Below are 144179 nucleotides of genomic sequence, written 5' to 3' on the forward strand. Positions count from 1 at the left end.
GGTTTAGCTGTTTCAGCAGTCTCTCTCCTCTTGGGATTGGGGCAAAGAGTCCATCTGTGGTTTTGTAAGTTTCAGTGCAGTGTAAGTTTCCGTTTAACTCTGATCTCTGCTGCATGAGGTTTTTTTTCTAAGTTGCTCAGACTGTTTGTAGGCAAAAAGCATAAAACAAATTCACATAAAAATCTCCGGTCCTTTTTATCTTCAAAGACACCTCTTATCTCACTTCGGACACCATATGTAGACGGACGTTCACAGAGGTACACAATTGGAGACTTTTATAAGGTGAAATTATAATAAGGCTTTATTGTGCCTATTCCTTTTCATCAGGAAATCATCCAAACACAGGGGGGGGGAACAAAGCTTCTATTCACTTGGGAGTATTTCTAGTGAAATCCTATGCAATTAATTCACATCTCCCTTAGTTAAGCATTTCTCCCAGCCCCAAACACATAGCATGAGATAAGCAGATATAAGAAGTCTCTTAAGAATGAAAGTCTTATCTGTTAGCTGCTGTAGAGTAAGCTTCTCTGCTCTCCTGGAACCGCACCCGTGCGTGCACAGAAAATATCAGCATCCAGGTTTAGAAGTCTTATTTGTCAGCTCCAGAGATCTGTGTTCTCTTGGTCAGTCTCTCCTGGGAGACTCAAGAACCACTGCTCTGTCTCCAAAGTTCAGCCCACAAGTGAGCTAAGGATTCACTTCCTGTCTCAACAGACAGGCTTTTGTAAGCAATCTAAATCAGGCAGGTGGTGTTTATTAATTGACTACCAGCAGGTAACCACCACACTGCTAGATTAAAGGCACATTACTTGAACAGGGATTACTCCCCTGTTACAGGGGGCTTCTGAAAGGGACTGGGGGAGATGAAGGTGGGGACTGCTAAAAGGGACTGAGTGAGATGATGAAAGGGGGACTGCTGAAAGGAACTGGAGGAGATGATGAAAGGGGGACTGGTGAAAGGGACTGAGGGAGATGATGAAGGGGGGGTGGTTGATGATGAAGGGGAGTGCTGAAAGGGACAGGGGGAGATAATGAAGAGGGTGGTTGATGATGAGGGGTGCTGGGGGAGATGATTATGAGGGTGCTGGGGGTAATGATGATGAGGGGTGCTGGGGGAAATGATGACGAGCGGTGCTGGGGAGATGATGAGATGGGTGCTGGGGGATATATGTTGCTTTTTGCATTTTTTGTATGTCTGCGGTCTCACCAAATAAACCCCATTTTACTCAACATTGTAGTCCTGCCTTGTATTTTAAATGTAATTTTGTTTCAAGTAAACATAGTATATACATGTATAATTTTGAATAATAAATGCTGTTTTACCCATGCGGCCCGAATCTGTTTTCCTTGGAGCATTTCGGCACTTCTCACATGTAGAGATGGGTGATTTTTTGCAGATTAGAATTTGTCTCAGATCTGTCGATTCCTTTGGTCTGCGGATATCTGAGGATCAGTCTAAAAAATGGCGATTCATCTTTGCAGATTTATTTCATTTTTTTGACACGACAATCCATCCACGGATTCCGCATTCCGCTGCCGGATTTTAAGAATTGAGTCCCCGGATTGGATTCTTGAAATCTGTCAATGGATTATGGAATCCGTGAATGGATTCTTAAAATCCACTATCGGATTGTATCCAATGGATGTTTTAGATTAATCCGCACAGATTGAAACTGTAATTATCCGTCGACGGATTTTACACCTCAGAACGGATTTTGAACGGAAAACTCGGGAAAATCCGGGAAACGGATTTGGACTGGTTCGCCCATCTCTAGTGACATCCAGCACCATCATTCAAAATCAATGATGGTGCACCACAACACAACCCCAAACTTTAAAATTAGGCCAGATGCATCCTGTGTCATGATGACTGTCAAATAATTCCGTGTTCTGCACAGTGACCATCCTGACAAAAATGGATGAGGTCAAAGAATGACAATAAAAAAAATTAGGCCAGAGGAATTGAATTGGGGCTGAGCTAATTGCTTTCAAGGTGAGAATGGAGAGGACAAAGGATCTCCATCACCAGGTACTTGAGGAGGTGCTACTACAGGGACAGGATCATCGGCATGCAATGATTACTCTTGCTGGGGGTGTTGCAGTCTCATATGAACACCGATCATCCATGTTCTGCCACTCATCAAGTACCTCACTCCTACTAACAATGTGCCCACATTACACACATTGCACCTTCGCACACTGCCAAGTGAAGAGATACAATACACATTCTGTGGGACTAATGCATCCCTTGGCCAAGGCGGGCTTGCAGCAGTCATGACTTCCTCACTGCTAGAAGTGCTCCATGCTACCATACCCACTCCTCTAGCCTGTGGTTCCTTGCCCCGGAACACCCACATCATCACCTAATGCTTTCTCTGCCACTGCTAGAACAGTAAGAGAAAAAGTAGAGGTGTTGGGCATAGAAGACTCCGGTTTTGCAGCTAAAACCAAATCTAGGGACACTAATTCATAATCTGTTATCATGATAATGTCATGAGATATTATGTATTTTAATCCATTATGTGCTTCAGGGGTTAATATGATTGGAGTTTATGTTAAAATACCATATGTTGGGTTTATAACAGGTCAGGACGTTTTCTGAATTAGTGCTTGTCTTCAAAGAGAGCTTAATTGGGGGGGGGGGGAGGGGTTCTATCCTCTATGGCCCACTTAAAAGGGCCGGAGGGGTTGTATATTACTGATAGAGTCTCAAGATAAGGGCAGTTATCTGCTAGAGGTGGGAATGAGATATGGCCCCTATGACAACTTTCTATAAACATGGTCTTTTTAGAGCTAGCTTCAAAGACATTCTCTGGAGAGTGATGCACGGTTCAGGGAGTGTGGCTAAAAAAGTATTAAACCTAAGATTGTGTTTATTAAAATTGAGAATATCATGTCCGCCATGAGAGCCTGAATCTATTGGTGTGACTCACGTGTGTACAGTATAAGTATTAGTTAAGGAAACTTATGAGCGCGTACCTACTGAATGTTTAGTTTAAACATTATATTGTAGGAGGTTGTTTACTCTGTCATAAAACTGTCAATCTCACAGCTGACAGGGGCTGGGTTTATGTTGTTTCAATTGGAAAAAATACTAGAGAGCAAGGTTTTATAATAAATTAGAATTCAACAGAGGTGCATTTGGACCAAACACATGAATCTCATGTTCCTGAACCAGCAAACTCTCTGTTCTGTGTATTTTCCTCCATATTATTTTGAGAAACTGTTCTGCATTTAATGTAATTGTATGTTCTTGTAATATTTTGTTTTCTGTAATCTAAGCACTGTATCTTACTATATATTTCTGAAACCGTCATATGTGTCTGTGTCTGTATGTGTCTCCCTGTGTCCCTCCCTGTGTCCCTAGCGGCAATCCCATTGGACCTTGGGCCAGGCCAATGAGATTGCTCCCTTGGCCCGCCCGCCCCCGCACACCTCTCATCGGCCTGAGGTGGAGTGACGGGCCAAAGGAGACACGGAGACACACACACACACACCCTGTACCCCCCCAATCCCCCCCATCACGTGTGCCGCCCTCACCAGCTCCTGGACGGAGGGGAAGCGCAGCCCTCCTGCCGCCAACTTCAGGCTCCTCCCTCCTCGCTCTCAACCGGCTCCCGGAAAGACAGAGGGGAAGCGAGGCACTACCTCACCGCCGCACCCTTACCTCTCCGCAACATCCCCACCACGTGCGCCGCCACCCTGCACTGGCTCCCGGATGGAGGGTAAGCGCGGCCCTCCTACCCAAGTCGCCAACGCTCCCTTACCTCCCCGGCACTCCCTTACCCCCCCGCCGCTAACTCCCCGGCCGCTAACTCACCGGTGCTACCTCACCATCGCTAACTCCCCGGTGCTACCTCCCCGGCTGCTGGGGGGCCAAGCAGCCTCCTCGGATCTGTTCCACTCTCCACCACCTCTCACTCCCGGTGTGTGTGTGTGTGTGTGTGTGTGTGTGTGTGTGTGTGTGTGTGTGTGTGTGTGTGTGTGTGTGTGTGTGTGTGTGTGTGTGTGTGTGTGTGTGTGTGTGTGTGTGTGTGTGTGGAGAGGGACATTTTACTCCTGCCAACAATTTGTGCCTCACTTTCACCCCTACCCCTGCCCTTCACCCCCCCTACCCCTGCCCTTCCCCCCCCCCTCTGCCCCTGCCCTTCACCCCCCCTACCCCTGCCCTTCATCCCCCCTACCACTGCCCTTCACCACCCCTACCCTGCCCTTCACCCCCCTACCCCTGCCCTTCACCCCCCTCTATCCCTGCCCTTCACCCCCCCTACCCCTGCCCTTCACCCCCCCTACCCCTGCCCTTCACCCCCCCCACCCCTGCCCTTCACTCCCCCTACCCCTGCCCTTCACCCCCCCTACCCCTGCCCTTCACCCCCCCCAACCCCTGCCCTTCACCCCCCCCAACCCCTGCCCTTCACCCCCCACCACCCCTGCCCTTCACCCCCCCTACCCCTGCCCTTCACCCCCCATACCCCTGCCCTTCACCCCCCTACCCCTGCCCTTCACCCCCCATACCCCTGCCCTTCACCCCCCTACCCCTGACCTTCACCCCACCACGCCTGCCCTTTTACTGACGCACGCACACAAACCCTAACTGACGCACGCACACACCCTGACTGACTCACGCACACACCCTGACTGACGCACGCACACAACCTGACTGATGCACGCACACACCCTGACTGACGAATGCACACACCCTGACTGACGCATGCACACACCCTGACTGACGCATGCACACACCCTGACTGACGCACGCACACACCCTGACTGACGCACGCACACACCCTGACTGACGCACGCACACACCCTGACTGACGCACGCACACACCCTGACTGGCGCACGCACACAAACCCTGACAGCCGCACGCACACACACCCTTACTGACGCACGCACACACACTGACTGACGCATGCACACACTGACTGACGCACGCACACACACACACTGACTCACGCACACACACACTGACTGACGCACGCACGCACACACACACGTACTGACGCATGCACACAACCCCTCACAGCCGCACGCACACAACCCCTCACAGCCGCACGCACACAACCCCTCACAGCCGCACGCACACAACCCCTCACAGCCGCACTCACACAACCCCTGACAGCCACACGCACACACCCTGACGCACGCGCACACACACACTGACACGCACACACACACACTGACTGACACACACACACACATCTCATCCTACCTCTCCCATCGTACTTTCAGTGTCTCTTCTGGTAACACCTCCTCCTCCTCTATTGATCTCTCTGTGGGGGTACCCCAGGGCTCTGTCCTGGGACATCTTCTCTTTTCTCTGTACACACTCTCTCTAGGTGACCTAATAACATATTTTGGGTTTAAATATCACCTCTATGCTGACGACACACAAATATACTTTTCAACACCTGACCTTACACCTGCTATACAGACCAAAGTTTCTGAATGTCTCTCTGCTATATCATCCTGGATGGCCCTCCGACGCCTTAAACTCAATATGGCTAAAACAGAGCTCCTCATACTACCTCCCAAACCTGGGCCTACTACCTCCTTCCACATTACTGTTGGAACTACGATCATCCACCCAGTAGCCCAAGCATGCTGCCTAGGGGTCACACTCGACTCCTCTCTCACATTCGCCCCTCACATTCAAAACATTTCTAAAACTTGTCGCTTTTTCCTCCGCAATATAACAAAGATACACCCTTTCCTCTGTTGCTCGACTGCTAAAACTCTGACTCAGGCCCTTATTCTCTCCCGTCTTGATTACTGTAACCTCCTGCTGTCCGGCCTTCCTGCCTCTCACCTATCTCCCCTACAATCTATCCTAAATGCTGCTGCCAGAATCACTCTACTCTTTCCTAGATCTGTCTCAGCATCTCCCCTCATGAAATCCCTCTCCTGGCTTCCAATCAAATCCCGTATCTCACACTCCATTCTTCTCCTCACATTTAAAGCTTTACACTCTTCTGCCCCTCCTTACATCTCAGCCCTAATTTCTCGCTATGCACCATCCCGACTCTTGCGTTCTGCTCAAGGATGTCTTCTTTCTACCCCCTTTTTATCTAAAGCCCTCTCCCGCCTTAAACCTTTTTCACTGACTGCCCCACACCTCTGGAATGCCCTTCCCCTCAGTACCCGACTAGCACCCTCTCTATCCACCTTTAAGACCCACCTTAAGACACACTTGCTTAAAGAAGCATACGAATAGCACTATGAACATTCTAAACACATGATACATAAAGCTTGGCCCCCTGCAGACGCACTTACCAGAACTCCCTCCTCCTGTCTCTGTACGTTCTCCCTACCTACCAATTAGATTGTAAGCTCCTCGGGGCAGGGACTCCTCTTCCTTAATGTTATGTTTGTCTAAAGCACTTATTCCCATGATCTGTTATTTATATTATCTGTTATTTATTCGATTACCACATGTATTACTACTGTGAAGCGCTATGTACATTAATGGCGCTATATAAAAAAAGACATACAATACAATACAATACACACACACACAGACTGACGCGCACACACACACACACAGAATGACGCGCACACACACACACACACACTGACTGGCGCACACACACACTGACACACACACACACACTGACACACACACACACACACACACACACACACACACACACACACACACACACACACACACACACACACACACACACACACACACACACACACACACACACACTGACACACACACACACTGACACACACATACACTGACACACACACTGACACACACTGACTGACGCGCACACACATACACACACACACACACACACAAACACTGACTGACACACACACTGACTGACACACACACTGATTGACACACACACTGACTGACACACACACTGACTGACACACACACTGACTGACACACACACTGACTGACACACCCCCACACCCACGCACGCACACACACACACACAGTGACTGACTGACTGACGCATGCACACACACACACACTGACTGACTGCCGCACGCACACTGACTGACGCGCACGCACACACTGACTGACTGAGGCACACACACACGCACACACTGACTGTGTGTTTGTGTGTGTGTGCGTCAGTCAGTCTGTGTGTGTGTGTGTTTGTGTTTCTGCGTCAGACTCACTGACGCGCGCGCACACACACACACAGTGACTGACTGACGCACACACAATGACTGACGCACACACACTGCATGAAGCTGTAAAGGGGGACAAACAGAGCTGTAAAGGAGGGAGGGGGGAACTGGATTGATGTGAATGGGGGACAAACAGAGAGAGGTGGAAGGGGAGAGGAGAGAGAGAGGAGCGGGAACATTACATCCCGGGCAACGCCGGGTCTCTCAGCTAGTTTTTTTTATATTTTAAAACATTTAATAAGTAATGTTTTGGGCTCTGAATGAACTGTTGCAAGCTCTGGAGAGAGTTTTTATGTTTTCGGATACATTTTGCTACAACTGATTTGTGAGATAAAGTGCATAGTTTTTTCTATACAGGCATACCCCACATTAACATACGCAATGGGACCGGAGCATGTATGTAAAGCGAAAATGTACTTAAAGTGAAGCACTACCTTTTTTTCCACTTATTGATGCATGTACTGTACTGCAATCGTCATATACGTGCATAACTGATGTAAATAATGCATTTCTATAATCTCCCCGCTTGCGCACAGCTTCGGTACAGGTAGGGAGCTGGTATTGCAGTGCAGGACGTGCTGACAGGCGTATGCACGAGCTGCCATTTGCCTATTGGGTGATATGTCCTTACTCACGAGTGTACTTAAAGTGAGTGTCCTTAAAGCGGGGTATGCCTGTAATCAACAAGGACCGTAGCCCTGGAAAATAGTAATTTTACATCTTATTTGCATATCCCAGGTAGTCGCAGTGTATAGATATGATTGCAATTGAGTAATGGGTTAATATGAACTAATTTGAGGTACCTTTGCGGAGGAGAAAGGTGAGTTGGCTAGAGTAGCAGTGTGTATTAACCCTGATTGCATTTTGAAGTCACGTGCTCACTTGTGTGCTGTTAGTGACAGTTGGTATATTGGGATGGATTTAGGGGAGATGTTAACTCATTTGAGAGACCTTTGCGAAGGTGAAGGTTGGGACCGCTTGCGAGTGGAGTATTAACCCTTGTCCCGTATGCAGGTCACGTGCTCCCAGGTGAGCCATACGGGACAAATGTACTGGTGCTGCATCTCCTACTCACACACCTGATCAAACAACAGCTGGGCCTGGGCACAGGAAGCGTCATTTATCTCTGTCTCCAAACAGACAGAATCACCTGTGGTCAATGACACTGAGGAAACAGCTAGTGACAAAGGTGGCCCTGATAGAAACTCACTCTGCAACCAATTGGCAATAGCCTCCAAATCCTCAGTCCTACTCTAATACAGAACAGCTATAAACATGCCCTATGTCTGAGTATCCATTAAAGAAACCCATGTTTATGAACACTCAGTATAAAAACCAGTATGCTGTAGAGCACTGTTTCTTACTCTAAGACCGAACAGCTATCAACACAAACTGTCCTTCTAACACAGTAGGAGAAACAATTGGTACATCTACTGCCCTAGCTGTTCTACCTGCGGAAAAGCCAACTGATTCTGATGAAAAATGCCTCCCTAGCCTCGCAGGTGGGGCACCATCACTACTCTTCATAATAAAAACAAAATTAAAAAAAAAAAGTATCTCTCTGTCCCTGCCTGACTGTCAGTTCCAATGCCTACTTCTACACACACCCTAAAGGTCCCTATCTGCCTAACCACACTAATCCTGTCCCTTAACCAGCCACCAGTACCACCACACCCTCCCGTCTCAATCAAAACTCAAAAGCACAATGTTATGTGAAAAAATTGAATAAAGAATAGCAGGAAGTGGGAAGAGTTTAATAAAATTCTCACACAAATGTTGCAACATTCAAACATGGGTTGAATACAGAAATCATCCACGGATTGTAATAAAAACCCCTGTCGAATGTTGGTGTGTGGTTTGAATGTAGTTGGAAATTTTTTGGGGTGACCCTGCGGATCGAATTTTCACACGGATTTTACATTTCTAGCTGTAAGTACACATGCTTTAACTGGATTATTAAAAAAAAACCTTGTTTTATGAGCGCAATGCTATATATAAAGGTGTCTGTTATAAGCATAATGCTGTATATTAGTCAATCTATTATCCATGGCCACCGACAGGGGGGAGGGGAGGGACGAGAGCCGGGACAAGTTTTCCAGGCCCGGTGGCTGCGGGAGCCCGGCCGGTGCTGGAGGTTGGGCTCTCTCTAGCTGCAAGCCTCCCTCACTGTGTCGCACAGGGCCTCTCTGATGCCTGTGCATGCTGGGCCTCTCGCCGATGTCGGTGAGCGCTGGAAGCTGGGTCCAGCTTCCTGCACGCACCGGTATGAGACAGAGACTTGGAGGGGGACAGTGAGGGAGACCTGCAGCTGGGGAGAGCCAGAGCCTGGTGGCATTGAGAGGTCCAGCCGTCATACAAAGAAGACAGGCCCGGCCAAAGGTCCCACGCAAGGCCTGTTTCTGAAGTAAGCATGCACACCGGAATGAGAGAGATACTCGGTGAGGCAGAGAGAAAAGCCTGGCAGGAGGCCTGCAGCAGCTGGGGGAGAGCCGTGGCACCGAGCACTGAGGCTCTGCCCAGGGTGTGTGTGTTTTATATGTATTGGGTGGTGGTGTGTGTGTGTGGGGGGGGGGGGGTAGGGGGGTGGGGTTGTATGTATTTGGTGGGAGGGGGAGGTTTGTGCACATTCTGTTTAGAAAAAATGGGTCCCACTTGGTTTGCTAACTGTAATGTAAATTACACATATCTCTACCTAGAAGTGTTCAATGTACAAAGGACCATGTATATCCGCGCATTCATTTACTACAGAATGCTTTACAGTCCGATGCACAGAGAATGCCCTATGTCTGAGTATCCATGAAAGAAAACCATATTTATGAACACTCAGTATAAAAACCAGAATGCTGTAGAACACTGTTTCCAGCAGTACAGATGCCTATTACAGTATTTACACGCTGGGTATACACGGGGTCTGGTCTAGATTCCCCGCGCTGGTAGCACAAGAATGCGCTGAGTTGTGCACATTCATTTAGACCTGATGAGCCAGTCTTACTGTGCTAATCCCTTGATATTGTGTGTTCATACCCATAAATGTCAAACCATTGCAGGTTGCAGGGGTGAGGGGGATGATGGGCGGTGAAGGGGCAAGAGGAGTCTGGCTGGATTAAATCCTGACTCGCACTGCTGTGCAAACAGAATGACTGTACAATTAAGAGCTGTGTGGGAGACTGTAGGTCACGCTGACATGGGAATCCTGCATACAGTATGTTTTTCAGGAATTGTTTGCTGGTTTTATGGGATAATTTTGAGATAAATTAGCCATTGTTGTAGGTATCCTGGTTCTCCTATTATTAATTCTTTCATTCCTGGGAGTTATTTGACACTTTCTCTTAAGGAGTTTGTCTATTCTAAGAACCAAAGTGGTACCAGATATTAAGTCAGCTCCAGCACTATTACATGGCTGTTACAAGTACAGCCCTATCTATGACTAAAATGAACCGGTGGGAGTGATATGTTTAAGACATATTTATCATTCTTTATATATATATAATATATATATATATATATATATATATATATATATATATATATATGTGTGTGTGTGTGTGTGTGTGTGTGTGTGTGTGTGTGTGTGTGTGTGTGTGTGTGTGTGTGTGTGTGTGTGTGTGTGTGTGTGTGTGTGTGTGTGTGTGTGTATGTATATATATATATATATATATATATATATATATATATATATATAAAAAGGAAAGAAGAGGAGAGAAAAATGTATCACGCAGCTTGAACCACAAACATAAAGACTGATTATTTATTTATATTTATATATATATATATATATATATATATATATGAGAAAAAAAGCTGCGCCTTAAAGGAACATATAACTATGTATGTCTATGTAGATATATCTGATGTATAACCTAAATAGTCTAAGCAATATTGTAAAGGTATACAGACCTATAACCATAAGATGGGCCAAAAACAAACATACAACGACAATACATGAAAAAGCAAATAAAAGGATAAACCAGTCCTCAAATAGTTCCGATGATAAAAATGGATACTGGTATGTAGGGTCTCCGGCAGCTCTCAATGTGGACCTACCACGTCCACAGGATATCTAAAAAGGAAAGAAGAGGAGAGAGCGCACGCCCATAGCGTATAAAAGTATATTTAATGAAGGGGAGGGGGGAGGGAGGGGTAAAAAACGCACTTACAAGAAGTACAATAAAATCAAGCATATGTGATAATAATCACCACCATCCGGTCTAACTGCAAGCTCTTGGGGCAGTCCCAGGCTCCGTTGGTGAAGGAGCAGCGTCTCAGCAAATTTCCAGGACTGATGTGAGTCATCCGGTCAAATTGCAGACTTTGGGGGCATTCCCAGGCTCCGTTGGCGAACGAGCAGTGTACCAGCAGATTCCCAGGGCTGGTGTGCTATGAATAGTCCCAGACAAAAAGTTCCGTGTAGGTAGTGCCCGCAGCACTAGCGCTAGGATCAGTCCGCTCCTGCGCTGGATGTAGACTTCAATGTCAGTGCGTCTGACGTCACGACGCTCCCTGACGCGTTTCGTCAGTCTCGGCTAACTTTTTCAAAGGGATAACGTGAGGGGGGAGGTCCGGTATTATATACACACTCCAATGATGGTAATTGATGAAAAAAACACCCCTACTCAGCTGCAATCATTATCCGTGCTACCAACACTATAGAAAACATGATTATATAAAATACACATATTTACCCTGAAAGAATTGGAGGAGATGATAGAATAAAACTAAGATATATATTCAATAGCCAATCATATTACTAAACATACATATAAGTTAACACACAGTTAAACATGTATTAAATATAAAATAGTTGGCAATAACATAAAACAACTTAGTACAACAACATAATTTTCTAGGGCTCAAACCCAGATTGAAAATACTAATCCTGTATGTGAATCAAACCCCATCTGGTGTAACCACAGGATACATTGCTATACATCAACATGGTGCAATGATAATACATATCTAAATCCCACCTATAGATAGAGGGATGATCACACACAGGCCAGTGTGGAGTATATTACTTAAATATTGGTGATGGAACAGGAGATCATATGACATTATATATACATATATGCAACCACAATCAATTAATTATTAAATATTGCACCCAGATGCGTGCATAGATCAAATACCAATTCATATGTTCCCATATGATTGGACTAAGGACAGAATGAAATTAGATATAAATTTATATATGAAATATAAATAATGATGAAAATTATAATGTAAATATAAATGTTCATACAAATAAAAACCTAAACTCAGAAGGAAAATTATATAACTGGAGTCTGTATGCCATAAACAAGGCAAGGGCCCGGAAAGTATATCCACATATATGTGTTATATTGTGATCAAGTGTTGTGTGAAATTATTATGTGTGTGCTATAAACTATATACTATATACCTATTTATGTCTTATTCTATAATAATAACTATCAGGCCCTCGTTGGCCATATTAGTGAATATCTAATTAAATGAATTTAATATGTCTATATAAAGGTGCTATTTCAATGTGTAAAGTGTTTAAAAGATAAATTCCTCATACCATCTATTTAACCCAGTGTTCCTAGTGAAAGTGTCTATTTCATATATCAACATTAATGTGCAATGAATGGATTATCCATCTGTCAGACGGAAGGGAGGGGGGTGGGGGGTGGGGACTGGAAGGGGAAGGAATGGAAAGTGGGGAGGTGGGGAAGGGAGGGGAAGGAGAAAGGGGGGGGGGGAAGAGGGGGAGGATGGGGGATGGGGGATAGGATTGGGGGGACCTCTGGAGGAGATCCAAACAGGGGATGACCTGAGAAGCAGAGGAGGAGAACAGGAAGAGGCATCCGAGGAAAAACTAAACTAAAGTACTAACGTCTAAACATTCGTTTAGTCCCCCAGGACTGAGAGTGCCCAATTGGTGAATCCAATAGGATTCCCGCCTGCAGAGCGTCTTGAACCGGTCGCCTCCCAGAACACAGGGAGAAATGGTCTCTATGCCCATAATTTGCATGGTCTTGGGATTCTGTTGATGAAATAATTTAAAGTGTCGGGGGACACTGTGATTATTCAGACCTTTAATAACATTTCTCCTATGTTCTAGGAAGCGAGTTCCCAGAGTCCTGGTGGTTCGTCCAATATATTTCAGACTGCAACCGCACTGTATAAGATACACAACATAAGTGCTAAGACAGGTGATGGAGCTACTGATGGCATACGTGGTACCCCTCATTGGAGAATAAACATGAGTTTGATTCAAAAGATGCCTGCACGTAATGCATCGACTGCGGCCACAGGGATGATTACCCAATGGTCCCTTCTGTTTTACAGTGTCACACTTGGAAGATGATTTAAGCCTAGTGGGAGCTAGTATGCTTTTTATACTCCTTGCTTTCCTATATGTGACAGTAGCTCTATCTGGCAGGATAGGTCCTAGATGTGGATCACACTTTAGAATGGACCAATGTTCATTTAAAATCCTATTGATAAGTTTGGATGACTGGTTATAGGTGGTAATGAATCTTACAGTCGACCTCTCCATCTCTGAATGTATTATTGGGGTGTCATAACCTGAACGTTTTCCTCTCTGTTGTTTATTTTGTTTGCTTTTCGATTTCTCAAGTAAAGTCGATCTAGCAATGGAACTCACCTTGCTGAGAGAGTCGGACACCACGATGGGATCATATCCCTTGGAACGAAACTTCTTTCCAAGTGTGACCGACTGGTTTTCAAAGTCAACATCCCTTGTGCAGTTCCTACGAATTCTGTGGAACTGCCCCAAGGGAATATTGTTGAGCCAGTGTTTGTGATGGTTACTGGATGCATGGACGTAGCTATTCACAGACACAGACTTGAAATGTGTGGTGGTGATGATATTCAGGTCTGTGTCTATGCTCAGGGCCAGATCCAGAAATACAGTGGACAAGTTGTTAATATCAAAAGTAAATTTGAGTCCAAACGAGTTGTCGCTGAAGGAGCTCAGGATATCGTGTAGGACCGACTCCTCTCCATCCCAAATAATAATGATGTCATCTATGAAACGGCCATAGTATACGAGACCCGCTCCAAGTAAGGTGTTTTGCCAAACATGGGATTCTTCCCAGTGCCCCATGAAGAGGTTGGCATAACTGGGAGCGAATCTCGTACCCATGGCCGTTCCACAGATTTGCAAGTGAAAATCATTTTCAAATAAAAAATAATTGTGCGTGAGAATGAAGTGAATACTTTGTAAAATAAATCGCTTATGTTTATCTGGGAATCGTGAATCCTTATCCAACCAATATTTAATTGCCTCTAACCCCTTGGTGTGTTCGATGCAGGTGTATAATGATGATACATCACATGTTGCCCATAGATAGGTGGATTTCCACCTGATATTGGAAATGGAGTCGATGACATGGAGTGTATCCTTAACATGGGACCTCAGTGCAGTTACATAGGGGTGAAGAAAGTAATCTACATATTGGGATAGGGTCGATGTCATTGACTCCACGCCCGATACTATGGGTCTACCAGGGGGATTGGACAAGGATTTGTGCACTTTGGGGAGGTGATAAAAAATAGGAGTGCGTGGATGTGAACAAAACAAAAATTTAAATTCCACTTTTGAAATAATACCATCACCCTGTGCAGATGTGAGGAGCTCCCTCAGCAACAACTGGTAAGCATCAACTGGATCGGATTCCAACAAGGTATAGGAGGCCGAGTCACCCAGGAGTCTGCGTGCCTCAGCGAGATAAGCAGATAAATCCTGGATGACTATGCCCCCCCCCTTGTCGGCCTGTCTAATAACTATATCATGATTGATCTTAAGCCCGCCCAATGCGTCCAGTTCACCTTTTGTTAAATTTTGGTTGAATTTGGTGGATTTTGCACACATGGACTCAAAGTCACGTAGAACCAGGCTGTAGAACGTATCCACAAATCCACCCTTAGACTGGTATGGGAAGAAGACTGATTTCGGTCTAAAAGGTGAGTGCAAAATTTTGCAATCCTCATCTAGTTCTCCCTCTACATACCTGGTTGGATTGGTGGACCGCTCAAAGTGGTCAAGAGATACCTGTGATCCTGAAGGTGAATCCGACTCTCTCAGCAATGAAGTGAGCGCATCAATGCATAGTTCTTCCTGTGTATTAAAGACAATTCTTGGGTCAGTACATTTATTATTATTCTCCTGAATCTTATAGTGTCTATTTAATGTAATTTTCCTCACAAAACTGTTGAGATCAATAAACAATTGAAATAAGTTGGGGCCTGTATTAGGGGCAAAGGATAAACCCCGCTCCAATAAAGACTTTTCACATTCAGTCAATACAGTGGATGAAAGATTGAAAATATTGCTACATTCTAATGGTGTAACTATTCCTCCTCTGTTTTTCTTCTTCCTCTGGACAGCTCTGCCTGCCCTAACTCCTCTGCTCCTCTTTTCCCTTGGCCCGAAGGCCTGTTTGGGGCCTCGCGGTCCCAAAGGGGATAGTGCCTGTCCGGATCTCTCCCTTTCAGTCCCCCCTCCCGCCTCGGGGTCCCGTCTAAAAAATGGGCAGATCTATGGTGTGTGGTGGATTCTTTAGGCCTGGCCCCTCTAGCAGTATCAGCTGATGTACCATTTGTATCCCGCACATGAGGGTCATCAGAGCTCACCCCAGTGTCTCCTGTGGGAGACTCTACCTCCAGGACCGAGAATCTCCCACTAGTGTGTATATGCGAGGAGCCATTGGGTGGGCCCCGAACCCTTTCAGGCTCTTCATGACTGGGGGGGGGGCATGATTGGATGTGTCCCTATATGTATGGGAACCACCTCTACCTGACCTGGAGCCAGACCTATATCTCCCTCCTTTTTTATGGTTGGGGTTATGTGGTCGCTTCCAGACCCTTACCTTGTTCGTGGCATAATCCTCCTTATCCCGATTGAGTTTCGTATCTTTCCTGTCAATGATCTCCTTTTCAAAGGTAATGACTCTCCTACTAGTCTTATCATCATATTCCTTGAACTCCTCAGTATCACAATAAGGTTTGAGTACCCCTTGAATTTTCACAATCTCCAATTCTAATTCTTTCACTTTTTTGTCTCTAAAATCTATTAAAAGTTTCATTAATGTGAATGAGCACCTATCAAGTGTCTCATTCCATTCCCTGCTAAATTCTGGATTGGTTTCAAATGTGGGGGATTTAGTTACCCTAAGACCTCTGGGGATGATTTTACGGTCTAGATAGTCTTGTAAGGAACAAGCGTCCCACCAATGTCTCATTTCATCCTTCATTAAAGTTTCTAATGTAAAAAAATTACTTTTAATATCTATTTTATTTTCTGTATCCATATTATTCTCGGTAATTGATGAAGGAATTAATCCACTCCGTCTGGAGTGCCTCTCCTTTGCTGATTGCATCATGTTTATATATAAAAATGGGTTCCTATATACAGGCTGCTGCTTGAGGGTAATTATGGAACAAACAAGAGAAAAAAAGCTGCGCCTTAAAGGAACATATAACTATGTATGTCTATGTAGATATATCTGATGTATAACCTAAATAGTCTAAGCAATATTGTAAAGGTATACAGACCTATAACCATAAGATGGGCCAAAAACAAACATACAACGACAATACATGAAAAAGCAAATAAAAGGATAAACCAGTCCTCAAATAGTTCCGATGATAAAAATGGATACTGGTATGTAGGGTCTCCGGCAGCTCTCAATGTGGACCTACCACGTCCACAGGATATCTAAAAAGGAAAGAAGAGGAGAGAGCGCACGCCCATAGCGTATAAAAGTATATTTAATGAAGGGGAGGGGGGAGGGAGGGGTAAAAAACGCACTTACAAGAAGTACAATAAAATCAAGCATATGTGATAATAATCACCACCATCCGGTCTAACTGCAAGCTCTTGGGGCAGTCCCAGGCTCCGTTGGTGAAGGAGCAGCGTCTCAGCAAATTTCCAGGACTGATGTGAGTCATCCGGTCAAATTGCAGACTTTGGGGGCATTCCCAGGCTCCGTTGGCGAACGAGCAGTGTACCAGCAGATTCCCAGGGCTGGTGTGCTATGAATAGTCCCAGACAAAAAGTTCCGTGTAGGTAGTGCCCGCAGCACTAGCGCTAGGATCAGTCCGCTCCTGCGCTGGATGTAGACTTCAATGTCAGTGCGTCTGACGTCACGACGCTCCCTGACGCGTTTCGTCAGTCTCGGCTAACTTTTTCAAAGGGATAACGTGAGGGGGGAGGTCCGGTATTATATACACACTCCAATGATGGTAATTGATGAAAAAAACACCCCTACTCAGCTGCAATCATTATCCGTGCTACCAACACTATAGAAAACATGATTATATAAAATACACATATTTACCCTGAAAGAATTGGAGGAGATGATAGAATAAAACTAAGATATATATTCAATAGCCAATCATATTACTAAACATACATATAAGTTAACACACAGTTAAACATGTATTAAATATAAAATAGTTGGCAATAACATAAAACAACTTAGTACAACAACATAATTTTCTAGGGCTCAAACCCAGATTGAAAATACTAATCCTGTATGTGAATCAAACCCCATCTGGTGTAACCACGGGATACATTGCTATACATCAACATGGTGCAATGATAATACATATCTAAATCCCACCTATAGATAGAGGGATGATCACACACAGGCCAGTGTGGAGTATATTACTTAAATATTGGTGATGGAACAGGAGATCATATGACATTATATATACATATATGCAACCACAATCAATTAATTATTAAATATTGCACCCAGATGCGTGCATAGATCAAATACCAATTCATATGTTCCCATATGATTGGACTAAGGACAGAATGAAATTAGATATAAATTTATATATGAAATATAAATAATGATGAAAATTATAATGTAAATATAAATGTTCATACAAATAAAAACCTAAACTCAGAAGGAAAATTATATAACTGGAGTCTGTATGCCATAAACAAGGCAAGGGCCCGGAAAGTATATCCACATATATGTGTTATATTGTGATCAAGTGTTGTGTGAAATTATTATGTGTGTGCTATAAACTATATACTATATACCTATTTATGTCTTATTCTATAATAATAACTACCAGGCCCTCGTTGGCCATATTAGTGAATATCTAATTAAATGAATTTAATATGTCTATATAAAGGTGCTATTTCAATGTGTAAAGTGTTTAAAAGATAAATTCCTCATACCATCTATTTAACCCAGTGTTCCTAGTGAAAGTGTCTATTTCATATATCAACATTAATGTGCAATGAATGGATTATCCATCTGTCAGACGGAAGGGAGGGGGGTGGGGGGTGGGGACTGGAAAGGGAAGGAATGGAAAGTGGGGATGGGGGGGGGGGGGGAAGGTGGGGAAGGGAGGGGAAGGAGAAAGGGGGGGGGGGGGAAAGAGGGGGAGGATGGGGGATGGGGGATAGGATTGGGGGGACCTCTGGAGGAGATCCAAACAGGGGATGACCTGAGAAGCAGAGGAGGAGAACAGGAAGAGGCATCCGAGGAAAAACTAAACTAAAGTACTAACGTCTAAACATTCGTTTAGTCCCCCAGGACTGAGAGTGCCCAATTGGTGAATCCAATAGGATTCCCGCCTGCAGAGCGTCTTGAACCGGTCGCCTCCCAGAACACAGGGAGAAATGGCCTCTATTCCCATAATTTGCATGGTCTTGGGATTCTGTTGATGAAATAATTTAAAGTGTCGGGGGACACTGTGATTATTCAGACCTTTAATAACATTTCTCCTATGTTCTAGGAAGCGAGTTCCCAGAGTCCTGGTGGTTCGTCCAATATATTTCAGACTGCAACCGCACTGTATAAGATACACAACATAAGTGCTAAGACAGGTGATGCTCCCACTAGGCTTAAATCATCTTCCAAGTGTGACACTGTAAAACAGAAGGGACCATTGGGTAATCATCCCTGTGGCCGCAGTCGATGCATTACGTGCAGGCATCTTTTGAATCAAACTCATGTTTATTCTCCAATGAGGGGTACCACGTATGCCATCAGTAGCTCCATCACCTGTCTTAGCACTTATGTTGTGTATCTTATACAGTGCGGTTGCAGTCTGAAACACAGTCCCTGTGTTCTGGGAGGCGACCGGTTCAAGACGCTCTGCAGGCGGGAATCCTATTGGATTCACCAATTGGGCACTCTCAGTCCTGGGGGACTAAACGAATGTTTAGACGTTAGTACTTTAGTTTAGTTTTTCCTCGGATGCCTCTTCCTGTTCTCCTCCTCTGCTTCTCAGGTCATCCCCTGTTTGGATCTCCTCCAGAGGTCCCCCCAATCCTATCCCCCATCCCCCATCCTCCCCCTCTTTCCCCCCCCCCCCCCTTTCTCCTTCCCCTTCCTTCCCCACCTTCCCCCCCCCCCCCCCATCCCCACTTTCCATTCCTTCCCTTTCCAGTCCCCACCCCCCACCCCCCTCCCTTCCGTCTGACAGATGGATAATCCATTCATTGCACATTAATGTTGATATATGAAATAGACACTTTCACTAGGAACACTGGGTTAAATAGATGGTATGAGGAATTTATCTTTTAAACACTTTACACATTGAAATAGCACCTTTATATAGACATATTAAATTCATTTAATTAGATATTCACTAATATGGCCAACGAGGGCCTGGTAGTTATTATTATAGAATAAGACATAAATAGGTATATAGTATATAGTTTATAGCACACACATAATAATTTCACACAACACTTGATCACAATATAACACATATATGTGGATATACTTTCCGGGCCCTTGCCTTGTTTATGGCATACAGACTCCAGTTATATAATTTTCCTTCTGAGTTTAGGTTTTTATTTGTATGAACATTTATATTTACATTATAATTTTCATCATTATTTATATTTCATATATAAATTTATATCTAATTTCATTCTGTCCTTAGTCCAATCATATGGGAACATATGAATTGGTATTTGATCTATGCACGCATCTGGGTGCAATATTTAATAATTAATTGATTGTGGTTGCATATATGTATATATAATGTCATATGATCTCCTGTTCCATCACCAATATTTAAGTAATATACTCCACACTGGCCTGTGTGTGATCATCCCTCTATCTATAGGTGGGATTTAGATATGTATTATCATTGCACCATGTTGATGTATAGCAATGTATCCCGTGGTTACACCAGATGGGGTTTGATTCACATACAGGATTAGTATTTTCAATCTGGGTTTGAGCCCTAGAAAATTATGTTGTTGTACTAAGTTGTTTTATGTTATTGCCAACTATTTTATATTTAATACATGTTTAACTGTGTGTTAACTTATATGTATGTTTAGTAATATGATTGGCTATTGAATATATATCTTAGTTTTATTCTATCATCTCCTCCAATTCTTTCAGGGTAAATATGTGTATTTTATATAATCATGTTTTCTATAGTGTTGGTAGCACGGATAATGATTGCAGCTGAGTAGGGGTGTTTTTTTCATCAATTACCATCATTGGAGTGTGTATATAATACCGGACCTCCCCCCTCACGTTATCCCTTTGAAAAAGTTAGCCGAGACTGACGAAACGCGTCAGGGAGCGTCGTGACGTCAGACGCACTGACATTGAAGTCTACATCCAGCGCAGGAGCGGACTGATCCTAGCGCTAGTGCTGCGGGCACTACCTACACGGAACTTTTTGTCTGGGACTATTCATAGCACACCAGCCCTGGGAATCTGCTGGTACACTGCTCGTTCGCCAACGGAGCCTGGGAATGCCCCCAAAGTCTGCAATTTGACCGGATGACTCACATCAGTCCTGGAAATTTGCTGAGACGCTGCTCCTTCACCAACGGAGCCTGGGACTGCCCCAAGAGCTTGCAGTTAGACCGGATGGTGGTGATTATTATCACATATGCTTGATTTTATTGTACTTCTTGTAAGTGCGTTTTTTACCCCTCCCTCCCCCCCTCCCCTTCATTAAATATACTTTTATACGCTATGGGCGTGCGCTCTCTCCTCTTCTTTCCTTTTTAGATATCCTGTGGACGTGGTAGGTCCACATTGAGAGCTGCCGGAGACCCTACATACCAGTATCCATTTTTATCATCGGAACTATTTGAGGACTGGTTTATCCTTTTATTTGCTTTTTCATGTATTGTCGTTGTATGTTTGTTTTTGGCCCATCTTATGGTTATAGGTCTGTATACCTTTACAATATTGCTTAGACTATTTAGGTTATACATCAGATATATCTACATAGACATACATAGTTATATGTTCCTTTAAGGCGCAGCTTTTTTTCTCATATATATATATATATATATATATATATATATATATATAAATATAAATAAATAATCAGTCTTTATGTTTGTGGTTCAAGCTGCGTGATACATTTTTCTTTACACAATTTAGGCAATTTCAGTATTTTTTAAATATTTACAAACAAGTTAGTTTGTAAGTAATGTGAGGAACAGGTCTAATTTTCTCTAGTTACTCCTTATACTGTAATAATGTTGTTGTCTTGTATAGTGCTGACAGCCCCGTAAAGCTTACAATCTATTTTTTGGTGCCTTAAACACAGGGAGATAAAATGACGTGTCTAATGTCACAATTGTAAGCTCATCTCAGTGTACTTGGATGGTGCTATATATATATATATATAGCACCATCCAAGTACACTGAGATGAGCTTACAATTGTGACATTAGACACGTCATTTTATCTCATATCATTTAGACATATCATATTTATATATATATATCTATCTATACCTACCTACCTTCATACATACATACATACATACATACATACATACATACATACTGTACATACAGTATAAGGAGCTGACACCAGGATCCCCTGTCATTGTTTTCAGTCAGTGCCTTGACTCAATGAGCCACTTCTTAAATCGTAGTTTCATTGATACTATGTTCAGCAGGACCTTGCACAGATAGAGTGCCTGCGTCTTCCCCCCTCCTTCTCCAGGTTTGTATCCTTATAGGGATTGGGATAATGTTAGAGTAAATATTTGATTTACATCCCTCCTCCTATTAATAGTGCCTATTGAAAATAATACATGTATTTTTACAAAGAAACTGAAGAAGTCTAATGCCACTGAACATCCGGGATTGCATGGGGTAGCAATCATGTGGTTGGGGCCAGACTCCCAGTGATGTGAAGGAAAATATAGCGTGCTCCACCTGCATTCTCATCACTGGTGGTGAATGCGATCAGCACAACAAAACAAGCAAAAGCGTGTGTGCTGGCCCTAATGACGCTCAAGAAACATCATCAGGAGACTGAAGTGATTTCGATTGTAGGAGAAAAAGAAGTTTACAGAGTAAATAATTTGTGAGTGCAGAGGAGGAACTTTAATGGCTCTTTCATTTCAGCATCATACTCCTTATTAACCCTTTGAGTGCTCCATAATGTTGAGGCAACATCATATTAAATGCATCTTGAGGGCCTTACAGGTGCAGAAGAAGAGAATGGTTGGCCCTAGTGTAGAAAACAAAAAAATGATGGGCCCCCACCTCTTCATGCCTTATCCACCATAGCATGTCAATTTTTTCTTGGTGGGTGACTGCTGCCAAGCTGTAAAAAATCCTTAAAACAGTGGACACTGGTGCTTGGCATCAGCTGCACTAGCTATAGTATCTAGGCCTTATGAGGTTGCCTCAATGTTGTTTATCTTCTGCTTGTTTCTTGGGAATATCGCCATCTCAGTTTACATTGATAACATCAGGTGGCAGATTGTAACCATGTAGTCACTACACAAGCAATCAACAGCTTTCCATGGGCCCATGGCCAGAGCCTCCCTGCCTGTGCCCCCCCCATCTCTTTCTCGTACACTCAACCATCTCTAACTCTCCCCCTCACTCTCTCACTTCCCTTATCTCTAACTCACACCCTGTAGTAACAAAGGAGGGAGAGGAATTGGGTGGTCTGATACCTTTTATTGGACCAACATGTAATAGAATGTTACAAGCTTTCAAATCTCTCAGGGTCCTTCATCGGGTAACTTGCTCTCCCTCCTTTCTTACTACAAGGAAGAATGGACCAACATGACTACACATCCTTTTTTTCCTATGTGACGTTAGGGGGTAACCAGGCTACATAATAAAGGTTAAGTCATCTGGTTACCCCTGAAACTGTGGGGTCCCTGGTAGCTCCATAAGCCAGGGACCAGGGATAATACATGTGGAAAATGAAGTGACCCCTGATTTTTTCTGTTTCATGTTCCCTTAGCCCTAGAACTGTGAGATTTCTTGTGTGTCAGTTTTAGGTGGGATATTTGGATGGAAATGCAATTATTTTGTTTGCAGGAGTTTGGGGGCCAAAGTTTAAATAAGTAGTCGTTTAATTCTCCCCGTTGAGCAGGCATGATTTGCCGATACGCGGGGTGAATTACACTGGGGCTGCCCAGTGTCCCCCAGACTCCTGGATTTCAAGCCCAAATATCCCCAATCCATTTCCTGTATAAGTATAAGGTTCCCCAAAGAATATTCTTTATTAAAGTGTACTTTATAAGATGTTTTACAATTACTATAAGGGTCTGTACAATCAGCCAGGGTATTAGTATAGATGCCGGCATGTCTGTATACAGAGTCTGTAGTTCAAAGAGGAGAGGATATCCAGAGGTGAGAAGACTGTTTAGTGGGTGAGGAAGGGCGGATTGCCAAGTCCGGGAATAAAGGGCACCATGTGGGGACACCTTTTGTGTCTGCCAGACTTGGTGGAGCCTGCCCAGTGGGTGGCATTGGGTTAGCTGGGGAAAGTTGGCGAGCGTAGGCACTTTCCCCACTGGCTAATCCATATTTCCTACCCACCCAGCTTTTCTAGCCGGCTTGGCCCATCTCCTCCCCTGACACAGCCCAGAGACGAGCCCCTGTTTCTATTGGCTGGCGGGGAGGAATTCCCATGCTCTGATTGGTCGCTCCTCCTTCATGATGATGAACATAGCACAGTGGAGGATATTTAAGAAGAAGCCTCAGTCAATTTTGTGGCTTGAGTTGATGAAGATAGGGCGGGATTTTCAAAGTTGCTCAGTCCCAAATAATAGAGCAACCAGCTTCGTTTTGAAGCTGCAGAGACTAAGTCAGATTCGAGGACCAAGTTTTCAACTGAGAATGTAGGGGTCGCGGTCAGGGGTTCATGCCGAAAATAGTTCCAGGAGTATTGGGACGAGGGGCTCAATGCAGTAAGCAACGAAAAAGCACTCTCGGCAGGGGTTCAATATCGGCATGATTTTGGCGTGTTGCCCTCGCAGTATGCAGGAAGGGCCGAATCCCTGGCGAATCACTGCGAAAGCAACACGCCGAGAAGCCGTGGCGAGACAGTCTGTCTGCCGATAACCTGGCGATACGCCGTCCCCTGCCGAGATGTGTCTGCAGCAGAGAGAAATCCGCCACTCTCTCTGAGCAAACATCGGCAAAATAAAAAATATTTGCAATCAATTTTTATTCATAGTATACATGTGCAGGGGGTCTCTGGAGCTGAACCACATTGGTTTCAGGTCCGGGGACCCCCTGCTTCCCGAGATACAGGCCCCTTTATGAGGTGCCGGTATCCCTCTGCATTTAAAGGTCCCGATCACCTGACCGCGGAATGTAAACAAAGCAGAGAGATACCGGCACCCCCTAAAGGGGCCTGTATCTCGGGAAGCAGGGGGACCCGGACCTAAAACCAATGCGGTTCAGCTCCGGAGACGCTCTGGACATCTACACTATGAGTAAAACACACATATCAATAAAGAATAATTCCTTACCTTTGTGGCTATCTGCTATGGTAATGAAGAAGCATTAAAGTATTTTTAATAATAGAGTACGGGAGCAGGGGGTCCCCTGAGCTGAACCGCATTTATTGGTGGATCAGGGAAACCTTGCTTCCCGAGTTACAGGCCCCGGAATGGGTCATCGGGTGCCAGTGTCGCCGCCATCTTTATAGCATCCATACGCGACGTGCCCACTATAAAGATGGCGGCGACACTGGCACCGATGCCCCAAACCGGGGCCTGTAACTCGGGAAGCAGGGGGTCCCTGAGCCAGAAATAAATGCGGTTCAGCTCAGGTAACCCCCTGCTCCCGCACAATATTATTAAAATACATTAATGCTGCTTAATTAGCATAGCGGCTATTCACTAAGGCAATGAAGGGGTTAAGGCATAATAGCATGTTTATTGAGGACAATTGCCCCCCATAAACATTGCAATAAACAACATACACCCCCTGTGCCCCGAACAACCCCTATACCCCCAGTACATGTATACATTTTTGGGATGCACAGCAATGATACTAAAGGCCGGAGGTGACCATCGGGTGTTCCCCGCAGGCCTGCAGTACCAATTCTGTGCCCCCCACAAAAAATTAAAAAACACATAAATACTTTAAAATAAATACATACAGGGTTAATACCCCAGGCCCAAGGGAGTCCCCAGTGGCCCTGACGGATATCCGTAAGCCTCACAGTAGCCCAGCACAAGGTTTCAAACAGGATCTGGAGGCCTACAGGTGGTCCCCGCCAGGCACTGTGGTCTGCCAGGTTTTCTCCGTGGGTCACCGTGGGCCACAATGGGGTCTCCACGGGTAGGCACGCGGGTGTCTGGGGGGCCCTGGGTCAGACCCACAGAGTTCTGAGGGGCCTCAGGTGGTTCCCACAGGGGCCTGGGGGCCCTTGGGTGGGGCACATGGTGCACATGTGGGGCCACCGGTTCTTCCCCGCAGTTGTCCCCCGTGGACCCGGAATCCTGTCAGGAGTTTCTGGAGAATCTTGGTCTAGGACATCCAGAACAAGGTTCTGATCAGAGTAAGCCCTTGCAGGTAGGCGTTCTGCACCTAGGAAAGGCTCGATCATACCCCAGACCCCAGTAAGTGTGTATATTTCTGTATTTTGTTTTTTGTTGTATTTTCGAGGTTTTATCCAAATAAACCCCATTTTATTTAACTGCTTTGTTTTGCCTATTGACTGATCCCAAGAAATATAAATGTGTTAAGAGACCTGGTCTACCGTGACAGGCTTTTTTTCTGTTGGCAGCAGTGGGATAATAGGGCTTTGGGCTATAATTTCCCGTGGGGAATTATAGGACAAAGGGAACTTGTAGATCGCAAGCTCTTAAAACAAGTGGTTTCGGAAAACACATTATACAAAATCAGGAATCACATTTTTTTCATGTCACTGAGTTTAGTGCCACAAGGCCAAGATGGCTTCGTGTTCAGGGCGGTATCAGTCCTGGGATCGTGCAGCGATAGCTGCCAAGTGTGCTACAAACGGACGGCCACGGCAAAGCTGAGCTGGAAGCAATACTGGAGGAACATGAAGATGCCTTTGGCAGTGCTAACCCAGCGGGAGCTGTTGTCTTTGTGGAGCGCAGAGTAATGGAGCCCGGGTCTAGGTCGCCCCAGTGACTCAGGGGGTACCCGTGGTCTCAGAAACTCCGGTTAGTTCCCCTGAGGACATTGCAGCTATGGGTTCAGGGGCTACTCCAGCAGAGAGGATACAGTGGATGTACGCTGTCCAACACCCCCTGGCATCACCCATGTCTAGCACACCTCGGGACCGTCCCCCCAAGATAACTCACCAGAGTTTTGGGAAATTTATAGACGTGTCACGGACATCGATGGGTATCTGTGGAGTTTTGAGAAGCAATGCAGGTGGTACTCTCTCCTGAGGAAAAGGGATTCCCAATGCGCACAGTCTCATCAAGGTGTATATCGAAAAGGAAAGAAAGGTATACAATAGTGTGATATTGTATAATATGCTTTGAGCAAGAAGAGGTATTACACTCACATTTTATGAAGTCAATCAGGCATTTCGGTTACAAAGTTTAACCACACTGATGTTCGCAGGGTCTCCGTGAGCAGGACACCTCCAACAATGTACACCGTCTCCAACAATAGGACTCGCAATGTTGTACAGGGTCACCGGTACCAGGATACTCTCGATGGAACAGATAAAACCACAAATAGTGTAATACTGTACAGATAGATAATTGATGGATGAATAAAGCAAAATGTGCACTCACATTTTATGTGAAAATATAAAGGCTTATGGTTGTCAACGTAACCAATTTATAGGAGTAGTAGGGTAATCCCAAAAAAAGGAAGGAAAAGGACGCAGGAAAAAAATGAAAAAATCTTTATAACATAAAAACAAAAAACAGTATGGCAATCAGATATCAAAGGGAGCTAGCACCAAAGACACTGAGCTAGCTAGGAGGAGGTAGCAGTGCCCCAAATGGACTCCCAAAGATCTATTGCAATCTGTATAGTAGGTAAAGACTGTCCCAATGCGTTTCGTCTCAACCAATCCCCTGGAAGAAGTCTGTTGAGACGAAACGCGTATCCTGGTACCGGTGACCCTGTACAACATTGCGAGTCGTATTGTTGGAGACGGTGTACATTGTCGGAGGTGTCCTGCTCACGGAGACCCTGTGAACATCAGTGTGGTTAAACTTAGTAACCGAAATGCCCAATTGACTTCATAAAATGTGAGTGTAATACCTCTTCTTGCTCAAAGCATATTATACAATATCACACTATTGTGTACTGTACCTTTCTTTCCTTTTCGGTCACCTTGATGAGACTATGCGCATTGGGAATCCCTTTTCCTCAACTACTCAAGTGGCCTAGAACGAACCCATTTGCTATCCGGTGCTATCCGGTGCGGCACCCATCAAAGAAACCATTATTTATGGACTATATCGTATCCTTTATATTCACAGTTTTTTTGCGCTTGTTTCTTTTTTCCTTTTGTAAAGGTACTCTCTCCTGCCAGTTGATTGGGTCAAGTTCTTGTCCCTACAGCTAACCGGATGGGCACAGGAGGCACAGGAGGCATATGAGGCAATCAACTCAGATGCCAGTGAGGACTACGAATATGTGAAGACGGTCTTACTAAGACCGTACCGCATTACTGCCGAGACCTATCGGGAGCGGTTCCGGTCAGAGAACAAGACTGCTCCGGACTCTCACACAGACTATATGGTCCGGATCTTCCACCGGGGTCTTTCGCGAGCAGTTCTACCAAAGGTGTCTGCCAGAAGTCCGGGAGTGGGTCCTTGAGCACAAGCCAGCCAACTGCGAGGAAGCAGCCACCCTGGCAGATGCTTTTGTGACCTCCCGACCTCAGCATAGGACGCAGGTGGCACCACCTACTGCGGCTCCTGCCAGTCAGGCAGGTAAGCCTGCAGCAACTTCCAATGCTGTCCCGAATTGGAGGAGATAGCCTCCCTCAAAGGACAAGGTAGCAGAGCCTGCAGGATTTGAGCATGCTGCGGGGATACCACTGCAACCGGACTGGGCACCTGAGACCCGATTTCCCCGACATGCAGCATGCCAGTCACCCTACTCCAGGGCAACACACTCCAGAAGCAAAACCAGTCACCTCTGTGGAACTGGCATCAACTGAGGAGCAGCAAGCAGCCGTCCAACAGGTCCAACAGGTCCAGCAGCGGACCCAGGCGGCAGTCCCTACACCCTCTACAGGCGGCATAGCAGTAGAGACAGATGCGCACCCAGTTGCAGCCATCAGGCTGCAAGCGAATGATATCTGGAAAAGCATTTGTGACCAGTGACCATCAGAGATCGCCAGGCAGCTGGCCTGATCAACTCCGGTGCTACAGTCACCCTGGTGCGACCTTATATGGTTAGCTCAGGGGATACTGCACCGACACACTTTATTCGAGCAAATACCCGGTATGTACCTGGCAGATACCTGGAATGCGCCGCTCCTCACCTCTGACAAGCCCCGTTGCATTTGCCTTCCCAGCCTGGGTTCATGCCTGGCTGACGGGCGGCTGATCTGTTAAATGATAATGATTAGGATTTAATAGGCTGCAATGCTTCGCGTGTCTACCAGATGGCATAAATTCATGAATTGTAATGCAGTATATATATATGTACTGTGCAGTATTGCAGCAATCGGGAATAAAATGCTTCAATCCCTGCCGGAAAATAACTCAATGCACTCGGGCAGAAAACAGTCACAAACCTCAATACACCCGGGTATACCCGAATTCGTGGGACTAGCCGAGCTCGAATAAAGTGTGTCGCCAGTGTATGCTCCCTGGACCAGGGATGCAGGTTACCATGCCAGATGGGGACCTCAGTCAATTCAGGCCACCTGTGTATTTCTCGACTGGGGTGCTGGTCGAGGAATAAGAGATGTGGGTGTTTTGCCAGGGTTGAATACTGAGGTGCTACTTGGTGACAACCTAGGACACCTCATCTGCACTTTTGCACCCAAAGATGCTCAAGTGGCTGCAGTCCAAGGAGCTAAAGTCAGACACTTGTCCAGGCAGAGAAGCCTTTGGTACCCCCGAGGAGATCACTTTCCCCCTGCATTTGGGATCAACTATTCCTGCGGACCAACCTAGTAAGCCAAACAGAGTCTGTACTGTGTCCTGACCTCCCTGCCAATGTCCCTGTTTCCCCATCCCCTGACATAGTGAAGGAGGATGAGTGGCTGGAGCTGGGTACCCAGTTCAGAGATGCAGGGTGTTCTGATCTCAGATTAGAGGGCAGGAGTCTTCGGGTGTCCGAGTCTACCCCTGAGGGTGGATCTGATCGGTATTTCTGGTACCGTGGGCTCTTGTACCTGGTGCTCCAGATAGGGTATGGACTGTAAAGAGACAGTTAATGGTACCCAGGGACTATAGGCAGCAGTTATTGCAGGTAGCCCACTACATCCCACTAGCGGGCTATCAGGGTGTCACCCACACTAGATCCCAGCTACTTCAGTGTTTCTACTGGCCGGGGGCATCGCGAGCAGTGGAAGATTTTTGTCGCTCCTGTGATGCCTGCCAGCGGGTAGGCAAGTCGGGTGACCGTGTGAGGGTCCCCCTGAGACCACTACCTGTGATAGGTGAACCTTTTCAGATGGTAGCAGTAGATATTGTGGGATCCCTTCTGGTCACTAGCTGGACGGGGAAGCTTTACATCCTCACAGTGGTCGACTTTGCAACCCGATACCATGAGGCTGTGGCACTGTCTTCTATCGAAGCTAAGAAGGTGGCAGTAGCTTTGATAGGGATTTTCCCTAGGGTAGGTTTCCCTAGTGAGATTCTAAGGGATCAGGGGACACAATTCATGTCTGAATTGCTCCACTATCTCTGGGAGGCATGTGGGGTGACAAACCTCTGCATGACCCCTTACCACCCCCAGACAAATGGACTGTGTGTAACAGGTGCTCATCACAACCAGGACAGAACTGAAAGGCTGTGGTGGGGAGTTTAGTATACACCAACCTGCAGCCACAAGACTGCGTCCGGTGTGCAGATTCGTAGTTGTGTGGCTGGGTCAGGGTAGGAGAAGTAGAATAGTATTGATACTCGCCATGGTCAAGGGTTGGAGAGGTAGAATGGTCAATGTGCGTAGCCGAGGTCCAGGAGTAGAGATGGTGGGAGTCCAGGTACAAGCCGAGGTCATGGCTAGGAGAAGGCAGGGGTCCAGGTACAAGCCGAGGTTGAGGGTACTAAGACAAGACAGGCAAAGCAGTACAAGGCAGGCTGGGTGCTTGTGGGTAGCACTTCGTCGCAGGTAAGAACTACTATGCTCAGCCGATTTGGAGCAGGGATCAGTGAGCATATAAAAGGCTGTAAACCAATCAGATGAAAAGCACAAGGCGGCATGTGAAGATCGTGATCCGCCAACTCAATGGTCAGGAGGAGGAGTAAGCACCGCAGGTCTAGAAGATGGGATGGTATCCTTGCCTGACAACAGTAGCACGGCACCTACGCATAATCCTGTCAGTGTGAGGCACTTCACCAGTGGCGTCCCAGGGCACATCATGGGGTGGGGACTAAGACCGATCCTCAAAGTACCCCCCATTCAGAAATGGTCACCCTGGAATCCAGGATGGTCTGAATCTCGAATTCCTGTTGTCCTTCTACAAGGACAGGTTCAGGAGGGGACACTGAAGCAGGAGACAAAGAATCCTGTACAAACGGCTTGAGAAGGAAAGCGTGAAACACTGAGGGAATTCTCATGTATACAGGCAGGTGGAGCCAGTAGGCCACCGTATTGACCTTGTCAATGATGGTAAATGGACCAATGTATATAGGTGCCAATTTTGCTGTGGATGCCTTTAGTCGGATATTATTTGTGGACAGCTATACCTTTTCACCAGGATTGTATGCTGGTGTTTCACGTCGATGCCGGTCTGACTGTTTTTTCTGCATAGTCACTGCTTTTCGGAGGTTCTCACAAATTATTTCCCATGACTCTTGCAGTTGTTGAATCCTGCTATCCACTGCTGGATCTGGGTCCTGTAGCATGAAGAGCTTAAGGGTGAAACCCATAATTAGTAAAGAATGGTCATTCCTGTGCTGACTCATTTCGCAGATTGTTGTGTGAGAATTTGGCCCAAGGCAAGAGCTGTGTCCAGTTGTCCTAAGTGTCTGAAATGAAACATCGGATGAATTGTTCCAGTGACTGGTTCATCTGCTCCGTGTGACCATTCGTCTGTGGATGATAAGCAGAAGAGAAGTGAAAGGATACTCTTAATTGCTGACAAAAGGCTCACCAGAATTTGGAGATAAATTGAGACCCCCAATCTGATACGATAACTTGGGGAACTCCATGAAGTCAAAATACTTCTTTAATGAATATCTCTGATAGTTTGAGGGCTTTAGGTAGTCCCTTAAGGGCAATGAAATGTGCTTGTTTAGAAAACCGGCCTACAACCACCAGGATGGTACTCATACATTTGGATACCGGTAACTGGTAAATCTACAATGAAATCCATAAATAAGTGAGTTCATGGCTGTCACGGTAGCTTATGACAAGATATAATGAACACCAAATATCTGGGTTGAACTGAACGAGGCTTAGATATAATAAAATATAATGTGTTCCTTAAATAAGGTGAACACAGCAATATAGTACAATTAACAGACAAGAGGGTAACACTTACTTAGGGTTGGGGGATGGAGAAGTATCCGCTACCAATTCTCCAGCAGTCCAGTGACATTCAAAATGGTATCAGAAGCACAACTCCAGCAATCCAGCACAACTAAAAACTGTAGGGTTGACACAGTTTATATACCTGTGCAACCCTATTCTTAACATTGAACACAGCCTATTGGTGAACAATTATCTGTATCCACTCTCTAATGTGGAGACACAGACTAACAGACTAACCCATGCCCTCAGGTAACAATTAGACTGGCAGAGTTTGTTGATTGACTAATACTTAATCCCTAGACATTGGGTAACAATCAAGGCAGTTACTTTTTGATCACCGTGCTTAGGCTACTCAGCCGTCTGCCCTTCATGACCTATGAGCCTAGCAAATGGCGTCTGCATTTTCAGAACAGATCCAAAATAAAATACATATACACTTTAATATCTACACATATTAATAAGTTCCATTCTGGTGGGCTCAGTGGGTCGATCTTTGCCAGTTTTTAATGCCTACAGTGACTCCACATATTGGCCAAATATGAACGCTCTGCGACCTCCAGAACTGTAGATACAGAAATGCACTTTAAAACATTAAAATACATGCTTATAATGAAACATGGGAACAGGGGAACATACATTTTCAAGGTACAACAAGGTGCAAACCTCATCCCTGGACCGCAGTCCAGTTAACCCCTTGTCTCTCTGGTGAGGTCAAGGGATGGCCATATGGGGTGCAACCCCTTTAATACCGGGCCATCCCCTTTCTCCCTCTACACGTCCCCTTCTTAATGGGTGACCTGTGGCCCACTGGCCCTAACGGGGAGTGGGGCACTGCTGGCACCCTTAACAAACTCAGTCTCATAGGGATAGTCCTGACGTGAAAGTCCATCAGCATTGCTGTTTTCACTACCCTTTTTGTGCTGAATAGTAAACTCAAACTCTTGCAAGGCTAAGCTCCACCGTACTGTAGCAACTTGGCATTCTCCCCTGATGCCCTCTGCAGCCAACTCAGGGGGTTGTGGTCTGTGAGGACCGTGAAAGCCCTTCCATACACATAGGGTTGGAGTTTTTTGAGTGCCCACACAATGGCCAAGCACTCTTTATCAATGGTGGCATAGGCCACCTCTCTGGGAAGTAGTTTTCGGCTGAGGTACACCACAGGGTGCTCTCTACCATCGTCCCCCACTTGGCTCAACACAGCCCCAATGCCATAGTCCGAGGCATGAGTCTGTATGAGGAAATGTTTGGTATAGTCTGGGGCAGCCAGTATGGGGGCCCCAGCAAGCGCAGTTTTCAGTGCCTGGAAAGCAGTTTCACAGGCAGGAGTCCAGGTGATAAGCACAGGCGGTTGCTTCTTAGTCAAATCAGTCAGGGGTTTGGCCACGGCGCTGTACTGTGGGACAAATTTCCTATAGTACCCTGTGGTGCCCAAAAATGCCATGACCTGTTTCTTAGTCTTTGGAACAGGCCACTGAACTATGGCTTCTACCTTGGCTGGCTCTGGTTTGAGGTGTCCTCCACCCACTCTGTGCCCTAAGTACAGGACCTCTGCCATCCCTACCATACACTTAGTGGGTTTCAAGGTAAGCCCAGCCTCCCTGATCCTATCCAACACCGCAGCTACATGTCCTAAGTGGGAGTCCCAGGAATTACTAAAGACAGCAATGTCATCTAAGTAAGCCCTGGCATAGCTCTGCATCCCTTCCAGTAACCTATTGACCAGGCATTGGAAGGTAGCCGGAGCATTCTTCATCCCAAATGGCATCACCAAAACTCATAGAGGCCACTTGAAGTGATGAATGCTGACTTCTCCCTAGGCTCCAGGGTCAGTGGGATTTGCCAATAGCCTTTGCTCAAATCCATAGTGGTCAGATACTTTGCCCCCACGAGTTCATCTAGTTACTCATCCATGCGGGGCATGGGATAGGCATCTGACACCGTCCCAGCGTTGAGCAAGCGGTAGTCCACACAAAACCGGGTGATCTTGTCCTTCTTAGGAACTAGGACTACCGGGCATGCCCAAGGACTCTGGGACGGAGTAATAACCCCTAGGTTCAGCATCTCCTCTATCTCCCTCTCCATACTGGTCTTGACCTCTGCTGACACTCTATAAGCGTGCTTATGCAGAGGCCGTAGGTCCCCTGTGAGCACTGGGTGTTTTGTGAGATGTGTGGTCCCTGGCATGTCAGTGAAGAGGGCCCCATACTTAGCTAGCATGTCCCTGGCTTCTCCCTTCTGCCAGGCACTCAACTGTGCCCCTATCTCCACCTGTTCCACAGTGTGTCCCTGCCTAGCCTCCCCATGGAGATCAGGCCGGGCATTGCTCGCCGGATCCTCCAGCAGTGGGCTACAAATGGCCATTACTGCTCCCATACTCGGTGCTCTGTACTCTTTCAACATGTTAATGTGATATGTCTTGTGCCTCTCAGGCTCTAACTGTACAACATAGTTGCACTCATTCACCTTTCGGATGACCGGGTACGGTCCCGACCAGGCAGCCATTAACTTGTTCTCCCGAGTGGATTTGAGAACAAGCACCTGCTATCCTGGGATGAATTCTCTACTACGGGCATGCCGGTCATACCATTGCTTATGCTTGGTCTGAGCGGCCCTGAGGTGGTCCTGGGCCACCCCCATGAGCATCTCTAACCGGTCTCAGATATCTACTACATACTGGATCACTGAAGCATCAGTAGCAGTAGCCTCCCCTTCCCATCCCTCATGGAATAGGTCCAGAGGTCCACGTACCCTGCAGCCATATAGTAGCTCGAAGGGGGAGAAGCCTGTAGATTCCTGCGGTACCTCTCGGTAGGCTAACAGCAAGTGCTGTAAATGAATCTCCCAGTCTTTCCCCTCCACCTCTAATAAGGGCCAAAGCATCTGTTTCAGGGTACCGTTAAACCTCTCACATAATCCGTTTGTCTGGGGATGGTAAGGGGTAGTGCGCCGGTGCCGTACACCGCATGCATCCCAGAGACAATGTAACAGTTCACCCATGAACTGAGACCCCTGATGGGTTAGGATCTCACTAGGGAAATATAACCCTAGAAAAAATGTTCAGCAAAGCTGCTGCCACTGTCTTGGCATCTATGGTGCCAAGCGCTACCGCCTCAGGGTATCGGGTGGCACAATCCACCACCGTGAGGATGTAACGCTTCCCTGACCTGCTAGGAATCATAAGGGGTCCTACAAGGTCCATCGCTACTTTCTGGAAGGGTTCCCCTATTATCGGTAGGGGTTTCAGGGGTGCCTTCACACGGTCGCCGCCTTACCCACTCGCTGGCAGGCATCACAAGAGCGGCAAAAATTGCCCACATCTCGAGATGCCCCCGGCCAGTAGTAACGCTGTAATAACCGGGCTCGCGTTCTGTTGACCCCCTGATGTCCCGCTAATGGAATAGAGTGAGCTACCCGTAACAGTTGCTGTCGGTACCCCTGGGGCACTACTAGCTGTCGCTTACCGGTCAATCCCTCCTCTATCCCTGGGTTCCCTTCTTCTCTATACAGGAGTCCCTTATACCATAGGCAGCGCTCAGTGCCCTCCCCTGCCTGAGATTCGGACGCCCGAAGTCTCACGCCGGCCAGGGTAGGGTCTGCCTTCACTGCCTCCGTAAACTGGGCTCCTAATTCTGGCTACCCCACAGTCATGTCATTGTCCGGAGCATGGGGAAGGGTGAGGGGGAACAGTAAATCAGTCTGTGGTTGCAACTGATCCTTTCTTACTTCCCCGGGCTCCTCTGCGCCCTCCGCTAATGTTGGTCCCAAAGGCTGGGGGACTGGCGCCGCCGCCATTGCCGCTGTCTGGCTCCGGGTAACCGCCGCATTGCAGCTGGCTTGGGCACTCGGTCATAGGTGCAGGTCATCGGTCCCAGATCGTTGCCAAGAAGAACATCGGCATCCAAACCGGGTAAAACCCCCACCTCCCGCACACCCTGGCCCTCCTCCCAATCCAAAAAGATTCTGGCCACTTGCAAGAAACGTGGCTCTCCGTCGGCCACAGTGATCTGTATCCAAGGGCCTGGGATCAATTCCTCTGGCCGGACCATATCAGGTCGGACCAGGGTCACTGCAGCTCCTGAATCCAGCAAGCCAACTGCTTGCCGGTCACCGACTGTGACCGGGGTGAGATGTCTGCTCCAGCCGTCCATCTGCTACAGGTCCGCGCTGAGAAGTCCTCCACTTCTGGCTGTAGGAACCGATGAAACCGGGACAGGTGCTGCATGGGACGTCTTGCTGGGCGTTGGTTCCATGACCGGTCCGGTGTCTTTGGTGGAAGCTACCCGCACGTGGGCTATCAGCTTCGCAGCTGGGGTGCGTTGCCCCTGATGGGGTCCGCCGGAATGCAGGGGTTCCGGGCAATCTGGTCTGATGTGACCAGGGCGGTTGCAGTTGTAGCACAGGCGCTCGTGCAGGAGCTCCCCCGCCTTCGGTGGACTGCTGTCCGCAGGCGGCCTCTGAGTCCATTGGGAGTATTGGCAGACTTTCTGGCCGGTGCCGCCGCCACCGCCACCTTGGCTACTGGTTTGGCAGTCATCAGGGCTCGGCTGGCCATATAGTCGTCTGCAAGCCTCGCCGCCTCCTGGTAAATCTTGGGCTTCTTGACGTACACCCAAGCCCTCACCGCCGGCGGGCACTGCTCCATGAGCTGCTCCTGAAAGATGAGGTCCAGCAGGTGTTGGTAAGTCCGTGCCTCATAGCCCTCCACCCACCTTATCCCGTATAAAGCCATGCGGGTCACGTAGGTAACATAGGACTCCTGGGGCTGCCTCTCCTCCTGCCGGAATTTACCTCGGTAGGCTTCAGGTGTAAAACCGTACTGAAACAATAACAGTTCTTTCAGGTGTTCGTAGTCATCAGCATACTCATCTGGAAGCGCCATCATTGTCTGCTTAGCCAATCCGGAGAGTAGGGGGTCCAAACATGCAACCCTATGCTGGGGAAGCTCTTTGTACCGCCGGCACTGCGTTTCAAAGTTCTTTAAGAAACTGTCAATCTGGTCAGTGCCTTCCACGAACTTGGTGAGACTGTGCTGGTCCAGTTTGAGTTCATCTGTGTTGGGTTGGACAGGGGGGCAATAAGCGGGTCTGTTCACTGCCATAGTGATAAACTGCAGCCGCTCCTCCGGTGTCCCTCTGTCTCACCACGCAGTAATCAGTGCCAACATTTCAGGGCTGAACGGACTGGTAGCCGCAGCAACCAGTACCCCTCCTATTGCACTGCTCCCGGGAGGTGCACTCATTCCCTCCCCGAGATTCCGGCGCCTCGGCACTGGGTTCCTTCCCTGATCTCCGGGTGGCTGTAAAAGGGCAAGCTGAGCCTTATCCTGAGGCTCTGCAAGCCGGGCTTCATAGTCACCGATTGCGTCAACCATGTCTGCGACCTCCAGGTTCTCATAGGGCAGTCCATATTCACGGCACTTGTCCTTCAGCTGAGCTCGGGTCCACATGTTGGATGAGCCATCAGCCTCGCTCATGGTTCAGTCGCAGCAGTGAGGTGGTGTTACAACTTGTGTTAACTGTTGAACTACTGTGTGTTCAATATCTTTAGTCCCAGGAACTTGCAATTACCATCAAGTTCCTACTATGTTACAGTATCCCGCAGTATACTGTAGCACAGGTCCAGTTCAATCCCACCGCTTGCCACCAGTTAATTATAGAGCTTGTCACGGTAGCTTATGACAAGATATAATGAACACCAAATATCTGGGTTGCACTGAACGAGGCTTAGATATAATAAAATATAATTTGTTCCTTAAATAAGGTGAACACAGCAATATAGTACAATTAACAGACAAGAGGGTAACACTTACTTAGGGTTGGGGGATGGAGAAGTACAGAGGCGGCACACTTTATTCTTAGTTGGCTAGAGCCGCAAGCTGGGAGATTTCCTGGCTTGCTCGTTTTTTTCCCTCGGCGTGCCGTGCATCATCGATTCGCGGTCACGCTTCATCGGGAGCGTGCGCACATGGCGCGCGTGCCCAGGGCTCCCCGAGGGAGCCCTGGGTTTCTGCAATGTGGGGGATGGCGGTGGGGGGCTCCGGGGGACCCGGCGGACCTGAAGAGGGGAGGGGGAAGCCATGATCGGAGGACCTATCCTCCGAGGCTCCGGAGCGCACACGGGACACCTCGGCGCATGCCCGGTATCTGTCGCGGCCGAGACCGGGTAAAGGTTAGAATAAACTCGGCCGCGACAGTATCCACTAGCAATTCTCCAGCAGTCCAGTGACATTCAAGATGGAATCAGAAGCACAACTCCAGCAATCCAGTGACATTCAAGATGGTATCAGAAGCACAACTCCAGCAATCCAGCACAACTAAAAACTGTAGGGTTGACACTGTTTATATACCTGTGCAACCCTATTCTTAACATTGAACACAGCCTATTGGTGAACAATTATCTGTATCCACTCTCTAATGTGGAGACACAGACTAACAGACTAACCCATGCACTCAGGTATCAATTAGACTGGCAGAGTTTGTTGATTAACTAATACTTAATCCCTAGACATTGGGTAACAATCAAGGCAGTTACATTTTGATCACCGTGCTTAGGCTACTCAGCCGTCTTCCCATCATGACTTATTAGCCTAGCAAATGGCGTCTGCATTTTCAGAACAGATCCAAAATAAAATACATATACACTTTAATATCTACACATATTAATAAGTTCCATTCTGGTGGGCTCAGTGGGTCGACCTTTGCCAGTTTTAATGCCTACAGTGACTCCACATATTGGCCAAATATGAACTCTCTGCGACCTCCAGAACTGTAGATACAGAAATGCACTTTAAAACATTAAAATACATGCTTATAATGAAACATGGGAACAGGGGAACATAAATTTTCAAGGTACAAAAAGGTGCAAACCTCATCCCTGGACCGCAGTCCAGTTAACCCCTTGTCTCTCTGGTGAGGTCAGGGGATGGCCATATGGGGTGCAACCCCTTTAATACTGGGCCACCCCTTTTCTCCCTCTACAATGGCCGATCTGGAATCAGAAGTGGTTGCAGCAACCCTGTGGCCCTATTGGCCACCAAATATTCTGTTCCAGGAGATCGATAGTTCTTCTTGTACCTGGATGCCTGGAGCTTTTGGAGCAGTGACCCCAATCCAGTACCTTCCTTCGATTTGCTGGTGCAGTGGATACGCAACCTTCCGGGACCTCAAGACCCTCTGGAATACTAGACTGACCATGCACGATATCTTCAAAGGAATCGAACGTTTCCTCTTGGTCCTCAGCTTTTTGCTTTATCAGAAATTGTCAAGAAAGGGCACCCGCCTTCACATTTTTAGAACCTAGTATATAAGATATAACAAAATTAAACCGAGAAAAAAATAATGACCACCGAGCTTGTCGTGACCCTAAACAACGAGCACCTTCGATATATAGGAGGTTCTTGTGGTCTGTTAGGATGGTATCTGGATTCTCAGAGCCCTCAAGCAAATGTCTCCATTCCTCTAAGGCGATTTTGATGGCCAAAAGTTCACGGTTGCCTTCTTCGTAATTTTGTTCGGCGGACGAGAATTTTTAAGAGAAAAAAGTACACCATGTAGCTTGGCCTTAGGATCCTTCCTTTGGGACAATACTGATCCTGGCCCGACGTCCGAGTCGTCCACCTCAAGGGTGAATGGTAATCCAGGATCTGGATGCACCAGAACGGGGGCAGAAACAAAACTGTTTTAAGCCTTTCAAATGCCTGAATAATCTTAGTAGACCATAGTGAATGATTAGCTCTTTTCTGCATCAATGTCGTAATTGGAGCTACAACAGATGAGAAATTTTGTATGAACCTATGGTAGTAATTTGCGAACCCTAATAACTATTGTACATCTTTCAGACCCATCTGGCGAGGCCAATCCAAAACCGGTTTTACTTTGGTTGGGTCCATGGCAAGTCCAGTATCGGAGATGATGTATCCTAGAAATGAAGTCCTGGTCTGATGAAATTGACATTTCTCTAATTTTGCGAATAACTGATTCTTCTGTAATCTTTGAAGTACCTATTTTACATGGCCAATATGTTCCTGTACGGTTTTGGAGAAGATTAGTATGTCATCTAGGTATACAATGACATATTTGTCAAGAAGATTGCTAAAGACTTAATTCACAAAGTCCTGAAACACCGCGGGAGCATTACAAAGTCTGAATGACATAATGAGATATTCATAATGTCCATCCCGGATGTTAAAATTTGTTTTCCACTCATCCCCCTGTCGAATTCTGACTAAATTGTAAGCTCCTCGTAAGTCAAAGAGTTCGGAAATTAAAGGTAAGGGATACCGGTTCTTTATCGTGTATCGTTTATCGTGTACCGGTTCTTTAACTACCGTTATGTCCTCGGTAGTCTATACATGGTCTAAGAGATCCATTCTTTTTTTTTCGAAGAAAAAACCTGCACATGCAGGAGATGAGAACTTCCGGATAAATCCCTTTTGCAAGTTATCTTGAATGTATTCTTTCATGGCCCTGGTCTCTGGAGGTGAAATCGGGTAGGAACATCCTCGCAGAGGCACCGAACCGAACCGATGGGGCAGTAGAATGACCGATGGGGTGGTAGCTCATCAGACTGGGCCTTGTCGAATACATCTTGAAATTTGGAGTACATTTTAGGCAAATTAGTGTTTATTTGTTCCGGTACTAAAATCCTGTATAATTTTTTGGAAGGAATAGAGCAGTTCTTTAAACAGTAAGGACTCCATTGGAACGGTTGAGATTCTGTCCAATCTACAAGAGGCTTATGTAACTGGAGCCATGGCAGTCCAAAAATGATATCAACTGTAGGATAGTGAATGACGTCCAGTTGGATCCTTTCAGTGTGATCTTTCCCAGTCTGCAACTGAAAGAAAACTGTTTGGAGAGATATAAATGCAGGGTGTAAGAGTCAACCGTCAATAGTTTCTAACCCTACTGGGTAGTTCCTACGTACCTGGTAAATTTTCTTTCTTTCAGCGAATCCTTGATCAATGAAATTCCCACCTGACCCGGAGTCCAGAAAGGCCCGTGTAGTGGTGCTGAAATTTTCACTCGTTAATGTCATAGGTATTAAGAACCTGGTTGGCATTTTAAGGGGAGAAGAAGATAATGTTCACAGTGTGATTCTCCCGGTTCTCACTGGGATTTTGCGTTTCCCGGTTTATTGGGGCAAACAAGTACCTGGTGTCCAACATTACCGTAATAAAGGCAGAGTCCAAAATTGCGTCCGCGTTGTTTTTTGCTGGCCGATAGTTTGTTGCCTCCGAGCTGCATGGCTTCTTCAGGGTCCGGATTAGGAAAGGTAACGGCCCCTGCGTAGGATTATGAAGAGACTGCATACCTTGCTTGTGCTGTGTTTTTTTGGCTTTTCTCTTCTGTAATCTCTGATCCATCCGAATGCATAAGGCGATGAGCTCCTCTAATTAAGTGGGACGTTTCTGCGCAGCAAGTTCGTCTTTAAGATTTTCGGTCAGGCCTTGCCAGAATACAGCTACCAATGCCTCATAATTCCATCTGGTTTCAGCGGCTATCGTCCGAAATTCGACCGCGTACCGGGCCACTGACCGACTACCTTGGGATATATGTAGAAGCGAGGGAGCAGCAGTTACCTTGCGTCCGGGTGTGTCGAATACTCTGCAGAACTCCTTGGTGAAGCGTGCTATGTTTCTAGCGAGGTCCGGTCTTTGTTCCCAGATGGGTGAAGCCCAAGTCAAAGCGGCATAAAACAAAAAGATACAATATATGCTACCTTAGATCGCTGGGATACAAAATGGGACAGAGTCAATTCAAATTGTATAAAGCATTGGTTAAGGAACCCGCAACAGCCAAGAGGATCACCACCATAGCGATTGGGTGCCGGAAGTTGCAGTTCAAAAGCTGCGGTTATAGGAATAGGTTCTGGAACAGCTCCTGCTGAGGGAACAGAATTAATTGAGGCATGCTGTGCCTGATCTGTGATGCATTGGGCTGTCACATGGAGAAGCTCCATACATTTTTTTATTTTGATCCAGATATTTTTCTAATTTCTCGAACATGTTAGCGTGCATGTTCAAAACTCGACCCACCTCTTCGGGGTCCATTCTTGTGCAGCTGAGCATATTGTAATGGGTTCCCACCACAAACAGGACAGAACTGCGAGTCTGAGGTGGGGATTTTAGTATACACCAACCTGCAGCCGCGAGACTGCGTCTGGTGTGCAGATTTGCAGTTGTGTGGCTGGGTCAGGATACGAGAAGTAGAATAGTATTGATACTTGACGTGGTCTAAGGTTGGAGAGGTAGAATGGTAAGGTAATTGGACAACGGTAGCACGGCACTTACGCATAATCCTGTCAGCGTGAGGTGCGTCACCAGTGGAGTCATGGAGCACGTCACGTGGCGGGGCCTAATACCGATCCTCACACTGTGTGAGCAGTTCAATGGTACCCTGAAGCAGATGCTGTGAACCTATGTAGAAGCTGAACAGGGAAACTGGAAGATTAATTTACAGCATTTGCTGTTTGCCTACTGAGAGGTACCGCAGGAGTTTACCGGGTTTTCCCCCTCTGAGCTTCTATATGGTCGCAGAGTCCATGGACCGCTTGACCTGCTTCGTTAGGGATGGGAAGGGGAGACTACTACTATTGATGCTTCTGTACTACAATACAGTACAGTATCACTCCTGTACTGATGCTTCTGTGCTACAGACCTACAGTAAATCTTAGAGACCGGCTCATGGGGTTAACACAGGTTAACCTCAGGGATGCTCAAACCAAGCAGAAGTCTTGGTATGATCAAGTGCTTGTTTTGAAGCCCACTCAGCAGAACAAACTCATGCCTGCCTGGGCTGGCCCATATACGGTTCTCCGGGGGATGAACGAGTGCAACTCGTTCATCTGCCGGAGAACCGTATATATATATGTATATCTACTATATATTTCTGAAACCGTCATATGTGGCTATGTCTGTATGTGTCTCCCTGTGTCCCTCCCTGTGTCCCTAGCGGCAATCAGATTGGACCTTGGGTCAGGCCAATGAGATTGGTTCCTTGGCCCGCCCGCCCCCGCACACCTCTCATTGGCCTGAGGCGGAGTGACGGACCAAAGGAGACACACACACACATCCACACACCCACACACCCACACACCCAAATACCCACACACCCACACACCCACACACAGTCCCCCCCATCACATGCGCCGCCCTGCACCGGCTCCCGGACGGAGGGGAAGCGCGGCCCTCCTGCCCCTGCCGCCAACTTCAGGCTCCTCCCCCCTCGCTCTCCCGGAAAGACAGAGGGGAAGCGAGCCGTTACCTCCCCGCCGCACCATTACCTCTCCAAAACATCCCCACCACGTGCGCTGCCACCCTGCAACGGCTCCCGGACGGCACCCTTACCTCTCCGCAACATCCCCACCATGTGCGCCGCTGCCCTGCACTGGCTCCCGGACGGAGGGTAAGCGCGGCCCTCCTACCCCAGCCGCCAACGCTCCCTTACCACCCCGGCACTCCCTTACCCCCCCCCCCACCGCTCCCTTACCTCCCCGGCGCTCCCTTACCTCCCCGGCGCTCCCTTACGCCCCGGCCGCCAACTCCCCGGCCACTAACTCCCCGGCCGCTGGGGGGCCAAGCAGCCTCCTCGGATCTGCGGCAGTCCCACTCTACACCACCTCTCACTCCCGTCGTGTGTGTGTGTGTGTGTGTGTGTCTGTTTGTCTGTTTGTCTGTTTGTCTGTGTGTCTGTGTGTCTGTGTGGACCCCTGCCCTTCACCCTCCACCTACCCCTGCCCTTCACCCCCCCTACCCCTGCCCTTCACCCCCCCTACCCCTTCCCCCCTACCCCTGAGAGAGAGTGTGGGGGAGAGAGAGAGTGTGGGAGAGAGAGAGAGTGGGGAGAGAGAAAGTGTGTGAGAGAGAGAGTGTGAGAGAGAGAGAGTGTGTGAGAGAGAGAGTGTGGGAGAGAGAGTGTGGGAGAGAGAGAGAGTGTGGGAGAGAGAGAGAGTGTGGGAGAGAGAGTGTGGGAGAGAGAGAGTTTGTGAGAGAGAGAGAGTGTGGGAGAGAGAGAGTGTGGGAGAGAGAGAGAGAGTGTGTGTGAGAGAGAGAGAGTGAGTGTGTGGGGGAGAGAGAGAGTTAGTGTGTGGGGGGGGGAGAGAGAGTGAGTGTGTGGGGGGGCGGGAGAGAGAGTGTGGGGGAGAGAGAGAGTGTGGGAGAGAGAGAGAGTGGGGGGAGAGAGAGTGTGTGAGAGAGAGTGTGTGAGAGAGAGAGAGAGTGTGTGAGAGAGAGAGAGAGTGTGAGAGAGAGTGTGAGAGAGAGAGAGAGTGTGAGAGAGAGAGAGAGAGAGAGAGAGAGAGAGAGAGTGAGAGAGAGAGAGTGTGAGAGAGAGTGTGGGAGAGAGAGTGTGGGAGAGAGAGTGTGGGAGAGAGAGAGAGTGTGGGGGAGAGAGAGTGTGGGAGAGAGAGTGTGGGAGAGAGAGTGTGGGAAAGAGAGAGTGTGGGAAAGAGAGAGTGTGGGAGAGAGAGTGTGGGAGAGAGAGTGTGGGAGAGAGAGTGTGGGAGAGAGAGTGTGGGAGAGAGAGTGTGTGAGAGAGAGAGTGTGAGAGAGAGTGTGGGAGAGAAAGAGAGAGAAAGTGGGGGGAGAGAGAGTGTGTGAGAGAGAGAGTGTGGGGGAGAGAGAGAGTGTGGGAGAGAGAGAGAGTGGGGAGAGAGAGAGTGTGTGAGAGAGAGAGTGTGAGAGAGAGAGTGTGTGAGAGAGAGAGTGTGAGAGAGAGAGAGAGAGAGAGAGAGAGAGTGAGAGAGAGAGAGTGTGAGAGAGAGTGTGGGAGAGAGAGTGTGGGAGAGAGAGTGTGGGAGAGAGAGAGAGTGTGGGGGAGAGAGAGTGTGGGAGAGAGAGTGTGGGAGAGAGAGTGTGGGAAAGAGAGAGTGTGGGAAAGAGAGAGTGGTGGGAGAGAGAGTGTGGGAGAGAGAGTGTGGGAGAGAGAGTGTGGGAGAGAGAGTGTGGGAGAGAGAGTGTGTGAGAGAGAGAGTGTGAGAGAGAGTGTGGGAGAGAAAGAGAGAGAAAGTGGGGGGAGAGAGAGTGTGTGAGAGAGAGAGTGTGGGGGAGAGAGAGAGTGTGGGAGAGAGAGAGAGTGGGGAGAGAGAGAGTGTGTGAGAGAGAGAGTGTGAGAGAGAGAGTGTGTGAGAGAGAGAGTGTTGGAGAGAGAGAGTGTGGGAGAGAGAGTGTGGGAGAGAGAGTGTGGGAGAGAGAGAGAGTGTGGGAGAGAGAGTGTGGGAGAGAGAGAGTTTGTGAGAGAGAGAGAGTGTGGGAGAGAGAGAGTGTGGGAGAGAGAGAGAGAGTGTGTGTGTGAGAGAGAGAGAGAGAGAGATTGTGGGAGAGAGAGAGAGAGTGTGGGAGAGAGAGAGAGAGAGAGAGAGAGTGGGAGAGAGAGAGTGTGTGGGGGAGAGAGAGCGTGTGGGGGGAGAGAGAGAGTGTGGGGGGAGAGAGAGAGTGTGGGGAGAGAGAGAGAGTGTGGGGGGAGAGAGAGTGTGGGGGGGAGAGAGAGTGTGAGGGGAGAGAGAGTATGGGGGGAGAGAGAATGTGTGTGGGGAGAGAGAGTGTGTGGGGAGAGAGAGTGTGGGGGGAGAGAGTGTGTGGGAGGAGAGAGAGAGAGTGTGGGGGGGGAGAGAGAGAGAGTGTGGGGGAGAGAGAAAGAGTGTGGGGGAGAGAGAGAGAGTGTGGGGGGAGAGAGAGAGTGTGGGGGGAGAGAGAGTGTTGGGGGAGAGAGAGAGTGTGGGGGGGAGAGAGAGTGTGGGGGAGAGAGAGAGTGTGGGGGGGAGACAGAGTGGGGAAACGGTGGGTGACACACACAGAGGGTGGGTGATACACAGAGAGAGAGAACGGCTGGGTGACTGGCTGGGTGGGTGAGTGACTGTCTGGGTGAGTGACTGGCTGGGTGAGTGACTAAGTGACTGGCTGGGTGAGTGACTGGCTGAGTGAGTGACTGGCTGGGTGGGTGAGTGACTGGCTGGGTGGTTGAGTGACTGGCTGGGTGAGTGACTGGCTGGGTGAGTGACTGAGTGACTGGCTGGGTGGGTGAGTGACTGGCTGGGTGGGTGAGGGACTGAGTGACTGGCTGGGTGGGTGAGTGACTGAGTGACTGGCTGGGTGGGTGAGTGACTGGCTGGGTGAGTAACTGGGTGAGTGACTGAGTGACTGGGTGGGTGACTGAGTGACTGGCTGGGTGACTGAGTGACTGGCTGGGTGACTGAGTGACTGGCTGGGTGGGTATGTGACTGGCTGGGTGACTGAGTGACTGGCTGGGTGTCTGAGTGACTGGCTGAGTGACTGACTGGGTGACTGAGTGACTGGCTGGGTGACTGAGTGACTGTCTGGGTGACTGAGTGACTGGCTGGGTGACTGAGTGACTGGCTGGGTGACTGAGTGACTGGCTGGGTGAGTGACTGGCTGGGTGACTGAGTGACTGGCTGGGTGAGTGACTGGCTGTGTGAGTGATTGGCTGGGTGAGTGACTGGCTGGGTGAGTGACTGGCTGGGTGAGTGACTGGCTGGGAGAGTGACTGGCTGGATGAGTGACTGGCTGGGTGAGTGACTGGCTGGGTGGGGCAGGGGTGACTGGGTGGGTGGGTGGGTGGGTGAGTGAGTGACTGACTGGCTGGCTGGCTGGGGCAGGGGTGACTGGGTGGATGGGGCAGGGGTGACTGACACTGACTGGGGCAAGGGTGACTGACACTGACTGGGGCAGGGGTGACTGACACTGATGGGGGGTGACTGACACTGACTGGGGGTGGGGGGTGACTGACACTGACTGGGGGTGGTGCACACACACACCCATGCATACACACACACCCATGCATACACACAGACACACACACACACACACACGACAGGGGGAAGAAGAGGAAAGGCCGCGTGACCCCGGTCGCCCCCCCCCCCGTGACCATCTCCTGCCCCACGCGGGTATCGGTGGGAAGCCGGGGTAAGCGGGTACAGGGACAGAAGGGGGGACACCCCACTACCATCTCCTGCCCCACGCGGGGATCGGTGGGAAGCCGGGGTAAGCGTGGACAGGAACAGTAGGGGGGACACCCCACTACCATCTCCTGCCCCGCGCGGGAAGCGGGGAGTAAGGTGGCTTGCAGGAGGCAGGGAAGGAGCAGAGGGGCCGCAGCATGCAGAGATTGGAGATTACTTACTCTCCAATAGATCTCCGGCCAGAAAGAATGGCCGCTCGTTGGGGGCGGGCTCATATAGAGCCTGGCCGCGCGCCCGCAAAGCCTGGGAGCACGCGCCAATCAACAATCAGGTAGGTGGAGTTTTTATTTTTTCAGCGCGAGCAGGGAAAATTTCAGCGCGAGCAGGGAAATTTAAAAAAACAAGCACGTGTTCTGCTTGGGCCAATATTTACTCGCCCGGGGGTTAAATCCACAGGATTGTCGAACACTGTATATATATATATATATATATATATATATATATATATATATATAAAGGTATCAGTACCGTGTTAGCCGAGCTTCAATAATCAAAAAATAAATAGATGATACCGTTCTGTGGCATTTCGTTAGCCACAGAACGGTATCATCTATTTATTTTTTGATTATATATATATATATATATATGCAAATATAACTGTATGCTCATCTGCATGTCTTAGGCAGGTCTGCAACCCCGCCTTTCCCCATTATCACCCAGCATACAGCACTTCCACTGCAGCAAGGGATTCTGGGAAATGACATGCAAATGAGCACACAGTTTCACTTTTTGCCTCAATAACCATTTTTAACATGGTTCCCTATAGGCTTAAGCTTGCTGCATGGTCACAGCTTTGAGCACAGCCATGGTTAAGGTGCATACCCAGAAAACCACCCACAGACAGCTGTTTCAACCTTGATGGGTCTCATCAGTGTGGGGTTGATTTTACTGGGAATGCAAGAGAGGCTATGGGATAGGCTAAACCATAATACTGAGTTAAGTTATGGTGAGTAAAAAAAGTGACAAAAACCCTCCACAAGGAAAGCAAATATGCAAATATAACTGTATGCTCATCTGCATGTCTTAGGCAGGTCTGCAACCCCGCCTTTCCCCACCATCACCCAGCATACAGCACTTCCACTGCAGCAAGGGATTCTGGGAAATGACATGAAGTGCTGTATGCTGGGTGATGGTGGGGAAAGGCGGGTTGCAGACCTGCCTAAGACATGCAGATGAGCATACAGTTATTGTCACTTTTTTTACTCACCATAACTTAACTCAGTATTATGGTTTAGCCTATCCAATAGCCTCTCTTGCATTCCCAGTAAAATCAACCCCACACTGATGAGACCCATCAAGGTCGAAACAGCTGTCTGTGGGTGGTTTTCTGGGTATGCACCTTAACCCTGGCATGTTAAAAATGGTTATTGAGGCAAAAAGTGACACTGTGCTCATTTGCATGTCATTTCCCAGAATCCCTTGCTGCAGTGGAAGTGCTGTATGCTGGGTGATGGTGGGGAAAGGCGGGGTTGCAGACCTGCCTAAGACATGCAGATGAGCATACAGTTATATTTGTATATATATATATATATATATATATATATATATATATATATATATATATATATATATATATATACATATATATATATATATATACATATACCATACGATACCGGTTGCAACACAACATTAAGGGACAGCACGCAGGTAAGTAAATCAAAAATGTTCTATATTTGATAGAAGACACAAAAACCGACGTTTCGGTCCCCCAGTGGGACCTTTCTCAAGGTGGTGCGGGCTTTTCAAAGTTGCTCTGTCCCAAATAATAGAGCAACCGGCTTCATTTTGAAGTCAATCAGGTAGCCACAGGATGCGGAAGTGCAGAGCACAGTACAGCACCCTTCTCTAAGAAGGAGGTTTTTTCTTGCACCCATCCCTGTCTGCACCATGATGTGTGAATAAAGCATTTATTATTATAACGCTGCTGTCCCGTGGAGTCCTGTTGCTGTACTGTGCTCTGCACTTCCGCATCCTGTGGCTACCTGATCGTCTACTCAACCCCGCAGAAGCACGCATACTGGAAGGCTAAACGGGCATGGTTCACGTGAGTCATTGTACTTATCATTGTACTAGGAGGTATACTATAGGTGTTTATAGGCATTTTATTCAGAGAGGTCCTTAATGGGAGTGATGTGGTGGGGCTTATATATCTCCATTCACTACACTCACCAGAACATTATACACATGTCTTAGCTATACACCCACCTATATACCTCATATACTCACTTTTATTCCATTAACCCAGCCTATCACCCTTCTTCAATCAAGAAACTATTTATTGACCACATGTTCAATACCCAAGGTCATTAGAGCACTATCATGAACTATGTTCTTTTACCCTCATTTTGAAGTCAGATGCGAGGACCAAGTTCTCATCTGAGAATGTAGCGGTCCCGGTCAGGGGTTCAGTGAGATCTGGTCTGCTACTAGTGTCTTTGATGTACGATAGTGCATACCTTTGATGTAACAGGAGGGCTGAGCACTTCCGCGATGGTGTGGAGATTATAAGGAAACAAGGAAAATACATTTTAATGAGCCAAAATTACGACGTTTCAATCTAAAATAGTCTTTTCAAGTGATGAAATTGCCATTTCATCACTTGAAAAAGATCATTTTAGGTCAAAACATAATTTTGTGCTACCCCTCAGCACAAGAGCACCGGTAACTATGAGAGTATATTGATAAATATGGTGTGCAGCAGATAACCTCCTATACTGCATGGAGATTATCAGGAAAGGTTTACAGGGTACCTTTGTTAATGGTTGCAGCGCTTCTAGTCAGCGACGATCCTCTGGGATAGTAGGATGGTCAAGACTGACACCTTTCTTTAGCCCAAGACAGTGAATCACCCTTGCATATGGTTCCATGGTATTTATTGCATTGGTTAAAATCTTACAGCAGTTACTGCACCGACACACTTTATTCGAGCAAATACCCAGTATGTACCTGGCAGATACCTGGAATGCGCCACTCCTCACCTCTGACAAGCCCCGTTGCATTTGCCTTCCCAGCCTGGGTTCATGCCTGGCTGATGGGCGGCTGATCTGTTAAATGATAATGATTAGGATTTAATAGGCTGCAATGCTTCGTGTGTCTACCAGATGGCATAAATTCATGAATTGTAATGCAGTATATATATATATACTGTGCAGTATTGCAGCCAGCGGGAATAAAATGCTTCAATCCCTGCCTGGAAAATAACTCAATGCACTCGGGCAGAAAACAGTCACAAACCTCAATACACCCGGGTATACCCGAATTCGTGGGACTAGCCAAGCTCGAATAAAGTGTGTCGCCAGTGTACATCCGCTTTCTTGCTTCCCTTTAGAAGGTCACTTCAAGGCTTGAGGCCAATGCAAGTTTCCTCCTGCATGGTGCTCCTCCTGCATCCCCATATGGGAGCAGGGAAGTTGTTGCTCACTCCACATGGGGAGGAAAGAGACACACCCACTTTTTGGAGAGAACAGTATATATACCCTGTGGTTGGGCTTGTAACCCTGCCCCATAACAGGGCAGGTCTGATACTGACAGGTCATCGCAATCGATTATATGACCAAGCCAGTACCTCCCCTCAGGCTGATACTTTCTGGCTGTTGCTAGGCCCGCCCTTGGAAACAATTACTGCATCTAAGGCTGCACACTAGGCCTTGTGGAGGAATTAACCCATCCACTGCCTATACCTAACAGGACTTACACTGGTAGGGCCCAAGGAAATAAGTAGCGGCCGGAGGCTAGGCTACAATTCTATTGAATTTATTGATTGTGCTTGTTCTTATTTGTTGTATTGGGAAAAAAATGTTCATTAAACAGTGCATATCACAGCCTTTTAAGAGTACTGTATCAATCTTTTACATTATGTATTCACTAATGGACAAATATTTTCACATTCTAGTGAGCACTAAAGCACTTATTTTATTTTACTGTATCCTCATATAAAAAAAGACTAAATACAAGCATACCCCGGTTTAAGGACACTCACTTTAAGTACACTCACGAGTAAGAACATATCGCCCAATAGGCAAACGGCATCTCACGCATGCGCCTGTCAGCACGTCCTGAACAGCAATACCAGCTCCCTACCTGTAACGAAGCTGTGCGCAAGCGGGGAGAACATAGATCCTGTTACAAATTCCTTATTTGCTGTGTAATAGTGAAGGAAAGGCGCTAACACTAATAATGATCACTAAAAATATACAGTGAATAAACTTAATAATCCAGTGATTACAAAATATTAACTCATACAAAAACGTGACAATCAATTGTGAATTCGCTATGTGATGTGTCTTGGCTCATATGCACAGCCTACTCACAAGATGTAGATAAAAACGGGCAATTGGAAACAATTTCTGGACGAGAAGAGGAACTCCTATTTCGGATGGGGTGAAGACCTCCGATCTCAGCAGAACAGTGGTATATGTAAAGAAGGAAAAGTATCCATAGTGCAGACCAATCTTAAAAACGTAACTTTTATAGGGCTTAAAAATGCACACTTACAATAAAAACATTAAAATAATGATACATGCATTATTTGAATGTTTTTATTGTACGTGTGCATTTTTAAGCCCTATAAAAGTTACGTTTTTAAGATTGGTCTGCACTATGGATACTTTTCCTTCTTTACATATACCACTGTTCTGCTGAGATCGGAGGTCTTCACCCCATCCGAAATAGGAGTTCCTCTTCTCGTCCAGAAATTGTTTCCAATTGCCCGTTTTTATCTACATCTTGTGAGTAGGCTGTGCATATGAGCCAAGACACATCACATAGCAAATTCACAATTGTTTTATTTTCTACACTTAGATTGTTCTTTTGTTTTATTTCCCTTTATGCTCCCCCTGGATTGCGAACGGAATTCTACAAAGGCCTTATTTACATCAGTTATGTACGTATATGACGATTACAGTACAGTACATGCATCGATTAGTGGGAAAAAGGTAGTGCTTCACTTTAAGTACAATTTCGCTTTACATACATGCTCCGGTCCCATTGCGTACGTTAATGCGGGATATGCCTGTAAATGTTTCTGTCATATTTATTTATTTATAAAATATTGTACTAGGAAGTATTACATTGAGAGTTACCTCTCATTTTCAAGTATGTCCTGGGCACAGAGTTAAGACAAATAATACATGGTTACAAATACAGGTACATAAATGAACAGGGTATACATTATATACAAGATATTGCATGCACAGTTAAAGAATATATATATTATGGGCATATGAAACAGTTACAGACCAGATTAAAATGTGAGACAGCCTTAGATTTGAAAGAACTTAAACTGGTGGTGGATGTGAGAGTCTCCGGTAGGTTGTTCCAGTTTTGGGGTGCACGGTAAGAGAAGGATAGTCAATAATTGGCATTAGCATCTGCTGTGCGATACGCTTTCTGACCAGGAGACTTAGGGAGGATTTGTTCCTGTAAAGTACCCCTAGTTTGGCATAGGTCTTGGTTTTAATCAGGAGCTCAGTCGCTGGAAGCTTTACAAATTTAGTCTTGGTCCCAAATACCATTGTTACAGTCTTGTCAGTGTTTAAAAACAGTTTGTTTTGGGAAATCCAGTTTTCGAGTCTCAAAAAGTCAGACTGAAGTATGTGTTGAAGGTCAGAGAGGCTATGGCTGTGTGCATATAAGATTGTGTCATCTGCATACATGTGTTTTGAGGCTTCCTTACAAGCTGTGGGAAGATCATTGATGAATACTGAGAAGAGTAGGGGCCCCAGAACAGAGCTTTGCAGGACACCACAGGTGATATCCAGGGGGTTGGATTTAGAGCCTGAGATGGACACATGTTGGGATCTACCTGATATGTAGGACTGAAACAAGTTTAAAGCATGCTTCCCTATTCCAGCGCTCTGGAGTTTGTTAAGCAGGATAGCATGATCAACAGTATCAAAAGCCTTTGCAAAATCTAGGAATACTGCACCAGTGAGTTGTCCCCGTTCCATTCTACACTGGATTTCATTGCAAACTTTTAGCAGGGTAGTTACGGTGGAGTGTTTGGGGTGAAAGCCAGATTGGAATTGGCTTGCGAAATTTGTCTTGGTATAGTAATCGCTTAATTAGGAGTGGACACATTATCCCATGACTTTGGATAGAATTTGGAGAAGTGAGATTGGCCTGTAGTTAGAGACAGTGTTTTTGTCCCCACTTTTGAAGATTGGGACAACTCTGGCAGTTTTCCAGCTGTTAGGGATATTGCTGCAGACAGGATAGAGTTGTCTATGGAAGCAATTGGTTTGGCAATGGCTAAGGAACCACATTGTAGGAACCTAGATTATAGTAAGTCAGGTCCACATTGGCTGCTTAGTTTTAATTTGAGGAGAGCTTGTGTAATCTCCTCTTTGGATACTGGGCCAAATTGAAAGTTGTGGGCAGTGTTGGGAGGGGGTGGGGCTATGTGGGTACTCCCAGGATGAGATTCAGGTTTGTGGTTTGGGCTGCGTTTCACTAATAAGTTAGTGGCACACTCCACAAAGTAATCATTGAATGCATTTGCAATGTCAGTGGGGTTTGTCAGAGTAATATCCCCCTTAGTGATATTACTTGGTTGTTGATGGTTAGAAGGCTGCAATATATTGTTGATAACCTTCCAGAAGTTAGCTGGGTTGATGTATTCTGGTGGAGATTGTCAGAGTAATATTGTGCTTTTGCGTGCCTTGTTTGCTTTGTGCACATGTTCCGCAGGCATCTGTAGTGATTGAGATCCTTGGTAGTGCCAGTTACTTTGTATCTTTCCCACAAGGTATCCCTGAACTGGTAGAGTGCTATAAGGTCAGTTGTAACCCATGAAAGGTGGGCCCCCCGTACCCTTATTTAATTTAGTGGAGCATGGTTATCTCAGAGTTTTAAGAACTCGGATTGAAAATAGTCGAGCGCAGAATCAGGGTCGGGAATTAAATCGATTCTGTGCCAAGGGCAGTTGGTAAGGTCATCCAGAAACTGTTGTGGGTTAAAGTTTCTAAATGTTCTAGTGAGGAGAACTTTCGGGCTTGAATGGGGCGGTTTAATTTTCCTTACACAGAATGCTATTACACTGGCGACACACTTTATTGCAGTGTGGCCAGTACCGCAAGCCGGGAGATTTCCCGGCTTGCAAGTGGCAGCCCCTCGGCGTGCCGCGCGTCTCCGATGCGCGGTCACGCGTCATCGGGTGCCTGCGCCCCCTGAACGCACGTCCAGGGCTCCCCGAGGGAGCCCTGGTGTCCCGCGATGTGGGGGACGGCGGCAGGGGGTTCCGGGGGACCCGGCGGACCCGGAGAGGAGAGGGGGAAGCCGCGATCGGCAGGCCTCTCCTCCGCTGCTTCGGCGCGCGCCCGGCACCCTCCGGCGCGCGCCAGGTAACTGCTGCGGCCGAGAACGGGCAAATGCTCGAATAAACTCGGCCGCAGCAGTACATGGTCACTGAAAATATCAGGAAGGATGCCAGTGGATTGGATTCTGCTGGGGTTTGAGGAGAGAATCCAGTCTAGCAAGGAATGGTTATGCGATTTCAGGTTTATCCGTATCCGTATATGATGAGAACAGTTACGGGGTGCTCACATATAATTCAATACTATTTTAAGGGAGCTAGGACTAGTTGTAGGTACTGGAACATCATTGTATTAAAACAATCTTACTTTGTATAACACTGCAATGCAGCTGCTAAGTGTTATAGTCTTCAGAGCCCTGGAATAAGCAATTTAGCAATGGCATGCTTTCTTGCTACAGGGACATTTTCTTCCCATTTCATTGAAATCTTTAGATATCAGTATTTTTTAGACAGAATAAGTTTCCCAGTCGGTGGCAGGCGTTGGACGTGTCAACTAGGTCCAGGAAGTGATGATGAGAGTTTAATGGGAGTTTATGGGGGAAGCGTCATTAAATGTGGGCCAGGATAGACAGGCATACGTTTGTCGTCCCATGCAGTTTCTGTTTTGAACTCTGAACATCCCACAGCTTTAGTGCTACAGAATCCCATTCGATATAAGTGATTGCTCAATCATTAAATTAAAACAATATTTAAATATGTGAGTAATAGGAGTTTGAACACCATAGAGATATTTTCTTTTTAGGTGTACACTTAGCCTGGTCTCTTTAAAACAAATAAAGCAGCACACTTAGCTTTTTTTGAGAACCTGCGCTCTGCATCTGTGTTCCACTTCAGACTCTCGCAACTGCTGTATCTTTTTGCATGGACTCCAAACTAGGCATGCTCAAGGGAAGATTTACAACAGGAAACGAACACAGGAGATCTCGACACAGCATCGCTTCAATGCTCCAAGGTAAAAAGCTTTAAAACTTCCCAAAGGTCAGTCAGTATAAAATATTTTATTTAAAGACTCAAAAAAGAGGTACAAAGAAAATCTCAATGTTACTGTTTTGGGATTGATTGAGTTCACTGGGTCAGATGCGGCAGTGCTGGGTACATGCTGGTACATGCTGCAAACATTTCAGTGACATTTCTGCAGAGACTAACGGCCCATCGGATTAACGGATTCTATTTGAATGGGACTGCCAGTGAATCCCGCTGTTAATCCGATGGGCCATTAGTCTGTCTGCAGAAATGTCACTCAAATGTTGCAGCATGTACCCAGGATGTACCTGGGTCTTGTTGGTGATTGCCCCATATTTGTTTTAGAATACTTGTCAGCACTACAGTGTGTATATATATATATACATATATACATATACACACACACACTCCCCTTAAAACTTTGAATTTCTAATTGGCATGACTGCCTCCTTTAGTCCCTTCTCTTCTCTCTTTATACTCTCCCTTCTCTCACTGACACAAAAGGGTGTCAAGAAGCGAAGGTCACGCTGCCCAGAGAAAGGAAATAGTGACGCAATCTTGCTGCATTTCCTTCTGAACAGGAAGTGAAATTAGATCTTGCTTTGATTTCGCTTCTTGCTCTGGCGGAAAAGGAAGAACCGTAGAAGTGAGTGAGGTACACCTATGCTAGAATGAAGAGAGATAGTTCAGCAGATAGTGAGATACTAAATAGATATGTGTTACAGGTAGAATGACACAGGGTGAGAGACATCTATGCATCTTAAATTAGGTATACAGGAACTATGAGTGGCACAGTGAAAAAGTACTGTAGAGTAAGCCATACTGTAGCTATGCTCCACAGCCAGCTGAGGAACTGTCAACATTCCTTCTTTATCAGGCTTCCTGTGGGTCACCGAGAGCCCTATCTAACAAAGAACAGTGGTAACCTCATTAGTTGACATTTTATCTCCCCGACACCTGCTTCCCCCTCGCAGGAATGAAGAGGGAGGCGAGGGGGAAAAGGGACGGCGTTAATAGGGGCGTGCAGAGAGTTATCGTGAGCTAGATTGTGTGTGTGTGCCAGAAGATGTGCCAGAGATGCATGAAGCCCAATGGAGACAATGTTGCACAAGAAAAAGCTTCCCATGAAACATCATGTTCTAGGAATACAAGTCCAGTTCCTTAGCCAAAGATTTGGCTGGAACTTTAACCCCTTTCCTGCCAGAGACACATATGCAAAGCAGAACTGCGTTAATTTCCGCTCCGGGTGACCTCCTGCTGCCCAAGATACTTACCAGGAAAGGTGGTGCAGGTACTTCCTGGAGCTTTAAATCCCCCAAATCATGCGGGCCAATAGGAAGCTGCAAGGGATGATGTTGCAACTATCTAATCTCCCATGTGACGCAAGAGATTTAGACCTCCATTTTGTTTCCCCACCAGCGGCACCTTGCCTGTTAAGTATCTCGGGAAGCATGGGGTTTAAAATTAACAACTTTCTATATATGTTTAAAAAAAGGGATAAAGTAAAAAAAAATTGTAGGGGGTACCTCTAACCTCCTTCAGTCCCTGAGAGCTTGTCTCTAGTACTAAAGGGGATAACAGTATTTGTTACTAGAATATACACCTGTTTGGCATCAGCAACATATGATAGTTACAGAACATACAATGCATACTGATTATGTGATGGTGGCATATGTAAGAAAGGAATGACAGCTTTAGCAAACCCAAAGCTGAAGTGTTTAGAGCAGTCTTCTAAAGCAATTTCCAGTACATCCTGTGACCTCCATCTTAACCCACAAAAATCATAGTTACTACAGAATAGCTTTATATTGAATATTATTAGGATAGAAAAGGTAGCTTGTACATCAAAACATTTAAACTGGATAATAAATCATTTTTTTTAGTTATAACACAATTGACATGTTTTTCCTCACTTGGAATTTAAAACGGCCCTTGCCCTTTGATAGTATTAAACAAGCAGATGTTTCTGTGGTAACCTCTGATTATAGCTGCAGTATGACTGTATGTTACTAATTCAATGTCATACTGTAGATTGCTGCTTTAAAAATGATAGATAAAGTGTTTTTCTCCATTAAACGCAGGGTTCATAAGGTCAAATTATCTATAGTCGGAATGGACGTTATTGTCCCTGAGGTTAACTCATATCCTCATAGGGAATTATATGCAAAAGCAACAGATGTTCTACATCTCATTAGCATAGGCTTAATGTCACGTTATTGTAGCATAAGGTTGTGTTACCTTCTATTACAGGCTAAAGCTGTTAAAATCCAGGCATTATTGAAATCCCTGTGCTCTGGTTAAAATTCCAGGCATTATTAACTCAGAATTTTTGGCACCTTGCCAAGGTTTTCAGCCAATCAGCTTTCAGTTCTCATACACATTGAGTGACAACAGCTCTCAGACAGGGGAGGTGATTGGACAGCAGGCAGCAGCAAGGCACGGACTCCTCCCCACCCTGCCTGCAGAAATCTTCGCACAGGAGAGTGAGGAGAAAAGTGTGTTTGTCTGTCTGCCTGCTGTGTGTTTTGTGCTTCTAGAGAGGGCAGCAGAGTGTTTTGTTGGTGTGTGTGTCTGCAGTGTGGGTTTTGTTGGTTGAGAGGGTGGAGGAAGGCTGAAGAGTGTTACATATATAGCGGGGTCCTCTTACCCTGCCTATGGGTCGGGGAGTCGCTCCAGTGCTCCGGGGCAGGCGGCTGCCATTTGCGGGGCTATCACGCATGCGCGAGACATTGCGCAAGCACAGGACGCGATGAATGGGTGGCCATCTTGGAAGTGGCACCGTGAGTACAATACACATGCGCAAGACCTAGGAACAAGAAGAGAGGAAGCAGGATATCCTCCGCAAGACTAGAGCCCGCAATAGAGACGCGTGGGAGCCAGAAAGGGAGCAGGTAGTGCCCAGGGAGCAAATGGCTCCTGTGCTAGACCTGGAGACTTACTCGTAGGCCCCAGCTGGGCCCTGAGCCACCACAGATAAGTGTTAAATGGATGGCTCCAGATAGGGATCTTTCCCCTTACTGATAGTTCTGCACCAATGACCAGACGGCCACACGGTGCTCTGTGGCCTAGGACCAGGCCACTGGACCCTGATACATTCAGGTGAGACCCTCCTGCTGGAGCTCACCTCGTGAGGAGGATCAGGACCCTAAGGAGTGAGGGGATTGGTGTCGGAGGCCCTGCTGCATGGGACCTGACTGTTCCTTGCTCCACCAGCTGCACCTGGGTTCAAGAGTGCCCAGGAAGGTATACAAGTACACCAACGGTTCACACAGGGATAGCGCTACCACACATTTGGGTGGGACTTGCTGGGACAGGACACCAGGGTTATTGGTGCCCAGGGGACCTTCAGTACTTTGGGGGACCATGTATAGCTATGCTGTACAGTATGTTATCTTTGTTATACTGTAATACAGTAAAGCAGTTATATTATACCAGGTTGTATAGTAATTATTGTGTCCTATGAGGAGTCATCCTGCTTGCTCTGGGATCATCATAGGGGGACGCACTGCACCGCGAGATATAGTACCCCAGGCCCTCAGAAGCAGTGGAATTGGTCTCCTGTAAGCCTCACAGGTAACAGCAGCACATGCAATCGTCCGCAGTTTCCCATAAGCATAGGGGGTTACATTTGGTGGCGCTGCTGAGATTCAGACCTTGGTTGTCCAATCTAAATGAAAGAAAGTCAGATTAAAGAAGAGAACATGTCCCTACTGTCCCGTCAGAGCATCCACGAGTGGACCTTGAAATGCTAAGTACCTCCCCGCCAAGTGGTCACCATCAGCAATGTTCCAATGTCACTGTCCTTACCGGATATGTGCACATCATTGAACCAAATCCCAGTGTTTACTAAAGCCTAGATCTAAACTGGGATACTTTACTCTTTGATAAAGCTTGGGGGACCACGCGAAACGCGTAAGAGTTTCTCTTACTGTTTTTAATGTGCCGTCAATAAACCTTTTTTGTACCGAGGAGTATTGCAATTTGGTCTATACGTCTCCTTCTAAGGCAGCTGCACCGCCTCCCACATCTTCTCTTGATGCTAAACTGGGATACGACTCTCCTGTGGAGTACGATTCTGGTTAACTGCCGCCGTGATATACCGGAGGAAAATTCTCCACAATTTCTGCCGCTCCTGGGAACCCCACCCAGCAGATGTCCTCTCATTTACCCCGAACTAACCATAAAAATGGAGGCACCTACAGTAGTGTCGTCCCTAGTGTGGAGGACGGTCAGGTGGTTACAACTTTACCTTCCCCAGGGAGTCCTAGCCGAAGTGAGGCTGGCAGCCGATGGTCTGGTCAAAGTCACTGCAGTTTCCGTTTGGAATTGAGCTCAGGTACTCACTGGAGCCCTACAGCAGCTGACAGAGAAGCTAATCCATCCGTCCCCGACGCAGCAGTATCGGAAGTTGAAAGTCTTTTCTGGGGTATTACCAACGCCCACGGGGGAAGAATCGATTGAGGGATGGAAGGATTATACCTTACAAGTACTGAAAGAGTGGTCCTGTCCCAAGGCTGTCAAGATACAGCAGATAATGGAATGCCTAAAGCCTCCAGCTTCAACAATGGTAAGAATGCACCGGGAACAGAACGCAGACGTAACAGCCCGGATGCTAGTTGACTTCTAATTCAGGCCTATGGTCTGGAGGAGGATGAAAGTTAACTTTTGTCCAAGTATTACGCCCTCCGACAGAAAGAAGGGAAGGAGCTATCTGCATTCCTTCACTGTATACAATTAGTATTGTGGCCACTACTTACCTGCAAACTCATCCCTGTCTCTGAAGTGAATGAATTTCGGCGTTAACAGTTCCTGAGAGGATTGAGCCTCACCCATCATATAGCCAACCTGCTCTAGTGTGTTCTCCTGCAAGGGAGGTCTCCTACGTTTACGGGGCTATGGAATCAGGTGTAAGTGCACGAGGCACATGCACGGCTACACTCTCCCAAGAAGACAAAGCATAATGAGATGGAAAGTGCAGAGGATAACCCTCCTTCCTCCTTCAGTGGCACCTGTCTCCGTCTCCAGGGTGCCCCGGAAATCGGTTACTACGCCTAGTGCCGGTGCGACCCGAGGTACTGCACCGACACACTTTATTCGAGCAAATACCGAGTATGTACCTGGCAGATACCTGGAATGCGCCGCTCCTCACCTCTGACAAGCCCCGTTGCGTTTGCCTTCCCAGCCTGGGTTCATGCCTGGCTGACGGGCGGCTGATCTGTTAAATGATAATGATTAGGATTTAATAGGCTGCAATGCTTCGCGTGTCTACCAGATGGCATAAATTCATGAATTGTAATGCAGTATATATATATATATATATATATACTGTGCAGTATTGCAGCCAGCGGGAATAAAATGCTTCAATCCCTGCCTGGAAAATAACCCAATGCACTCGGGCAGAAAACAGTCACAAACCTCAATACACCCGGGTATACCCAAATTCGTGGGACTAGCCGAGCTCGAATAAAAAGTGTCGCCAGTGTACCCGCTCCTACAACTGTGACCGAGAAGGTTACTTTGCCAAAGACTGTCCAAAGTCAACTACCCCCACCCCTGGGGCCATGTCCTTCACCATTCAAACAGCAGAACAGCCACCCGCATCCTCAAATTGCACCACTGCGCCTATTCCTGAACAGGAGCCCCAACCAGATGCCTACAGTTGAGTAGGGCCTGTGGCCATAGTACGAGTGCTAGTTGAGGGTATATACTCCTCTGCGTTGCTGGACACTTGGGGCCTCATTCAGAGAGGGTTGATAAAAATTATCGCCAGGGCATTTAAAATGCCGTTTTTTTCGGTGTTGCTATCACGGTATTCGGCCTCTGAAAAAGCCTAAACCGGCCATTCATTTCTGCTGCAGAGAGAGCGGCTCTGAGAGAGCCGCCTCTCCCTGCTGAAAAGTCACCCGAAAATTATTTATTTAAATATAAATTTCTTTCATTGTGTAGATGTATACAAAAAAGACACAGCGCACAACGCTCATAGTGCATTAAAAAGTATTAATCACATAAACAATAAAAGGGTGAGTATTGTGCGTACATCAATTGCAGTATTAACAAGCAGTTTCGGGATATGTTACCCAACGCCTCCGGAGACCGGATTAGGTGTCCTCGCAGGGGTGAAAATGCTGTCCTCGATGGTGCAGGGTCCTATTGGGGTAGATGCACAACCTCTGCTGGTCCTTGCTCCCCTGAGCACGAGTGGACCGGGAGCTGCTGATCCCTGCAGTGCTTCAGCAAGGCAGATCTGGGCATCAGCTGGGCGCTAGCACTCTCCTCCGTGTGGAGCGCTTACTGGTTGGTGACGTCACCATGGGGATTCGGCGCCGTTCGAACATGATCAAATCACGCAGTAGGGTGCTAATAGAGAGCTAGAGCACTTGTACAAACATGTCCTATGCGTTTCGAAACAGAAAGTTTCTTCATCAGGGACTGGCAGTCAGTCCCTGATGAAGAAACTTTCTGTTTCGAAACGCGTAGGACATGTTTGTACAAATGCTCTAGCTCTCTATTAGCACCCTACTGCGCGATTTGATCGTGTTCGAACGGCGCCGAATCCCCGTGGTGACGTCACCAACCAGGAAGCGCTCCACACGGAGGAGAGTGCTAGCGCCCAGCTGATGCCCAGATCTGCCTTGCTGAAGCACTGCAGGGATCAGCAGCTCCCGGTACACTCGTGCTCAGGGGAGCAAGGACCAGCAGAGGTTGTGCATCTACCCCAATAGGACCCTGCACCATCGAGGACAGCATTTTCACCCCTGCGAGGACACCTAATCCGGTCTCCGGAGGCGTTGGGTTACATATCCCGAAACTGCTTGTTAATACTGCAATTGATGTACGCACAATACTCACCCTTTTATTGTTTATGTGATTAATACTTTTTAATGCACTATGAGCGTTGTGCGCTGTGTCTTTTTTGTATTTATCTGTCAGCTCTAGGGGGATCCTGAGCCCCCCCTTCATCGCAGCTGCAGACGCTCAATTCTAGGTTAAGTTATTTAATTCACTTTATTTTCACCTTATCACGTCACGTTCCAATTAGTTGCGCACTGTTATCTCTTTTTTTTTTTCACTTATTGTGTAGATGTGCAGGTTGGTTTCAGGTCCGCGTTGGTTTCAGGTCCGGGGACCCACTGCTTCCCGAGATACAGGCACTTTTCTGGGGCGCCGGTATCTCCTATGCAAGGAAATGTCCCGGTCACGTGACGCAGGACATTTCAATGCAGTGGGATACCCCATAAAGGGGCCTGTATCTCTGGAAGCAGGGGGTCCCCGGATATAAAACCAATGTGGTTCAGCTCCGGAGACCCCCTGCACATCTACACTATGAAAGAAATGTATATTAATAAATATTGTAATAAACAGTGTTCGACAAACCTATACATTTGCTCGCCCCGGGCGAGTGGATTTAACCCCTGGGCGAGTAAATATTGGCCCAAGCAGCACACGTTTGGTACTAGGTGGCGAGTAGATTTTTTTGTGTGGCGAGTAGATTTTTTGGTGATTTGTCAACCACTGGTAATAAACATCAATACACGCCCCCCCCCCCCTCCGCCCAAACCCATACAGTACAGTAATGGGCAAAATAACTATTATCCAGATATGGATAATAGATTATTTGCCCATTATTAAACACTGCATTAGCATACAAAAATAAAGTAAATAAATACAGTTATACTTACCACAACAGCAGGTCCCTCTGTCCTCCGTAGCAAGAAACCATATACAGTATACAGTACATAATAAAGACATTCTAATGGCCCCTAACCCCTTAATCACCTTAGCGGTTACAAACCGCTATAGTCATTAAGGGGTTAACCCACCCTGACCTGATACAAACCCGGGAGGCCTAAGCACCCACCCCTGACTGACTATACTCACCCTGTACCCATTGAGTAGTATAGTGGTACATCATACCCATATAATAATAATATGGGCATGATAAGCCACTATAGCACTCAATGGGCACCCTAATTACAAAAAGTCTGATTTGATCTCATACAATACAGGAGGAGCATATGTGGGGAATAAAAAGAAGAAAACAGTGTCACTCCTGACGAAGCCGGAAGCAGTCACAAGTTGTGGGCTGGGCAAAACGCGTAGAGTGAGGATTCTTGAACCAGTGGAGGACCCGTAGTTCTTGCCGCACCTCAGAGCCGTGACGTCAGACGCCTATCAGGACGGAAAGCTGACAGTGATGCTGCGATCTTATACTGCAGACGGAGGACACTTGGATGATCCAGGGGAAGGCGGTGAGAGCGGCGATAAATCCACAACACACAATGAATTGCCTGTTTTTATCTAGCACATTGTAAGTGCACATTTTATATTCATTTTTTATATAAAGTACAATACCACATGATCGCGCTATTTAGTATTTTTCCCATTCCTTTGCATACTGTTCCGCCCTATTGAGGGGACGAGCCTGGAGGGAGACCCACACACCAATACTACCACGTGGGCTGCAGTCCAATCTGCAAAAGGCTTTTTTATCTGTATCATCTTGTAAGTAGGAACACCATTAGAGCCTACAATTAAATTTGCACTGTTCTCTTCTTTTTATTCCCCACATATGCTCCTCCTGGATTGTATGAGATCAAATCAGACTTTTTGGAACCCGTGAAACAGGTCCCACCAGAGGGTTTGAGCAGGGTTATAATTTATTTGAATTTTATTTGGCACATATGGTTAATTGCACTAATTAGTTGCACATATTATTGTTCACAATATTTGAGTTGTTCGCGCCTTAATTCACTTTAATCACAATACACCCTAATTACAATACATTAATACACAAGACACACAATAATAAAACATAACTAAACTCCAAAAAACCACATTTCACTAAATAAAAACAGTAGCCAGCTAATCCAATCAATACAAGCAATAACAACATCAACAATGAATTAATTAAACCATTAACCAATCAAACCAATTAATTCCTAAACCAACTCAAAATGAATAGTAACACTAACCAATCAAAACAATTAATTACTACAACATTAAAGAATTTAAACAGTAAAAAAGAAACAAACAAATTCTAACAATATCTGAACTAACCATAAAACAACATTAACTACAAATGAACACCAATCGAAAACCTTTTATTAGCATTAAGCATGAAAAAACAAACATTCACATCCACATAATACAGGGAAAAAGGAGACCAAAAGCGCACCAGCACAAACGGAGCAGGAAGGACCCAAAACGAAAAACAATTAAAAGGGCACTTTAATGTGACAAAAGACCCATCCAACGCGTTTCGAACGTCACAGCTATTTTCCACATCCACATAATAAACTGAAATGAAAAAAAGCAACAGCAATACCAAGCCAGAAATGCCCCCCAAATATTGTCATAATAATGTATTAATCTGTACCCTAAAGAGGTACAGATTAATATATTATCAGTCAATGTGCCTCCCCCAAAAATTCAAAAAACACATCCAAAGAATAAACCTGTAAAAAGAGACATTTACAAACATTCAATTTACAGTGGTGGCCGCCTTTAGCCTCCTGCGGCATTTTCGGCGCGAGATTCGAACTTGCGGGCAGATGCAGCATGTTCTGGGCCGTGTTCTGACCGGTTTTAAGCACCGCTGGCGTTTTTCATTGTTTAGCCAATTGTTTAGCGGTATTAGCGCGTCTAGCCGTTCAGCGGCTGAACGCGTCTGAACGCGTGGCATACGGGGAAATATCGGAGAGCAACTCGGGTATGTTGGAGTTTAAAAGGGACCGCAGCAGTATTACTTACCATTAGAAGCGGTGGCCCTCCGACTCCCGGGGTAACAGGAAGCTCACGTACAGCATCCGATGCCATCCGCCATGAAGATCTGGATCAGGTACCCCAATCTTCTTTTTTCTTTCTTTAATCACCTTCTTCTATCTTCATCTGTAACCATTCCTTGATCTTCTTTATCTTCTATCTTCTTGTTGTAATCCAAAAAGCCCCATGGTAGATACCAACCGATGTTGTCTCGTCGTCTTCTTGGGCTCAAATGAGGCGTCATGGCCTTATATAGGGCTTGTGACGTCACATTTAGCCTCAAAATGTTTAACAGCCAACTGATTGGCTGTTAAAACCATGTTCCGACTTTATTTTTTTTTTGACGTGACGTCACGAAGCCGGCGTCACATGGTATTTCAGCCAATCGGATCATGGGAACCAATTCCACACTCTGATTGGCTGAAATACCTTGTGACACAGCGGCCATCTTGGATTTAGTCACATCATGTTAAAGGGAATGATGCCAGCCAATCAGAATGGCTGTGCAAATTACAGACATATTGCAGCTCATCGAGGCATCTCCCCACCAATTTACCTAAAGTTTGAGGTGAATTGGATTTGGGGAGAAGATCACCTTTTAGGGCAGCGATAGGCCGCGACAGCCGACTCGCGGGTATCTGAATCGCGCGAGTTTATGATCCTTCTGACAATGGTGGATAGGCGGCTTATCGCCGCTCAATTGGTGATTTTCTTTTGGTGATAACATTTTGCGTCGATACAGGCCGTTATCGAGCACTTATCGAGGCTTTCTGAATACGAGTAGCCATTTTGGTCGATAAGTGCTCGATAAGGGCCTTATCGAGACTTTCTGAATGAGGCCCTTGGTCTCAAGTGACCATCATCTTCCGGCCATTTTACGACCTGCATCTAAAACACCTGCCGATGCAGTCGGCGGCGAAGATGAAAATGTGGGGCCTAGTATTGAAGACTACCTCATTGATGGCATGATTCAAGTGCGGTTGGATATACCGCAGCTCAATACCAACAACACCCACCCCATGGAAGTGGAAGCCTTGATATGTCCCAACCCCGGGAACACCCAAGTTCCCCCATCATCTTGGGGACCAACGCGGATGTGGTGAGAGTCCTGATCAGGGCCTATCTACAAGAAGCCGGTGAGTTATCTCTATCATCTTTATGGATTCACACCCTAATTCAAAGAAGAATGCAATAGGATCTCTGCCCAAGAAGGATTTGGACAATTTTTCAAGGGTTGACAGAGATTCCACCGGGGAGAGTGAGGCACATGGCTGCTGTAGCTAACTACCCGGGGCGCGACAAGGCCGACTGGTACTTTTCATTAGAAACCACGCCTAAAGAGGACGCGAAGAGAGGGTTCAAGGTGGTGCCAGAGATGAAGGAGTGGAAGACTTCACTTCCTCGTCGGTTCAAGGTGACCATCCAGAATAACTCGCCTCATCCTATACACTTTGACATCGGTCAAGCGCTGCGGCGAATATACTCCGTGGTGCCAGTAGAATCCATAGCTCACGTAAATGCGGCTACCGTCCTGGAAACCCCTCACAGATTGCAATTTGACTTCAGTTAAACATCCTTGCCACCGGAATGGAAGAAGCACTTGAACGACACATTAGCTGAACGCAAGGTGGTGCTCTCCACCAGTGTGATGGATATGGGCTGCAGCCAGAATGCTCAACACACGATCCGACTGGATGACGCCACTCCCTTCCCGGGAGAGCTCCAGACGCATAGCACACAGAGATGTGGAGGACGTGAGGGATGCCCTGAAGGAGATGGAGATGGCGGGCATCGTGACTGAATCCAATAGCCCGTATGCCTCCCCTATTGTGGTAGTGTGGAAGAAGAACAGATCCGTGCACTTGTGTAGACTACTGCACCCTGAATCGCTGCACAGTCCCAGATCAATATACTCTGCCACGGTGTCCTGGAACAGGATTGTTTATTTCTCTGTATTTTTCGTACTCTCATTCTGCCAGCCCTCCCCAGCTAAAGTTACATGCTTTTCCCTGCTCTGAAGTAGCCAGAGCTGTGTATATTGCAACATAGTTGTTACAAGTAATCCCTTTTACACAGCCTCTAGTCTGTTGCCGTGGTAACCTCACAATGCTCATATCTGAGATTGGTTTAGTCCTCTCCCCCTGAATTATCTGCATATTGCTACGCCCCTTAGCCTTTTCCTGTCTGACAGGAAAGTAGGCTTTCTTTCCCAACAAGCTGCCAAAGTTAGTAGACACTTCATCCACTGCTCCATCAGAAAGGGAAATCATTTTTACCTTCCTGTAACAGGGGAGTTATCCCTGTTCAGGTAATGTGCCTCTAATCCAGCAGTGTGGTGGTTAACTGCTGGTACTCAATTAACAAACACCACCAGCCTGATTAGATTGCTTACAAAAGCCTGTCTTTTGAGACAGGAAGGGAGACTCCTTAGCTCCCACCTGAGCTGAACTTGGAGACAAAGCAGAGATTGTCCCTTACTCTCACAACTTGTGAGACTGACATGGGGACAGACGTCTTGAGTCTACTGTACTAGAAGAGGCTGCTTGCAAGACACAGAGGAAACTTCTAAACCTGAATGCTGACAAATCCTGAAGAAAAGGTAGAAACCAGGAACAGAGAAGATTTTCCCTCCAAACCACAAGGAACAGATAAGACTTTCATTTATAAGACGTTTTTATATCTGTTCATTTCATGCTACATGTTTGGGGCTGGGAGACATGCTTATCTAAAGGGAGTGGTGGATTGCATAGTATTTCACTAGAAATACTCCCAAGGGTACAGTGAGAGCTGGGAATACCGCTCGTCTGAAAGACAAGGTTGCAAAATGTGAACCACCTAAACAAGCACTAGCAAAACCTTCAGCCACCCAACAGGCAATAAAATAAGGTACATGTGCTGAATCAAAACCAGAGGAATCCTTAGCTGCTGAAGCTGAAAAGATGGGACATTCTCTGGAAGTGGGGGTGGGATTACAACTTAATCCCAAAGAGGCTGAACTAACAACCCCATTGAGTGGAAAAAGGGCAGAGAGACAGCTTCAAGAGCAGAAAACTTAAAGGGCTGTTTTTAAACGCTCTGCAAATACTGACAAACAGTCTGACTACAGTAAGACGAGCACCTGACGTGAGGGAAATCTCATGACCGCGCACATAGCAAAAAGACTATACTTAGAAAAAGTCCTCCTCGAGCGACTGATGAGTGCTGATCTCAAGTACCTTCGGGAGGAGACGCGAATAAACTGGAGAAAGGGCTCCAATCCCAGCGGGACTGAGGGTTCTCTTCCTCCATCCACTCTCATTCAAGTCACAGAGATATCTAGAATGAGAGTGGAAGGATGGGCTTTGGCCGTGGCAAGCCCGAGCTTCCCACAAACAGGGGAGGTATGTAACAGGGGAGTTATCCCTGTTCAGGTAATGTGCCTCTAATCCAGCAGTGTGGTGGTTAACTGCTGGTAGTCAATTAACAAACACCACCTGCCTGATTAGATTGCTTAGAAAAGCCTGTCTTTTGAGACAGGAAGGGAGACTCCTTAGCTCCCAGCTGAGCTGAACTTGGAGACAAAGCAGAGATTGTCCCTTACTCTCACAACTTGTGAGACTGACATAGGGACAGACGTCTTGAGTGTACTGTACCAGAAGAGGCTGCTTGCAAGACACAGAGGAAACTTCTAAACCTGAATGCTGACAAATCCTGAAGAAAAGGTAGAAACCAGGAACAGAGAAGATTTTCCCTCCAAACCACAAGGAACAGATAAGACTTTCATTTATAAGACTTTTTTATATCTGTTCATTTCATGCTATATGTTTGGGGCTGGGAGACATGCTTATCTAAAGGGAATGATGGATTGCATAGTATTTCACTATAAATACTCCCAAGTGAATAGAAGCTTTGTTTACCCCTTGTTTGGATGGTTTCCTGATGCTAAGGAAACAGGCGCAATAAAAGCCTTATTTAATTTCACTATAACCAGACTCCCTTGCATACCTCTGTGAGCGTCCGCCTACATATGGTGTCCGAAGTGGGACGAGAGGTGGTTCTTGAAGTTAAGGAACCCGGAGTTTGGCTGTGAATTTTTTTTATGCTTTTTACCTACAAACAGTCTGAGCAATGTAAAAAAAAAATCTCATGCAGCAGAGACCAGAATTAAAGTGATACACACCCATGCAGGAAACTTACACTGCACTGAAACGTACAAAACCACAGATGGACTCCTTTCCCCAATCCCAAGAGGAGAGAGAGGCTGCTGAAGCAGGTAAACCTTATTTGCCTATCACAATAATAAAGTGTAATATGGTAATTGAAATAGGGGGTTTTGCCTTCCAGCCATAGTCAGGGTTCAAGAAGTGAGTTAGCCCTTGAAAGGGATAGGCGTTTGTTGTTTTCAAATGTTTAGCTGAAGCAGTGAATACAGATGGTGACCCATGAACGGTACTGATTTTGCAAGTAAAAGCTGCCACACCGCATAGGACTACCAGTTGTGAATGGAGTATATGCAGAAAAATGTGAAAATTGATGCAAAACTGTGCTGAAGCAGGGGAATTTTCAGTAAACAACTGCTGAGGGTAAAATTGCCTACTAGAAAAAAAAGAAATTGCTGAACTGTGTAAAAGATATCCCAAAGTGTGAAGAGTGAATGTCATAATATCCAAAGTTGAGACTGAACTCAAGCAGAAAATCACATTATTTGGCTGAAGCAGAGAGATTGGACCTAGCAAGTAAATGGTGTAAAGCAAACATAAGTTTTTACCTAGCAACTACACAACCAGCATACCTAATGAGATTATACCTAGTAAGTAAATAGTGAAAAGCAAATAGACGTTTTACCTAGTACGTGCACATCCAGTGTACCTGATGAGAGAAAATGCATGCACAGTACTGCTGATATTATAAAACTTATCCAAGAAAGAAAAAGTCTACAGAGTTGCCTGTGAGAGCTACGACCTCTACAGGCAAAATATGCCCACCTGTAGGACTACCACAGTTGGGGGTTCTAGCAAATACAGTGGCAACAGCTGCAATAGCGCCTCCTGAGGTCAGGAAGAAAACTACACCTGAGGGCCCCAAAATGGAGGACAAGATGCAGCTTTCCTGTAATGAATCCTACCCCACGGAAGAGTGGCCCTTCCAGTCCAATAAGGAGGAAGACATCTCTTACGGGGAACCTGAACCAAGTCACACCCACAAAACACCCCAAGAATGGTGGGGGTGCCTGAACTCGGCACAAACAGAAAAGACTGCTCTATGATGATGAATATGGTCGACAAGAGAAAGAGCGGGAGCAGCAGATCACCCAATATTTCTGTCAGCTAAAGCAACTGCAAGAAAAGCCTGGCGTACATAATGAAGCTGTTGAAGTATTAAATAAAGAAGGAGACCCCAGTATTCCTGATGGGACGGAGTCATCCAAAACAAAAAGGCGGAAAAAGAAAAAGAAAAGCGGTCCTTCACTTACCGTGGATGGAACAGACACGTCCGCAGACCCTGTGGAGAAAAAGGGGGACCGAGATGCCCTGCATCCTAGAGAAAATGGAGAACTCGTCCCGCGGATAACCGAATATCCAGAGTGCCCAAGGCAGAAGTCGTGTACCCCAAAGAAGTGTCTGTCCGGTGCCAACAGTGAGGAGCCCTCAACCAACCATCCCAGGGAAGCGGAGCCGGACCCAGTGAGTGCCGATCCCTTGACCAGCCCTGAGGATGCCCAGAAAAATGCCAGGCGTGACTGTGATATACTCCGTGAACAATTGAAACAAAAGAAAGTTGATTACGCGGAGCTACTGAAAGATAATGCTGAGTAACAGAAGACGGTGCTCGCAATGTACTCTGCAGCCCGGACAGAATTGGACGATCTCAAGACTGAGCTAGATACTGCAAATGCTACTATTTCCGCCATGGATGAAAAGCAGAGCCAATCTGATAAAATGATGGCTACACTAAAGCGGAAGTATGAGGAGGCACTGAAGCAGATGACAGTCTTCCAGCAAGAGGTTCACACTCTTCGCATAGAGCTGAATGCCTCACAACAGGAGGTCAACAGTGTCCAGACAGAGGTGGATGTATCTCAGAAAGAGATTCAGACACTCCGCAGAGCACTGGATGCCTCACATCATGAGACCAACAGCTGCCGCACAAACCTGGAAGTTTCCAGAAAGGAACTACACAGTCTCACTGAGGAGCTGGACATTTTTAAAGAAACGATTGTCAATCTTAATACAGATCTCCAAGTCTCCCAGAAGGAGCTTCAGACCCTCAACCTAGAGAAGGAAGTCTCACGACAGGAGACTGTCATTCTCAAAGCAGATTTGCGTAAATGGAAGGAGGACTGCAAAGAGGCCCTGAATAGTACAGAGACTGAAAAAGGAGAAAATTTAAGATTACAAAGAAAAAACTTTAAACTCAAAGAAGAAAATTTTAATTTGACAAACGACGTCAAGGAAAAAAATGAAAAGCTGCACGAGCTTAAAGAATTAAATAGACTTTTGGAAGGTGAGAAGTTTGAAGCAGAGCACCGACTGCAGAACCAACTGCAAGGTCTGCGAACGCACCTCGAGAAGGCCGAGGAGAAGCAGCGAACTCTGCAGGATGACAATCTGCAGGCTGTTAAAGAAATTCAAGTGCTGCAGGAACGACTGATTACCCAGTATGTCCCCGCAAAGCAGCATGAGAAACTGAAGGCTACCCTGAGCGTCACCAAAGCAACGCTAAAGGCCAAGCTTAGAACCCAGGTGACGTGGCACAAAAGGGAGCACAAGAAGGTCCAGAAACTGAAACAAGTAACTGTGGCCCAAGCAAAGAAGTTCATAGTGCTTCACAATGCAATAAAAATGTGGAAGCAAGCTCAGAGAAAGCAAAGCATGCAGATAAATTCCCTGAGAAGAGACTTGCAAGACGCACTCAAAAAACAGGGATCTCTCGCGGATGAGATGAAAGTTCTACAAGGACAAGTATTGACCCTGCCTAAGCGTCAGTATCTCATAGCCACAAAAACCCATGAAGACAAGGGTGCAGTGAGAGCTGGGAATACCGCTCGTCTGAAAGACAAGGTTGCAAAATGTGAACCACCTAAACAAGCACTAGCAAAACCTTCAGCCACCGAACAGGCAATAAAAGAAGGTACACGTGCTGAATCAAAACCAGAGGAATCCTTAGCTGATGAAGCTGAAAAGATGAGACATTCTCTGGAAGTGGGGGTGGAATTACAACTTAATCCAAAAAGGCTGAACTAACAACCCCATTGAGTGGAAAAAGGGCAGAGAGACAGCTTCAAGAGCAGAAAACTCAAAGGGCTGTTTTTAAACGCTCTGCAAATACTGACATACAGTCTGCCTACAATAAGACGAGCACCCGACACAAGGGAAATCTCATGACCGCGCACATAGCAAAAAGACTATACTTAGAAAAAGTCCTCCTCGAGCGACTGATGAGTGCTGATCTCAAGTACCTTCGGGAGGAGACGCGAATAAACTGGAGAAAGGGCTCCAATCCCAGTGGGACTGAGGGTTCTCTTCCTCCATCCACTCTCATTCAAGTCACAGAGATACAGCAGCGGCAGCTCTTATTCGAGCAAAAGCCGCTGGCTGTATGCGGCTGGGAAGCGGGTAGCCGCGGCGCGTGGCGGCGCACTGTGACGTCACAGTCACACGCGCGCCCGGCTTCCCCGTCTTCCCCGGCTTCCGCAGGCTTCCCCGACACCCCTGGAGATGAAATTAAGGTAAGCGGGGTTGCGGGGAAGCAGAGGGGCAGAGCAGAAGCCGGGCTCGGGGTCCGGAAGGAGAGTAAATTGCGCGCGAGGTGGAGGGGGTGTGCATGTGGGAAACGCGGCGGCGCGCGGTTATTACTGGCGGCAGCTGGGGTAGATCCCGGCATGCCGCCGGCATTTAGTGCGATAAAGTATGTCGCTACTGTATCTAGAATGAGAGTGGAAGGATGGGCTTTGGCCGTGGCAAGCCCGAGCTTCCCACAAACAGGGGAGGTATGTAACAGGGGAGTTATCCCTGTTCAGGTAATGTGCCTCTAATCCAGCAGTGTGGTGGTTAACTGCTGGTAGTCAATTAACAAACACCACCTGCCTGATTAGATTGCTTAGAAAAGCCTGTCTTTTGAGACAGGAAGGGAGACTCCTTAGCTCCCAGCTGAGCTGAACTTGGAGACAAAGCAGAGATTGTCCCTTACTCTCACAACTTGTGAGACTGACATGGGGACAGACGTCTTGAGTGTACTGTACCAGAAGAGGCTGCTTGCAAGACACAGAGGAAACTTCTAAACCTGAATGCTGACAAATCCTGAAGAAAAGGTAGAAACCAGGAACAGAGAAGATTTTCTCTCCAAGCCACAAGGAATAGATAAGACTTTCATTTATAAGACTTTTTTACTGTATATCTGTACATTTCATGCTATATGTTTGGGGCTGGGAGACATGCTTATCTAAAGGGAGTGGTGGATTGCATAGTATTTCACTATAAATACACCGAAGTGAATAGAAGCTTTGTTTACCCCTTGTTTGGATGGTTTCCTGATGCTAAGGAAACAGGCGCAATAAAAGCCTTATTTAATTTCACTATAACCAGACTCCCTTGCATACCTCTGTGAGCATCCGCCTACACTTCCCCTCAGAGAAGCACTTCCCCATAGCAGAACACATTCCTCTCATAAGGTATTCTCCTCACAAGAAAAAACTCTTAGCACAATCCAAATATAGAACTTTTATATTTCTGTTAACTCCCCTTAATAAAGTTGAAGAAAATAGAAGGACTTTGTGAGCTTTAAAAAGAGGACGAGTTAAGCTACATGGACTAACTCACATGCTACATATTTGAGCCTTGGTCTAGAATAAACGGATTGAAGAGATCCTTAGTGCCATTTCCGGCAGTCAGTGGTTTAGCGTGCTGGACCTGAGGTCTGAGTACTACCAGGTACTCATGAACCCTGAAGACCAGGAGAAAACCGCGTTTGTCTGCCCCTCAGGTTTTACCAGTTCACCCGGATGGCCCAAGGCATTTGTGGTGCACCTGCAATGTTCCAGAGGTTAATGGAAAAGAACATTGGTGAAAGGAATCCCCAGGAATGTCTGGTCTATCTAGATGATATCATCGTGTATCTGAAGAACGTTAGAAGAGCATGAAGAATGCCTTCTGAAGGTTCTGGATAGACTGGGAAAAGAAGACCTGAAGTTGTCCCTGGACAAATGTCACTTCTGCCACACTTCGGTCACCTACTGTACGTAGACCTCAGTGTCCGCAGAAGTAGTGGCTTCTGACCCTGCTAAGGTTGAAGCCGTGGTGAACTGGCCCAGGCCAGATAATGTAATGGAGCTACAACCCTTTCTGGGGTTTTGCCGCTACTACCGAAGATTCGTAGAAGGGTATTCAAGCAAGGCCAAAGTCCTCAACAATCTGTTGAAGATCTACCCAGCAGAGCCTCAGCAAAAAGCCGCAACTGTGTGAACACTGTTCGGTGACATGTGGACTTCAGCTTGCGAGAAGGCCTTCATGGGACTGAAGAAGAGTCTCACTGAACCCCTGTCTTGCCTATGCAGACTAGGGGCAACGGTACATCCTACACGTGGGTGCCAGCTTCAACGGTCTGGGAGTGGTATTACACCAAAAATACCATGCAGGCCTCCGTCCAGTAGCATATGTGAGTCGCAGCCTAACAGTGAACGAGCAGAACTATCAGTCTATAAACTGGAATTCCTAGCGCTCAAGTGGGCTTTTGTAGATAAGTTTCACAACTTTCTATAAAGGGTCTCCTTCGAGGTGCGAACTGACAACAACCTGTTGACATACATCTTGACCTCTGCCAAGTTAGACGCCACCGGCCATAGGTGGTTGGCTGCCCTGTAAATATAAGTTTACTCTGAAGTACAAGCCTGGGCCCTTGAATGTTGGAGCAGATGCCCTGTGCAGAAGGCCTGATTGATCTCAACGTCAGACAATGGCGAATGGGAAGGGGTTCTACAGCGGCGATAGTGGAAGACAAAGTCGCCTTCTCTGAACTCAGAGGGGTGGACTCCTTGAGGTATCAGTCGAAGGCACTTCCTGCAGCATACTGCCACCCTGAGGGTACGTCCATAACCTAAGTTACCATAATGAGCTGGAAGGAGCTAGTGATGTACCAGATGTGGGACCCAGTGGCCAAAGCTATACGACGGGCCATACAAAAGAATAGCCCATCCTTAGTGAAGTGTGCTCCCGCCGACACGGTCACTATCATCATGATGGAATGGGGTAAGTTCCAAATGGACCATGGCATTCTCTACCGTGTTGTCCCTTATCACAACCACCCCGATAGGAGACAACTAGTCCTGCCCAGAAGGTTGCATTACCCGGTCCTATGGGTTCTACATGATGATCACGGACACCTGGGACAAAAAACAGATTCTTCTGGCCCAGGATGCGGTAATTGTTAGAGCACCATTGCCGAAGGTGTAGGCGGTACATGCAGTGAAAAATCCTGCCTACATGTGCAGCCAAGGGCCACTTGAGGAGAGCCGGTCCCATGGACCTTGTCTGCATGGATTTCCTCTGCATCGAGGCAGACTCTAAGGGTATTAAGAATGTTCTCGTAGTATCAGATCTCTTCACCAGAAACACCCAAGCTTTCCCTGCCAAGGAACAGAAAGATCTCACAGTAGCCAAAGTACTGTGGGAGAAGTATTTTGTACATTAGGTAAGCCGTAATCGGATGCACTCCGATCAAGGGAGGGACTTCGAGAGTAAGCTAATCAAAGAACTTCTAAAACTGCTGAATATCAAGAAGTCGCGTACGACTCCCTACCACCCTGAAGGAGATGCTCTCCTGGAAAGGTTCAACCGAACGCTACTGGATATGCTGGACACTCTGAAGGACTCTGAGAAGGCTTGATGGAGTAAGCATATGGAGCATATGGTGCGTGCCTATTATTGCACCAGGCACGAGTCTATGGGTTACTCTCCCTATTTCCTGATGTTTGGTCTGGAGGCCAGACTACCAGTGGATATCAGACAGAGGGGTCTATGCAGTAAGCTGCGAAAAGGCACTTTTCGCCAGTTTCCTACCAAAAATGCCTGCGGTGATTCAGTAAGACCCGAGAAGCTGGCGAGAAGAGAAAAAGTTGCTGGGTTTCTTTTGTCAAATGTTTTTTTCAGCAGACGCGCGGCGAAATTACACTTTTTGGCACTGTTCACCAGTTTTTCAATCACGCTCAATTCTGCAGTTCTTCGCAGCTTCTCGCCGCTCTAGAATTGAGAATTTCTCTGCAAACCGTCCCGTCACAAAAAGATGGCAAGAGGGTAGGGAGAAGCGGCGGGTCAGCGGCGACACGTCACAGAAAAAATCAGGCCGTTTTCCTGCATCGGATTGATGCCGGGGTCTCCGGATCTGATACCCATTAATACCAGCACCGGAGACCACCGGCATGTATCCCCACCCCCGCTACCCACTATAAAAACTTTACACACTAAATGCAAGGATTCGCCTGCGAACTAGGCCTGACGTTGCCACCTGCACGGAACAACACGCGGAGGGAACCACGAGAAGCAAGCCAGGAGCGGAGACCGATCAGAGCGTCGGAAAGATTGGCCGGCCAGCAGGAGCAACAGACCTGATCGCCCGGAGGAGAAGCCCTGCGACCCAGAGCCCTTACCTCCCGAAGGGAGACCATGGAGAAAAACAGCGTGTCTACGCAGTCCCGTTAGTTGTTGTTCTACCAACCAGTTGACAAAAGAGTCCCCAGCACCCCATGGCTCGGTTTGTTGGAGCCAAGATGTGCACCCCCACAAGCAGCATAGGCGAGTTGAGAAGCGCGGAGGCAGGAGAGGGGAAACCTGATCCACCTGGTGGCCTTGCCGGCCAAGCCCCGCTGGGAACTCCTCGACCTACCCGTGGACATCACCCAGACCAGGTTTGATTGCCCCCACTCCAGATAAACGTTATATCTGGTCCCGGTGAGAAATAGCTGCCCCCCCCCCCCCAATCAGACTGATACAGAACCCGTTACCCCTGTTGAGACTGTTAAGCGCTTTTTCCTGTGCTGCGGAACTTACCCTCCCCCACCCACCTTGTTTATGGGCAGCTTACATCCCTGTTGAAACCCAAGTTGTAGCTATGTTATAAAGCCCCTTAATGTCAACTACAATAGCCTATACGATGGAACAACCCCCCCCCCCTTCACCATCAACCCCTCCCCCCCTCACCATCACCCCCCCCCCTCTCACCATCACCCCCCCCAGTGCCCCCTCCCTCATCCTCATCCCACCCCTCCCCCCTTATTTGTCCTCCCTTTCGCCCCCCTAACCCTCCCCCCCAACTCGCGACGGCGAACGCACAGCAGAACACCTACCTATTACAACCTACACAACACCCCCAGTATCAAGCAGCCAATCCCACACTGCTCCGGGTGTCCACTAGAGAGTCCCCTACCCCCCTCCCCCCCCCGCTTGCCCCCCCCCCCGCCCGCGATCTCTACAACAGTGGTTTCGCAATAATCCCCAACGGACCTATCCACAATCACCCCTTCCCCCCCCCATTACCCCAGACCCCCCCCCCCTCCACACCCCCACCCCCGGATAGAACGAGGGGCTTGAACGTCACCACCAAAGCTCCCCAACTCACTACACGCAAATAGAGCTGAGACCGTCACTTCATAAGTGTCAATACGATTTACCAGCGTAAATAACGGTACACTTACCATACAAATGACGCACAGCACTACACCAAAATACCTCCAGTTGCCTCTTCCCCCCCCATCCCCTTTCCCACAATCCCCATCACCCCTCCCCCCCCCCGGATACCACGCCAAATACCCCCCCCCCCGATACCCTGCCCCATCCCTCCGCCCCCCCCCCCCCGGATATGATGAACCCCAGCCCCACCATAAAGGTTCCCAACCTCTCCGCAAGCAACTAAAGCTGAGACCACCCTGATGTAACGGTCTATTTGTAATGCCAATGTGTTCTACCAATGTGAATATCTGTGTATCTAATGTAGATGTATATATGTATAGGTATATGTGATTCAAAGCTAGCTGCCAAAACACTCACCGCAACCTCACCCTGATGTCACCTATTCCCCCTCCCCCACGTACCCCTTCCCCTCCCCCTAACCCCCCCCCCCTACAGAACCACCCAGCACCAAGATCACCTTACCTGTTACTCCGGAATACCAAGATGCCGCTCCCCTTACGACGTCACAATGAAAACAGCGAGCGGAACAGCACCCCGAGTTGGCCGCATAACCCCGAGAAACCGCTACGCAGCTCGCACTGAGCAAACCAATCCGCAGACCCTAAGGTGTGCACTTGCAGCCCTATAGAAACCCCACCACGACCCTACCCATAACTACTCCCACCCATCCCCTCATACCACCTCTCCCCCTCCCCATCCCCCGGCTCCTCCCCTCCCCCCCCCCTAGACACCATAGTGAACACGCACCCCACCACTAAACCCCCCCCCCCCATATACAACCAAGACGCAGTTTATTATGGTTTAACTGTCCACATGGCCTATTTACATAATTCACTGACCACCTATTGTACAAATGATTACTGCATGTATAACCTACTGAAGTGAAGAATTGTATAACTACTGTGCAGGTGAACCAAACATAAGCAAGGCGCCGCAATGCCTACCACTCCCCTTTCCATCGTCATCCCCCCCCCTCCACCCTCTCTCCCCACCCCCATCCTTTCCTCTCTCCCTCCCCCCCCACCCATATCATCCCTCACCCCCCTCTTTTTCTCTCTCCCCCAAACCTCATAGCCCCTACAATATACAGAGGTACCAATTTACACACAGAAGAACCACCCCAAGTCCTATACGTTGCACAAAGAATACCAGCTCCCGATAATAAAGAACATTGATTCATAAAAGACGGCATGATAATCTAATGTCAATAGCTACCTACATGCAGGGAATATACCCCCACATGTGACGCGGAAATGCGCTCTAGAATCTCTCTTCTGTCTGGCCCCCCTCCCCCCCCCCTAAATCACCTCCTCCCCCTCCCCCCCTTCCCCCCCCCACTTACAGCCTCCCCCCCCTCTCCCCCCACCCCTTCCCGTATGAGATCAAAGGGTGTGAATGAGAATTCTGGAGGGGAAAAAAACACAAAGAACCAGAGGGTTCAGCCCCCCACCCCACACTGCCCACCGGATGCTGACACCGAAGTCCACCTTGATGGGCATTATCGCCCAAAAGCCGGTCGCCCAAGGACCAGGCAAATACCTGTTAGGTTCATGCACGAACCTCATCTTCCTGCTCTCTCTACCGCTGATTCTTTCCCAGCGGTCCTACCCCCCATCCCCCCACCCTCCCCTTACCCCCCCCCCTCCTCGGACCATTCAGTAAACCTTTCAAAACTACAAGCTACCTTACAATGTTTGCCAGGGCTAAGAACACTCTTGAGCCATAGAATCAGGGCCCCCCCAGATGGGAAGGGAGGGTTCTTAACTACCACAACCACAAAAGTCACATATGGCTTCTAACGCCCCAGTGAAGATAGTGTCGCTTAACGTCAAAGGACTCCAAAATAATAGAAAAAGGAGGCTTGCCCTCCAAGACATGAAGCAGGCAGGGGGAGACATCGTATTCTTACAGGAAACCCACTTCACATCTCAAGACCCCTCAAATTTGTACAAAAAAGTGTTTCCAACATGCTTTTTCGCATCATTTAGTAGTAAAAAGCGGGGAGTGGCTATACTAATCAGACAAGGAACTCCATTCAATCATGTCAAAACGACCATGGATCCAGAGGGTAGATTTCTTGTGGTATATGGCTCCTTAGCGGGCTCAGCAATCGCTCTAGTCAATGTATATGCCCCAAACGAAAATCAAACAGAATTTCTGAAAACAGTGCTTGAGGGCATAGACCCGGGATATCTGTCATCGATGATAGTGGGAGGAGACCTAAACATGGTCTTTAACCCCATCGAGGACAGATCAACCACAGGGGGTCACCCCCGTACAACCCACTCCCAAATCGCCGGGAAAAGGTTCAGGGAATTAGTGGACGAGTTCTCATTGGTGGACGTTTGGAGATCACAACATCAGGGCCAGAGAGACTATACCTTTTACTCGGCACCTCACCAGACCTACTCGCGCATAGATCACTTTCTGCTGACCAAGAACATCCTAGAGGCAGCCACGAAATCAGACATCGGCCCCATCACGTGGTCAGACCATGCCCCAATCACCTTGACCTTATCCACACCATTCGAAAAGACAACATCATTCTCCTGGAGATTGAATGACTCCCTATTGAACCACCCTGAGATAGAGAGAGAGATCAGAGCCTCCCTCAAGGACTACTTTTTCTTCAACTCAGGGTCGGTGTCATCTCCAGCGATACTATGGGAAGCCCATAAGGCGGCAATTAGAGGCAAATTTATCTCTATTGCCTCCCATAGGAAAAAAATGAAGCAAAAACTGATTTTGGAACTTACTGATAACATCCTTAAACTTGAGCAATCCCATAAAGCTAACCCTGCAAAAAAAATCTATAAAGCCTTAACAATAGCCAGACAAAAGCTCAAGCAGACCCAACTGGAAAAAGTTGAAAAAGCCCTTAAATGGACTAATCAACATTATTATGATAAGGGTAACAAGGCGGACAAGCTCTTGGCCAGCAGATTAAGAGGCATCCAAAAAAGGTCCCAAATAACAGCGATTAAGAATGGGTCTGGCGAAACGCAATATAGCGACAAAAAAATAGCGGCGGAGTTCACAAAATATTATACAGAACTTTATAATTTACGACCTAAAAATGGTCGATCAGCACCAAAAGCATCAGAAGCGATCAAAAAATACTTAGATAAATGCCAACTCCCCACCCTGACTGAAGAGGACAATGAGGTCCTCAATGCGGAGATCACGAAAGAAGAATTGGAAGAAGCGGTAAAAGCACTAAAGATCTCCAAGTCTCCTGGCCCTGATGGCTTCACAAATGTCTATTATAAGAGATTCTTGCCCATACTATCCACGCATCTACTAAAAATGTTCAATCATTTTATGGAGGGAAATTCGATCCCCACCTCCATGTCCCTAGCCAACCTAGCCATAATTCATAAGGAAGGCAGAGACCCGATGCAGTGTGGAAGCTACCGTCCAATCTCCCTTCTCAACAGTGACCTCAAATTATATAGCAAAATTTTGGCCAACAGATTAAACCCCATTCTACCGAGACTGATTAACATCGACCAAGTCGGATTTGTGGCAGGTCGACAAGCCTCGGACAACACACGTAAAATAATTAATATTATCGAGCATATCCACCTTACAGGCACCAAAGCAATATTACTCAGCCTAGACGCAGAGAAGGCGTTCGATAGAATTGACTGGCTATTCTTAGACCATACCATGCGTAAATTTGGCTTTCGAGACGCATATTTAGAAGGGGTCCGCAGACTTTACCAAGATCCATCCGCAACGGTAAAACTACCAGGAAGTAATGCCCAGAGCTTTGGCATTCAAAACGGCACGAGACAGGGGTGCCCCCTGTCCCCTCTCCTTTTCGCACTAACTATAGAACCCCTGGCGGCTACAATTCGAAACAACGTAGATATTCAAGGGATAGAGATTGGGCGTACGCATTACAAAATATCCCTCTTCGCGGATGATATAATACTAACGCTCTCAAGACCCCACATTTCCCTCCCAAACTTACAAAAAGAGCTTCTAGACTTCGGAGCTATATCAGGTTATAAAATTAATAACGATAAGTCCGAAGCCCTGAACCTCAACCTGCCAGAGCCAGAGATGAAACTCCTTAAACTAAATTTTAAATACCGATGGTGCTCCTCCCATATCAAATATCTGGGAGTAAAGATATCGGGGAACTACCATTCGCTATACCATCACAATTACCCGGCCTTATTTCGGAAAATAAAATTAGACCTAGAAAAATGGGGGGCATACCAAATTTCATGGATCGGGAGAATGATCTCGGTGAAAATGAACATACTCCCCAGATTACTATATCACTTCCAGACACTCCCGATCCACATCCCTGGCACAGAATTGAAAAATATCCAGAAACAAATTCTCCATTTCATCTGGCAGGGGAAAAAACCAAGAGTCGCAAGATCAGTTCTACTTACTTCAAGGGGGAGAGGGGGCCTGGGGGTCCCCGACATTATGCGGTACTACCAGGCCACCCAGTTAAGGCAGGTAGTAGTATGGAACGCGGAACCCGGCCAATATTGCTGGCTAGACATAGAAATGCAATACGCCGGCACGCCTTCTCTGCCAGCATGCCTTTGGTCCCTGAGTAGGGAAGATTTGCAGAAAAACAAATTCCAATTAGGACCAATGAGGCACACATGGGAGACCTGGACGAAATGCAAATTGAAATTCAAGCTCACAACCACCAAATCTCAACTCATACCAATTATCCAAAATCCCAAATTCGCACCAGGATGTGAGCCCAGACAATTTGAGCAATTTACAACCAAAAACATAAGGGCGATTGCTGACTTCCTGAGCTTTGGGGAATTCCTGAGCTACCAAAGGCTACAAAGCAAATACGAAATACGGGGATTGAATGTCTTCAAATATCTCCAAATTCGGCACTACGTCCAATCAATATCACCAACGTTGGAATTTCCCCCTCTGACGAACTTCGAAAGACTGTGCACAGAGACAGCGCATCAAAAAGGTCTGATAACGCAAATATACTCAGAACTAGAAAGAGCAACAGATGCTCCAGTTCATGACTACATGCTCCAGTGGGCAGCAGAATTGGGCATAGTTATAGACCAAGAGGATTGGGAAAGTATTTGGGAATCAGCCTCAGGAACTTCCATATGTACCACAATCAAAGAAAATATTTACAAAATACTGTTTCGCTGGTATCTCACCCCAGTTAGAATAAATCAAATCTACCCTCTGGCTTCAGACCTATGTTGGAGAGGCTGCGGACAAAAGGGTGACATGGCCCACATATGGTGGTCATGTCCAGAAATTCAGAAATACTGGGAAACCATACAGACTTTAATCACAGAGGTCACAGACCTCACAATACCCATTGATCCGCTGACCTACTTGCTGGCCAGGCCAATCGAGAACATTGACCGCCCAACAAGTAAATTGATCTCCTTCATTCTCACGGCGGCTAGATGTGCGGTGGCGGCCTCGTGGAAGAAGGTGTCTCCCCCCCTAGGCAAACTGTTAAAAACAGAATACAGGAAGTCATGTTAATGGAAAAGCTCTCGGCTTTTCTAAAAAGGAAAACGGAGCCCTTTTACAATACATGGGAACCGTGGCTGTCCCGTATGACAGATTAGTGACGACCATTCCCACAGTAGAAGACAGCAGTAGTGGAAGAGTACAGTACAATGGTCAGAGAAGGAATGGTCCTCCCTTCCCCAGACCTGCCCCCCCCTCCTCATCTCTCCATCACTTCTTCTCCCCCTCCCCCCCCCCCTCTCTCTGTTTCGACCCTCACGCCAACCCTGCCGACCCACACTTGAAGGTCGGGGGAGCGTTGAGTCTTTCCCTCTTTCTGTCTATAAAACAAGAAAAACCTGTATTAGGCAAAATATTGTTTATTCTGTATACAATGTATTTCACACAATGCCTAATAAAAACTGTTGGAAAAAAAAAAAAAAAAAAACTTTACACACTACAGCCTCACTACCCACCTCTGAGGCCCTCAATAAACATTACTATATCAAATACACCCCCCGGTGCCCCCAACAACCCCTATACCCCCCTAACTAACATACAATACATTTTTTTAATGCACAGGAATGATACTATAGACTGGCGGTGGATCCCGTAGGTGTCCGGGGGTCCCCGCTTGCCTGCAGTACCAATTCTGTACCCAAAAAAAGAAATTGCCCACAATTAACCTACAATTGCCTTAACCCCTACATTGCCTTAGCGTATAGCCTTATGTTTCTCACACTTTTAATAAAAAGACATTAAAGCAGCTTCATTACCTTAGCGGCTATTCGCCAAGGCAATGAAGGGGGCACAATAGCATGTTAATTGGGGACAATTGCCCCCAATAAACTTTGCAATATACAACACACCCACCCCCTGTGCCCCCAACAACCCCTATACCCCACATGCACAGGAATTATACTACAAGCCAGCGGTGGCCCTCGGATGGTACCGGGAATAAAAAGCGCCAATATAAAGTCCCCTAACCCCTTCATCACCTTAGCGGTTAGTAACCGCTAGAGTAATTAAGCGGTTAACCCACCCTTCCCCACTACCCACACATGAGGCCTAACACCGTCACCCACTTCCCACCTGGGAGGCCTAACCGCCCACCCTTGGGAACAATACCCTCTTCACCCACCCCCACATCCCACAATAAAATACAACACAGAACAGCCCCACTACCCACCTCCTAGGCCCCACAATAAACATTACCATATTTAATAAACAATACATAACCCACCCACCCCCTGTACCCCCCCATAAAAACATGATTTTTTATTTTATATACAGGCTTAATACCCCAGGCCTATGGTGGTCCCGACGGGTGTACGCAGGCCCCACAGTGCACCCCAGGGGGTGACCATGGGTGTCTGGGGGTTTCAGAGTTGTCCCCGATAGGCGCTGTGGACCTCCAGGGGGTCCCCGCAGTTCCACGGGTGGTCCTGCGGGTGTCTGGGGGTCCTCAGGTCATCCCCACAAGTGTCTGGGGGCCTTCAGGTGGTTCCCACAGGGATCTGGGGCCTCAGTGGGTCCCTGCATGTCCACGGAGCCCCCACAGCTGTGGGACCCCCAGTTCTTCCCCGCAGGTGTTCCCTGTGGGTCCGCAGGTGGTACCTGTGGGTATCCGGGGGTCCCCTGGTTGTCTCCATAGGTCCCCGCAGACCTAAGGTACCCACCCTGTATGTAAAAAAGCTGGGAGTATGGTAGGTGTAGGACTGCGGATAGGAGGCATAGGAGTGAGAGAGCGAGCATGATGGCTTTCAATCCACCTTTCCTGAATGCGTTGATCCACCCTAATACATACGGCTATCAGGTCCTTTAGTGTGGGAGGTCTTTCCTGAGCAGCTAACTCATTCTTCAGAGTCTCCAAAAGTCCTTGCCAGAAGGCTGCAGATAAAGCCTCATCGTTCAAGCCCGTCTCCGCAGCGATAGTCTGGAACTCCAGAGCATACTTAGCAACAGATCTGTAGCCCTAGGAAATATGAAAAAAAGAAGATGCGGCAGTAACTTTACGACCAGGGTTATCAAACACCTGTTTGAATTTTCTCTTAAAATTAGCGAAATCTTTTTTCAGATGGGAGAAGCCCAGGACAATGCATTGCCAGTCAAGAGTACAATAATATAAGCCACTTTAGCTCTGTCGGAAGAGAAGCGAGAAGGGATTAATTCAAATTGAATGTTACATTGGTTTAAGAATCCTCGACATCCATGTGGGTCACCAGCATAGCGATTGGGAGTGGGGAGACGTGGCTCCAGAGGTACATTGGGCTCCGGACTAGTGGAGGACAAGGTCGAAGGTCTGAGAATGCGAGACTGAGACTGATGGAGCGAAATAGTGGCAATTTTCTGGGCCAAGGAGATGACTTGGGTGTTCAAATACTGAAAATGCTCAGAAATAGAGGACAGGGCTGGGCCCACCTCAGGGTGGGGGTCTATGTTTGTTGGGCTCATCGTACTGTAACGCTCGCGCTGCCCACAAACAAGACAAGACCCCGGTACTGAAGTGGGAAGATATAATACCACACACCTGTAGCAACGGAAGCGTGCCTGGAAGGCGGATAGTTTAGTGTTGCTGGGTCTGGGTTGGAGAGTGTAGGAGATGCGGTATACTTGCCGAGTCCTTGGATTGGAGAAGACAGGATAGTAGGGATGCGTAAACCGTAATCTGGCATTGTAGAGACTAGCATAGTCCGAGTCCGTATGCATGTTCAAGGGTAGGAGAGATCGCCGTAGTCGAGAGTATGCCAAAGTCCAAAATCCAGAAGGGTCCACACACAAGCCGAGTCGGTACACAGAGGTTAACTGCAAACGAAACAGAGCACTGCACAACAGTAGTAAGCTTCACGAGGCTTATGGAATTATGCTGAGCAAAGCATTCGAGGAAACAAGAAGTATTTACAGGCAGGGCAGACCAATGGGAACAGGAGGCGGAGCGGAGGCACGGCCCGAGCGGAGCTGGGATAGGCTGCAGGCAACAAGGCAGGGAGGAGAGACTTGCTGTGTTATAGTGAAAGAAAAAGGCGCTAGCACTAATAGTAATCACTATAATATAAAGTGAATAAACTTAATAATCAAGTGATACAAAATGGTGATTAATAAAAAACGTGACAAAAACGTGACAATAATATAATAAATTGAGTTAAGACCCCCTGCTCAAACCCAGCTGGCAGGGACTGGTTTCTCTGGTCCCCAAATGGTAGAGTTTCATTCGCAATCCAGGGAGAGCATATAAGGGAAATAAAACAAAAACAATCTAAGTGAGGAGAGACTTGCCACGCAGCTGGGGATCGTCGCACATCATCGCGTGTGCGTACCGCGCAGTAGAGACGCATGATGCGTGTGGGAGGCGGGACCAGGTTCCGTGCGGCAGCTAGAAGAGCTGCGGGTGCTTGCGCGCTCTGTAATGAGAGTGGGGAAGCGCGCATGGGCAGGAACAGTGGCCGCGGCGGCAGCAGCCACAAGGGACGTGTTCCCCGCTTCCTTACACACTGCCAGAGCCTCAAGAATGCCCCGTGAGACCTTGGGTCATGCAAAAAGATCTCAACTGTTGCTCGACACTTTATTAAAACATCATTCTGACCCATCATTTCTATCTGCATTTGCAATAGATAAGGTCTCGCTGGGCATTAGAGGTGGTGACCTGGAAAAGCTTTCCTCAAAATGGAGGGTTCTGTAGGTGGATCTTTCTCCTGGACTCTGATGTCTGCTGGTCTTAACGAATATCTAGGCTATGCTATGTTTCTTTAATCTACAGTTTTTTATATTAGTTTTTAGTCATTGTCTATTATTTCTGTGTAGTAGATAAATTAGGTTTCTCTGTAGCTTTAGTCATTTGTGAGTCAATTTTTGGAGTTTCTTTACAGTTTTTACTATTTATTTTTATTGCAACTAAAATCATTTATTGCAACTAATAATTTATTGCAACTAATAATTCTGGTAAACACAGAATTGATCCAAAGGGATCAGAACCACCCCAAAATAATGCACTCGATACATAATGTAGTAGTAGTCAGGACTAAGATAGTCATTCAGAAAGTTCTGATAAGCAATCATAAATGATTTAATTGGACTAGCAAAAATCTTAAAAACCTCAAAATAACAACATTTTATTACATCCAAATAGATAATATAAACACAAACAAATAGTCAGTGTAGCGCTGGCTACTATTGATGTTAAGGCAGCATAAGCCTGTCACGATGGACGGAACTTATCAACAATTTTTATATTTTGGGATTCTCGATTGAGCAAACAAATTAAGCAAAATAAATTGTCATTTATTTCCTTGATAGACAAACACACGACAACTTCAGGATACACTTAATAAAACACTTACTTAAATGGGGGAACGGGATAAATGGTCCAGTGAACGAAAAACACAGAAATAAAGTCTTTTAAATTGCATTCCTTTTGCAAGGGGCGCATGTTGCCTGCCTGTTATTTCCTTGAAATGAAAAAAAATTGTTCTGGTTCTTCGGGGTTCATTCTGGAATCCCCAGGGCTAACGAAATCCTGAAGCAGGGCTAGTTTCCTTGTTGCAATGTTTTTAACCCCTTACGTTCTGAAATCGCCGCCACTGTACTTAGATCTTATCCGCTTGAAGAAATCATGTAACAACCACAGGAATGAGGGTTACAGGCCTCGTTAAGGATAGGGTCACTTGGAGTTTTCATTAGCCTCATCCCATTGGCAAGGAATTATCTTCCTCCTATCAGAGCCTGCCATGTAACGTGGGAAAATCCTACAGCTTGGTAGCACCGCTGAGTAAAAAGGGGCCACTAGTTTCGAGGGACACACAGTCTGGAGTTTGGTCCCAAGGTGGGAAATATCAAGGATGAGGAACAGGATCTGCTACTCAGAAACATCCCGGTTAAGTCACACTTTAAGACTCTGGGGCCTTTCATCTCCCGCACGTCCCTAGACCCATAGGCATTGCCTCAACAGGGTGCTTTTGAAGCTGGAGAGGAACATACCCCCAGCTCATGTATGCATAACATTTGTTCCTTAAATGCATTCACTTACAAAGGCGGACAGGAAAAAGGTTCCTGTCCTGACTTTTAAAATTGCACACAGTAATACACGTTAATAAAAATATCTGTTCCACTTGTCTTACAGTTATATTTTTAATATGTGTGTGCTTGGGGGGTTACACTGAGGCTGCGCACCAAAAATCAGGGTGATGGCTCACTCCATTCCTGAGTTAGTAGTCTTAATGGAACGGCTTCTATTATTCAGCACTGCAGGTAGAGACTAGCCTGCAAAAAGGGGACAACAATGCATAGAAGGGAAAATAGTATGTGTGGTGCACATAAATTTAACCCCTTCAGTCCCAACGCGAATTAGGATTAATCAGCAGAGCATACTGCCTTTATTAATACGCTGATTAATCCTATTTTCGCCACAGTCAGCAACTACAAGTTAGCAACTTTCTAGTCAGCAACTACAAAGTAACAAATACTCTCCACTTACAATTAGTGGTATATAGTAAAAGTAGCTGACAATATGCACAGTTATACTTGTAAATGTTTATTCCAGCATAAACCAACTACAGTTCTATTGGTGCAAGGTGAAAATGGTTGCTGATAAACCGACACAGCTAATTCAAATAGCCGCTTGCAGGCACCAGCAACACTCCCCGGTGGAGAAAACGCCACTCGTATCAAATACAAAGTAGCGCTATAATGTAATCGCGGAGCCGTGACGCAGCAGCCAAAAAGATATAATAACAAGTTACAATGGCCTCGGAGGACCAATAGATCAAGTAAAACCAAATGCCCCAATACAAGCTGTGTCTTCTTGAGTCGATTCAGTCTCCTGCTCCGGTCACCTCTTCACAGATGTCACATAACGTGACGTTTAATTACTCAACATATGTTTCGCACAGGAACCGTGCTTCGTCAGGGGGAGGAGTCTAAAGCTGGTCATCTAACCTTATTATATACACAGAAGAATTAAACTTGTGTTGTCTCTTTAGCCAATAGAAACGAGGCTACACCAGTATGACCAATCATAGAATATTGGTCAGAAACTGTGAGAAATCTCACAGATATTAATATTAGGAGAACACACGTCAGTCCCACATAATCATACTGGGGCTACACTGGCGACACACTTTATTCGAGCTCGGCTAGTCCCACGAATTCGGGTATACCCGGGTGTATTGAGGTTTGTGACTGTTTTCTGCCCGAGTGCATTGAGGTATTTTCCAGACAGGGATTGAAGCATTTTATTCCCTCTGGCTGCAATACTGCACAGTATATATATATATACTGCATTACAATTCATGAATTTATGCCATCTGGTAGACACGCGAAGCATTGCAGCCTATTAAATCCTAATCATTATCATTTAACAGATCAGCCGCCCGTCAGCCAGGCATGAACCCAGGCTGGGAAGGCAAACGCAACGGGGCTTGTCAGAGGTGAGGAGCGGCGCATTCCAGATATCTGCCAGGTACATAGTGGGTATTTGCTCGAATAAAGTGTGTCGGTGCAGTATGTCAGAAAAACAAGGTATAGCCTGTTGCTTGTGGTAAACCTAATGATTAGTAAATGCAAGGTACATATCCATACTCAAAACAGCATTATTGTTTATGTTAAAATCATTCCTATGCCGCTTTGATAGTTACATATGTATCCCTACCCACAACCATAAGTATCCCAAAAAATGGATCAATTCTGTGTATACTAGTTATTACCTCTTATGCATCTTACATTACTATCACACTTTAACTATAATTGGGAGTTTAATAGGTGAGCGTTGTTCTATCTTTAATAACTAATAATTCTGGTCACATCTTTTGTGTAGAATTCGTTTTATTGTTACAGACTTGCATTGTGAATCTATAAGTCAGAAAAGGCAGAGGGTTTAAATCTCTGTCTGCAAGAAACCATTCCCTGAAGAAGCCGACAAGATGCGAAACGGCCGTTGGAGTGTTTCCTGCTGGGATCTCACCTCACTTCATACTTCCCATCCTCTGAGGGCTGCGGATGATCAGATACAGCGTGCAACGACTGCTAACCATCCTGTGGAGGTACACCAGATATGCCGAGTGAATCTATGCACGCCATGCTGTATTTCGTGGGGTTGGGATATTGTGGCTTTACTTTCTGCTGCACCCGATCCCGTACTTCTTTCGGATGCCTGATCTTCAGCTCGCACCTAAATACTTATTTGTAGGGCATGATCGTGCTCATTCTATACATGCTACCAAAGCGATTGCATGGGCACCAAACGCAGAATAGAGGTAGAAATATTTCAAATGGTCTTAGTCCAGTTCGCATTTTTTGTATAATCATTTAAAAATGTTCGTGATAAAGCAACATTTTTACGGGATTTTTCTTTTTCTAAAAATTTCTGCAATATCTGTTAACAATTTGGTGAAAATTGTGACATTTAGCCATTTTTGCCAATGTAGTTTTGAAGTCGCAGTTGCTCCATTTTCAGGGATGCCTGCATCTGCCTGCAATAAGATGAGGTATTTATTCAACAAGGGGGAGGAGTTTAGGTGGTGTATTATATTTTCATATTGGCGCAAGTCTATGTATTAAAATATGCAACTTGCTGGTTTTCTGCGTTTGTTTTCTCCGTCGCTTAAAAAGGTGGCGTAAGTCTTTTTTTCTAGTGCAGAATTAATCGCCACTTGCGCCAAATTCTAAAACAGTAGAAATATTCTGTACTTCGTAAATATGTTGTTTCAGACCGAAAAAGTTGCTGCTTAAGCGCACATGTACCTCTTGATATAAGAGCACATTAGCACATCTCTAATAATTCGTACTGTACATATCATGCTCCTTTCCCAATACAGTTTTCATATATCTAGCTCTCACTCAACTTCTTTGTAGCTATCAAAAACTTCTTTAATGCTCTTAAAATCATTGATTCTTGATTAATTACCCCAGGAATGCCAGATGTCTGCAACACTTTTATGCGTTGCTGTGGCAGTGAAAAGCTTTTCAGCTTTAATGCCTGTTATTTTTACATTGGAAAAATGTTCCATGACTAAATATGGATTAGTCAGAAGTTTTTTTTCTCAAGTTCATGCCGACCTAATTAGTTATTAAAAATAATATTTTTTCGTAATATAGCGCTGACAATGTACGCAGTGCTGTATATATCATTTTGCATTTTAATAACCCATTCTTATTTAAAATGTAATCTTTTTGGTCTATGAAAAAAGGTGAAGAATTATTTAGGGGATTGGGGCATTAAAGATGGACATTGTGATGACTACTTTGGGTGATGCTGATGTCACAGAAGCTCCTGTGATTTGGAAGCTTTCCCGGGTAATGTTATAAAGTTGGCTTTGAGACCTATTATTCTAAAGCTCTAATGGAATCAATATTGGAAAACGGGAGAGATTCACAAAGTTCCATTAAACCAGGGCTCATAACGTGACGTTACATAAAACAGGAACAGATGTTATATTCCCTGAGGTTACAGCGTATCATCAAAGCTAATTATATGCAAAAACAACAGCCATATCACATCTCTTTAGCATAGGCTTGTCATGTTATTGTAGCATACTGTTGCCTTATCTTCCAATAACTTGACATTGAGTATGTTTTAGTTTTCTGCTGATCCAGACACTGACATAGAACTTTGAAGTTGAGAAAGACAGTAGAGGAAAGGGAAATAACGCTGGAATAGAACGCTGTGTTACTTAAATCATACCTGTGGCCTTACACCCAATCCATACCCAGTAAAAGCCTTATTTCAGGGTGAAGGTGTGAGTGACTTCAAGTTTAGGTATGACTAATTGGACCATATACTATATGTCCCAGTTTTCATTAAATGCCCCGTTGTCCTGACAATTTTCTCAAAATCGTTCAAATGTCCATGTTTTTAGCTTTTCCCTGATTGATGGCAGCAGCAGAGGAGGGCGGCAGCAGAGGAGGGTGGGGGCGGTGGCAGAAGGGTGGGGCCCATCTCCCACCCCAGTGGTCTGACCTGGAAGTCAGTCACAACCTCCGGTGTCTGCTGCTAAGGATGCCCCTCAGGTAGGGACCTTTAGTGTGGGGGGGGGGGGGGGAAGGATGAGGAGAGAGAATATGGGGAGAGAAGGACAGAGAATGGAGGGAGCTGGGGTAGAGAAAGGAGGAATGGGGAGGGATGCAGGGAGAGTTTGTGTTATAACAAATCCTGCGTTCCTACCAAATAGGGCTAACATATACTAGTGACATTTTTACATTGAGAACCTAAGCCTGTAACAAAGGAGTCATTTTGTTGCATCTTTTAATCTAAACATGACTCAAGCCGCCATTCTTGTCAAAGTAACCTCCGTTTAGCTGGTACCTGCACTGAATATGTGTAATTTCTTATTGTCCTGTGGTATAAACTTTGTGAGATATGTGAAAGTGCCCTGAAGGGTTTAAATAAATAAAGCTTATGCTTTTGTGATTTAGGGGGCTATGTACTAAGCTCCGTGCTTTTGCGTCCGGCTGGAAAAAAAAAGCCCGTCCAATAAAAAGTGAAGCCGGAGATGCGATTCACTAAGGCCTTGAGCCCATTTTCTATCATACTGTACGTGCTCAAAACAGCCACAGCGTACGTGTTGGTTTTTCACCCCTGCTAGAGTTCTTAAACTTCACGTACGATAGCTGATAGAAAAAAAAGCTGCATGTAAAATTTGCATGGAGATTTGGCATCTCCATGCAAGACTGTTACAGGCGATCATACACAAAATAAAATCATTTTAATAATAGTGAACAAAGTTCGTGAGGGCACTAGTCCCAGTGTTCAGGGCTCAGAACAAGCAGAACTGGATGTATCAATAGGCTTGATTGAAGTTAGGGTAGTCAAGGTTATGAAGGCTGTGTGAGACTCAATGTATGGTGCCTATGTGTAACATGGTATCATGTATGGAATCATTTATAAGTCTCCGTGAGCAGCTGACTGTCCATACATATATACCATGACCGGACTGTCAGCTAAACTCACAGGACAAATATCAACCTTGGCAATAAAGCAATAACAGCAACCAACAGAGTACTCACAAATGCAGCAGCTTAGTCCCCATGTAGAGCGTGCATCACGCTGGAAAAAGCAAGATGAAGGTAGTCCGTGGAATCCGGAAGCGGAGCACAGCAACGGTGAAACAAAAAGGAGCTGCAATCTACTATGAAGATAAAAACCTTTTATTGTGAGGAGGTGGGGGGGTCAGAACCAACTCTGACGCGTTTCGGGACGAATCCCGTTGTTCCTGGTGTACGTCAAGCGTCTGACGTCACCATACCCCGACGTACGTTTCACGTGCTAGGCACGCTTCTTCAGGGGGAGGAGTCACCAGGAAGAACGGTTTGTGTGGGCTGAGACATGCAGTGAAGGTAGTATCAGTACAGACACAGCGACACGCTGGTTTCTATATGCAGCATTTGTCTGGACTCTAGGAGATAAGTTATAGCTTATTTAAGCCGTCTTGTCCAGCCACGACAGCACTTTACATCAGGTGTTCCTTTATATGATTATCTGTATTCTCATTGCACCCCCGCTGGTCGCGCTATACGCTGTTTTCATCCTTGATGCGGGGTGGTGGTATGATTATCTTTAGCAGCGTTTGATGTTGCGCAGTATGACCGTCATCACTGTTTAGCAAGTCACCTGTATATATCGTACTGCATGAATAGACACATAGTGTGTAGTCTATCTACCTTCTACACCATAGGGTATTTCCCTTCAGCTATGTGTATTCACACATGAGCCAATTTACCCCACTACCGTTCATTCCCTGAGGATTTTAATATCCTGTGTGTGTGTATATATGTTCCCTTTAGTTGTTAAGTTGCGTCGGTCGTTATATTAATAAAACTTTAGTATTTTTGGTTTTAATTACTGTTTGAAGTCTTGTGGCTTGGGGTCTATATACCCCTATTTTTGGTCTTAGTAAATATACTTATGTCCAGTCCCTACCATATACTTACCTGTGTATGGTGACTTTGAGTGCTGTTATTAGGGCTTTTAGTGACCCCTTCTAGTCACTTGTTCAAGTGTTTATTTGTACTACCATTCCCTAAGCACCTAGTTTTTTATTCTCCTCATACTACTAGGTGAGCGACTAGTCACTCTGTTTCTGTAAAAATACATTAAAGCAGCTTCATTACCTTAGCGGCTATACGCTAAGGCAATGAAGGGGTTAAGGCACAATAGCATGTTTATTGGGGACAAATGCTCCCAATAAACATAGCAATATACAACACACATCCCCCCGCCCCCTAACACATACAATACAGTAATGGGCAAAATTACTATTATCCACATATGGATAATAATGCATTTGCCCATTTAAAATTCATATAAATCACAATATATACATATTACACTTACCTTTTCCAGGCACCCACAATGAAGGCCATCATCATCCTCATCTTCATCCTGCCCATGTCCCTCCGGAGATGCAAAACATACAAAACAATCAAAATAGCCAATGTAATGTCCCCTAACCCCATAATCACCTTAGCAGTCATTAACCGCTACAACCATTAAGGGGTTAACCCATCCTCACCCACCACTCGGGAGGCCTAAATACCCTCCCCCACTAACCATCCCGTGAGGCCTAACCACCCTACCCACATACCCTTGGGGCCAATACCCCCTTCCCCCACCCCCAGTACCCACAAGAAAAACAATACACAGCCCCACAATAAACATCATTATATTTATTAAATACATAACCCACCCCCTGTGCCCGCCCCATAAATAAATTATTTATTATTTTACATACTGGGTTAATACCTCAGGCCCACGGGCGTCCCCGGTGAGCCTGACGGGTGTCCGTAGACCTCACAGTGGCCCAGCAAAGGGTTTCAAACAGGGTCTGGAGGCCTAAGGGTGGTTCCCGCCAGGCGCCGTGATCAACCAGGTGCACTCCGCGGGTCACCGTGGGCCACAATGGGGTCTCCACGGGTAGGCCCGCGGGTGTCTGGGGGGCCCTGGGTCAGACCCATAGGTCTCTGTGGGGCCTCAGGTGGTTCCCACGGGTGACTGGGGCCCTCGGGTGGTCCCTATGGGTCCGCGGCGGCCCCCAACAGATGTGGGCCACCGGTTCTTCCCTGCAGGTATCCCCTGTGGACACCTCCAGCCTGGTACCCGTGGAAAGCCCGAGGAAACCTCAGGTGGTCTCCAGAAGTCCCCGCAGACCAAAAGGAACCAACCCTGTATGTAAAAAAAATAAACCTGACCTATACATTAAATACATCAATCCCCCCCCACAATACATACAGTACAATAATGTGCAAAATAACTATTATCGAGATAGGGATAATAGATTATTTGCCCATTATTAAACACATTAACTAGCATAATAAAATAAAAAAAGTTCTACTAACCTCATCAATATGAAGCTCCTTCGACAGCAAATTGCCTGTATCCTCCATTGCCAACAAAATACATAGCCAATACATTGCAATTACATTCTGATATCAATTAACCCCTTAATCACCTTATCGGATAATAACCGCAAAGGTAATAAAGGGGTTAAGCCACCCTGGCCCGATACCCACCCTTCACCCATTCATTTGTACAGTGGCTTCATCATGCAAGCAACTATATATATATATATGATCCCCTGATGAAAACAGTTTAGCTGTTGAAACGCGTAGGGCCAGGTGTGCTGTGGATTCCTGCAGCGTTGATTTATGAGTTCTGCCTGACATTCTCCTGCTTGCCATCTCCGTGCACGGCGTGACGTCATCTGTTCGTTCCGCCGCAAACATTTTCCCTGGTGGGAACCTAAACTATCTGGAGGTGTGTTCCCGGGGAAAGAATACTGTGAGGAGCCTGATGACGTGAGTTCCTGCTGGCAGAGATACACGAGGGCTGTACTGGATGCAGTGGTGTCACGGAGCAGAGTAGCAGAGCAGCAGCGCTTACAGATCCTTTGGAGCATGAGTATTACTCATACAATGCTTTTTTATCTTTTATTTTTGTGAGTTCATTTTATGAGCCTTTTATTGGGAATTAAAGAATTTTTTGCACAGTAATGCACTAGGATTGGGCGCTTTTTTCTTCTATTATATATATATATATATATATATATATATATATATATATATATATATATATGTAAATACAACTGTATGCTCATCTGCATGTCTTAGGCAGGTCTGCAACCCCGCCTTTCACCATTATAACCCAGCACACAGCACTTCCACTGCAGCAAGGGATTCTGGGAAATGACATGCAAATGAGCACACAGTGCCACTTTTTGCTTCAAAAACCATTTTTGACATGGTTCCCTATAGGCTTAAGCTTGCTGCATGGTCACAGCTTTGAGCACAGCCAGGGTTAAGGTGCATACCCAGAAAACCCACCCACAGACAGTTGTTTCGACCTTAATGGGTCTCATCAGTGTGGGGTTGGTTAACTGGGTATGCAGAGAAGCTAAAGGATGGGGTTTACCATACTGAGTTAAGTTATGGTGAGTATATATATATATTGTAATTGAAAGATTCAACAGCGCCTGGGTGTGTACTAGTCCCACAGTAGACCCCTGACAACAAACAGATCACAACAAATGTTAGCACAGATGACCTGTATAAAACAATTGTAAAGATGTATTGTTATAAAATATATATAGGAACTCAAATGGTGGTCATAAGTATTGATGGTGAGTGTGTGTAAGATATAAAAATATAAAAATGGTATATATATATTTGTTGTGAGTTAAAAAATATATTGAATTAAAAATGATGAATGAAAAACTATTATTGCAAAAAACACTAAAAATATATGGTTGTCGAAATATATGATGATTGGGTTGAAATGTACACTACCGACACACTTTATTGCAGCACGGCTAGCACCGCAAGCCGGGGGATGCCCCGGCGTGCTAGCCGCACTCCCTCAGCGTGCCGCGCATCACCGATGCGCGGTCACGCGTCATCGGGTGCCTGCGCCCCCTGCACGCGCGTCCAGGGCTCCCCGAGGGAGCCCTGGTGTCCCGCGATGTGGGGGATGGCGGCAGGGGGTTCCGGGGGACCCGGCGGACCCGGCAGCGGGAGTGAGAGCGCCCCGATCGGAGGGCGCTCCTCCGCGGCTTTGGCGCGCGCCGGGCACCCTCCGGCGCGCGCCAGGTTACTGCTGCGGCCGAGACCGGGCAAATGCTCGAATAAACTCGGCCGCAGCAGTATTAACCAAAAAATGAAAATGTTGTAAAAAATAAAAAATGAAAAATCAAAAAAACCGTGTATAAAATAAACTGAAAAAATATATGTGTTTTCCACAAAAAAAGTTGATGATTTTTTATGGAGATTACAATGTCCGGGCTGCTTCTTCTTTGGGGTCAGCAACCTCCCAGCAAATTCTATTGGAGAAACAAGAGAAAAAGCGCCCGATCCATGTGTAAAATCTGGTAACAAAATTTTAATAAAAAATCACAAGACAAATGCACACTCACAATTTGTCAATGCAAAATAAGCATTGTATGGGTAAACCCATGCGCCAACAAGTAGCTGTTCGCCGAATATTTGCTTCAGTACATCAGACCTCACTGCTACCGGTGCATCACAGTCAGATGTCCCTCTGGAAATTCAGGTATACAGTCTGTTGTTCCAGCATGAGATGCTGTGTGTGGCTCAGGGAACATCCTCCTTCTCCTGGCAGCAGACGCACGAGCTATTCCACCAAACATAGCTCCTTGAAACCACGTGCCCTACGCGTTTCATCCGATTGACGGATAATCAGAGTTTAGATGGAGTTTCCACATTCTGATTGGCTACCGTACCATGTGAGGGCGGCTATCTTTCTTTTCATGACGTCATCTTAAAGGCAAATGAAGCACAGCCATTCTGATTGGCTCGTGTCATTGCCTTTAAGTGACGTCATCTTTTTAAAAAAAATTCCGGCCAAATCACCTGGTTTTCACGGCCCAATCAGGGTTGTGGGAACCATTTGACCAGAATGTGACGTCATAGGCCTGTAAAAGCCTATGTCGTCTTATTTTGAAGGCAGATGCCGAGGAGGAAGGACCTCCTACAGAAGAAAAAAGGCCAGAGTGTGGCCGAAGAAGAGAAGAAGACCCCGGAAGAGAACGGAAGAATACAGATGAAGACCCCACAGACGAAATGGATTACAAATAGAAGACACAGACCCCTGGATAGTTATGGTTTATAATATTATGTTTTTTTATTTTATGTTTTTTGATTTTATGGGTTCCTGTGCGTGGATTGGTTTGAGAGTAAGCTGATCGACGGGAGTCGGGGAGTGGGTCAACTAATGGTAAGTAAACCCCAACAATGTTATTGTTGTAACTTGTACAGGTTTTTTTAAATGTGATTGTATTTTTTTGGGCAATATCATTTCTTGCCACTGTATGTATGTATGTATGTATGTATGTATGTATGTATGTATGTATGTATGTATGTATGTATGTATGTATGTATGTATGTCTCGATTGAAATATACTTACAGAGTAAGAAATTATTATTTTTGGAAATGCTTGTTTTACACTAATTAAAATGTAGCTTAAAGCTGCAGTTCAGTCTTTTTATAAATTTTTTTTTTTAATTCAATAGTTTCATGTAGGCAATCTCTAATTACTGTATAGCTGCCAGTCAATTCGTTCTCCATGTATTGATCGGCGAAATTTGGCAACACCTTTAGATATGGGATATGTTTTTCCTCTGCTTCTGTCACTCAGTGGAAGCTCATGAAAATTCATGAGCACTCCTGCACTGACATGTGCAAGAGGGAGGGCAGGGCTGACAAAGGGGTGTGCCAGGGCTTGTGACAGGACATGAAGGGGCAGTGCCTTAGCAAATGGTTGTTAAAATAGAATACAAGAAAATTGGTCTTTCAAAGTTGTTTTTTTTAAAACAGAAAATGCTAAAAGTATTTTTTCTTACTACAGAACTGATTTATTAAAAAAAAACACATGCAGGATATTGACTGAACTGCAGCTTTAAATGTGTGTGTAATTTAATGTTTAATTAGAGAGATGTACATTTTGGTGTTGTTTGCAGTACTTTAGGTCAGGGTGAGGCTTGCTTTTTTATAGTGGATTATTTTTGGTACTTATATTTTGTCTGATGGTAACTTTTTTTGTGAATGGTTTTGGTGAACGATTAAAATAGTTAATTGTGTAATTGATTTGTATGGTATTTTAATTGTTTTGTGATTTGATTAATTTATGGTCATTTATTTCTGTTGACTTGCTTGGTTTATATAGTATACTTGTTTGGATTTAATTGTATTTTGTTTGGAATATTTTATTGTTAACATTGATTGGCAGAGTGTTTATGGTGCACATATTTAATGCATCATGTATACAATGTAAATTCAATTTTTTCATTGTCATTTGATGATATTGATTGGAAGATAAGAATTATTTTATTATGAAAAAGGATTTTGTTTTACTGTGGCTATATAATATTGTAATTTTCATATGCAAGGTAAGTCCAATTAGGTATAAGTCCTGGAATTCCAGTGGGAATGATTCAAGTTCCAGAATGATGATTAGCAGTTTCTCAGTCTTAGGGTGACCAGATGGAGCTTCATTCGTGTGGAGTGGAACATGAAACGAAAAAAACAGAATTTAGTGCAACACAGCTATGATAATTCACGTGAACATGGACTCACAATAACTAACAAAACAACACAAACAAGACTAACAAAACATACACAAAGGCAAAGCTAGAAATAAAAAGTTAGTTTAATCTTATACTATATTAGTGAAAGCACTGTATGTTTGCCTGCCTGCCTGGATGTCCGGTGTCCCTAGCGGCAATCTCATTGGTCCCTTGGGCCGCCCGCCCCCGCACACCTCTCATTGGCCTCACACACTCACACCACCCCCCTTGGCCCGCCCCCCACACCTCTCATTGGCCTGAGGCGGAGTGATGGGCCAAAGGTCCACAAAAAAAAAAAAAAACACACACAGTGTCACACACACACACACACACACACACACACACACACACACACACACACACACACACACACACACACACACACACACACACACACACACACACACACAGTGTCACACACACACACACACACACACACACACACACACACACACACACACACACACACACACACACACACACACACACACACACACACACACACACACACACACACACACACACACACACACACACACACACACACACACACACAGTGTCACACACACACAGTGTCACACACACACAGTGTCACACACACACACACACACACACACACACACACACACACACCACACACACACACACACACACAGTGTCACACACACACAGTGTCACACACACACAGTGTCACACACACACAGTGTCACACACACACACACACACACACACACACACACACACACACACACACACACACAGTGTCACACACACACACAGTGTCACACACACACACACACACACACACACACACACACACACACACACACACACACACACACACACACACACACACACACACACACACACACACACACACACACACACACTAGCGGGGCTCACAGTGTTAGCAGCACATCTCCCGCTCTCTTCCCCACCGGTCCCGGAGGCTCCGCCTCTTCCTCCACCTCTCCCTGTTTCCCACGCTTTCACCCCCCCCCCCTCCACTTGGGAGCGGCCGGACGGGTGAGTGAGTGGTCTTCACGTCCCCTCACCCCCCTTCACCTCTCCTCACTCACTTCCCCTCCACCCCCCCGGCGCCGCTACAGTCAGCGGGGGAGCGGAGTGATCACCTCCCCTCACTCACTTCCCCTCCACCCCCCCGGCGCCGCTACACTCAGCGGGGGGAGCGGAGTGATCACCTCCCCTCACTCACTTCCCCTCCACACCCCCCCCCGGCGCCGCTACACTCAGCGGGGGAGCGGAGTGATCACCTCCCCTTACTCACTTCCCCTCTCACCCCCCCGGCGCCACTACACTCAGCGGGGGAGTGGAGTGATCACCTCCCCTCACTCACTTCCCCTCCACCCCCCCCGGCGCCGCTACACTCAGCGGGGGAGCGAAGTGATCACCTCCCCTCACTCACTTCCCCTCCACCCCCCCCGCGCCGGTTTACAGTCAGCGGGGGAGCGGCCCACAACACGCTGCCCTCCCGCCTCAGATCCACGAGGGAGCTGCCGGACGGTGAGTGAGCGGTCCATCACCTCCCTCACCCACCCTCACTACACTTCCCCTCCCTTCCACATCCCCTCCACCTCCCCTCACCCACCCCTCACTACACTTCCCCTCCCTTCCACATCCCCTCCACCTCCCCCCCCCTTAACCTTCCCTCCACCCCCCCTTAACCTCCCCTCCACCCCCCCCCTTCACATCCGCTCCACCACCACCCCCTTCACCTCCCCTCCCACCCCCCCCTTCACCTCCCCTCCACCCCACCTTCACCCCCACCTTCACCCCCCTTCACCTTCCCTTCACCCCCACCTTTCACCCCCCTTCACCTTCCCTTCACCTTCCCTTCACTCCCCCTTACAACCTCCACCACCTCCCCCATTCCCACCTTCCCACCCACCTTTCCACCACCTCCCCCCCCTTCACCACCCCCTTCCCACCACCTCCCCCCCCTTCCCACCACCTCCCCCCCCTTCCCACCACCTCCCCCCCTTCCCACCTCCCCCCTCCTCCCCCCTTCCCACCACTTCCCCCCTTCCCACCACCTCCCCCCTTCCCCTCCTCCATCTCCCCCTTCCCCTCCTCCATCTCCCCCCTTCCCCTCCTCCACCTCCCCCCTCCTCCACCTCCCCCCCTTCCCTTCCTACACCTCCCCCCTTCCCCTCCTCCACCTCCCCCCCTTACCCTCCTCACCTCCCCCCCTTACCCTCCTCACTTCCCCCCTTACCCTCCTCACTTCCCCTCCTCCACCTCCCCTCTTCCCCCCCTCCACCCCTCTTTCCCCTCTTTCCCTCCTCCCCCACCTTTCCCCCTCCCCCCACCTTTACCCCCTTCACCCCTCCCCCCTTCACCCTTACCTCCCCCCCTTCACCCTTTCCCCCCCTCCCCCCCCTCCCCCCTTCCCCTCCTCCCCCACCTCCCTCTTCCCCCTTCCTCTCCTCCACCTCCCCCTTCCTCCCTTCACCCCCCCTTCACCTCCTGTCACCACCCCCCCCCTTCGCCTCCTGTCACCCCCCCCCTCCCTTCACCCCCCCTTCACCTCTCCCCCTTCACCTCCCCTCACCCCCCCTTCACCTCCCCCTCCACCCCCCCTTCACCTCCCCTCACCTCCCCTCCGCCCCCCCTTCACCTCCCCTCACCACCCCTCCGACCTCACCTCCCCTCCTTCAACGCCTTTCGCCCGCCCACCGCTCACACCCCTGCGCCACACAGCCGCCGCACACACTCAACAGACCTGCCACACTCGACACACACCCGCCGCCTCCCACCCACCCCACACACTCGACACACACCTGGCGCATCCTGCCCCTACGCAACAATATCACTGACCAGCTGTCACCCGCACTCGCCACACACCCGCCGCCTCACACCCTAGCAGGACCCCGACTCACAGCCAGCACTCACTACCCACCCGCCGCCTCACACACGCTCACACCCTAGCAGGACACACGCCTCACATTTTCACATCACTTACTGCACCGACACACTTTATTCGAGTAAATACCCGGTATGTACCGGGCAGATACCTGGAATGCGCCACTCCTAACCTCTGACAAGCCCCGTTGCATTTGCCTTCCCAGCCTGGGTTCATGCCTGGCTGATGGGCGGCTGATCTGTTAAATGATAATGATTAGGATTTAATAGGCTGCAATGCTTCGCGTGTCTACCAGATGGCATAAATTCATGAATTGTAATGCAGTTTATATATATATACTGTGCAGTATTGCAGCCAGCGGGAATAAAATGCTTCAATCCCTGCTTGGAAAATAACTCAATGTACTCGGGCAGAAAACAGTCACAAACCTCAATACACCCGGGTATACCCGAATTCGTGGGACTAGCCAAGCTCGAATAAAGTGTGTCGCCAGTGTATGTCACCAAAATATACATTGTACTGTGGTGTGTTTACAATAAACCATTTTTATACAACATCGTATTACATTTTCTTCCATCTTTCTTTTCAACATTATTATCCAACCTTTCCAACAAATAGTCACCTATTGTTCCACCATTTATAAATAATACGACCTATTACGCATTTACATCCCGGCAACGCCGGGTCTCTCAGCTAGTACAACTATAAAATATAAAATGTCTGGACAAAAGGATTCAGGATATGCCGATCCGGTGGAGTAAAGCTGGAGCGCTACTCACAGGACGGCTGAAAGGTAAAGGTGAAAATGGCGGTAATCAGCGCATTAATAAAGGCAGTGGGCTCGGCTGGTTACCCCTATTTCGTATGGGGGATGAAGGGATTAATTTTATATGCTGTTCCCCTGTTCCATTTTCCCCTATATGCATTGTTGTCCCCTTTTTGCAGGCTAGTCACTACCTGCAGTGCTGAATAACAGGAGCCGTTCCATTAAGACTGCTAATTTAGGAACGGAGTGAGCCAGCACCCTGATTTTTGGTGTGCAGCCTCAGTGTAACCCCTAAAGAAACACACATATTAAAAATATAACTTTGTCATAAGGGAAACATATATTTTTGATGAAGTGCCTTTCTGTTGCAATTTTAAAATGTACCGGCAGGATGCTATTTTTTCTGCCTGCCTTTGTAATGCATTAAGGAACAAATGTTATGCATATATGAGCCCCCGGTTGGGAGATGCTGATGCGTCTAGGGGATGAAAGACTCCAGATTCTTAAAGTGTCACTTAATCAGGATGTTTCTGAGTAGCAGATCCTGTTACTCATCCTAGATATTTCACACCTTGGGACCAAAACTCCAGACATTGCGTCCCCAGAAATGAGTTGCCCCATTTTACTTAGCAGTGCTACCAACCTGCTTACTGAGCATGCTCAGAGTTACCTGGGCTGGCTGTAGGATTTGCCCATGTGACGCGGCAGGTTCTGAAAGGAGGAAGATAATCCTTGCCAATGGGATGAGGCTAATGTAACACTTCACAGGCCCTTGTCCTTAAAAAGGCCTGTACCCCTCATTCCTGTGTTGTTGCTGTTGCTGTTGTTACCTGATTTCTTCAAGTGGATAAGACCTAAGTACAGCGGCTACGATTCCAGAACGCAAGGGGTTAAAAACATCGCAACAAGGAAACTTGCCCTGCTTCAGGATTTCGTTAGCCCAGGGGATCCAGAATGAACCACAAAGAACCAGAAAAGACTTTGCACATTCACAGAAGGATTGGACTGGCTATTTATTTGCCAATTTGCAAAAGGACTACATTTTAAAAGACAATCTTCTGGTGCTTTGCACCTTTCTGGACATTATCCTCTGTTCCTCTACCCGTAAGTGCAATTATTAAGTTTATTCTGCAGTTGTCGTGTGTTTGCCTATCAAGGGAATAAATCTCAGTTTATTTTGCTCAACCTGTTCTGCTCAATCAGGATCAACGAAATATAAATGTGTTATTAAATGCGTCTCCCATCACAAGCGTTTAAACCTTCTCCCCCACTCAAAGCCCAAGGTTTGCCCTGGCCACCTCCTCTGGTGGTTGGGCTGACCGGAGGGTTTTTGAAGTCATTAGGTCTTGGGGATTGTCGTGCCGGGAGAGGCCATCAGCGTTCCCATGCTCACTGCCTTTCTTGTGCTGAATGGTGAAGTCACATCCTTGCAAGGCAAGGCTCCAGCGCAAGAGCTTAGCATTCTCTCCCGACACCCTCTGCAACCAACTTAGGGGGTTATGATCAGTGATAACAGTGAAGTGTCTGCCATAAAGATAAGGCTGTAACTTCTTGAGAGCCCATACTATAGCCAGACACTCCTTCTCAATAGTGGCATAGGCCACTTCTCTGGGCAGCAACTTGCAGCTCAGGTAAACCACAGAATGCTCACTACCCCCGTCCCCCACATGGCTGTGCACCGCCCCAATACCAAAGTCTGAGGCATCCGTCTGCACCAGAAACTTTTTGGAATAATCTGGAGCGGCCAGTATAGGAGCGCTGGCTAGTGCAGTCTTCAAAGCCTGAAATGCAGCTTCACAGGCAGGAGACCAGACTACCAGCACAGACAGTCGCTTCTGGGTCAAGTCAGTCAGGGGTTTAGCAATGGCACTATACTGGGGAACAAACTTCCTATAGTAGCCTGCAGTGCCTAGAAACGCCATGACCTGCTTCTTGGTTTTGGGATTGGGCCACTGCACTACTGCCTCTACCTTAGCTGGTTCTGGCTTGAGGTGCCCTCCACCCACCCTATGCCCTAGGTATAAGACTTCAGCAATCCCTACTAAGCACTTGGTGGGTTTTAAAGTGAGACCTGCCTCCCTAATCCTGGCTAGCACCGCAGCTACATGAAGTAAGTGTGATTCCCAGGAGTTACTGAACACAGCAATATCATCCAGATAAGCCCTTGCAAACCCTTGCATGCCCTCTAGCAAACGATTGACCAGGCGTTGGAAGGTAGCCGGTGCATTCTTCATCCCAAATGGCATCACTCATAGAGGCCACTTGGGGTGATGAAAGCCGACTTCTCCCTAGCCTCCTGGGTCAAAGGGATCTGCCAGTACCCTTTACTGAGATCCATGGTGGTCAGATACCTTGCCCCCGCGAGTTCATCCAGCAACTCATCCATGCGGGGCATGGGGTAGGCATCTGAAACCGTCCCTGCATTGAGCTGCCGGTAGTCCACACAGAACCGGGTGGTCCCATCCTTCTTAGGCATTAGGACTACCGGACAAGCCCAAGGGCTCTGGGATGGTACAATTACCCGTAGGGCCAGCATCTCCTCCACCTCCCTCTCTATACTGCCCTTCACCTCTGCTGACACTCTATAAGCGTGCTTATGCAGAGGTCTCAGATCCCCTGTAAGCACTGGGTGCTCAGTGATGTGTGTCCTCCCTGGCTTGTCTGTGAACAGAGCCCAATACTGCTCTAGCATAGCCCTTGCATCTGCTCTCTGCCTGACACTCAGCTGAGCCCCTATCTCCACCTGCTCTATGGTACCTCCCTGCCTAGCCTCCCCTTGGAGATCTGACAGAGCATTGCTCGCCGGATCCCCCATCGGTGGGCTGCAAATGGCCAGCACCAATGCCACACTCGGTGCTATGTACTGCTTGAGCATATTGATGTGATAGACTTTGGTCCTCCCTGTCTCAGCATCTACCTGTACAACATAGTTGCACTCGTTCATCTTTCGCAGTACCGAATACGGTCCCAACCAGGCAGCCATTAATTTGTTATCCCGAGTGGGTTTCAGAACAAGCACCTGCTGTCCTGGGATGAACTCTCTTCTACGTGCATTTTGGTCATACCATGTCTTCTGCTTGGTCTGAGCAGCCTTAAGGTTGTCCTGTGCCAACCCCATGAGCATCTCTAACCGGTCTCTAAGATCTACCACATACTGAAGCACAGACGCATCAGTATTGGTACTGTAGCTTCCCCTTCCCATCCCTCCCGAAATAGGTCCAGAGGTCCACGTACCTTGCGACCATATAGCAGCTCAAAGGGAGAAAAGCCTGTAGATTCTTGCGGTTCCTCTCGGTATGCAAACAGCAAGTGCTGCAGGTGAATCTCCCAGTCTTTCCCCTCTGTCTCTATAAATGTACTAAGCATCTGCTTCAGGGTACCATTGAACCTCTCACATAGTCCGGTGGTTTGGGGGTGGTAAGGGGTCGTGCGCTGGTTCTTCACCCTGCACGCATCACAGAGACACTGTAGCAATTCACTCATGAATTGCGACCCTTGATCGGTTAGGACATCGCTAGGGAAACCTACCCTAGTGAAAATGGAGAGCAAAGCCTTAGCCACTGCCTTAGCATCTATAGTAGCCAGCGCTACAGCCTCAGGGTAGCGGGTAGCAAAATCCACCACCGTGAGGATGTAGCGCTTCCCTGTCCAGCTAGGAATCATAAGGGGCCCCACAAGGTCCATTGCTCCCCACTGAAATGGTTCCCCTATTAGCGGTAGCGGTATCAGGGGTGCCTTCACATGGTCACCCGCCTTACCTACTCGCTGGCAGGCATCACAGGAGCAGCAGAAATCTGCCACCTCACTGGAGGCCCCCGGCCAGTAGTAACGCTGCAAGAGCCGGGCTCTCGTTCGTGTGACCCCCTGATGCCCCGCAAGTGAGATGGAGTGGGCAACCTGTAATAACTGTTGCCTATACCCCGTGGGTACCACTAACTGTCGCTTGCCAGTCCAAACCTTATCTAACCCTGTAGCCCCATGCTCTCTATACAAAAGCCCGCGGTGCCACAAGTAGTAATCAGATCCCTCACTTGGCTTAGACTCGGACGCCCGAAGTCTCATGCCCTCCAAGGTGGGATCAGATTGCACCACTTCTCTAAACTGAGTGCCTAATTCTGGCCACCCCCCGGTCATACCTGAGTCAGGGAGACAGGGAACAGGGACAGGGTACAGTAAGTCAGTGTCAGAAGCGGACTGAGTTTGGCTTACCTGTCTGGTCTCCTCAGAGACTGCTGGAACTGTGGGTCCCAAATGCAGGGGGACAGGGGCTGCTGCTGTGATCTTTGCTGCCTGGCTTCTAGTAATCGCCGCAACCGGTGCAGCAGGTTTCAGCTCTGCAGTAAAAACACAGGTAACGTGCCCCAGATCATTGCCAAGGAGCACCTCAGCATCCAATCCGGGCAATACCCCCACCTCCCTCATGCCACGACCCGCCCCCTCTGTCGGCTGGCGTCACGGCTGCGCTGGTCCCCTCCGATGGTGCCAGTCGCACACGGGCAACTGGTTTGGCTGCTTGGGAGCGGTGCCCCTGATGGGTTCCTGCGGACCGGTCCCGATCTGGACAATCGGGTCTAAGGTGCCCGACCTTGTTGCAGGTAAAACACCGCCTCTCATGTTTGAATTCTGCAGCCTTTGGCGCTTTGCTTGCTGCTGTAGTTTTCAGTGTCCATTGAGGGGTAGCTTTAGTTCCCTGGGCTGCTCGGGCCCCTCCTTGGGGAACTGCTGGCTCATTCAAAGCAATCCTGCTGGCCACATACTCGTCGGCCATCCGGGCAGCGTCCTCACAGGTCTTAGGTTTGCGGTCATAGATCCAAGCCCGCACAGCGGGGGGAAACCGCTGCATCAGCTGCTCCTGGAACACCAGGTCCAGTAAAGTATGGTATTTGGTAGCCCCATACCCTGTGACCCACTGGGTTCCATGCCTGATCATTCTGTTGGCATAGTCCGCAAATGATTCCCCAGGTTTTATATCCCCCGTCCGGAACTTGCTCCTATACCCCTCAGGTGTCAGGGCATACTGACCAGCAGCTTGCGCTTCACATGCCCATAGTCATCAGCATCCACACCGGGAAGCTCATGCACAGTTCTTTTGGCTTTGCCGGATAATAGTGGTCATAGTTTGACCACCCAGTCCCTCTTTGGTATTCGGAACCGGCCACACTGATTCTCAAAATCATTTAGAAATGAGTCCCGGTCATCCGTGCCATCAATGAACTTGCTAAAACTGTGGTGATCTGGCCGGGAAAGCTCTTGTTCCCCGTTTACAAGGTAGGATTGGGAACCTGCTACAGTGAGGAACTTTAACCGCTGCTCGTAGCTGATTCCCTCTTCCAGGTGGCGAGACGTGTGCTGAGTCCAGTGGCTGGCAGTTCGTTGGCCGCAACTGCGAACCCCTCCGCACCCCCTGGCCCCAAGCCACCCACGACCGGGTGGTCAGCATCACCCTCCCCCTGTCCTTGCAGCTCCAGAGTTGGAGGGACCTCCTCAACTTCGGGCTGAGTACCATCCGCTGCAAGTGCAGCTAATTGAGCCGCTCTGCCCTCATATTCTTCTAAATCCTCCTCCAGCTGACTCTTGGAATGACCGTCTGTCGTTAAGCCATATCCCGCACATCTCTCCATGACTTGCTCTCTGTCCCAGGAACGGAACCTCCCTGAGCGCAGACACATGGTGCCACCGGGTTATGTGTCCAGAGACCAGTGAATTATCTCATGCTTCTTTGGAAGTGTGTGTAAGTTGCCACTTGTCGGAGGAGCTTGCAATCTACAAGGTCCTCTCTATATTACAGAACCCCACAGGAAACTGGAATATAGGCTCAATCAGTATCTCACCAGCTGCCACCAGTTTTAAACGCTTGTGATGGGAGACGCATTTAATAACACATTTATATTTCGTGGATCCTGATTGAGCAGAACAGGTTGAGCAAAATAAACTGAGATTTATTCCCTTGATAGGCAAACACACGACAACTGCAGAATAAACTTAATAATTGCACTTACGGGTAGAGGAACAGAGGATAATGTCCAGAAAGGTGCAAAGCACCAGAAGATTGTCTTTTAAAATGTAGTCCTTTTGCAAATTGCCAAATAAATAGCCAGTTCAATCCTTCTGTGAATGTGCAAAGTCTTTTCTGGTTCTTTGTGGTTCATTCTGGATCCCCTGGGCTAACGAAATCCTGAAGCAGGGCAAGTTTCCTTGTTGCGATGTTTTTAACCCCTTGCGTTCTGGAATCGTAGCCGCTGTACTTAGGTCTTATCCACTTGAAGAAATCAGGTAACAACAGCAACAACACAGGAATGAGGGGTACAGGCCTTTTTAAGGACAAGGGCCTGTGAAGTGTTACATTAGCCTCATCCCATTGGCAAGGATTATCTTCCTCCTTTCAGAACCTGCCGTATCACATGGGCAAATCCTACAGCCAGCCCAGGTAACTCTGAGCATGCTCAGTAAGCAGGTTGGTAGCACTGCTAAGTAAAAAGGGGCCACTCATTTCTGGGGACGCAATGTCTGGAGTTTTGGTCCCAAGGTGTGAAATATCTAGGATGAGTAACAGGATCTGCTACTCAGAAACATCCTGATTAAGTGACACTTTAAGAATCTGGAGTCTTTCATCCCCTAGACGCATCGGCATCTCCCAACCGGGGGCTCATATATGCATAACATTTGTTCCTTAATGCATTACAAAGGCAGGGAGAAAAAATAGCATCCTGCCGGTACATTTTAAAATTGCAACAGAAAGGCACTTCATCAAAAATATATGTTTCCCTTATGACAAAGTTATATTTTTAATATGTGTGTTTCTTTAGGGGTTACACTGAGGCTGCACACCAAAAATCAGGGTGCTGGCTCACTCCGTTCCTAAATTAGCAGTCTTAATGGAACGGCTCCTGTTATTCAACACTGCAGGTAGTGACTAGCCTGCAAAAAGGGGACAACAATGCATATAGGGGAAAATGGAACAGGGGAACAGCATATAAAATTAACCCCTTCATCCCCCATACGAAATAGGGGTAACCAGCCAAGCCCACTTCCTTTATTAATGCGCTGATTACCCCCATTTTCGCCACAGCGCCAAACAGGCAGATGAGGTCTGTCCTCCACGAGCTGGAAGTATGATCCACCGGTGTGTTCCTCCATGTCCCGCGCTTCCCGGAACCGGAAGTGACGTCACCAGCGTACTCCTCCGTGTCCTGTGCCCTCCGAAATTGGTAGTGACGTCACCGGATGTGTCGTCACAAGTGGGCGGGACTTTCAACTGGGGTTTCGAGCGGAGATCTTTTCCTCTTTCTGCTCAAAGCCTCTGCACTCAGCAAAAGACCTTCCTCTCCTCAAATCATCCAAACAATGTAAAAGAAACCCTACGCATTTCGTGCGCTTGCGCACACTTCCTCAGGGGGTATGAGTCATGTCAGTGGTGCTTGATGTATATTCTCATGCCTATGTTCTGATTGGCCTGTCAATTAAGACATTCTTAAAGCGATACCTACTTGGCACATAGTGAAAAACACTGACATTTGATTTGCTTTGCATGAAACAAGAAACAACAATAACTAAACATAATAAAACAACAATAAAAACATAACACATTCATTATGATTCAGTGACAAATGCTGGCATGTACATTAATGCAAAGACGATTTATATAAAGTCGAAATCAGGAAATTACAAAAAAGCTCCTAAATCAAAGTCTATATTAAGGCCTCTCGGGGAGAGTGTTTGTAACTCATAGATCCAGTATGCCTCAAGCACACAGGATCTCTGTATTCTGTTCCCACCTCTTGGGCTAGCTTGGATGGTCTCAATTGCCTGACATACTAATCCATTAGGATTTTTATTATGGTGTGTGAGGAAATGATGGGTTACACTGTGAGTGACCAGTCCCTTCTTTATTTTTATTATTTTATTTATATTTTTTATTATGATATATATATGCTCATATATTCTCCTTTGATACATTCTACCAGTCCTTCCAACATACTGTAAGCCACTAGGGCATCGGAGTAAATATATGACATATGTCATGTGGCTAACTGCTAATCATCATTCTGGAACTTGAATCATTCCCACTGGAATTCCAGGACTTATAACTAATTGGTCCATTGATTATTATATCCTATCATTAGCGCTAATTCTACATCACCTTTTTCTTTCTTTTTTTCATATGCAAGGTGATGTATTGATTTGGAGAAGTGGTAATTTTATTTGTGCATGTGTTTGTTAACCCTTAAACATTTCTTTCTATATTGGTTAATCATGTGGGTATATATATGTATGTATGTATATGTATGTATGTATGTATGTATGTATGTATGTATGTATGTATGTATGTATGTATGTATGTTCGACAATCCTATACATTTACACGCCCGGGGCGAGAGGATTTAACCTCCGGGCGAGAAAATATTGGCCCAAGCAGCACACGTGTTTTTTTTAAAATTTCCCTGCTCGCGCTGAAATTTTCCCTGCTCGCGCTGGAAAAAAAAAAAAACTCCCCTGTTACCTGACTGCTAATTGGCGCGCGCTCTATTGGAGAGTAAGTACTCTCCATCCTCCATCTTACGGCCCCTCTGCTCCTTCTCTGCAAGCCCCCTTACTCCCCGCTTCCCGCGCGGGTAGTGGGGTGTCCCCCCTTCTCTCCCTGTCCCCGCTTACCACGACTTCCCGCAGATCCCCGCGCGGGGCAGGAGATGGTAGTGGGGGTGTCCCCCCTTCTCTCCCTGTCCCCGCTTACCACGACTTCCCGCCGATCCCCGCGCGGGGCAGGAGATGGTAGTGGGGTGTCCCCCCTTCTCTCCCTGTCCCCGCTTACCCCGACTTCCCGCTGATCCCCGCGCGGAGCAGGAGATGGTAGTGGGGGTGTTCCCCCTTCTCTCCCTGTCCCGGCTTCCCACGCGGGGCTGGATATGGTCACGGGGGAGCGAGCGGGGCAGTGGTGGTGCTCGGTCGTGCGGCATTTCCTCTTCTTCCACCTGTCGTGTGTGTATGCGCGCGTGTGTGTGCATGGGTGTGTGTGAGTGTGTGTGTGTGTGTGTGTGTGTATATGTATGGGTGTGTGTGTATGTATGGGTGTGTGTGTGTGTGTGTATTGTGTGTATGTATGGGTGTGTGTGTGTATGTATGGGTGTGTGTGCATGTGTATGCATGTGTGTGTGTGTGTATGCATGGGTGTGTGTGTGTGTATGTATGGGTGTGTGTATATATGTGTGCGTGTGTGTGTGTGTGTGTGTGTGTGTGTGTGTGTGTGTGTGTATGGGTGTGTGTGTGTATATGTGTGTGTGTGTGTGTGTGTGTGTGTGTGTGTGTGTGTGTGTGTGTGTGTGTGTGTGTGTGTGTGTGTGTGTGTGTGTGTGTGTGTGTGTGTGTGTGTGTGTGTGTGTGTATGCATGGGTGTGTGTGTGTGTATGCATGGGTGTGTGTGTGTGTGTGTGTGTGTGTGGGTGTGTGTGTGTGTGTGTGTGTGTGTGTGTGTGTGTGTGTGTGTGTGTGTGTGTGTGTGTGTGTGTGTGTGTGTGTGTGTGTGTGTGTGTGTGTGTGTGTGTGTGTGTGTGTGTGTGTGTGTGTGTGTGTATGGGTGTGTGTATGGGTGTGTGTGCATGGGAGAGTATGCTTTTAACAGTTATTCCTAATGTATTTGTCCCATTCTACACCCAGTCAGTCACCCACCCCAGTCAGTAACCCACCCCAGTCAGTCACCCACCCCAGTCAGTCACCCACACACCCAGTCACTCAGTAACCCAGTAAGTCACTCACTCACCCTGTCACTCACCCAGTCATCCACTCACCCAGTCAGTCACCCAGTCAGTCACCCACTCACCCAGTCAGTCACCCACTCACCCTGTCACTCAGTCAGTAACCCAGTCTGTCACTCAGTCAGTCAGTAACCCAGTCACTCACCCAGTCACTCACGCAGTCGCTCACCCAGTCACCCACCCAGTCAGGCAGCCAGCCACCCACCCAGTCCAGCCAGCCACACACCCAGTCAGCAAACCACCCAGTCAGTCAGCCAGCCACCCACCCAGTCAGTCAACCAGCCACCCACCCACCCAGTCAGCCAGCCAGCCATCCACGCAGTCAGTCAGCCACCCACCCAGTCAGTCAGTCACCCAGTCACACAGCCACCCACCCAGTCAGTCAGCCACCCAGTCAGTCAGCCACCCAGTCAGTCACCCATCCTCTCTCTCTCTGTGTGTATCACCCACCCTATGTGTGTGTGTGTGTGTGTGTGTGTGTCACCCACCCTCTCTCCCCTCTGTGTCACTCCCCTCTGTGTTTCTCCCATCTGTGTCTCTCCCCTCTGTGTCTCTCCCCTCTCTCTCTCCCACACTCTCTCTCTCCCACACACTCTCTCTCTCCCACACTCTCTCTCTGTCCCACACTGTATCTCTCTCCCACACTCTCTCTCTCTCCCACACTCTCTCTCTCTCTCTCTCTCTCTCTCTCTCTCTCTCTCTCTCTCTCCCACACTCTCTCTCTCTCCCACACACACACTCTCTCTCTCCCCCACACTCTCTCTCTCTCTCTCCTCCACACACTCTCTCTCTCCCCCACACACTCTCTCTCTCTCCCCCCACACTTTCTCTCTCTCTCCCCCACACTCTCTCTCTCTCCCACACACACTCTCTCTCCCCCACACTCTCTCTCTCTCTCCCACACTCTCTCTCTCCCACACTCTCTCTCTCTCCAACACTCTCTCTCTCCTACACTCTCTCTCTCTCTCTCCCACATTCTCTCTCTCCCACACTTTCTCTCTCGCTCTCTCTCCCACACTTTCTCTCTCTCTCTCTCCCATACTCTCTCTCTCCCACTCTCTCTCTCCCACACCTTCTCTCTCTCTCCCACACCCTCTCTCTCTGTCCCACACTCTCTCTCTCTCCCACACTCTCTCTCTCTCCCACACTCTCTCTCCCACACTCTCTCTCCCACACTCTCTCTCACTCTCCCACACTCTCTCTCTCCCACACTCTCTCTCTCCCACACTCTCTCTCCCACACACACACTCTCTCTCTCCCACACACACTCTCTCTCTCCAACACACACTCTCTCTCCCACACACTCTCTCTCTCCCACACACACACTCTCTCTCTCTCCCACACTCTCTCTCTCCCACACTCTCTCTCTCCCACACAATCTCTCTCTCCTACACTCTCTCTCTCTGCCACACTCTCTCTCACACACTCTCTCTCTCTCACTCTCTCTCTCTCACACTCTCTCTCTCTCACAAGCTCTCTCTCACACTCTCTCTCACTGTCTTGATTTGGATATCTTATTTACCCTATATATCTTAACTGCCCTATACTACACCGAAATAACCTATACTGCTTTCTTCCAGATCTGACTCAAGCTTCACATGGAAGATATCGGAATCCCCACTAACCCAGAAGACAGGTAGGGAACATATCCCCTCCAATGTATAACATTGCGGGAATGAGGGTACCTGGACATTGAGGGACTGCGGATAAGGTAAGATCCCAGGCGGGATTGCTGCTTTAGATATTGTGAAGTGGGGACGTCCAGACACTGGTTAAGGGGTTCAGGAAACTAGTCATTCACACCTGGCTTTTATTTCTAGATCTGACATTTACACACACACACGTAACAAGGGCTAATTGTAGTATAATGTAATACAATAAATACATGTATGTCAAAAACAAATGTTCTGACTAGGAATTTATTAAATGTATTTTATTAATATATTTTATTTTAAAGCGGGGTTGGGGGTGGGACTAGGGTTGGGGGCGGGGCTAGGGTTGGGGGCGGGACTAGGGGCATGGTTGGGGGCGGGACTAGGTGTCGAGTAAATTTTTTGGTTGGGCGAGTATATTTTTGGGTGATTTGTCGAACACTATATATATATATATATATATATATATGTAGAGGTATCAGTACCGTGTTAGCCGAGCTTCAATAATCAAAAAATAAATAGATGATACCGTTCTGTGGCTAATGAAATGCTTTTATTTGTGCGAGCTTTCGAGATACACTGATCTCTTCTTCCGGCGATGTTACAATGAATGAAGCAAGGATAACTTAAAAACAGTGTCTCTTGGAATGTTATCTGTGCTTGTCCTTCCCCCGGTGTGGATGTGTTTTATGGCTAGAGGTGTCAAAGGGTAACTAAGGGTATATATATATATTGTTGCATAATGAAGCCACTGTACAAATGAATGGGTGAAAGGTAGGTATTGGACCAGGGTGGCTTAACCCCTTAATTACCTTTGCGGTTATTATCCGAAAAGGTGATTAAGGGGTTAATTGATATCAGAATGTAATTGCAATGTATTGGCTATGTATTTTGTTGCCAATGGAGGACACAGGGAATTTGCTGGCGAAGGGCTTCATATTGATGAGGTTAGTAGAACTTTATTTATTTTATTATGCTAGTTAATGTGTTTAATAATGGGCAAATAATCTATTATCCCTATCTGGATAATAGTTATTTTGCACATTATTGTACTGTATGTGTTGTGGGGGGGATTGATATATTTAATGTATAGGTCAGGTTTATTTTTTTTACATACAGGATTGGTTCCTTTTGGTCTGCGGGGACCTCTGGAGACCACCTGAGGTCTCCTCTGGCTTTCCACGGGTACCAGGCTGGAGGTGTCCACGGGGGATACCTGCGGAGAAGAACCGATGGCCCCACATCTGTTGGGGGCACCGTGGACCTATAGGGACCACCCGAGAGCCCCCAGATACCCATGGGAACCACCCGAGGCCCCTCAGACACCTGTGGATCTGACCCGAGGCCCCCCAGACACCCGTGGGCCTACCAATGGAGACCCCATTGTGGCCCACGGTGACCCGCGGAGACCACCTGGTGGACCACGGTGCCTGGCGGGAACCACCCTTAGGCCTCCAGACCCTGTTTGAAACCTGTTGCTGGGCCACTGTGAGGTTTACGGACACCCGTCAGGCCCACTGGGGATTCCCGTGGGCCTGGGGTATTAACCCTGTATGTAAAATAATAAATCATGTATTTATGGGGGGCACAGGGGGTGGGTTATGTATTTAATAAATATAATGATGTTTATTGTGGGGCTGTGTATTGTTTTTCTTGTGGGTACTTGGGGTGGGGACAGGGGTATTGGCCCCAAGGGTATGTGGGTAGGACTCCCACCTGGGTAGTGGGTAGTGGGTGAGTGTGGTTAGGCCTCACGGGATGGGTAGTGGGGGAGGGTATACCTATCCCGTGAGGCCTAACCACCCTACCTACCACTCCAGAGTGGTGGGTGAGAATGGGTTAACCCCTTAATGACTGTAGCGGTTAATGACTAAGGTGATTAAGGGGTTAGGGGACATTACATTGGCTATTTTGATTGTTTTGTATGTTTTGCAGCACCGGAGGGACATGGACAGGGTGAAGATGAGGATGAAGGTGACCTTTATCGTTGGTGCCTGGAAAAGGTAAGAGTAATATGTATTTACTGTATTTATTGTAATTTATATGTATTTTAAATAGGCAAATGCATTATTATCCATATGTGGATAATAGTAATTTTGCCCATTACTGCATTGTATGTGTTAGGGTGCAGGGGGAGGGGGGTGTATTTAGTTATAAATATTGTTGTTTTTTTTTGGAGGCACAACATTGGTACCGCAGGCTTGCGGGTACCCTGGGACTCCCGCGGGGACCCTGGGACGGCCGCGGGGACCCCCAGACTCCCGCGGGAACCCCCGCACTCCCGTGGGGACCCCCGCTTGGTCAGCCGGGGACACCCGCAAGAACCCCGGCCTCCCTCGGGGACCCCCGCAGGGTCAGCCGGGGACACCCGCCGGCCTGTTGTATGGATGTTGCGCATGCCTTTAGCTGGCGAGCTTTGTTGAACGCAACTTTCGCGTACGATAAGTTTCAGTAGCTTAGTGAATCCCGGAGATGGGCAGGATTGAACGCAAACAGGTTATCGTACGAGCAAAGTTGAACTTTGAAAAATTTCCTGAAAAAAAAACGCCTGTTTGCGTGTCTCTGTGAATCGCGTTCAGCGCAACATCACGTTCTAAGAGCACGTTGCGTTCTTAAAATGACTTATCACAGCTTAGTGCATAGCCCCCATAGTGCAATTAAAAGCTGGCCAAAGCCAGTATCAGAGTTTCCTTATTATAAAGGTGAACTGTGGGTGCACAAATACCCTGGTATTTCTACTACAGTAGGTTTCTTCTTTTCTACTTTTCAAAATATGGTTACCCCAGGCCAGGGGTCTGCAACCTTTCAAGGAAGGAGAGACATTTTATAAAAAAAATATTTGTCCAACATATTCAGAAAGCCGCAACACATGCATAAATATTACACCCCCACACACACATTCATATACTGTACTATACACACTAATAGGTATATACTGTATAATCATTAACATACAGCACATGCATGAATATAACACCCCCATACACACATACATATACTGTACTATACACACTAATAGGTATATACTGTATAATCATTAACATACAACACATGCATGAATATTACACCCCACACCACATATACTGTACCATACACACTAATAGGTATATACTGTATAATCATTAACATTCAACACATGCATGAATATTACACCCCCACACACACATACATATACTGTACTATACACACTAATAGGTATATACAGTACTGTATAATCATTAACATACAACACATGCATGAATATTACACCCCCATACACACATATACTGTACTATACACACTAATAGGTATATACTGTATAATCATTAACATACAACACATGCATGAATATTACACCCACACACATACATATACAGTACTATGCACACTAATAGGTATATACTGTATACTCATTAACATAGTACTCTCCGACGAAGCGCCACACAGGCGTGAAACGCGTTAGAGACAGAGGCTTTTTTCCTGCACCCATTCCTGTCTGCACCATGTCTTTTCAATAAAGGATTTCTTTTTATTATACTGCTGCTGTCCCGTGGATCCAGTTTCTTTGCTGTGCGCTGCACTTCTACATCTGTGGCTACCTGAACTTCTCTCAACCGGCAGAAGCACGCATTCCAGAAGGCACAATGGGCAAGGTCACGTGAGTTTGTACCTTATACAGTACTCAGAGGTATTTTATTGGTGTTTCAAGCAGGTTGTCAGTACCAGTCCACATTGGCAGTGAGGGGGTGGGGCTCATATATCTCCATTACCCACACTCACCAGGATATTTATTCAGGTGTCAGACACACATGCTCACCCATATATACCTCACTCATTTATATACCTTAACCCAGCCTACCACCTTCAATCAAGAAATTATTGTTTATCACATATCCTATCACTAGAGCACTATTTTCAAACTATGTTCTTCTACCTAATCATTAACATACAACACATGCATGAATATTACACCCCCACACACACATACATATACTGTATTATACACACTAATAGGTATATACTGTATAGCCATGCATAATAATGGTATACGACTTTCCTCTCTGTTGGCAGTAAACCTGGTAAGTACAGGTATGCCAGCAGTAGTTATGGAGGTTTTCCCTCACACCCTGGTGAGGTGCCCTATGTATGGAGGGGAGTGGCTGTATGCTCTGAGTCCCTGGATAGTGACATCAGAGATGCGCCTGCCTCCTGAAGTATATAAGGCACAACACTGTCAGTTAGTGTTGTGTGTGAAGTAGCTGAAAAAGTGTATGCTCCTGCATAAGGGATTGTAGGAACACTTTTGTGACCCTAGTGCAGTAACTAGCGGTACAGGTTGACCAATCAAGTCTGTCTAAGCCACTCTGTGTCCAGGGACCTGGCACAGGGGTGATCTCTCAAAGGATAGAGGGAATCCCACTTCAATACGGGAGGGCGTACCTGGCAAAGGGACAGCACGAAGAGATGTGCGGCTAGAGACGGCAGCTGCATGGGGCAGTCTGCTACATCCGAATCTGCAATAAAGATGTTCTTGTTAAAGCAAACCCCACTGTGTGAGTGTGCGATTACTCAACAGTGGCAGTCACCACCGAGAAGGAGTTCCTCACCAGGACCATCTCCCTGCGGAAGCATAGATCCTGATGAGGTGGAGGCGCTGCACAGGATATAGGTAGGACTCGCACCCACTACCTCAGCTGCCTGTCCTGATGACATCCCCTAATACCATCAAGCGGGAGACTCAGGAGTCCTGTTACTTGCAGGTGCACCACCATACACGATCACGTTATTGGGACCGGTTAGACCACATGGGCCAATGTGAGATTGGGGGGGGGTCAGACAAGGGGGTCCAGCCGTTACAACTGTATAATCATTAACATATAACACATGCATGAATATTACACCCCACACACACATATACTGTACTATACACACTAATAGGTATATACTGTATAATCATTAACATACAACACATGCATGAATATTAAACCCCACACACACATAAATATACTGTACTATACACACTAATAGGTATATACTGTATAATCATTAACATACAACACATGCATGAATATTACACCCCCACACACACATATACTGTACTATACACACTAATAGGTATATACTGTATAATCATTAACATACAACACATGCATGAATATTACACCCCCACACACACATATACTGTACTATACACACTAATAGGTATATACTGTATAATCATTAACATACAACACATGCATGAAAATTACACCCACACACACACACATATACTGTTACTATACACATTAATAGGTATATACTGTATAATCGTTAACATACAACACATGCATGAATATTACACCCCCACACACACATATACTGTACTATACACACTAATAGGTATATACTGTATAATCATTAACATACAACACATGCATGAATATTACACCCCCACACACACACATACATATTCTGCACTATACACACTAATAGGTATATACTGTATAATCATTAACATACAACACATGTATGAATATTACACCCCACACACACACACATACATATACTGTACTATACACACTAATAGGTATATACTGTATAATCATTAACATACAACACATGCATGCATATTTCACCCCCAAAAACACAAACATATACTGTACACACACTAATAGGTATATACTGTATAAGCATTAACATACAACAAACTTACTTTAATCAGAATTAGGGAAAACAGAAAATATGTGGGAGATTAAAATGCATCTCACAATAAGTCCCTTTATTTTGTTTAATTCATTGTTTTTCTGTGCAAAATAGTTTGTCATTTTCAAATACAGCAGGGCCCCGCTTCTCGGCGCTCCGTTATCCGGCGTTCCGCTTATACGGCGGCACCGAGAAGGGGGCCGCCACCTTGGATTTCCAGTCGCGCATGCGCAGACCGCAGGTTGCGCACGCATACCATAGGTTGCACATGTGCAGAACGGCAAAAATGCCGTTTTGCGGATGCGCAGAAGTGAAAATCACCGGAACCGCTTTCCGGCGATTTTCACTATATGGCGGGCCTCTGGAATGGAAACTGCCGTATACCAGGGGCCCTGCTGTACACAATACATACATACACACACATACACTACCCCCGCCAAATACAAACACCCGTCCCCCCCACCAAATACAGGCACTACTGTCCCCCAAATACACCCATAGACACACACACACTCACTATTGCCCCCCCCAAATGAACACATACACACATACACACACACTACTACCCTCTCAAATATACATACACACTACTACCCCCAAAACACACATTACTACCCCCCCAAATACACACACACACACACATACACACACACACACACTACTACTCCCACAAATACACACACAATACTACCCCACAATACACACACACACACACACACACACACACACACACACACACACACACACACACACACACACACACACACACTACTCCCCCCTGTAAGAGATGTGTGCAGAGGTATGCAAATTGAGACTTTTTTAAGGTGAAATTATCTCTCTCTCTCTATCCATTCTGTCGAGTACGACTCTCGGCCACTCTATGGATCAGTGTGCTCCATTTCTTCCGATCTCTCACGGCTCCTTTCAATTCTGCTATGTTCAGTCCAGTATCTTTTTCATGGTATCTAGCCAGCGAGTTCTTTGGTGGCCTCTTCCTCTTTTACCACCAGTCATTCAAAGCATGATGTCCTTCTCAAGCGACATGCTTCTCATGATGTGACCAAGTAGTAGAGCTTTTGCTTTGTTATTTTTGTCTCCAATGAGATTAACGGTTTGGTCCGATCCAGGACTGCTTGATTCGTTATTCTGCCTGTCCACGGAATACGCAGCAGACGTCTCCAGCACCACAATTCAAATACATCGATCTTTCGCCTATCTGCCTTTCTCAGAGTCCAGGTTTCGCAGCCATACATTGCTATTGGGAAAACGATCACACTGAAAAATCTGCATTTAGTTGCCAAGCTGATGTCTTTACTCTTCAAGATGTTGTTCTTACTGATCATCATATTTCTTCCAAGTGCCAACCTCTTAATCTCAGGGGTGCAGTTGCCATCGCGATCAATTTTGGAGCCAAGGAAGATGACATCTTTAACCATTTCAATTTCCCCATTATTGATCTTGATGTTAACGTTCACATTTTTTGCTGTTGTCATTATCTTTGTCTTCTTAATGTTCAGGTGCAATCCAACCTTCTCACTTTCTTCTTTGACTTTCAAGATCAGATGTTCGATATTCTTCTTGTTTTCAGCCAGCAGGGCAGTATTGTTGGTGTATCGGAGGTTGTTGATGTTTCTGCCGCCTATTTTCACGCCATTCTGGGCTCGCCGCATGAAAGCTTCTGCGTACATGTTGAAAGCTGCTGCTGACAGGATGCATCCTTGGCTTGTGCCCTTTCTGATATTGAGCCAACCCGTGTCTCTGTATGCATTTGGAGTGTAGCTTCTTGAAATTATATCTTGATTGAAATTGATTGATTGGAATATCTTGGGTGAAATTATATATTGGCTTTAATGGAGTCTGTTCCTTTATCCAGGCAAAACATTAGAAAAACAGCAAAATAACAAACCCTATTCCTTTATACGGGCTAACTTACTTACCCAGAACCTACCTGCAGCACTGGAGGGATACAGTTGTTTGAAAAAGAAAGTACAGCCTCTTTGAATTCTATGGTTTCACATACCAGGACATAATAACAATCATCTGTTCCTTAGCAGGTCTAAAAAATTACGTAAATACAACCTCAGATGAACAACAACACATGACATATTACACTGTGTCATGATTTATTTAACAAAAATAAAGTCAACATGGAGAAGCCATGTGTGAAAAACTAAGTACACCCTTACTGCTTCCATAGGAATTAAGAGGCTAAGTAGCAGACAGGTGCTGCTAATCAAATGCCCTCGATTAATTGATCATCAGCAAGTGTGACCACCTCTATAAAGGCCAAAGTTTTATCAGTTTGCTGGTCTGGAGCATTCAGGTGTGTGTTAACACAATGCCAAGGATTAAAAACATCAGCAATGATCTTAGAGAAGCAATTGTTGCTGCCCATCAATCTGGGAAGTGTTATAAGGCCATTTCCAAACAATTTAAAGTCCATCATTCTACAGTAAGAAAGATTATTCAAAAGTGGAAAACATTCAAGTCAGTTGCCAATCTTTCCAGGAGTGGACATCCCAGCAAATTCACCCCAAGTAAAGACCGTGCAATGCTCAGAGAAATTGCAAAAAAAAAACAAGTTTCATCTGACTCTACAGGCCTCAGTTAGCATGTAAATGTTAAAGTTCATGACAGTACAATTAGAAAAAGACTGAACAAGTATGGTTTGTTTGGAATGGTTACCAGGAGAAAGCCTCTTCACTCTAAAAAGAACATGGCAGCAAGGCTTAGGTTTGCAAAGTTGCATCTGAACATACCAGAAGACTTCTGGAACAATGTCCTTTGGACAGACGAGACCGAAGTGGAGATGTTTGGCCATAATGCACAGCACCACGTTTGACGAAAACCAAACAAAGCATATCAGCACAAACACCTCATACCAACTGTCAAGCACGGGGGTAGAGGGGTGATGATTTGGGCTTGTTTTGCAGCCACAGGAACTGGGAACCTTGCAGTCATTGAGTCGACCATGAACTCCTCTGTATACCAAAGTATTCTAGAGTCAAATGTGAGGCCATCTGTCCGACAGCTAAAGCTTGGCCGGAATTGGGTCATGCAACAGGACAATGATCCCAAGCACACCAGCAAATCTACAACAGAATGTCTGAAAAAGAAAATAATCAAGGTGTTGCAATGGCCCAGTCAAAGTCCAGACCTCAACCCGATTGAAATGCTGTGGCTGGACCTTAGGGGAGCTGTGCATAAACAAATGCCCACAAACCTCAATGAACTGAAGCAACGTTGTAAAGAAGAGTGGGCCAAAAGTCCTCCACAACGATGTGAGAGAAACAGAAAACGATTACTTCAAGTTATTGCTGCTAAAGGTGGTTCTACAAGCTATTGAATCATAAGGTATACTTAGTTTTTCACAAATGGCTTCTCCATATTGGCTTTATTTTTGTTAAATAAATCATGAAACGGTGTAATATGTCTTGTGTTGTTGTTCATCTTAGGTTGTTTTTACCTAATTTTAAGACCTGCTAAGGAACAGATGATTGTTATTATGCCCTGATATGTAAAACCATATCATTCAAAGAGGGTGTACTTTCTTTTCACACAACTGTATTCCCATTACCAGCCTATCCCCCCAAAGTCTCAGGAGGTACCTTAAGCAGGTGGTCCTCCATGCCAGTCTCTGGCAGGTTCCTGGGTCCTCTGTGTAGGAAATATATAGTAGGTCTCTGGGTGTCTGGGTGTCTTCATCTCAGCACAGCCTTTGTGCTCAGGACAGTGTCTGTGTGCAGGCTTCTCTACTTTACTTCTGTCAGCCCAAATGTGAGCTAAGGAAACTTTCTCCTGTGTCTCACATGAGGCTTTTTACAGAGCTCTCATTAGTCCAGGTGGAGACTAGTTAATTGAATGGCTGCAATTAACGATCTCTCTGCTGGATTCTCAGAGCTCAGAGGCTGCTTTATTTAAACAGGGAGAAGTTGCTGTTACACCCCATAAATACACACACACAATACACCCCCCAAATATACACACAATACTACCCTCCCAAACACACACACACTACCCCCCAAACACACACACACACACTACCCCCCAATACACACACACACTATCCCCCAAATACACACACACAAACACTACCCCAAATACACACACACTACCCCCCCCCCCCAAATACACAGACACGCTACATAATTAGATTGGGCCTGCCTCTCTCCTCACTGTCCTGGGTTGCCGCTCCCCAGCTGTTGCCTCTCTTGTGGACTCTGCTGTCGGGGGGCCCAGCCAGTGCTGGTCGGGCCTCTTGTTGCTGCCCAGTATCTCCTCAGCTGCTGGCTTGCCTCCAGCACTGTCCCACATCAGACCACTCTGTGATGTCAGCGCGCCGGAAGTTTTGGGGGGCACACTTTCTGTATGCACCAACATCAGAGAGGCTCGACGTGGGACAGTGCAGGAGGCGGGCAAGCAGCTGGGAAGATGCCGTGCGGCAACCAGAGGCCCGACCAGCACCGGCTGGGCCCACCCACAGCTACTGGCAGCAGACTCAGTGAGAGAGGCAGCTGCTGGAGAGCGCAACCCAGGACAGAGAAGAGCCGCATGTAGGTGCGGAAAGAGCCGCGTGAGGAAAGAGCCAGGTGCGGCTCGGGAGCCGCAGGTTGCCGACCCCTGCCCTAGTTACTTATGACCTATCTAACATATCATCCTGTGTTAAAGTTAATTGCTTTAAGTAGATATTCAATGTTTTAATAATATCTTGTTTGCATGTTATTATCACCAATGACAGTTATACTTTAGTTAATGCAATGCTCTCTACTGGAGAAAACTTGGCTTAATGTTAAGTTCTATATTGAAGATACACTGTTAGTCTTAATATGGCATTAAGTCAGATTAAGGGATTTAACTAAGTTTTGTGGATCTAAGCCTAAAATTATTAGGTTCACTAAATATGTTATTTATTTAGCAACATTTCTAATATCACTGCAAGTGGGGCTGGTTCTTTATCTGCACACATTTTAATCATACTGTAGTTATCTCATTTCACTCTTCTCTTAATATAGGCGAAGACTATAAGTGGATACGAATAATTCAAATAAATGGATATCTATATATTATTACAGTACAGGCATACCCCGGTTTAAGGACACTCACTTTAAGAACACTCGCGAGTAAGTACATATCGCCCAATAGGCAAACGGCAGCTCGCGCATGCGCCTGTCAGCACGTCCTGAACAGCAATTCCAGCTCCCTACCTGTACCGAAGCTGTGCGCAAGCGGGGAGACTATAGAGCCTGTTACACACGCGTTATTTACATCAGTTATGCACGTATATGGCGATTGCAGTACAGTACATGCATCGATAAGTGGGAAAAAGGTAGTGCTTCAGTTTAAGTACATTTTCGCTTTACATACATGCTCCGGTCTCATTGCGTACGTTAATGCGGGGTATGCCTGTATGTGTAATTGTATCATTAGTACTGAATGTTGACTATGCTGGTGATATTAAAAAAAAACATTTAATTCTATTATATGTGTTGTCTTCCTGAGTAGGTGAATACATAGCTAATGTAGCTCCCTTTTCACACTTGGTTTCGCAACTATCTCTATCTCTTGTTTGCATTATCACTATTCAATTGCTCCAATGTGACTTGCTCTCTATTCAATACGCTATTAAATTAATTGAACTAAAATCTTTCCATTGCAGGGAAGCTGCTTCACAGCACATTGGATCAGACCTCTGCCTCACCATGGCCCCCACTCTACATCATATGAAGCTGTCTTCCCCTTTCCTCAAGAATTCAGCTCCATTCCTTAGAACATTCTTACTTTCATCTCCTTTCTTTTGTCACGTTCCTCTATATCCCCTCTATCCTTCCACTGCCACAGTCTCCTAGCTGTATGGCTTTCCTCACAGATCACAGAGCCTTTTTACATTCACATCTGCTTTCAATCCTCCTCACACTGAGAGTTGAACACAGGTATTACCAATCCCCAGGAGAGGGCAAATACACCCTTTCCCCCCCTGTCATCATAGTTACATAAAAGTTGTCGGCAGAAAAGGACCACTTGGACCACCTAGCCTGTCAATTTTCTTCAGTTACTGTAATACTATACATCATACTGCACTTGTGTTCCAAGTTAATTTCCATTATCATAACTCATGGATGCTTAGTATATGTAATGGTGTTTTTTTTTTTTTAATACTTCATATGTATCAAGATTCATATTCCCCTGAAGCTGCGGGCAGCCGTGAGTGCTCCATGTTTGCCTTTTTGCCGCCAGTGACTTTCCGCTTGCTGCCGGGGAATGCCGCATTTAGCTTCGCATGTCCTTCTCCAGCCACAGGTAAAGTAAGTCTGGCTACATCTGTATATCTCCCAGATGCACCTCCATTGGAAAACTATACTATGCACCATTATATTTCAATGGGGATTGGGGAAGATAACTTTCTTTGCCAGGGGCAAAACAATGATCTACAGCAGGGGGGCCCAAACTTTTTCCCTGCGCCCCCATGCCGGTTGTCCTCCTCTCCGCGCGCCCCACTCCCTCCTTACCTTGATTCCCGGCATCTGGACGTCACGTTGCCATAGCAACGTGACGTCACATGACCCCGCAGTGTCATTTGACGCCGCGTTGCCATGTCGACGCGTCTCCAGATGCCGGCTGAATCAAGGTAAGTGGGTTTACAGAGGCCCTGCAGCTCCCCCGGCTCTTAATTTAAGTGCCTTCGGGAAGCGCGCGGGGCCTCTGTAAACCTCGCGCCCCCCGCAGGTAATCTCGCGCCCCCCCGGGGGGTCGCGTCCCCCACTTTGCGCACCGCTGATCTACAGAATCATTTGGCAATGCAAGGCAATGTGATGCATGCCTATCTGATAGAGAGTTTAATTTACTATTATTGAAATGAAACAGATTTTTCTTAAGTTGCCAATTTTCTCGTTGCTCACATTTGAGTGAATTGGGAATGCATGAAGTCCTCCTGTAGTCATCTGGAACTACTGGTTCCTGTAGTGTTTCTGACAGTGGTGTCGTTTCTCTAGGCTCCTAAGGGGGCGACCCCAGTCACTTCTCGAGGCGTGCGCTGTGCAATGAAGCCCCGCCCCCCCAGTCAGGCCGGTCCCAGTCCCTACCTTGTCGCGCACCTTTCCCCAGCGGTGCGCGACAGGTTTTAAGGGAGGCAGGGGAATTTGAAATTAACATCTGCGACGGAGGCGTGACCACGCCCCCGCCGGCGGTTCAGCCAATAAGGGCGAACCAGCATTGGGATGTCATGTCCACGCCCCCGCAAACCCACAGCCACGCCCCCTATCGTCGCAAACCTTCCCTCTCCCCTCAGACCGCCTATCGCGGTGTAGCGCTGTGCGCGCGCCGCCCCCCCCCCCCCGCCAGGCGCGCGTGCCACAGTGAAGACTGGGGACTCAGCCTTACACTTCAGATCCTTGGATACTACAAAACTAGAGATGTGCAACAATTTCACTGAAGTTTGCGAACCAGGCTAGATTTGTTAAATAATGTGTAAGGTTAAGTGGTGCTTTATATACTGCCATGTTTGCTAAATTCTAGGTAAAAATTGGCAAAATTCTGAGCAATGGGAACGTTAAAGTAAATTTGAACACGCTCACACATCAATTTACAAACCACTCAGCAGGATTGCTTCGTCCATTTAGGGTTGAAGCATTAGTGTTAATGCCACAAACTTTTAACTGGGTTGAAATGCCAGCATCAGCCCACCTTTTTTGGCCACGGGCAAGTCACTTTATCTTTCTGTGCAGCAGGTACCAAAAAAATTATTTATTGCAAACGCCTCAGGCCAGAAATAATTGCCCTTACAAATTCTGTGTACAGTGCTGTGTACATTGTCAGTGCTATAATATATATATATATATATATATATATATATATATATATATATATATATATATATATATATATATATATATATATATATATATATATATATGCAAATACAACTGTATGCTCATACATACAGTTGTATTTGCATATTTGCTTTCCTGTGGAGGGTTTTTGTCACTTTTTTTACTCACCATAACTTAACTCAGTATTATGGTATATATATATATATACTAGCTGAGAGCCCCGGCGTTGCCCGGGATGTTTGTGGTGTGGGTGTGGCATTTGGGTGGGGAGTGGTCCACGCGGCCCATGTGCGGTGGTAGTGCTGCTGTGGCTGTACTGATGGTGATTGTATCGGTGTGCTGATTTGGGAGGGTTTGGTGCTGATGTGGGGGTGCGGATGTGGGTGTGCCGATGGGGGAGGTGCAAAGGTGGCGATGTGTGGGTGCTGATGGTGTTGATGGGGGCTGGGAATGGCGGGGAGCCGAGAATGCCAGTGTGCTGGGGGGGCATGGGATACCGGTGTGCTGATGTGGTGATGCTGGGGATAGTGTGTGTGTGTATACATGTTTGTGTGTATACATTGTATGTGTGTGTGTGTGTGTATACATGTGTGTGTATACATGTGTGTGTGTGTATACATGTGTGTGTATGTATACATTGTGTGTATGTATACATTGTGTGTATGTATACATTGTGTGTATGTTTATATTGTGTGTATACAACATGTTTGTGTGTGTATACACATGTGTGTGTATATACATGTGTGTGTATACACGTGTGTGTGTATACACATGTGTGTGTGTGTACAGGCATACCCCGCATTAACGTACGCAATAGGACCGGAGCATGTATGTAAAGTGAAAATTTACTTAAAGTGAAGCACTAACTTTTCCCCACTTATCGATGCATGTACTGTACTGCAATCGTCACATACGTGAATAACTGATGTAAATAACGCATTTGTAACAGGCTCTATAGTCTCCCCGCTTGCGCACAGCTTCGGTACAGGTAGGGAGCCGGTATTGCTGTTCAGGACGTGCTGACAGGCGCTTGCGCGAGCTGCCGTTTGCCTATTGGGCGCTATGTACTTACTCGCGAGTGTACTTAAAGTGAGTGTCCTTAAACCGGGGTATGCCTGTATACGCGTGTGTGTGTGTATACACTTGTGTGTGTGTATACGCGCGTGTGTGTGTATACGCGTGTGTGTGTATACGCGTGTGTGTGTGTGTATACGCGTGTGTGTGTGTATACGCGTGTGTGTGTGTATACGCATGTGTGTGTATATGCGCGTGTGTGTGTGTATACGCGTGTGTGTGTGTGTGTACGTGTGTGTGTGTGTACGTGTGTGTGTGTATACGTGTGTGTGTGTATACGTGTGTGTGTGTGTGTATACGTGTGTGTGTGTGTGTATACGTGTGTGTGTACACGCCAATGAGAGGTGTGCGGGGGCGGGCCAAGGAACCAAAAAAAAAACGGAGGTGGGAAGGGGGGGAGGTGGTGGGGAGGAACTGGTGAAGGGGGGGAGGTGGTGGGGAGGAGGTGGGAAGGGGGGGGGGGAGGTGGTGGGGAGGAGGTGGGAAGGGGGGGGAGGTGGTGGGAAGGGGGGAGGAGGGGGGAGGTGGTGGGGAGGAGGGGGGAGGTGGTGGGGAGGAAGGGTGAAGTGGTGGGAAGGGGGGGGAGGAGGTGGGAAGGGGGGGGAAGGGGGGGAGGTGGTGGGAAGGGGGGGAAGGTGGGGAGGTGGTGGGGAAGGGTGGGAGGTGGTGGGGAGGGAGGGAGGTGGTGGGGAAGGGGGGGAGGTGGTGGGAAGGGGGAGGGGAGGTGGTGGGGAAGGTGGGGAGGTGGTGGGGATGAGGGGGGAAGGGGGGGAGGTGGTGGGGAGGAGGGGGGAAGGTGGGGGGAAGGGGGGAGGTGGTGGGGAGGAGGGGGGAAGGGGGGAGGTGGTGGGGAGGAGGGGGGAAGGTGGTGGGAAGGGGGGGAAGGTGGGGGAGGTGGTGGGAAGGGGGGGGAGGTGGTGGGAAGGGGGGAGGAGGGGGGAGGTGGTGGGGAGGAGGGGGGAGGTGGTGGGGAGGAAGGGTGAAGTGGTGGGAAGGGGGGGGAGGAGGTGGGAAGGGGGGGGAAGAGGGGGAGGTGGTGGGAAGGGGGTGAAGGGGGGGGAGGTGGTGGGGAAGGGTGGGAGGTGGTGGGGAGGGGGGGGAGGTGGTGGGGAAGGGGGGGAGGTGGTGTTCAGGACGTGCTGACAGGCGCTTGCGTGAGCTGCCGTTTGCCTATTGGGCGCTATGTACTTACTCGCGAGTGTACTTAAAGTGAGTGTCCTTAAACCGGGGTATGCCTGTATACGCGTGTGTGTGTGTATACACGTGTGTGTGTGTATACGCGCGTGTGTGTGTGTATACGCGCGTGTGTGTGTATACGCGAGTGTGTGTATACGCGTGTGTGTGTGTATACGCGTGTGTGTGTGTATACGCATGTGTGTGTATACGCGCGTGTGTGTGTGTATACGCGTGTGTGTGTGTGTACGTGTGTGTATGTGTACGTGTGTGTGTGTATACGTGTGTGTGTGTATACGTGTGTGTGTGTGTGTATACGTGTGTGTGTGTGTATACGTGTGTGTGTGTGTGTGTATACGTGTGTGTGTGTATACGTGTGTGTGTGTGTGTATACGTGTGTGTGTACACGCCAATGAGAGGTGTGCGGGGGCGGGCCAAGGAACCAAAAAAAAACCGGAGGTGGGAAGGGGGGGAGGTGGTGGGGAGGAGGTGGGAAGGGGGGGAGGTGGTGGGGAGGAGGTGGGAAGGGGGGGGAGGTGGTGGGGAGGAGGTGGGAAGGGGGGGGAGGTGGTGGGAAGGGGGGAGGAGGGGGGAGGTGGTGGGGAGGAGGGGGGAGGTGGTGGGGAGGAAGGGTGAAGTAGTGGGAAGGGGGGGGAGGAGATGGGAAGGGGGGGGAAGGGGGGCGGCAGCTCCCTCACCCGTCCGGAAGCTCCCACGTGGATCTGAGGCGGGAGGCAGCGTGTTGTGGCCGCTCCCCCGCTGTGTCCCGGGCACTCACTCCCCCGCTGTGTTCCGGGCGCTCGCTCCCCCGCTGACTGTAGCGGCGCCGGGGGTGGGGGGGGGGGGCTGAAAGCGCGGGAGACACGGGGAGAGGAGGAGGTGCGCGCGGGTGTGGAGGCTGATGTTCCGGGACCGGCGGATATGTGAGCCCCACCCCCCGGGTTATACATGCTGCTAATGTACACCCCCCCTACTGTGTGTGTGTGTGTGTGTGTGTGTCCCTGTGTGTCCCTGTGTGTGTGTGTGTCCGTGTGTGTGTGTGTGTGTGTGTGTGTGTGTGTGTGTGTGTGTGTGTGTGTGTGTGTGTGTGTGTGTGTGTCTGTGTGTGTGTGTGTGTGTGTGTTTGTGTCCCTGTGTGTCCTTTGGCCCGTCACTCCGCCTCAGGCCAATGAGAGGTGTGCGGGGGCGGCCCAAGGGACCAATGAGATTTCCCCTAGGGACACCGGACATCCAGGCAGGCAGGCAGGCAGGCATACAGTGCTTTCACTAATATAGTATAAGATATATCTATATATCAAAAAATAAATAGATGATACCGTTCTGTGGCTAACGAAATGCTTTTATTTGTGCGAGCTTTCGAGATACACTGATCTCTTCTTCCGGCGATGTTACAATGAATGAAGCAAGGATTACTTAAAAACAGTGTCTCTTGGAATGTTATCTGTGCTGGTCCTTCCCCCGGTGTGGATGAGAATTATGGCTGGAGGTGTCAAAGGGTAACTGAAAGCAAGTGAAGAAAGAGTGTGTATGTGTATCAGTGTGAATAAAAATGAATGGAGAGCCCACAGTATAAACAGTGCTCTACACACACCTTGTCACATATAACCCACACCTAGGAGCCCTAAGCAAGATCGCCAGGAAACTACAACCCATCCTCCAGGAAGATACAAGACTGCAACAGGTCTTCCCTGAATCACCCTTATTATCATACAGACAACCCCATAATCTCAAGAATATTATGGTGAGGAGTAAAGTATTCAGCAGTACAACTGAATGCGGGACAAAACCATGCCAGGACCCAAGATGCAAAACCTGCGCAATGCTCTACACAGCGGACACAATACAAATACCACACAGGAATCGGGAATACAAAATCAGAGGAAAGTTCACCTGTTCTTCCAGCAATGTCGTGTACCTCATCATGTGCATGAAATGCCCAGGGGGCTGCTACTACATAGGTGAGACAGGGCAGGGGCTAAACAAGAGAATGAACCTGCATCGCCACAGCATCACACGCGGTACAAGAGACAGTCCTGTTGGCGAACATTTCTCTGACTCTGGCCATAAGATGAACGATCTGAGGGTTGCCATACTCAAAGGTAATCTTAAAACCCCGAAAGAGAGACGGTTGCATGAATACAAATTTATGCAACTGTTCGGGACACTTAGCAGTGGCCTAAACACAGATCGAAATTTTATGAGTCATTACTGACACTAGTGAACTCTCGTCCCATGAGCGCTAAAGACCATGTCTGTACACACTGTGCTATATGTATGCACACACAGCTGTCTCTCACACATACTAATACTCCTTGGTTTTCCATCCCTATACTCCAATAGGGACCACTAAGTATCCACACACACTTTTAGTTGTGCTACAAACTCTCACATTTCCACCCACACCATTTATATCCAATCCCACTCCACACACACCTTGTGTAAAGCACTGTATATACTGTGGGCTCCCCATTAATTTTTATTCACACTGATACACATACACACTCTTTCCTCACTTGCTTTCATTACCTTTTGACACCTCTAGCCATAAATCTCATCCACACCGGGGGAAGGAACAGCACAGATAACATTCCAAGAGACACTGTTTTTTAAGTAACCTTTTGCTTCATTCATTGTAACATCGCCGGAAGAAGAGATCAGTGTATCTTGAAAGCTCGCACAAATAAAAGCATTTCGTTAGCCACAGAACGGTATCATCTATTTATTTTTTGATTATATATATATATATACTGTATATACAGTATATCATTTTCAGCTGTGTGATTCCTCTCATATATAAACATGCTGTTTCCTCCTCTCTTCTATTACTACTACACTACTACTGGTTTCTTTCTTGCGTGTATGATGTGTGTATGCTTCTCACCCCCCTTCTCTGCCTTTGACACACACTGTCACTGCCTTGTGTCATATTCCTTATCTATGTTTCAGGAGCCAGTCAGCTCAGAAAACCAACAGAGTTGTTATTTATTTCACTGATCTGAAGAGAGATGCTCTGTTTTCCTATTCTCACACCTGGAGGAATTTCTAAGAGTGCTTAAGTCCTATATTTGTCTTAAGGATGCCCCACACCACTTCCCTCCCTAGTCCCATGACATAAGACCAACAAGTCACAAACACTGTTGTTTGAGGTAAAAGGCCACACCTTTTATTCACATGCAGTAATAACAATAAATATTTATATATGTTATCCAGTGTGATGCAAGCAACACACTCACACTGCCCCCTGGCAGATTCCTCTCCAGTATGAAATGGACATGTGACTGGTGATGGACATAATAGCAGCCAATGACAAAGGCTGTGGAAGATGTGGGAATAAGAGGGGCGGAGCCATGGAAGGGGGGCGGCCATGACACGTGGAGTCAGATCTGCACTAGCCTGAATGCATTCAGGCTCGATCGAGTGTGACCCGGGGCCAGTCTGAGTCCTGCTGAGAGAGTGGCGATCCTCTGGAGGGAGAACAGTACCTGGTGCAGCTAAGCCCAGCAGATCTGTGCCGGAAAGCGCACGGTGTGTCGATCGCCTTTGGAGGGGACCCTGAACAGTTGCAGTTAACAGTGATAAGTACACCTTTGTGAAGTACAGGCCGGCTACACTTTAGTGCATTAAAAGCTCCAACAGTGTCCGGCACCATTTACATAGGCCCAAATACACAGGAGTGGGTGGCCAACTCCTAACTTTTATGTGTAGTGTTTTGATATAAGCTGTATAACATGTGTAGTGATACTTTGTTGAGGATCACATTGTTCTTAAGTATTAGTGATCTAAAAAGTGTCTCAGTTGGCGTTACACAATTGTAAATTGTAAATTGGCTTAAATTGTAATTATATTAAAGTGATAGTACTAAAGTGATTACAATGTATAGTGACATAAATAAATGTAACTGTGATAATATAATATATATAACACGTGAAAATAAAAGTGCACTAACACACTTATAAACAGTGAACAAAAAGTTATGTTCTAAAATAAATGGAATGCTCTCTATTAAAAACTCTAATAGAGAGCATTCAATTTAGAAACATTAGAAACTAAAAGAGAGCATAACATTTAAATACTCTAATAGGGAGCGTTCAATTTTTTATAGAGCACAACTTGTAGTTCGAGTCATTGTTCTGGGACTAAAGGGAACTTGTTTCCTTCATTGGTTTGCAAACCATAACAGTTGTGTATAATTGTATGAAGCCAGGTCCCCCTTCTGCTTGTGGGCCCCCCCTCTGGGTACTCACCCTGCGGCGGTCGGGAGTAGATGCGGCCATTCGCGGGGAGGTGTGGGGGCATGGGCGCGTGTGACGCGCGCTCTTCATGCTGCGGCCGGTTGCCAGAGACGCGTGCGGCCGGTTGCTAGGGCCGCGGTCGGGTTGCAAGGCGCGCCCGGCGGTTCCCGGTGCAGGGCGCCGCCATGACAGTTCTTCGCGCATGCGCCGACTGCCGATGCGACGGGAGGCCCTGGTTAGATCGCGCATGCGCAAGACAAGCGCGTGAACTGCCACCAATGAGAGGAGGTCTCTGTAAGGGAACATCAAGTCCCATGAGCCTCTGGAGCGGACACGTGACGCCAGGGAGCCAATAGGGCTGCAGGAGCTCCCTGCTTGCAGGGAATAGATATATTTTGCGGGTTGCAGCACGTTGGCAGTTGGTGACAAGAGCAGCTAGGGGAAGGAGGTAGGGTGCAGGAGTCAGTGACTCTCTGCACTAGGCCAGCAATTCCCCTAGGCCCCAGATAGCGCTGAGTTTTCTAGTGGAGTGTTGTAGGGACAGGCCCTAGGTTAGCCCCATTAGCTATTTGTTAGAGTGCAACGAACATTGTGCGTCTTGCTGGGAGAGAGCTGGACTATTATCCGATAGAGATCGCCTTTGATGGATCGTCCTGCGGTGGATCACGAATATCGTGCGGGAGTTCGCCTCGATCCTTTGTGAAGTCCGCTGCAGGTCCGAGCACTGGAGTGCTCGGCAGGTAACCAATAACCTCACGTGCACCAACAAGGCCTATCACCAGACATAGTGGCTGCGCAGTCACACACACACACTTGTATATGACTTGGGAGTGCGAGACATTGGGTTGGGTTTACTGGACACGGGGTGGGATCATTCTGTGGAAGTGTTAGCGTCCGCCGTGGCGCATAAAGTGTTGGTGTCCGCCGTGGTGCAAGATAGTTTTAGCGTTTGTTGAGACGCAGTGGTTAGTGTCTTCTCTAGAGAGGGACACCTGTTATATTCATTGTGATTATATACGTGTTTCTTATTCTCCAAAGTAAAAGGTATTTGGTTATCTCACATACGTGTATATGGTTATTGTATTGTCCTGCGAGGAACCACTCCCCCTCTGGTGGGAGCCATCGCAGGTGGAGGTGCTGCACCGAGTAAGTGGTTACTCATTAGTATAATATATTGCCCCAGGTTCCCCGTGGCGGAAGCTCAGCCCTCCTGTGAGCCAACAGGTAAAGCACCACACCCAGGTAACACTGGATGTTCCCCGCACCCACCTTATAATCTGCGATTTGGTGGGGGAACACCCGTTACATTTGGAGGCGCTGCTGAGAGCTTAGACCTGGGGTGCCCTGTTCCATTTTTGTCCCTCAAAATGTCACCCCCATTACCGTCCCCCTCACGCTCAGAAGTGTGTGATTGGGCCATGGAGCTACAAGGGCCGCCGCTCCACACGCTCGCGGTGAGCCGGGTTCCTGTTGATACGCCATCTTCATCCATACAACTGGCCTTGTGGCAACACACACATATCCGGGATGCTGCCAAAATAAGAGTGTTAGAGCGACATAAGGATGCGAATCGGGAGTATTGCTCCGTGTTAGTGAGTATAGGGCAAGATATAACTGAAGATCAGGGTCCGTCCAGCTTGTGGCTCACGACGTCCACCGGGTTTTGCTGTATTGTTGTCTATCCTGAATGGCCCATAAAATCAGAACCCGGCAGCTCCCGCACAAATTTACAAGAGGTTGCAATGCACACATCGCCTTCCCCCTCTGAAATTGATCGCGGGGCCGAGAGGGCCTCACACGCTGACTACAGCCCACCATTAAGTATGGCCAACTCGTCCTCTAAACCTGGGGACGAAATCCGAATGCTAGCTCAGGCCCTCCTAGAATTGGGGCCGTCCCGATCCGAAGCTCAGATTTCGCAACAGTATCGCAAGCTAAAAATCTTTTCAGGAAGCAAGCTTACCCCAACGGGCGAAGAGGCGTTTGACATCTGGAGAGAATACACTTCTCAGGTTCTAGAAGAATGGACGTGCTCTGAGTTGGTGAAGCGGCAACGCATAATGGAATGCCTGCGCCCTCCCTCATCCACCACAATACAGATGGCTAAAGATCAACTTGCGGACGTCACCGCACATCAAATGCTAGAGACTCTTGCGTGGGCTTATGGACGAACTGAGGACATAGGGCAATTGATGAAACGGTATTACGATCTTTGCCAGAAAGACGGAGAGGAGCTATCTGACTTCTTACAGCGGATTCGAGCAGTCTTATGGGAAATGCGAAAAAGGAAAAGTATTACGGCCGCCCAAGTGGATGAATACTGTCCTGCTCAATTTCTGAGAGGAGCGATACCTGACCACCATATCGTAATCATGATAAAGTGCTCCATGATGCAGGGTGACCCCCCTTCCTGGGAAAAGCTAATGGATGAGATAAAAAAACATGAAGCCTATGCCCAGTTGCACACTTCCAAGAAGGTTAAGGAGCCTTCCAGCAGTGACCCTGCTAAAGCCACTGGGGCCAAGGCCAAGAACACCCCGACCCAGGATGAGGAGGTCGCAATTAAGGGCTCGGGCCCCAAAGCTAGACCCGCCCGTAAATCATCTTCTCCGTACAGGGGCCGCTCTGAACAAAGAGATCTCCTTTGCTATACCTGCGGTAAGAAGGGCCACTTCTTCCGTGATTGTCCAGAAAGGGAGGACCTCACCGAGGACAAAACTCCCGACCAAAGAAACCCAGCCCGGTCGATGGTATGCCGAGTACAAACTGTCGGGTCTGATGTGGAGACCCCTCCGGGAACTACCGATGCCCCTGCGGAGGCCGACGCAGGGGATGACGCCTCCAACCGGGAAGCTTACAGCTAAGTAGGTCCTGCAGCTATCATACCGGTGTTACTAGAAGGGATCTATGCGTCGGCTCTACTGGACACGGGGTCACAAGTGACCATCATATACCGCCCATTCTATGAACAACACCTCCGACACTGCCCCCTGAGAGCGGCCGAACATGTGACCGTACGGGGGCTAAGTAATGAAGACTACCCCATCGATGGTATTGTAAGGGTTCAAATGGAAATACTCCAGCTGAACACTGGCAAGAGACACCCCATGCATGTAGCGGCCCTGGTATGCCCGGAGCCCCAAGACCAGTGCAAGTACCCGATCATCTTGGGCACCAACGCTGATATAGTTCAGGCGGTGATCCGAGCGTACCTGAAAGAGACTAACGAGTTGCCGCTAGCCACCGCTCTCCTTGATCCGGTCCTACGAGAGGAGTGCAAACGGGTGTACACCCTGGAGCGACACGGGATCTCTACAATCATTAACGCAGGCTGATGACCATATTACCAGGGGGAGTGCGAAGAATGGGCGTCTGGTGTTGTTATCCCGAACGAGATGGGAGCGATCAGTTTTTCTCTCTGGAAAGTACGCCTGAAGAAGAAGAGGTTCGGAGAGGGTATAGGGTACTACCCAAAGTGAGGGAGTGGACGGCTAAGATCCCTCTACGAACCCATGTGTATGTACAGAAACTCTCCCCCTTCCCGATGGAATTTGATGCCGACCAGAAGTTAGGTTGCATATATCCGGTCAGCCCTGTAGAAACCACACCTCAGGTGAAGGCGGCGGCCGTGGATGAGCGGTTAGTCGAGCTGGACTTCAACTTCGGTGAGTCGACACTGTCCACCCAGTGGAAGGAGCGGCTGGCAACCCAGTTGAATCAACGACGAGAGGTGTTCTCCACGAGTGACATGGATGTGGGGTGCAGTCACAGCGCCAAACATACCATTTGACTGAGTGATGCCACCCCGTTCCGAGAACGCTCTCGTCGCATCGCCCCGCGGGATGTGGACGATGTGAGGAACGTCATTCACGATATGGAAGATGCCGGGATTTTGACGGAGTCTCGGGGCCCCTAATCGTCACCCATAGTGGGGGTGCGTAAAAAGAACGAATCCGTACGACTGTGTGTCGACTATCGAACTCTGAACCATCGTACGATACCGGATCAGTACAACCTTCCGCGCATTGAAGAGATACTGAATGCACTGAATGGAAGTCAATGGTTCAGCGTGCTCGACCTCTGATCCGGGTACTATCAGGTACCTATGAATGTGGAATATCAGGAGAAAACAGCTTTCGTCTGCCCATTGGGATTCTACCAATTTACACGTATGCCCCAAGGTATATGTGGGGCGCTTGCTACCTTCCAACGGCTGATGGAAAAGACTATCGGGGACATGAGCCCGCGTGAGTGTCTTGTATACCTGGATGACATCATTGTCTTCGGAAGAACTCTGGAAGAGCACGTAGAGTGGTTACTTAAAGTGATAGACTGTCTGGGGAACGAAGGGTTGAAATTGTCCCTAGACAAGTGCCGGTTTTGCCATACCTCAGTGACCTACGTGGGACACATCGTGTCCGCCTAAGGGATCGCCACTAACCCCGCCAAGGTAGAAGCAGTAGTGAACTGGCCTTGTCCTGAGAATGTCACGGAGCTGCGATCCTTCCTGGGATTCTGTGGGTATTACCGTCGCTTCGTGGAAGGGTACTCTAGTAGAGCTAAACCCCTGAACAATCTGTTGAAGATATCCCCCGCAGAGACCGGAAGGAAGGCTGTATCGGCACGCCAACCGTTTGGTGATAAATGGACGTCTGAGTGTGAGCAGGCCTTCCTGAAATTGAAGAAGTGTCTGACCGAAGCGCCGGTGCTTGCGTATGCTGATCCCGAACAGCCATACGTTCTGCATGTGGATGCCAGTCTCAATGGACTGGGCGCCGTCCTGCACCAAAAGCACCCTGAGGGTCTTCGGCCTGTAGCCTACATCAGCCGCAGCTTGACGCCCAGTGAACAGAAATACCCTGTCCACAAGTTGGAGTTCCTGGCTTTCAAGTGGGCTATCACCGAGAAGCTCCACGATTACCTGTACGGTGTTACCTTCGAGGTAAGGACGGATAACAATCCCCTCACATACGTCAATACCTCGGCCAAATTGGATGCCGCCGGACACCGCTGGCTGGCCGCCCTAAGCAACTACAGGTTCTCCATGAAGTATAAGCCAAGACCTTTGAATATAGGGGCTGACGCTCTATCCAGACGACCCGGGTTAAGTGCTATTCCAGATGATGAGGAATGGGAGGAACTCCCAGGACCCGGATTGCGAGCTATGTGTAGCATTGCCGCCATTGTCAACGACCAAGTGGTCTTTTCAGAATTACGAGTGGCTGATTCATTGGGATGTCGGTCGCAGGCTGTTCCAGCCGCCTACTGCGACCCCAAAGGGATGAACATCACGCATGACAAGGTGTTACGGTGGAAGGCGACGTGGTGATCAAAGGGAAGCACAAACATGTGGAGATATAAAAAATAAAACTGATGGTGAAGTATTGTGACAAATGGATAAGTATTCTTCTTTAGATCTGCTGGTAATTATACTCACAAATGTGAGGATTATACTGTGTACATAAAGGTATCTTTGGGTGTATCTCTGTAGTGATGATAAGCTGACTGGAGCCTCGGTGTGGGAATGTATTCCTTAAATGGTTAAACACAGAAAAGCCAACATAGCGCGATCTGTTTAAAAACTGTATAAAAGTGGTTAAAAATATAACAATACACTCACATGATGTATGCTATTTAAAAGCATTTAGATACGCAATGGATCTCGCCTCCAGTGTCTTGGTGCAGTTTTTCCTTCCCTCTTCTCAGCGTGCATCTCACTCCTGCGTTCCAGCAGGGCGGATGTGACGTCAGTGAGACTTCGGGGGTTCCGGTTTGGCGGGCTGGCTGTGAATCACCTTCACTCTACGCGTTTCTTCCCTGAGGATTTCTTCAGAAGTGTTGGTGATGATACTGTGACTAGATTATATACCCTAACATATCTACTGATAGGATCAACCCTTAATTAGTGTCTTAAAGTGATATCGATTTATTTTTGACTAAAGTGCTAACTGGGCTATTAAAAGTCTCAAGTATCGGATATTCTAATTAGTTCTTGATTTACATGTTATACAGGGTATTCTGAATAAATGTATATGTATTATTACAGAATGTTTCATAATTATATGTGCATTGATGTTATCTCCATATCACAACATATAAGGAGTCCAAAAATATAAACTACTATTTATTTAAAACCTGGAATTTAGCGTCGCAATAAAATTAATTTTTATAAAATATAGAATAGTAGTCTATAACAACATTCTACATAACTTTCTTGAACTTAAAAACTTAGGTATATTAAGGAGGTCTAAAGGGAGACAAGAAATGTGTGATTAAAATCATGACAAATGATACAAATTGACATTATAAAAGAACTTTATAAAAAAGGCTTCACATCAAAGTCTAAATTTAAACCTAGAGGGGACATTGTTTGTAGTTCATACATCCAGTATGATTCTCTTTTTATTAATGCTAAATTTCTATTTCCCCCTCTCCAATGAGGCATTACTTGTTCAATGGCTTTATAGGTTAGACCTTGAGGGTTTGAGTTGTGAGCTATTAAAAAATGATTAGAGACACTGTGTGTGGTAAGTTTCTTTTTAATGTTACCAATGTGCTCTAATATGCGCACTTTCAGAGGGCGTATTGTTTTTCCTATGTACAGGCATACCCCGCTTTAAGTACATTCACTTTAAGTACACTCGCGAGCAAGTACATATCGCCCGATAGGCAAACGGCAGCTCACGCATGCGCCTGTCAGCATGTCCTGAACAGCAATACCGGCTCCCTACCTGTACCGAAGCTGTGAGCAAGCGGGGAGACTATAGAGCCTGTTACACATGCGTTATTTACATCAGTTATGCACGTATATGATGATTGCTGTACAGTACATGCATCGATAAGTGGAAAAAGGCAGTGCTTCACTTTAAGTACATTTTCGCTTTACATACATGCTCCGGTCCCATTGCGTATGTTAATGTGGGGTATGCCTGTATTGGTATCCGCAAATACATTCTAAAAGATAGATCACAAAATTGGACCTGCAGTTGAGATGTTGTTTTATTTTATAGGACTTCTGAGTGGCAGAAGAAATAAAACTATCAGTTGAGGCGGAACTAAAGTGACATGCTATGCAAACTTTACAGTTGAAAAAACCCTTGGGTAAATTTAGCCAAGTGGAGTGGTTTGTTTGTTTTTTCTTTAATGCGCTAGGAGCCAGTTTGTTTTTAATATTTGGTGCTTTTTTAAAAATCATCTGTGCTCTATCGGGTAAGTATGATCCTAAAATTGGATCATTTTTTAATATAGCCCAGTGTGTATTAATAATAGCTCCAATTGTTTTGGCATCCTTACTGTATTGTGTAATAAATGGCACTTTAATTTTTGTGTCTGAGTTTTTATTAGATGCTGGTATTAATAAAGATTCTCGAGTTTCTATATTAATTCTTTCCAAAGCTTGTTCAATGTTCCTAGACTTATATTTTCTTTCTTTGTATTTTTTAGTTAGAATATTAGACTGTTCTATAAAAGCAAAATTGTCTGTACAGTTGCGTTTGATTCTGCGATATTGGCCATATGGTATATTTGATATCCATTTATCAAGATGGCAGCTGGACTGAAGAATAATATTATTAGCGTCCACTTCTTTAAAATAATTTTTTGTTTTAATACAGTCATTTTCTAAATAAATTGTCAAGTCTAAAACGTTGATACTAGATTTGCTTATATTCGACGTAAATTTAAGATTGATATCATTATTGCCTAAATATATAAGAAACAGATTAAGATCATCATATGTGCCCTTCCAAATAAAAATAATATCATCTATAAATCTCCGCCATGTGACCAAGTACGGTGGAAGGATCTGGTAGACTACCAAGTACGAGACCCTGTCGTTAGTATCATCAGGCGAGCCGTTGAAAAGAAGAACCCAGCCCTTCTGAAACACGCGCCCAATGATTTGGTGGCCTTGCTCATGCGGGAATGGGACAAATTCGAGATAGACAATTGCTTACTCTATCGGGTGGTGCAATACCACAACCACCCGGATAGGCGACAACTAGTCCTCCCTAAGAACTTACAATATCTGGTGTTGAAGTCCCTACATGATGATCATGGACATCTTGGTATACTGTAGACAAGACCTTTGGGCTGGTCAGAGATCGCTTTTTCTGGCCCAAGATGCGAGAGGCCGTTGAGCGCCACTGTCGCCGCTGTACTAGGTGTTTACAGCGCAAGACCCTGCCTACCCGAGTAGCCCCCATGGGCCATCTAAAAAGTTCTGGCCCCATGGATCTTGTGTGTATGGACTTTCTGTGCATTGAACCTGATAGCTGGGGAATATGCAACGTACTGGTCAACACGGACCATTACACATGATATGCCCAGGCCTTCCCCACGAAAGATCAGAAAGCCATCACAGTTGCAAAAATATTATGGGAGAAATACTTCATGCACTATGGTCTTCCCAACCGCCTTCACTCCGACCAAGGGCGGGACTTTGAAAGCACCTTGATCAGAGAACTACTCAAAATGCTGAACATTGCCAAATCACGAACAACTCCATATCACCCCGAAGGAGATGCCCTGCCAGAGCGATTTAATCGAACCTTACTGGACATGCTCGGAACTCTGCAGAGTCGACATGTGGAGGCCTTGGTGCATGCGTACAACTGTACCAGACACGAGTCAACTGGATTCTCCCCATACTTCCTCATGTTTGGGCGAGAGGCGATACTGCCAGTGGATGTGCGCCTTCGCGTCTCGACAGATGGGATACACAATGCTACCCATTTCAAATATGTGCAAAGGCTCAAAGATAGTTTACAGCAGGCCTATCAACAAGCTGAGAAGGCTACAGCTACGTTGAACGCTGGAAATAAAAGACGGTACGATCATAAGGTCAAATATCGGGAACTTCGTCCTGGGGACGCTGTGTTGCTTAGAAATCTGGGAGTCCCGGGAAAACACAAATTGGCCGACCGATGGAGAGACGGAGTGTATGAAATAGAATCCCAGATGCCTGGCCTCCCAGTCTATCGCATCAAAGACACTGACGGCCGGGTAAAGGTATGGCACCGTAATCATCTTCTCCCCATTCCACAAGTGGAATATGAAGAGACAGAGATACTGGCCACACCGCTCAATGGTGAGCCTGACTTATCAGAGTTGGGTCAAGAAGATCCTATGGAAGGACCCTCTCAAAGGGACTACTCCACAGAAGGGGCATCTCCCGGAGGAGCTACGGGTAAAGGGCCCCGTAGGCCAATGCCTACTAAGGTGGCACCAACAGGCCAGCCGTTGGATGCACAGAGCCCATGCTTTGTGCCTAACAGAGACTGTTCAGAGACAATTATCCCCTCAAGGGAAGAGGCTGAGCCTCAGGACTGTGTTTATTACTCCCCCGAGGGAGTTGCAGAAGAACAGCTTCGCCGGAGTCAAAGAGTAAGGTGCCCTCCAAATCGGGTAACCTATGACCAAATTGGGGTACCC

The sequence above is a fragment of the Ascaphus truei genome, chromosome 6 (genome assembly GCF_040206685.1).
Source record: "Ascaphus truei isolate aAscTru1 chromosome 6, aAscTru1.hap1, whole genome shotgun sequence".
NCBI classification, from domain to species: Eukaryota; Metazoa; Chordata; class Amphibia; order Anura; family Ascaphidae; genus Ascaphus; species Ascaphus truei.